At 58.5% G+C, this 101,218-nt stretch overlaps 5 protein-coding genes and 3 long non-coding RNA genes across 8 annotated transcripts; 4 read left to right on the top strand and 4 right to left on the bottom strand.

Moving 5' to 3' along the window:
* Positions 1 to 94: 94 nt before the first annotated feature.
* On the top strand, positions 95 to 1,929 carry LOC122206858. The gene is made up of 3 exons (XR_006196592.1): positions 95 to 582; positions 1,081 to 1,179; positions 1,378 to 1,929. It is a non-coding gene; the product is annotated as an uncharacterized LOC122206858 (long non-coding RNA).
* A 20,769-nt stretch (positions 1,930 to 22,698) lies between these two features.
* Positions 22,699 to 25,912, bottom strand: CD7 (CD7 molecule). The gene is made up of 4 exons (XM_042916803.1): positions 25,413 to 25,912; positions 24,189 to 24,503; positions 23,811 to 23,944; positions 22,699 to 23,150 (listed from the first exon to the last, which is right to left on the bottom strand). Exons 1-4 carry the CDS (start codon positions 25,684 to 25,686, stop codon positions 23,043 to 23,045), a joined length of 831 nt encoding a protein of 276 aa, XP_042772737.1. The 5' UTR covers positions 25,687 to 25,912; the 3' UTR covers positions 22,699 to 23,042.
* A 34-nt stretch (positions 25,913 to 25,946) lies between these two features.
* SECTM1 (secreted and transmembrane 1) lies at positions 25,947 to 47,674 on the bottom strand. The gene is made up of 7 exons (XM_042916804.1): positions 47,654 to 47,674; positions 47,399 to 47,546; positions 30,383 to 30,517; positions 28,899 to 29,030; positions 28,285 to 28,596; positions 27,442 to 27,504; positions 25,947 to 27,278 (listed from the first exon to the last, which is right to left on the bottom strand). Exons 3-7 carry the CDS (start codon positions 30,465 to 30,467, stop codon positions 27,124 to 27,126), a joined length of 747 nt encoding a protein of 248 aa, XP_042772738.1. The 5' UTR covers positions 30,468 to 30,517; positions 47,399 to 47,546; positions 47,654 to 47,674; the 3' UTR covers positions 25,947 to 27,123.
* A 19,863-nt stretch (positions 47,675 to 67,537) lies between these two features.
* LOC122205903 (testis-expressed protein 19-like) lies at positions 67,538 to 68,498 on the bottom strand (the record flags this gene model as incomplete). Its single annotated transcript, XM_042914514.1, is given in 2 exon segments — positions 67,538 to 68,276; positions 68,278 to 68,498. Coding segments are annotated over 2 exon segments (621 nt in total), but the record flags the coding sequence as incomplete, so codon positions are not given.
* Positions 68,499 to 68,598: 100 nt separating this feature from the next.
* Positions 68,599 to 69,491, bottom strand: LOC122206847. The gene is made up of 3 exons (XR_006196591.1): positions 69,306 to 69,491; positions 69,145 to 69,194; positions 68,599 to 68,760 (listed from the first exon to the last, which is right to left on the bottom strand). It is a non-coding gene; the product is annotated as an uncharacterized LOC122206847 (long non-coding RNA).
* Positions 69,492 to 79,594: 10,103 nt separating this feature from the next.
* Positions 79,595 to 80,487, top strand: LOC122206843. Its single transcript, XR_006196588.1, has 3 exons — positions 79,595 to 79,780; positions 79,892 to 79,941; positions 80,326 to 80,487. It is a non-coding gene; the product is annotated as an uncharacterized LOC122206843 (long non-coding RNA).
* A 97-nt stretch (positions 80,488 to 80,584) lies between these two features.
* Positions 80,585 to 81,545, top strand: LOC122205904 (testis-expressed protein 19-like; the record flags this gene model as incomplete). The annotated part of the gene is given in 2 exon segments (XM_042914515.1): positions 80,585 to 80,805; positions 80,807 to 81,545. Coding segments are annotated over 2 exon segments (621 nt in total), but the record flags the coding sequence as incomplete, so codon positions are not given.
* An 8,902-nt stretch (positions 81,546 to 90,447) lies between these two features.
* Positions 90,448 to 93,833, top strand: UTS2R (urotensin 2 receptor). The gene is made up of 2 exons (XM_042914750.1): positions 90,448 to 90,524; positions 92,691 to 93,833. Exon 2 carries the CDS (start codon positions 92,766 to 92,768, stop codon positions 93,831 to 93,833), a length of 1,068 nt encoding a protein of 355 aa, XP_042770684.1. The 5' UTR covers positions 90,448 to 90,524; positions 92,691 to 92,765.
* The last annotated feature ends 7,385 nt before the right edge of the window (positions 93,834 to 101,218 follow it).

The raw sequence follows: 101,218 nt of genomic DNA on the forward strand, positions 1-101,218 counted from the left end.
GGCCCCAGAGTGGCCCCACACCTTGTTCCTGGCTGGGAAGAAGGCCCCTGTAGCTCTTCTGGAGTCCAAGGGTGGCTCCCCTTTGCCCTCTAACCCTGTTCCGCACCCAGATTGGTGACCCTGCCCAGCCCCTCCTTAAGCGTCACCTCGCCCCATCACCTCTCCCCTTTGTCCTTCAGGGATGATTCTGGCCCAAACCCCAAGCCCTGCCAGCCTCTGTCCATTGTCATCTCCGCCAGGTGGGGTGGGGGTCTAGACCTGCTCCTGCCCCTCCCCGCCCACACCGCTCCCCAGAGAGCCCTTTCCCATGGCCCTGAAGACAGGCAGGGTTGTAGAGGGCTTCCCAGTGCTGGGGGAGCAGCCCGCAGGCAGGAGGTGAGGCCCACACAACTGGAAGACCTGTGGTTCTGGCCTGGCCTGAAGGAAGTTATGATGACCCCAGCTTTCCCTGCCTGATGGACCAGGCCGCTAGCCTGCCAGGGCAAGGCCGGGAGGGTCATGCCTGTCCCCATCCCCAGAGCAGTCTGGCCTCTCTCGCGGCCCACCGTGTGTCCTGCAGCCGGGCTGGCTGGGAGAATTCAGGTCTGGCCCCCAGCATCCTGCTCACACCCTTGATCGCCCGCACACCTCTGCATCCCCAGCTGTGTTACGTCACTGGGCCTGGCTTCTCTGGCTCCAAGACCTTTGGGGTCCCCCACCTGCCCCAGGGGAGCAAGGCCTCTGTACGTGCCACCCAACGAAGCACCCCTTCCCCTGAGGCCTCCCAGGGCTGTCCACCCAGGCAGGCTTAGGGCTCCTGCCCCCCACCCTGAAAGCCCCGTGGGGCAGTCCCGGAAGGGTGGGAGTCGAGGCCTCTGAAGAAAGAGGGACACCCTCCCCCGCCCCCGCGCCCCACAGCAGTCTCCTCCAGCCAGGACACCTCACGAACTCAGTCGGCAGAAGGTGGTCGGGACGGGTGACCCTGGCCAGCTGTCAGCCTGCTTCCTCTGGGTGGTGCCCTGGGTGCTGGGCAGGAGCTGAGGGTACTGGGGTCAAGTCAAGGTGAGACTGGTAGCTGACAAAACCTTCCTGGGGGCACAGGATGCAGGTTGAGGAGGCAGCTGTGCAGGAAGCTCGAGGCCCCGGGAAAGGTCATCTGTTGTGACCCTGAGAGATGACCGCGGCGACATCAAGAAACGGGTGAGGTGGTAACGGCAGCTGGGCTCTGCTCCAACTAAGAACGGATTCCATAAACGCAGTTTAATTCAGAGCAACTTTCCACCCCCACCCCCAGAAAAAAATAAAAGAAGAAATTTAAAAGGGCAGAAATCAGTGGAGGAGGGAGGGGGAGAGAGGGAGGAGCAAAGGTGGACAAAACTCTCTCTCGTTCATTGACAGGAACCATCACATGAAGGCGTCCTGGCCAGAAGGAAGGGAAAACATAAGACAGTGCAAATAAAGTGTGCAGGAGGGGAAAGAAGAGACACAAGGCAGACTTAAAAGTAACACAATTGGGAACACCTAAACACTAGTAACATTGAGAAGCCTAAATGAGGTACACAGATTCCTGGAAAAATCGAAAATGACGAAAAGAAGGGCAAAAAGAACAGGAAGAGACCGAAACGTGGCTATCAGAGCCCTTCCCTCCCCCAGCCCAGAGTCCAGGCTGCTGTATGAGAGAGTCCTACCCTGATTGCAGGAACCCGTACTTCCTGTCCTGGACAGAATGTTCCAGAAAGTGGAAAAGAGGCAAGGGGGACCGTGGCTCTTACCCAGACAAGGACAAACAAAAAGAAAACACAAGAGGTCTGTTTCCTTGAGGAATTTAGGTGCAAAAAATCTGAAATAAAATACTAAGTAACTAGACTCAAGTACAAGTGAGGAGTAGACCTCGTGGTCTGGGTGTCTCTCGTTTCGCGTCAAACAGCATCAGTGCAATGCATCCGTTAAAGAAGAGCCTGTGGTTAACTCAGTAGCTACAGGAAAGCCTTTGACACCTGTATCGAACACGGTATTTTGTTACTGATTAAAAAGCTCTTAGCGCAATAAGAATAGAACAGCATTTCCTTTCCGTGCTGGGGGTCAGACGCCCAAATCTATAGCACCCGTGTATGCGGTGGGGAAACCGGGGGCCGAGATCGTGCCCGGGGCGAGCCACCTTGTGACACTGATGTTCACACAGTCCCAGACGCCATGTGACCCGGCAATCATGCTCTGCAGCTGACTAAATCTCAGTGCCTCCCCTGTTCCCACGTTGAAACCCCAACCCCCGATATGATAGTGTTAGCAGGTGGGCCTATGGGAGGTGCTGAGGTCTTGAGAGCCGAGCCCCTGATGGGATCCGTGCCCTCGTACGAAGATGCGTCACAGCCTGCCCTCTCTGCCCCCCGCCACGCCACTTGAGGACACAGCAAGAAGACGGCAGTCTGCGAGTCAGGCACCGGGCTCTCGTCAGACACGGGCCGCAAGCACCTTGACCTTGGACTTCCAGCCTCCGCAACTGTGAGAGATAAATATTTGTTGAATTAAGACGTGCGCCCAGGTATTTACCCAAAGGAGTTAAAAATTTATGTCCACACACAAACCTTCACGTGAATGTTTACGGTAGGTTTTTTCATAATGGCTCCGCACTGGAAGTCACCAAGATGTTCTCCAGTAGGTGAACGGGTGGACAAGGTGGGACACTCACGCGTGGAATGTTCTCAGCAGTGAGGAGTAACTGCCAAGAGACACGAAGGCATGGATGGATTACAAACGCCTATTGCTAAGTGAAAGAAGTTTGCAGTGGCTGCAGACCGTGTGGTTCCCTTTATTGGACATTCCGGAAGAAGCGAAGCTGCCGAGACAGTGAGAAGATCCGCGGTTGTCGAGGGTGGAAGGGGAGAGGGAATGAATAGGTGCGCACAGGGGATTCTTAGGACAGGGAAACTGTTCTGTGTGATACCGTAACGCCGGACAGGCGAAACGACTCATTGGTTAAAACCCACAGAGCGTACCCCCTACTGTGTGAGAGAATCATACAGGGGTGGGGGTCTCAGCGTGGAATGACAAAGGAACCCGGCCGCATGACCAAAGCCTGAAGCCGCCTGCCTGAGGCGGTGGGGAAACGATGCTGACCCAGGTCACTTGGGAAACGAGCGGGGTCTGTAAGGGCAGAAGGACTGTCACAAGACCTGCACTGTGGTCGGTAAAGCTGTTTCGGCTGGGTGCCCGTCAGCAGTTCTGAAACCACGGCGTGCGCGCTGGGACGGAGTGATTGAGTGGAGGGGCGGTGGGGCTGGGAGCCAGGTCTCCCGCCACTGGGGTGGGCGTGGGCAGATGAGCAAGGGGCAGGGTGGGCTGATCCACGTGGTGGGGTCCGACGTGAAACGCATGCTTAACATAGATACTTAGGGGGACATGCAGAGGTGTTTATAGACGTGCGTATGGACGCGGGTCCGGCACACACATACCCATCTTGCTCTGTCAGCAGAGAAGCAATGATACCAAGCGCCAACAGGCACGTCCAGACCCACGTCTTGGCTCCTCACGCCATTCGCCAATAAAAGGAACGAGGGCTGCTACTTGGGGAGATGGCTGATTTAAGGACGGGGACACTGCACGTACAGGATGATCCTGGTGGGGCGGGGGTGGGGGGAGCCTGGGGGGCTCAGTCAGTTAAGCGTCTGACTTCAGCTCAGGTCACGATCTCACGGTTTGTGAGTTCGAGCCCCGCGTCGGGCTCGCTGCCGTCAGCACAGAGCCCGCTTTAGATCCTTGGTGCGCTGCCCCATCTCAAAAATAAATAAGCATTAAAAAAAAAAGATGCTTGTGGGGTATCTTGTAGTGCTAGTGTTATGGACTGAATTGTGTTCTCCCCGCCAAGAAAAAATTTCATAGGTGAAACCCTAATCGTCAATGTGACTGTACTTAGTGGTGGGGCCTTTCAGGAGGTAATTAAGGTTAAATGAGGTCATAAGGGTGCACCCTGATCCAATGGGACTGGTGTCCTTGCAGGAAGAGGAAGGGACACTGGGGAGGATACGGGAGATGGCAGCTGTCTACAAGCCATGGAGAGAGGCCTCAGGAGGGATGAGTTCTGTTGGGACCTTGATCTTGGACTTCCAGCCTCCAGAGCCGTGAGGAGTAAATGCCTGTTGTTTAAGGCCCCAGGCTGCGGCACTTGGTTAATGGTACCCCTCCCTGATACAGCTCGAAAGTGAAAAAGTGCTCAAAACCAAAACAAAACGGGGGCGCCTGGGTGGCTGAGTCAGTGAAGCATCTGACTCTTGGTTTGGGTTCAGGTTGTGCCCTCATCGTTTGTGAGTTCGAGGCCCACATCGGGCTCTGTGCTGACAGCAAGGAGCCTACTGGGGATTCTCCCTCCCTCTCCCTCTCCCTCTCCCTCTGCCCCTTCCCTCCCCCCCAAAAAATAAAATAAACTTAAAAAAAAAATCCTACACGAGGGGGATTATGTTAGAGCGACACAAACTGAAGGGACCCCCAACGGCTAAAGCTAGAATAATTTGAGCAACAACATAAAAAACAGCATTGGAACGATAGACACCCGTGAGTCTATACGGACATAAAATGAGTGAGTCAATGGGGACAGGAGACAAATCTGGGCACAAGAATCAGAGTAGCGTGTGGAGAGGCTCCACCCCCCACCCCCCCCACCCCCGTAAGTGTGGGCCCCACGTGGTCCTCCCCGGAAAGCACAGGTCGCAAAGGAGGAGAAAAACACCTCAGCCAGGTTGCCAAGGTCGCATCCGTGGTGAGGTGCCACCCGGAGAGCACGGAGCCCTGATGTGAGGTGGCAAGAAGGGCACTTTGTCCCTGTGGTCTTCTCCCCAGGCCCACAGACTAATCGTGAGGAAACATCAGACACATTCCAACAGACGGACAGTCCACAAAGTCTCTGCCCAGCACTTTCCAGAACTGCTGGCTCACCTGGAGCCAGGAAAGGCAGAGACGTGTCACAGCCAAGAGGTGCCCAAGGAGACGTGACCCCTAGATGTAATGTGGGGTCCCGTACAGTAAAAAGACATTGGTAAAAACTAAGGAAATTTGAATAAAGTGTGGACTTTAGTTAACGTCCTTATGTTGGCTTATGAATTGTGAGGATGGGGGGGTGTATGGGAACTCTGTACTATCTTCATACTTTTCTGTAAATCTAAATCTGTACTAAAATAAAAAGCTGATTTAAAAAAGAAAAGAATGGGGCGTCTGGGTAGCTCAGTCGGTTAAGCGTCTGACTTTGGCTCAGGTCACGATCTTGTGGTTCTCGAGTTCGAGCCCCATGTCGGGCTCTGTGCTGACAGCTCAGAGCCTGGAGCCCGTTTCGGATCCTGTGTCTCCCTCTCCCTCTGTCCTTCCCCCACTCGTGCGTGCGTGCTCTCAAAAAAATAAACAAATATTTAAAAATTTTTAAACCTATAATCCTTTGACGTGAAAAAAACACATCACACAAAACACATCTGAAGGGATTGCGTATGGGGCCAGGGGCCGGGGAATGAAGAAGAATACAATATAAACAGCTGAAACAAGAGAGGGCCCTACACTTAGGAGTCATGATTTTATTCCATGACCCCAGGTGTATGATGAACTTGACCCTCAGGGTAAGAAGGAAACTGGCAGAGCCTCCCTTACTTTCTGGTGAGCGTGGGGAAGCCTCCCAGCCTCAGTTTACTCTTCTGTTACAGGGGCAGGGAGGGGAGGCACCAAGCACAGTGCCCCAGGGGGCCTGTCAGGTGAAAGGAAGAGCAGAGCTGCCCACAGAGAAGACCGCTGTCGCATCATTGTGGGGAATGGTTAAATGTTTTAAAACTGAAACGTTTTAAGAAACAAGCAAATAGAACTGTTTTAAAATATATTGGGACAGGTAGAAAGTATGCAAAGAGGGAGCTTTCAGAAAACGCACACTCGTGAAAGATCTTTGGGACCTGTTAGACTTACCATCGCTCTGCCTGTCTCTGTGCCAGCATTGCACCCTGAGCCCCTGCATCCTGTGCAGAGGGCCAGACCAGGGGCAGCCCCAAGGAGCCTCCCCAGACCAGCCTGCTGCTTTGGAGTTCGCTGTCTTGGAGATCTGGAGGTAGTGTCGGGGTGGGGGATGTCCTATGGGCAGACCATGCTGGGATTGGGTCACTGTCAGGGTTGCCCTCCCTGGGTGAGGGTGATTGGAAACCCCCCTTAGAGAGGCCAAATTTAGCAAATAAAAATACAAGACACCCACTTAAACTTGAAATGCACAAGGAATAATGTCTTAGTGTAAGTATGTCCCATGTGACATAAGTAAATGTACAGGGACCACACTGGGTGCCGACGGCTGGGGACCGGGTTTCTCTGCGGGGTGATGGAAACCCTGTTCCGGTGGCTGCAGCCCTGCGAGCGCCCGGACAGCCTCTGCCCCTGCACTTCAACAGGTGAATTCTACGGCAGGTGCATCCTCCCAATTGTGACCCTGTCCTTCATCCGGCAGCCCCTGCGCTCCCTCCGGGGCCGCGTCCTTGTCCTGTCGCGCGGGACGCGCGGGACGACCGCGCGGCGGGGCCACACGACGGCGCTTTTCGTGACTGGCGAGTCAGGCCCCCAGACCCACACCTGGCCTCATCGCCCGGACACCGGCAACGACCCCGCTCCAGGCTCGGACTCACGTTCCCAAGCCTCCCTCCCGAGACGCGGGACCTTCTCGGGCCCGCACGTGCCCATTCGGGACACTCGTCGGAGGCCGCCCTTCTGGGAGAGGAAGAAAGGAGACCCCGTGCAGCTACCGCCAGACCAAGCCCGTAGAGCCGTGTGCCCTCCCCAGAACCGCTCCGCCCTAAATAGACGCCCCTGGGCTATGATTGGCTAGTTAGCATCATGTGCCCACCCTGGCCCAATCGTCGAGGCCGCAGCTTGTATTGTGAGTGGCCGGGTCCAGTCTGGCGGCCCGGAGGGCTCAGGCCCGGTGGGCGTGCCCGGGCAGTGGGAAGCCTCTGCTGCTGGGACTCCTCGCCCGGAGGAGACCGGTCATGCGGTGTGGACGGCCCAGAAAGGCTAAAGATCCTGCCGTCTGCCCTTCAGGGTTTTGCTCCGTGAAAAATTTCAAACACGCGCAAGCGCCGCCCAGATTCCGCCTTAGCGCGCGCGCCCCTCAGTCTGTCTGGTCGTCGGGCCCCTGCACACGTGTTGACAGGTGCGGGTGCAGACGGGCCTGCGTGGGTTCACCCGTGAGCCAGAAAACGCCGGCCCCCGGGGGCCAGGCTTCGTCTGCACCGGCCCTCAGCCACTTTGTACCGGCCCTTGGCCACCCTCAGTCCCCATCCGCACCTGCCCTCGGCCAGCCTTGGCCACCCTGGGTCACCCTCCACTACCGTCTGCACGGGACCAATGTGGGCCTTGTGGCACCAGCTCTCGTGAGGGTTGGCATTTCATGACTTCTGTTCTGACAGGCCTCCCAAAGTACAGAGAGAACCCCCTTTTTAAGACTTCTGTGTTTACAAAGAATAAAGTGCATCCTGGTTTGCAGACCCCCGCACCAGGCCCCCTGGTCCCATGAGGCCATGTCAGTGGTCGTCCTTTCCTATATGTTGAGACATTTTGCTACTTCATCGTCCCAGGAATTACTCTGTCATTACTCATCAGCTCTTTCTGGCTCTGCCCACGATGACAAAACCAGTAGAAAACAATGAGGGCATCACCTGGAGGGGGGAGGGCGATGTCCAGCCTGTGCTACAGCTGACCTGTACAGGCTGACCTGTCAGGAGGCGTCTGTATACGCCTCCGCCGCTGTGCGCTCTTACCTGACAGAAGACAATTCGGAAGACGAAAGGGACAGGAGAGCTCTCGGCCCTGTTGATGGTGGGAAAGCAGTTGTCCTCAGATGGTCGGGTTCCGGACAAAACGTCCCAGACGTAAGGATCAGTGAGTGAATGGTGATTTCTCACCCAGTTAGTCCTTCAGCGGGATGATGTGATCCCAGGGCTTTGTGACCAGCACCTGGACCGTCTCAAGGGCCTAAAAGGACCCAGGACAGTATTCTTTCATTTTTTATGATGTCTGTGCTTCAGATCATAGTTGATACAAACACAATGAGGCTTTCTCTGTTTAAATTCTTATTAAAGTTTCTAAAAAAGACTTTTATTATCCTTTTATTTTCACTTTTGTAAAGTATTTGTAATCTGAATTAAAGCGTACACAATAAGAAGAGGCCTACTCTGTTTCCTCATGGGCGGGGGTGAGGACGGCCCTCAGGAGTGTGTGCTGTGCTGAGCATGGGAAACACCTGACCTTCCAGGTCCCTTCCCTTTGGGACCACAGTGGGGGTGACGGTGAGTGTTGGCCTGGGACAGCTGAACGGGTGAGGTATGAGGGGAGAGCCCCGCAGGACTGGGGGGGCACCAAGGGAGGGGAGCAGGCGTGTGTGCAACAGCCTTGTGTAGGGGAGAGGCACACTGTGTGTGTGTGTGTGGGGGGGGCCCAGGCTGGGGGCCCCTAGATTGTGGGGGAGCGGGCCGTGCGTGTGGCAGGGAGCCGGCTTACCTGGGCCTGAGACCTTGCAGGGGCTTTTGCATGTGCTGGGACAGGGGTCTCCCACCGCTAATGGTCCCTGTACTGTGTTCCCAGTGTGTGCTGATTCATCACCTGGGGGTGCTCATTTCGACAAGGAGGTTCCCTGGCCTGGCGGATGTGGGTCCACAAACACGGGCCAGCGCCTGCCTGGAAGTCGTGGGCTGGCCGTGATGACGCAGCTCAGGGAAGGGGAGCACTGGGAACGCTCAGCCCTCTGCACGAGAGGGTGACACGACTCCAAGCCCGGCAGCATTGAATCTGCCGTAACCCCGACTCGCAGCCAATGGCAGCGGGCCACCGTGTCTGAGAACTGTGCTCAGCCCGCTGTGCCCCCAGCCTCTGCTCCCGTGCGGGGCCACCGCTGGGGCTGGCAGGGAGTTTCAGCCGGGCGGCGTCCGCAGGATCCCCTTCCCGGCCCAGGTAGGGGTGGCTTCTTTGGGCGACTCTGCCCAGTGTGACCCCCAACTGTCTAGGGTGGCGTCCCCCCACCCCCAGAGGGGAGCAGTAGGCAGGCCGGTCTGCGAGCAGGAGTGAGAGCTACGTTTGAGGCCCTATGAGTGTGTGAGAGGCACCCAGGGCCTCTAAAGATCAACACAGCCTGACAGGAGTCACAGCACTGAAAACCAGTTTTATCCAGTGACTCTAGGGGGTGAGGGCAGTGCTGAGTTCTGATCCAGATTTGTGCAGAGTGAGTGCATCAGGAGGGGAGAAGGAGGGTGGGGAGGGGGATGGTGCAGTAGAGTCAGGGAGGCTGGGAGACAGGGCCCCATCTTTGGGTGTGGCCAGAACCCCTATCAGAGGCGATTAGAGACAAGGGGCAGGGGTCCCTGGAGCCCCGGAAGGGGTGTCTAGGAAGGGTGGGCAAACCTCCATTCTGGAGAATGCCGGCTGTGGTCTGGGAGACAGTTGCGGTGGGGAAAGGCCTTTATTGCCAAAGGGTGACGGGCCTGGGAGGCAAGCTGGAGGTCTAGGATGTAGAGGCCGCTTTAGGCAGCAGGCCTGAACGATGGAAAGCTGTCAGGCAGAAGGGCCCGCAGTGACCACCCGGCTGGGTGCAAACAGGGCCCACTAAGCCACCCACCTCGAAATGGCCATGCACACCAGCTGACCCATGGGCTTTGCAACCAGGCACAGGTACCAGAAAAGGAAAATCCCAAACGTTCCTATACCTCCTCACCGCCCGGCTGAACCGCAGCCACCACCCCCCCCCACCCCCCACGCCTCTAGCAGACAGTCTCTCCCTTGCGCTGTTTTCAATAACCTTCTACCTTCTTCTGTCATCGCCTCTGTTCTGCCTCAGGGGGATTCTTTCCCAGCCGAGGCCTCCTGGCTATCAGATCCCCACCTCCGAGATGGGACTGAATATGGGTGGAAAGAGGGAGGCCTCCCACACGGACATCTGTGACTGGGTTGAAAGCCCAGGACTTGACAATTGCAGGAGTTTTCAAGGCCAAACCTGAGGCCCCAGGGACGGGATGCCTGGAGTGGCCTCAGACCCTGCAGGGGGTGGACTGCCACCAGGTCAAACGGCCCAGGGAAGCCAAGCTGTGGACCACCGTGGACAGCTGTTGGGGGGGGGGGGTGCTCATTTGTCTGTGAGACCCCCTCATAGGTCCACAACCCACGCCCGGCAAACTGGGGGATCCGCCCTGAGGCCCTGCCACCTGCAGGCCTCAGTTTCTCCATCCGCCAGCGGGGTCCAAGAGCTCCCCTCCAGCCTAGGACGCTAGCTGGGGTGACTCCCCGCCGCTGCCTGAGTTTGCCGCCAGGGGGCGTGCGGCCCTCCTCCAGGACCGCGGCCGCCAGAGCTCAGTGCGCAGCAAGGCTGTGCGGGCCCGGAGGGGTTAGGGCTCCACGGCGCGCGCGGGGGAGGCTGGGGACCCCCGTTGGCCATCGTCTGCGAGGCCAGGGGCTGATTGTCCCTCCAGGCAGTCAAGTCCTCAGAAGCAGGCGGACAAGAGCGAGTCGCAGGTGGGGCAGGGCACAGCAGAGATGTGGAGGGTGTGCAGGGAGGCTGTGGACGCCTCAAGGCCCCTCCCTTGCTCAGAACCTTCCTCTGGCTCCAAGTAGAGTCCCCACAAAACCAGCTCTTCCTGGGGGCGCCTGGGTGGCTCAGTTGGTTAAGCGGCCGACTTCGGCTCAGGTCATGATCTCGCCGTCCGTGGGTTCAAGCCCCAGGTCGGGCTCTGTGCTGACAGCTCAGAGCCTGGAGCCTGTTTCAGATTCTGTGTCTCCCTCTCTCTCTGACCCTCCCCCGTTCATGCTGTGTCTCTCTATGTCTCAAAAATAAATAAAACGTTAAAAAAAATTAAAAAAAAAAAAAACCCAGCTCTTCCTGGCAGAGGGTCTAGAGGCCAGGGAGGGTGGCTGGCTGAGACGGCTGAAACCCAGGGTGCTGGGCAGAGATGGCAGGAAGGAAGGGGCCAGGACGTGTGGGCAGGACTGGACCATGTGCAAGCAGGTGTTCCGCCGGGACCACCCAGGCGCGGGTGCACAAAATGAGTGGTGGGCACCTGCGTGGCTCAGTGGTTTGAGCATCCTACTTGGGTCAGGTCATGATCTCAGGGTTTGTGAGTTTGACCCCACCCCACCCCACCCCAGGCTCTCTGCTGTCAGGGAAGAGCCTACTTCAGATCCTCTGTCTCCCTCTCTCTCTGCCCCTTCCCTGCTGGTTCTCTCTCTCTCTCAAAATAAATAAGTAGACTTAAAGAAAAATGGATGGGATGGAACCATCAGGTCTCAGCCCAGACACCGGGGAGCAGGGACAATGCAGCATCTTGAGGGGAGATCTGAGCTCAGGGTGGGTGCCTTGGGTGAGGAGGGAGGAGATGACCAGGCTTCTCAGTCTGGTGCTGGAGGCAGCAGGGAACTCTGAAGAGAGACGGACGAGTTGTGTGTGTGTGTGTTGGGGGGGGGGGGGGACAGCATGTGACAATGGCACTGGAGCCAACAGAGGGATCTGGGCAGGGGTCCTGTATCTTGAGAACCGACCTGGGGGACATACGATGTCCTAGGGAGGGAATGCAAAGGGTGACCCTGCCTCTAAGTGGCCCAGCTGCAGACGACACGATGTGACCAGCCTTGTCATCAGAGCTTCCTGCCCAAGCTCAGTGGCCAGGACCGGATGTCTTTTCTGACGATGCTGATGAGGACCAAGTGAGGGGCGTCAGTATGTCCCGGGATCCCAGGGCCAGGGGATCACAGGACCACAGCCAACTTTGGGGTCTGGCACTGCACTCGGGCCCCGAAGCCTGGCAGGTGACAGCCCCTTGGCACGGGGAGGTTAAGGCGATGGAGGTGTTGAAATAGGCAGGGGTCTTTCCAACCTCAGCCTGGTCCCTTGGGAGGCTGCAGCCCAGGGGCCCAGTTGGGAAGGGAGCCACTGGGGAAGAGATGTGGGGAGTGAGAAGGGCAGGTAGAGGACTTGCGGTCAAGGTGGTCTGTCTTTGAACATGCTGAGTACGGCCGGACCTTCCTGCCATGTATCATGTCCGGGAGAGAACGTGGGGTTGCCCTCGAGGCCCTCCACCTCTCCCCCAGGAATCCCCTTGCCAGAGGTCATGTGACTCGCCCTGTGCCTACAGCAGAGCTGAGGGTCACTCCTGTGGTCCCCATGCCTCCTTGTCTCTCAGACTGTGGCAGTGTGCCTGCTTTTCAACCGCTCTACCTCGCCTGGTGAAGTCACTTCTGTGGGGCTTGGGGTTGCGAGGGCCTTCCTAGGTCTTCTGCCAGGTGGGGATCAAGTGACCTTGAGCACATGGGGTGCCCTCTGGGCCTTGCTCTCCTGGCCTGGACTGCAGGGAGCAGCTGTCGGGTGGTTGGTCCTTTAGAAGGCCCAGAAAGTTCCATTCCACCATGATGGGGTGGGGTCTTACCGGATGGGGAGTCCTAGAGGGGGTAGAGGGTGTCTTAAGCACCAGGGGCACTTGGTGTAGGCCCCAGGCAAGTGATAGATAGTTTGGGGGATTCAGAGAACACTGTCCCAGAGCCGAGTGTTTTCACAGAAGAAAGAACACCCCAGGAGAGGCAGGATGTGGTCTCCCTGCCCACCTTCTAGAAACAGGAGAGAGACAGGAAGCCCAGCCTCCTGCAGTGTCAACCTGCCGGCCTTGCAGGGTGGACCTGGCCTTGAGGAGCTGTGGGTGCGGCTGTCTCCCTGTGGCAGTGCCCCAGCGCCATAGGGTGCCCTGCAGGGTCACAGACTAGGCAGGCCTTGTCCCTCAGCCTCTGGGAACTGTTCCCAGACCCTGAGGCTGGCCTCCCCACGCCTGTGGGTAACGGCCAGCACGGCGGCTCTTGGGCAGGGCTCAGCAGGCCTGGGGCTTAGGGCAGCCGGTACCTCCTGGGCTTGGCTGGCCTGGGGCCTGGAAGGCTCCTCAAACACCCCCTGGCACCTGGGTAGCCACATCTTACCCGGAGCATCTGGGGATCTCTTGTCAACAGCAAACATTCCCTTGGCCCCACAGCACCAGCTTCGGGCACAAGATGACTCCTAGGAGCCCACAGTGGGGTCTCTTCCCCACTCCGCCACCAGTTTTCTGGCATCTTCCTCTGTGGTCTCCAGGGAGGCCCAAAGACCGTGCTGGATGCACAGAGGGGGGAGCAGACGGCAGTTCGTTTGCAGGCCTTGGGGCCTGAGGCCCAGGGTGTGGACTGCCTCCGCCATTTGCTGTGTCGTTGGCTTTCTGGGTTCCCGTCTCCCTTCTGTCAAACGAGGAGAGGCCACCCTCTTGTAGGTCTCTCAGCGAAGCGGAGGGCCCCTCCACCCCCAGCCCAGACAGCTCCCGGAGCTGCTCTCGTCTGAACGGTGGGGGCCGTGGTTTTGGCGTTGCTCTCATATGCTCGTTCAGCTGGGGCCAGAGGACCTGCCGGCAACTCCCCACTTCTACAGGGTTTGGGGGGGTCTCCCCTGAAGGGGACCCTCCTTGCCGGGCCATCCATCCAGTCAGCTGGCTGGTTCTGTTGGAGGGGAGGCAGAACCCGCGGTCTTGCGAGGACTAAGGGCGTTAAGTGACTGACAGAGGGGGGCAGATGTGGAGCGCAGGCCGGGGCGTGGGTCTGAGGAACTGGGGGAGCCCCGGCCTGAGCAGGCAGACCACCTTCCCGTGGCCAGCCCATCCCCTGGGAGGCTTGGGGAAGCCCTGGACAAGGTCCACCCGACAGCAGGGTGATCAGAGGATCTGGAAAGTGACGGCGCCCCTCAGCCAGGGGACGGAGGACAGGAAAGGAAAAGGGGGAAGAAGGGGCAGCAGCCGGTCAGGACACAAGTGGCAGAGGGGGAGGGCTGGCGAAGGGCCCCGGGGGCTTGGGGGCGTGGGAGCAGCAGCCAGTGTGGGGACCCCAGCCGCACCGGTGGCGGGGCGGGGCCACGACCACATGCGCGGGAACCCCTGGCCTGCGCTGGGGCTGAGCTCTCACAGGCAGGGGACTGGAGGTTGGGCCTGGCTTTCAGGGGTCTGTGGGCGTCTGTTTGCCAAGGTGGCGGTGGTGGCGGTGGGGAGATGATACTTTATTTACCCACCGGTCACCTGATCTGACTATGAGAGACGCAGACACCCGGATGCGGGCGCCCCTTAAGCTGTTGCTCTGTGGGTGTCGGGGTGCTGCAGGGTTTGTGCTGCAGGTGCTGTGAGGCCTGAGCAGGGCTGGGGGCCGTGGCGAGGCCGGGGGGGGGGGCACTGCAGGCCCACGGCTCCTTCCTGCTCCCCGACGCCAGCCCCCACAGCCTCGGAGGGGGGCCGTCAGGTGTCTCTGCAGCATCTCAGCTCTGTGCCCGCGAGGACAGTGGGGTCGGGGCGGGTGGACTTGGCCACGGCCCTGAGCCCTTGGCCAGCGCGGAGCGTCACGGTGTCACCGTCCCCAGCTTGCATCTGCTCCACACGCTGCTGTTTGGGCAGGTTCACAGCCCGCTGCCCCGTCCCCAGCCAGGGGGACGCTGTCGTCCTCTCCGTCAGGTCGTGAGCTCCCGGCGCTCACGCCAGGACCTCCCGCCCAGCCCGTCTGCCCATCTGCCCTCCTGCCCCCGGACATTGTCCCCAGTGTGCCCACACTAGCCCCGTCAGCCTTGCAGCCCTGCCCTGCCGCCAGCCGCCCGAGTCTCTTCCTGCACCCTTGCCCGCGACACGTCAGCTCCTCTCGTTTGGATCTCCCTCCTGCCCCCCCCCCGGGGGCCAGCTTGTTGACTTTCCACCGAACCCCCAGCACTGGATCTAAGCCCTGGGAAGGGTGGCCACTCGGTCAGCATCTGCGGGATGCGTGTGAAAGTCACTCAAGGAGAGGAACCCTCCCTCTTGGAGCCCCAAACTGGTCTCAGCCACGGGGTCATCCACCGGGCATGGCCCAGCCTGTTCCCCCAGATGAGCACCCACCGCCCCCCTGGGTGTCCCTGTCCCACTCAATTCCGACAGCGGTGGGGGCAGTTCGTGAGGCCCACGGTAGACCCTCAGGGAAACTTCCGGACGTTGGGGTCAGTGCTGCTCCTCAACCCTCTGGGGCCCCACCTCCCGTAAAGGAAGGCTGTGGTGGGGCGGCATCTGCCCCCAGGCGTGTTTGCGCCCTCGGTGCCCCCAGGTCAGGCGTGCTGTACGCTTTGCTAAAGGTGCTCTAACCACGGTGGTGTAGACCCTCGTCTCCTGCCACCACACCTGTGTGTCGGGCAGGTGGCTTTGGGGTGGCCAGGGACGAGTTACTCTGGGCACACACTACTTGCCTTTAGTCGGGTCTGTTTATGGGTGTGCGGTCTCCCCAAGAGCGACGAGTTTTTGCTCTCTGTCTGGGAGAGGGATGGTGCGCAGGGGTGAACAGGGCCCTCCCCAACCAAAGTTCATGCCCGCACAGAACCTGTGACCGGGCCTTATGTGGAGATTAGAGTCTTTGCAGGCATGGCCAAGTTAGGATGAGGCCATCCAAGATGGCCCTAAATCCAATAAGACGGTGTCCTTGCAAGAAGAGAGAAATTTGGACACAGACAGGTGGCACCAGGGAGAAGTCCACGTGATGACCTAGGCTGCAGACCGAGGAACGCAGACTGTAGGCGGCATGTGGCATGTGGGAGAGGCCTGGAGCAGATTCTTCCTCAGATCCTCCAGGGAGATCCGACCCTGCCTCGACTTTGAACTTCCGGCCTCCAGAATTGTGAGAAAACAAACAAACAGACAAAAGGGAAAAGGAGGGAAGAGTGAGGGAGAGAGAGAACCTTTACGCAGCCTCCGTGACCAGCGTGCAGCCTGACGTGCGGCTTGATCTCATGACTGTGCGAGATCGTGACCAGAGCCAAAGTCAAGTCAGGCTCTCAACCGACTAAGCCACCCACACACCTCAACTTCTATTATTTTAAGCTCCCAGATTTGTAGTAATGTGTTACGGCAGCTGCAGGAAACAAATTACAGTTTCTTCTGGGCTCGCCCACTGCTCCTGGGCCGGCTCTCTCACCTCATCACAGGAAGGTGTGGGCAGAACAGCAACCAAGAGGTGCCCGTGTCCTCCAGAGCGTGGCCCCCGTGGCCGAGGAGCAAGGTGTGAGGTGTATACGGAGCGGACATTGTTGGCGAGGTCCATGCCTGTTGGGACATTTTCGCCTCCAGGACCATCCTCCATGAGGAGCCCGGCACAGTTATAACTATGCTGTCCCTCTTTTATTCTTTTTTTTTTTAAGTTTTTTTTAAAGAGTTTCTTTTTAAGAGTTTAGCTCTTTTTAAGAGTTTCTTTTTTGAGAGAGAGAGAGAGACAGAGCATGAGCAGGGGGAGGGGCAGAGAGAGAGGGAGACACAGAATCCGAAGCAGGCTCCAGGCTCCGAGCTGTCAGCACAGAGCCCGACGGGGGGCTCGAACCCACAAACTGCGAGAGCATGACCTAAGCCGAAGTCGGATGCCTAACCGACTGAGCCCCCAAGGGCCCCTCTTTTATTCTTTTTTGATCGGAGTCTCAGAAAATAGAATTCCCTGGAATCCCTGTGATGGTAGGAGCCACGGCTCACGTTCTGTGCATGTCTAGCCAGCCACGCACATCCTGGCCCACACTGTGCTTAGATGAAATGACATTCAAACTCTGTGTTCTCTCTAGAAAACGGCACCACAAAATCCTGGTCATCTGAAGAGGAGGCCAAAAAGCAGGCAGCGACATCATGTAACAAAAAATAGAATGGTTGGGGTGGCCTGTTAATTTAAAAATACTATTTTCCAGATATTTTGGATGCTTTTTGAAATTCGTGATTCCTTTTCCCATCCTGAATATCCACTTTTGTACCTGATTTCTACCTTTGAAATTGGGTTTATTTCCAGAGGGAGCCTCTCTCAGTCTTCAGAGGCTCAGTTTCCACTGGGCCAGACCTGCTGCTTTTCCCTCCAAATGCCTCCACTGCCCTTGTGTTTTCTGAATTTACCCCCGACCGTCTGTAAGGCTGTCTCCCAGACCACACCTGGGGTATGGGGGCAGGGCGAGGACTTGGGTCCTGTGAGGGGTTGCAGAGATGTGGCCACACAGCCATAGCCCTTAGACTGTCCAGAGGAACTCATGACCCTCTCTGCCTCTCCTCATTGCACAGCGCTGGCTCATGAGGGCCATGCTGTCCTGTGTTGTACCTGTTCCCTGCCCCCCCCCCCCCCCCCGCCCCGCCGCTCTCCCATCGGTGGCCTCTCTAATTTCAGGTGTGCCAGCCCATGTGTCTAGTTAAAGTAAAATGTGCACTAGTACTCTGTGGAGGCATGTTTGTAATTCATGGAGATGGCATTGGGCCTGTAGACCTCATTCTGCTTCTGTTTTTCGCTCAGAACCGGATAACAGTAAGTGATCGTTAAAAAAAACTTTCACCTATGGTTTCTGTTTGGTGCATGTAGAAGTCCGTGTTAATTAATGGCATGATTCAGATCTGAAGGGACGCACTAAAACCTTGGGTTGAAGTGGTTGTTTTATTGATTTTCCAAGTGCCTCTGTCATTCCTGGCTTTATGTATTTTACCTGTTTATTTTTAGGTTCATATGTATTTACATTGGTTCTATATTTTTGTTCTATCGTTGCTTTTACCAACACTACTATTCTGTCAGAAAATAGGATCAGTAACTCCAGCTTTCTTTTGGTTTGTGCTTGCTTTTTATGTTTTCCACCCTCTTATTTCCAGCCTATTGATGTTTCTTTGTTTAAAACGTTTTGTCTTACAGACCACCTATTGTTGAATTTTTTCTTTTAAACCCAGTTTGACACTGTCTTTTAATTGGTGAGTTTGACCCATTTACACTTATTGTGAAAGTATTTATTGTATGATTACTGCAGTTGTAATTCCTGTTATTAGGACTAATTGTACTTAACTGTTAAATCAGTACATTTTGTCACCTCATTTCATATTTTCCATTCACTGTGTAGTCTTTTGCATTTATTATTATTTTTTCTTTTCCTGTTTCCACTGGGCAGCTCTTTCTGCTGGTTTTTGTAGTATGTTCTGTTTGGGTTCTTACTGTGGCTGCCCTTGGACCCCTTCCTACTTATTTTTCGGATTGATTTCTTAACCTTATCTTGGTCTGTGTCTTCCTTCTGACCAGATAGATGTCTCAGCATTTTCTTCCCCTCCCCCTCTCCGTTGTGCTGGTGTTATCTAGAATTTTAGTTCTAGATTGTTATGTAGATTGTAGGTTGTATGTTTCTTTTCTTTAGTCATTGTTTTCTGGCAAAAGTAAACTCTGTCGTTATTGGTGTCTTTTTTCACCTGTAATGTCTCCTATGTTTGGGTATGCTTTATTTGAACACTGACTCCAAGAGTGATTTCAAACTCTTATGTACCCCAGAATATCTTTATTACACCCTTACACTGAGATGATAACTTAATGTTTCAAGTACAAAGTCATTCTTTCAGTAATTAATACTTAAGTATTATTCCACTGTCTTCTGTTTTTTTTTTTTTTTAATGCTTACTCATTTTTTGTGTGTGAGAGAGAGACAGAGACAGAATGTGAGTGGAGAGGGGCAGAGAGGGAGACACAGAATTGGAAGCAGGCTCCAGGCTCCAAGCTGTCAGCACAGAGCCTGATGTGGGGCTCGAACTCGCGAACCATGAGATCATGACCTGAGCCAAACTCGGACGCTTAACCGACCAAGCCACCCAGGCGGCCCTCCCTTGCTTTCTTGAATGCGGAGTTGTCTCTGGGAAATCTGATGCCACCTGAAATTTGGGATTTCTTTCTCGCCCCCAGAATGCATGGGTGCGGGCTCGCCTTCTCTGCCCTCCCTCTGCTGGTGGGCCGTCTGCTGCCCCTTTACTGAGAGTCTCACATGATGGGGTTTGGGGTGATGGTGGGCTTCAGAGCCTATGGCCAATAAAGAATTCTTGAAGACGTCTTTGGTGCAAAAAGGTGATTTTATTAAAGCACAGGGACAGGGCCCGTGGCAGAAATTGCTGCACAGGGGTTGTGAAGACTGAGTGATTATATACTACGGAGTTCAGGAGGTAGAGTCAAAAGGGGGGCCTCCAGAAGGACTGCGATGTGCTAAAGAAGATGCCTAAGACACCTGAGGCCTTGCTATTGTCAAGCTGAGGTTGTTTTCCCTCCAGGAAGGTATTAGCATTAGACAGTAGGAGGTTCTTGGAGAAACGGGTGTTTGCCTCAAGTATCCGTCAACGGGCTGCAAAGAAATGTAATTTTACCTGCCATTTCCTTCTTGCCTTTGTTCCCCACATTTATGGAGGGGAAGGTGATGTTGGCGCTCCAGGAAACTGAGTCTACAGGTTTCTGGAGATTGGGTTATTGATAAGATTGCCTTTTTCTTGTAATATATGAAGATATTTGTAAACTGATGGAGACTCATGGCCTGTGACTGTGATCTCTATCAGTTAACCATTGGTTTTCTGTCCTTTCCTTTGTCCTTGGGCAGCTGGGAGTGCCTGAGGAATGTCACACACATCCCCTGAGGGCAAGGGGGGGGTTGCTAGCTTCTACTTTGTCCTCAGCCTGCCCCACACTCCCTCGTCATCACACAGTCTGCCTCTGGGGCTCTCACTGTCCTGTCTCCCTTTCTCAGGCCTTCCTCGAAGAAGTTTCTCCTCTACCACCCTTATCTCTGAGGGTTCCCTTACTTCTCTTCTCCTTTTGGGAGATTTCCTCTGTCAGATCTCCCCTCCCTCTCCTGCTGCTTGTTCCCTCTGGTATCATTGGGTCAATGATTATGGTATTATTCCTGACCTTCCTGAGTGGATGACTTGATGACTGTCCTCCAAGGGTGTCTGTTACTCTAGCCTTGACTCTGGTGTGTTTGGCCCTGTCCCAAGAGGTGTGGACAAGGCCCAGTTGGCCAGCTGTCCCCTGAGGATGTGAGGTATCGGGCCATGAGTCTTGAGGGGGCCAAGTCTGGTCCAGGGTTGTGGGGCCTGTTGCATCCACACGACTCCTGAAACAGAATGTTACAGGTACCAGTGACACTCACAACAAAGCTTATTACAATGAGAGGCAAGGCCAACAGATCGGGACCGACACTCTTGACCGGAGTGCGGTCTGGAACAGCCGGGGTACAGAGTTTTTATAGCCGACCACATCGTCTTATCATCACCTGGGAACAGAACAAAGAAATAGTTCCCAGATGGGGGTGGAAACAGTTCAGACATGCCCTTGCCCCAATCCAATCAAACACTAAACCAGTTGATTTTCCTTAAACTTTTGTTCCCTTGATTGATATGACAAGGCTGTTATCTTAATCTACAGTGTTAAAACAAAGCTGTTATTTCTTAAGGCTACAGGTTAGCCCTACACTACAATTTAACCCTTACAGGGCCAGCCAACCTGGAGTGTGGAGGGGTGAGGCCCTGGACAGGCTGAGACCCCACCCCTCAAGACCCTCTTCCTGCCATGCCAATCACCGCCCTCTGGCCGCCCTCCCTGGCTAGCCCCTGCGTTGGGAACTAGGCTCTCTGGGGAGCGCGAGTGGCCATCCTCTGGCTTTGAAGGCCAGTGTGGGAAGGAGTCGACACCCTGTGGTGCCTGTTCTCACTGCTCCCCACTGCCCCCAGCAGTGGCCTGGGGGTGGGAGCTGTAGCGCTGCCTCTTGCTGTCCAGGCCTCCTCCTCTGTGGCCTGAGCTTCTGTGGTCTGAGCCCACACCTGCGTGGTGGACAGAGCATTTGCTCTGCAGAGGCCCGTTCTGAGGGTTTACTGTGGTGTTTGGTTCTCGTGGCACCTCACCACATGGGGCAGTCCTTGTCCCCATTTTACGGGTGAGGAATTTGAAGCCTGAGAGGTTCAGGCACAGAGGTAGACAGTGGGGAACCAGGACTTGGATAGTGCTCTGGTTATTTGTCATGAGAGGAATAAACCAGGCACATCATGTTTAAGTATCTATCATCTATCTATCTATCTATCTATCTATCGGCTATCTACTTATCTATCATCTAACTATCACTTATCTATTATCTATCTATCTATCTATCTATCATCTATCTACTTATCTATCATCTATCATTTATCTATTATCTATCTATCATCTACTTATCTATCATCTATCTATCTATCTATCTATCATCTTTCTATCTATCATCTGTATTTCACAACATGCCCGGCACACAGGAATGCTCGGGAAGGACTGGGGGAGTGGGTGACATGGAAGAGGAACTCAGCCCTGCCCTGCAATCGCCATGGTCTGGAGGGTGGACAGAGGAGCAGCCGGTCTTGGGACAATCATGAGGAGGGTGGAGGATGTGGGAACATGGCCCTGAGCACAGAGGGGAGTCACCAGGAGGGGTTCTTGCCAGGAGGAGGAGGTGGGGCTGTGACTCAGGCACAGCCTCTGATTGCTGGGGTGAGGTCAGGCTGAGATCTCCTCAGGTGACAAGGGCCTCCGGAGGCTGGCTGGAGGTGATGATTTCCACCTCCAGGAAGTTGCTTCTGAAGGGCGGGGAGCAGGGAAAGGGTGCAGGCGCCTGGGAGCTGCAGGGGTGGGGGGCAGTGGGAAGCATGTCCAGCCTGGCCTGGACCCCACAGAGTCCAGCTCTGGAAGAGAGCATGGACCCCGCTCCCCTCATTTACAGAGGGGACACTGAGGCCCAGAGGGGTAGGACTTGCCGAGTGGTCAGGAGTGGGGACAACCAATAGACACCTGTTGTATGCCCGGGTCTGTAGGGCAGTCTGCACTTCCTCCGGGGTCCCTGGGGGGCTGGGACACCAGGACCTGGTGTCTCTTTGCCGGTCTTCCTGGCTGCCATCTGCATCCCAGGGGCAGGTCCCTGGTGGCCTCCAGAAAAATTGCTGAGTTTGTGTCCCAGGCTGCCCGCCCTGGCCCGAGGTGTCCTGGTAACTTCCCGCCTGGGGAGCACACGTCCCACCAGCCAGAGACACAATTCCAGAAGCGGGGTTTCCAAGAAAAGGAACATCATACCTTAATGACGTTTTAATCTTTGCCAACATAGGGGGTGGCGGGTTATTTAATTTCTGCTGATATTTCATGGACAACTAGCAATTTGAATGGTTTCCTATGTTCATCACTCATTTTTGCTCTTTGCTCATTTTTATCTGAATGTTTGTTTTCTTTCCATCAATTGATAAGGGTCTTCATAAATTAAGCATATTAACCTTCGTTTGGTAATCTTTCTCCCCCCCCAAGTTTGTAGATGCTCGTCATGTATTTATGTGTGTAGGGTTTTTACAGAGCGAGGTTTTCGACCAGTATAGTCAGCCATATCAGGGTTGCCTTTCCGACTCTGATAGGGGTTTGAGGGCACAGGACGGGGGCGGGGGGGGGGGGGGGGCAGCACGGTCTGCTGTTTCTCAGCTCAGAGTCTAAGAGGACACGTCACGGTCTGCACCCACACTGGGGGTGCCTTGTTTCCCACCCGAGGGCAAACATAGACACCCAAGTTCCCATCGCCCCCCAACACGAGGGCACATAGGGAAGGGCTCTTAGTTAAGACCCCGAGTCACTGCTGCCGGGCCCCTCCTCCACCCCCACCTCATTGTGTGATGGAGGCAGGTGAGGCCAGGTGGAGGGGGCTGAGGGGGTGGGTGAGGGCCCTGGTTGATCTGCCCCTTCTACAGCCCATCCAGGGTGACGGGGCCCCCTTGGGCCTGGAGTGGGGAAGGGCCCCCTTGCTCATGTCCTTCCTCAAGGTGTCACACAGGATCACACAGGCTGCGGAAGTCCCAGAAGGTGTTTGGGGAGGGTGTCAGCCCCTCCTGGGCTGTCAGCTGGTTGAGAATAGATGCTGGAGTCGGGGACGGGGGAGAAGAAGTGCTTTATTTCGGGGGCTGGGCGCCCCCTCCCTCTTGCCCCTCTCCCAGGCCCAGGGCCCAGGTCCATCCTGCAGAGGAGCTCCCCCTCCCTCCCGCCGTTCGAGGGCAAGGGCAGCAAGCAGCAGGTCAGAGAGGCTTCCTCCCTGGTGGCCCCGAGGTGCCAGAACCAGCAGAGCAGGGCAGCCCGCAAGGCAGGAAGTAAGCAAGGAAGGCCTCCTGGAGGAGGTGCCGGGAGCCCGACGGCCGCAGGGATCTGCCTGAGCGACCTCGCCGGGTCAGGCGGCCCTCCGCGAGCTGCACCTAGGCAGCCTGGGGGGTCCGCGGGGCTCACTGGTACACGTTGGGGATGGACACCATGTTCCGGTTGCCATAGGACATGTCCTCGTACACCACGCACGCAGAGTTCTTATCCTTCAGGCAGCAGAGTTTCTTGATCTGAAAGACAAGCCCCTCCTCTCTGTCCGGGGTCCTGCTCGTTCTGGGGCGTCCCCTGTCTCCAGTGCGCACCCCCTTCGGGGGCTGTTTGATTGACCCTGGAGGTGCTGCTGGGCTTCCAGGCATGAGGCCAGCTCCCAAGGCGCCCCCGCCAGCCCCCCAGGTCCCTGGAGCTGCCCCCGGCCGGGGGGTGGGGGGGCAGTGGACCTTGCTTCAGAGGCCTGGGGAGGGGGTGTGCTGTCCCCAGGTGTGGACGGGGCAAAGGCGCGCCGGCCGTGAAGAGCTGAGTGACCAGGGCAGAGCTGACCCCTTCCTGGCACCTGGCACCCCTGAGGTGCACTTTCACACCCGCCCACGCTGATCTCAACCCGCAGGCTCACACACACACTGCACGCACTCACACGCGTGCCCGCCCCTCTCTCTGAGCCTCTCCCCCCCCCCTCCTCTTGCAGCTGTGTTTTCCTCCTGGGCCCACGCCCATCCCTGCTCGTGGTCCCGTTCTTGGCCCACCCCCCCCCCCCACCTTGGACCCTGCCGTCTAGGCCCTCGGGCCTCCCAGGGACCCTGGTGGACGGGCTGCAGGGTCCTGGGGTTTCCCTGGGGCTTCTCAGAGGAGCCAGCTGACAGCGACACAGGTGAAAGCCGGGGGTTCATACTGACCTGTGTCCTCCTCAGCACACACGTCGCCCCCAGCGCCAGCCCGATGAAGAAGCAGCCCATGGCCAGGGCCACAGGGAAGGAAAAGCGTATCAGCTGGGCCTCCCGGCTCGTGTCCGCTGCCTCGGGCGGCTTGTCTGAGGAAGGAGCGGAGAGCGGCACTGGGCGGGCGGCGGGTTTCGAGATCGAGAGAGCCTTCGGGGCTCACTGAGGGGCTCTGGGGTGGGGGGATGGGCAACCCGGGGCCTTCCTGGAGGCAGCGGGCTCACGCCGGAAGGAATAACTCACGCCAGCGGGGAAAGGGCCCCAGACGAAGGCAGGGAGGGCCAGGTCTAACCGGCAGGCAGGGGAAGTGGGTCCTGGGGTAGGCACGTCCCCTACCTGTCACCACGACCAAGGTGCCGGGGCCCCAGACCTCGTCCTTCATGACCGCCTGGCAGGCATAAGCCCCGGTGTCGGCCGGCTGCAGGCGGTGCACGGTGACCGTCAGGTTGTGCTGCCGCCCCGAGAAGACAACGCGTCCCCGAAACTGCTCATCCACCGTGGGCTGCTTCTCGTCTTCGTAGTAAATCACACTGCTAGGCCTCGGCCACCTCTGCTTCAGGTAGACCCCGAACAGGGACCCGCTGGTGAGGCAGGTGATGTCGACGGAGCCCCCCTCGGGGGCAATCGCGTAGGGGGGGTACTGCCGCACCTCTGCAGGAAGGACCCCCTGCTGTCACCGCTGGCCTGGCCAGAAGGGCAGGGACCCTCCTCACCGCAGGGGATGCTGGAGGGACAGAGGTGCCCCCGGGGCAGCCCATGGCTGTCATGTCACCACAGCCAGGCATCTTGCCCCGGAGCAGCTCCGGGGTAACTGCACCCCCGTGGCTGTCCTCGAGGGCTGAAGGGGCCCCGGGGGGCTGGGCTGCCTGTGACCTCTCCCCACCCAGGGGCCTAGGGGACCTTTGGGCCGTGGGCAGCTCTGACCGCATCTCCTGTCCCTACGCCTTCTCCCTCTCTTGACTGACAGTGGAGACAGCAGAGAGACTGTCCCGTCTCCTCCTCTTTCCTTTCTGGCTGCCTCAGTTTCCCCATCACTTCCAGGCACCTAGGCCTGGTGGCATCTTTGCTTGTCTGTGGGACACCCAGAAATGTCCCCATCTGTGCAGCTGGGGCCCAGCAGGACCAGCTTCCTGGTGCAAACACGAGCCGTTTTGATGTAATCCAAACATCAGTTTCTCAGTAAACTAAATTCTGGAGATTCTTTTTTTTTTCTAATGAATCTCCCCACCCTGCCGTGTGTGCCGGATCTTTCCATCCTGTTGCAGAACTTTGCACATGTATCTGTTTTAAAAAGCAAACTAATAGACAAAATCCTCCCATAACAAAGGCAGCCTTGCTAATTATGAAAAAGAGAATCCCCAAGACATTTAGGTAAAGAAAAAGACCAAAGCCTCGGTGATTCTGCACCGAGACGGCACCAACAGTGGGGTGGGGGGCTCGGTGGGGAGGTCATGCTCAGCGTCCCCAGACCACCCCCTTCCCAGGAAGGAGCATCCCCAGGTGGGGGGTACTGAGCCCTCCGGGGGGGGGAGCGCAGTGGGAGATAGAGGGAGGGCTTACCTTGGGTGGCCAGGGCCCTGAGCAGGGTGCAGGCCAGCGTAAGGAGCTCAAAGACCAGTGGGAGCTCTGGGGCCATGCTTGCCGCCGGCGTGCCCACCACAGACCCAGCGACAAGGGAAAGGCAGGGCCCCCTCTCTCGGCTCTCTTCCTGTCTGCAGCACCCAACTGCCTGCCACCACCTCTGAGGCACCGCCTCAAAAGCCCCAATGCCAGACCAGGAGGCTGTGACTGGTGGTCCAGGCATTCTGGGAGGGCTTTCTGGAGGCGGTGCCATGGGCAAGGGGAGGTGCTGAGAGCCAGGCTGGGAGGGGCGGTCCTTACTCCCTTCCCCCTTCGGCACCGTCCTGCTGAGTGCTCACAGACAACTGGTCACCCACTCCTGTCTCCACAGGCTCGGGGTTCAGGGCAGGAGAAGGGGAAAGCCAAGGGGGTGCCCTGCGTGGGTTGGGGTTCAGGCTCCAATTGCCCTGGTCACTTTTTTCTTTTTTTTTTTAAAGTTTATTTATTTATTTGAGAGAGAGAGAGAGAGAGAGAGAGAGAACCTATGTGCAACAGCAGAGGAGGGGAAGACAGAGGGAGAGAGAATCCCACAGAGAAACCCTTGAAAATACAAGCAGCGAGGAGGAGATGAACACAAAGACCCGGACCCAGAGTTTCCTTGTAGGTCTGGGCCCAGTCAAGGCGCCACGCAGGGCCCTCCTCCGTGCGGGGCTCTCCGCAGTGAGGGAGGAACCCGAATATCTGCTTCTTTTGAATGTTCTAGGACTTTTTAGTGCCTGAAGACAGGAAGCAGCTTCTTTTAGACTTGTTTTTCCCCACTTAAAAAATGTGTATTTCCCAGGTCATTTCATGGTTTCTCGATTGGTTTGTTTTATTCATCTTAAGGATTGGCGTTATGGGTGTTTTCCAAAGCACTGAACGTGTACTTTAGAAAAAGCCTGTATGTCCCTCTTAAGAACACACTGAATGGAGTCATACAGTTGTGATGAGAAAGACATCTGACATAAAGGGGTTTGGGGTGGGGAAGGGTCAGCGGGGGGCGGTGGGGGAGGGGCCCTGTGGCTGCGGGGGAGAGAAGGGGGGAGCCATGTGCCACGGCCAGCCGCCACCTGTCGCCCGCCCCCACTGGCAAGCCCCCTAGTGGTGGAGGCGGGGCTGGTTCCCCACCTCAGGCCTCTATGCCCTCAGCTTGACCCCAGGACTGCCGGCAGGACGGTCCCCCAAAGCTGTTCTTGCTCCTGGTCAAAGACAGGGGTGTGCCCAAGATCAACCTAAGACCCAAAGCGGGGTGTCTCCGAGGCTACAGCAGCCCCTTGTGCACCCGAGGCCGGAAGTACACCCCCAACCCCACCCCACCGGCCCCGATGGGGCAGAGGAGGGAGAGGTCCTCTGAGGTCGAATGTTTTGGAACTTGAGATTTTTCCCATCTTTGACCACAGAGTCGGGGAGCCAAGAGAGCTGCGGGGGCCCAGGTGGAGAAGAGCCTGCGGCTGGGGTGGGGAGCCAGAGAATCGACCTGGGGCCACCCTCTGCCCGGGCAGGGAGCTGGCCCCTGGGCCGTAGGGCCGAGCAGGTGTCCTGGGCCAGCAGACAGGGACGGGGGCCTGCGCCTGTCTGCCACCTCTGCGAGGTTCACGGGCTTCTGTCAACCAGATGGGTGTGGGATACGCGGGGCTCCGTTGCTGGGGGGTGAGTTTCGGTGCCGGTGGCCTCAGACCCCTGGGGGCTTCAAGTACAGGGGACTGTGCCGTCGGCGCCAGGCTAACACGATGGCCACCAGGATGACGAGGGCGACACTGACACCGGTGACCACGAGCACCACCTGGAACTGGCGTTCGGCCCCCCCCGGGCAAGGCATCTGCGGGCCTGTGGGAGCAGTCGGGGTCGTCACTTATTCTCCCGCCAGGAGTGCACCCTCAAGGGGGACACCACCCCTGTAGGCAGGAGGTGGCATGGGTGCCAGGCTCAGAGGGCGGGGACAGCCCGGGGGACCCGAGGGGGCTCCCCGGGCGCAGGTAAGAACACTTACCGCAGGAAGAGGTGAGGGGTAGGACTCCTGTCTGGTTCAGGTCCCGGGCCTCTGCGCCTGATGCTGCCCCCCCAGCCCCAAGTATCAGATGAGTCCAGGAGTGGCCGGCCGGGCTGGGGGCACCGTTCCCAGCCCCCTCACCGCCCCTGTCCCCAGAGCTCAGGTGGCTGTGATTGGATCCGAGCCGGCTAGTGGTGCGGTGCCCTGCGAACTTTGAGCAACGTGAGGAAAAGGAGTGGAACAGGGTTGGGGGGGCAGGGGCGGTGTTGGGAAGGGGGTGGTGGGAGAGGAGGGTCTGGTCTGGCTGGAGAAGCGGAGGGATCGGGGGCCCCACCTGCTCCCTGGACAGGGCAGCCCCCCACACCGAGCCCCCTTCAGGATCAGGTGCCCAGTGCCTTTGGGGGCAGGGGCTTGTGTTGTTTCACTTTGTTTTTTTTTTTGTTTTTTTTTTTAATTTTTTTTTTTTTTTCAACGTTTATTTTATTTTTGGGACAGAGAGAGACAGAGCATGAACGGGGGAGGGACAGAGAGAGAGGGAGACACAGAATCGGAAACAGGCTCCAGGCTCCGAGCCATCAGCCCAGAGCCCGACGCGGGGCTCGAACTCACGGACCGTGAGATCGTGACCTGGCTGAAGTCGGACGCTTAACCGCCTGCGCCACCCAGGTGCCCCGTTTCACTTTGTTTTGTTGGAACCTTGGCCTGCCCTTCCTGGGCCGCCCCCTCCCCCCCCCCCCCCCCCCCCCCGGGAGAGAGCCACTCCTCCCCTGAACTGCCCTCCCAAACAGGAGCACAGCCCTCCTGAAGGGGAGCACAGCCCTCCCAAACAGGAGCACAGCTCACCTAAAACGTTCAGCGTGGTGACTTTAATATTCCTCTGCAGACCTTTGAGATGCCACTTGTAACACCCAGCCTGGGCATCGCTCGCCTTCGGAATCACCAGCTGTGCCACACCTCCGCATACCTGCAGCTGCCACTCACCCCGGCAGAAGCAGCCTGGGGGCGTCACCCTGAAGAGGGGCTGGGAATCCTCCCCAAGGGCAATCAGGTAGACGGTGACACCCAAGAAGGGGTTGGAGATGTTGCAGGACATCACGACCCGCTCACCCCTCGACACGGAAACCACGCCTTCGGTGCAGGAGGGGTTGTCCCAGTCTGTGAGCAGGGGACAGGTCACACGTGGGTCACGGCTGGGCCTCAGGACGTTCCTGACCACCCTCCCTGGGGCTGGTGGGGGGCAGTCAGTGACAGGACAGGGCCCCTGGGGACACGGGAGCCCTGCTGGGGGCGGAGGACACATCGAAGAGGAGAGAATCAATACGCGGGTCTCAAGTGGGAAAACAAGACAGAGACGAAAACGAGGGGAGGGCCATGTGGGTGCTGAGTCACCTGGCCTGAGGCCTGGCGGGCAGATTCGGGGGGAGGGGGAGGCAGGTGTCACTGCTCTGCCGACTCACCTGAGTGTTGGGAAGTGGTGGCCCTGTGCAAGTCTGCCGCCGTGTCCCCTGGGGCCCGCCTCGGAGTCCCCAGCTCCTGGGCCAGGAGCGCGCAGTCGGCACACTCCTCTCCACAAGGAAGGTCCCCAGCTCCTGCGGGACACCCGCCCAGCCATGTTGGACCCCCAGCTGCCCCACCCCTGCCGGCGGTGCAACCAGCCCACAATCTGGGGAAGGCTGAGTCCCGGAATGAACTCACTCGTCGCCGGCCTCACCCTGCAATCTGGGTGAACTCTGACCCCGGGGGGCCCTAAGTGCCAGCACAGGGCGATGAGCCAGGCCCCCCTTCCCGCCACGCCAGTTCCCTCTAGGGACCGGACACAGATGGACAGACAGCAGACGGTGACGCGCCGTTAACCGAGTACAACACGGCGTGGCGGGTGCCCCGTGTGGGCGTGTGCCCGGGGCCTCGGGTGCCCACAAGAGAGAGGGTGTGTGAGGTGGAAGTTCGTGCGAGGCAGGCACATTTGGGGCCAGTGGGGTCCTCACAGGCCACAGTCACAGAGGTGTACCTCGTGAGGGCAGCTAGGCCAAGGGAGAGGATGAGGGAGCCAGCAGGAAACCCCCCGTGTCCCAGCGGGGGCTAGTGGGGCCTCCACAAGTGTGTCCATGGCGGGAACCCGACTGGAAAACCCCTGCTGTCCCTTCAGTCGTCAGAGTGCTTGCCCCAGAAGGGTTTGAAAATGATTTCTCTCCATCTTTACAAAACCACCAAAGGGCTGCATAGACACACGCCTGTGATAAACATTCGAACAACTGGAAAGGGCCCCCCCCCCCCCCCCCCGACAGAGAGGCTGCTGGGTTGGGGGGGAGCCCAGGCCGGGAGCCCAGGTTGCAGGAATAATCACCATGCCCACATGGGGGCTGACTCGAGGACCGTCAGGGGAACAGGGGGCGGCCGGGGACTCTGTTTCACGGGTGTGGGATGTGCCTGGGGCCCGGCATCTTTGACGAGCCCCTTCCGGTGATTTCGCCGCACAGCCCTGACCTGGGGCCGTGGGGTGGGACTCGCTGGGAGGTCCCGCAGGACCCACGGCTCGGAGTCTGCAGGGCCGCCCGTGTCCCGAGAGTCTGCATTTCTAACGAGCTCCCAGGTGGTAACGGAGCTGCTGGCCCAAGGGGGGATCGGGGACCAGAGCTGGGACAGAAAATCCTCACCCCGCTGTCCCTCCTCCGGCCATAGCACTTGTCGCTGACTGAGCAGGGCGCTCTTTCCCTGGAAACTGGACGGGCTCTCGGACATCTGCCCAGTGCTCTGACGGTCGTCACTGGGCGCTGGGGCGGGCAACCACTGTGTGCTGTCCGTGGAGGCGGGGGAGGGCTTGGCTCGTCCCATTACGGCCCAGGGGCGCTCGCCTCGGGGGTAGGTCACCACCTGGGCCTGACGGAGATCTGCTGCCCCTGCCCCTGCCAGGCCCCCCAGAAGACGGGATCCTGAGACTTACTTCCATCCTGAGCACTCAGGGCGGTGGCCGGGAGGATGGGCCAGAGCATCCTGGTAACCAGGAGGAGGAAGGTCAAGGACAGCATGGCAGGCAGCACAGGGAGGCAGGGAACCTCATTGGTTCTTGGGACACTCCCTAGAGGAAGGAAAGACACGGGGTCACAGGTCTCTCGGGCTGCAGCCTGGCCAGGGACAGACAGGGGTCCCGAGCTCCTTCGGGACCCACTGTGCCCCGATGCCAGAGCCCCTGCCTGAATCTTCTCCACGCAGCCTGCCTTTCTCTGTACCCTTATCACACACGCAGTGCTGGCCACGGTCACACATGCGAGCAACACGGACAAGCCAGGAGGGAAGTCACCGGGAGACAGCCCTGCTGTCACCGTCATAATTATAACAAAATGTGCAAACCTGCCCAATCGTGTCCCTGCGGAAACGGGTGATGTCTCGGAAAGTCTGCTACCGCGCTGGGATCGGACGCCGTCCCGAGACCGCTTCCGACGCCCCTGCCCCCCTCCCACCCTTGTGCTTTCTGTGGCTGGGTGCGGCCGCTTCCTTTTGGGAGCCCCTCAGGGGGAGTGCTCTTGTCAACAAGGGCCCAAGGAACCCTCCTGTGGGACCGGCACATCCCCATTGGTACGCGGGGCTCACATGTCCCATCATGCCGGTGCCCACGGTGGACACTCCTGGCCTCCATCAAATGTGACCTTTTTCCTGATCAGTTTAAACTGTTTAAAAGTACTTATTTAAAGGTTTTATTTTTGAGTAATCTCTACACCCGACGTGGGGCTCGAACTCACAACCCCAAGATCAAGTGTCACACGGTCCACTGGCCGAGCCAGCCGTGTGCCCCCAGTTAAAAGTATGTTAAGGGGCACGTGGGTGGCTCAGTCGGTTGAGCGTCCGACTTTGGCTCAGGTCGTGACCTCACGGCTCCCCGCGTGGGGCTCACTGCTGTCAGTGCAGAGCCCGCTTCAGACCCCCGGTCTCTCTCTCTGCCCCTCTGCCGCTTGTGTTCTCTCTCTCAAAAATGAAAAAACGTTAAAAAAAAAAAAAAAGTATTTTAACATCGCTTGCCAGAGTATTTGTTGACCTTTTGATCAAAAAAAATAGACTTTCTGATTTGTCTTTGAGCGGTTTTAGGGTTACAGAGAAATGGGCAGAACACGCAGAGTTCACGTGTTAGTGTCACGTGTACTTTTTACAACCAGTGAGCCAAATACTGTCTCGCACTTTGCGAACTTCAGGGCTCACTCATGTGCTGAGTATAAGGTGGGTCACCCATCGTCATGACCTGTACAGAGCTGTCTCTTGGGGGGGGGGACCCTGTCACTGGTGTGCCCGTGGGCCCAGGGCTGGCCCGAGCTGGCTTTTCCTCCACAGAGGCAGACAAGGAGAAACAGACAGAGGGCCAGGTTGATGGACGGATGCTCCTTCTCTCTCCATCCACACAGGGTTCTGGGGTCCCGGCCGTGGAGGCTGCTTTCAGGAAACAGGCTTGAGGGACGGGATACAGAAAAGACCACAGCAACCACACCGTTGAATTCAGACCTGCCCGCCAGGCGACCCGCCCCGAAATATCCCCAGGCCCCAACTGACCAATGGACTAGGCACAGTTACCAAAAGAGAGAGAATTCCATATGTCACCATACCTCCTCACCTTCCGCCTTTATTTATTTATTTATTTATTGAGAGAGGAAGGGAGGGAGAGAGAGAGAGAGAAAGAGAGAGACAGAGAGAGAGAGAGGGAGAGAGAGAGAGGGAGAGAGAGAGAGAGAGAGAGAGAATTCCAAGCAGGCTCCTCGCTGAGTGCAGGGCACAGAGCCGGACTCAGGGCTCAATCTCACAACCACAAGATCATGACCAGACTGGAAATCAAGAGTTGGACGCTTAACCGACTAAGCCACCAGGTGCCCCTCACCTTCCCCCTTTACAAGCAGTCCCTTCCCACTGCCTGGCGGCAGACGGCCTCTCCTCTGCGGTCCTGCTCTGACCGCTGCTCCCCTGCGGTGTGTGCAGGAAACTTCCATCTCCTTTGTTCTGCCTCGGGTGAATTCTTCCCCCCCCTTCCCGAACAGCCACCCGCTTCCAGCTGATGTCGCCCCACATTTGGGGGCCCATACGGGGAGACTTTGTGCCCCCCACATTTGGGGGAACCTTGCATGAGGAGACTTTGCCGGTCCAGGACTCTCCCTGGATTTTCTCTCGGGACTTTCCCTGGTGGATGGACTCTAGGTCCTTGGGGAACTGACCACCTGTGGCCGAGGCTACCCCTTGATGAGGATCCGAACCCCCAGAGGAACCAACCGGACCCTCCCCCACCTTGCCTGAAAGGGAGAAGTGTTTCCTTTTGCCCTTTGGAGGGACCTCTGCCTTCCTCTCCTCGTTCTTTTAGGCCTTTGGCAGCCTGATCCTAAGACGGCCCAGACAACCGAAGGCCTCGGGGCAGGGGGGGAGGGGGCCCCAAGTGGTCTGAAGGTCTGAGGGCGAACAAGCCGACCTGCCCGGGCCCACGAGGGCAAAGGGCCGCTTCCTCTGCTTTCTCACTCTGTCCACGGGTCTGTTCCCAAAGTCCAGCACAATTGGCAGCTTGCCCAGGGAGAACCCACGCGCGTCACGGACTCCGTGGGAACTCTTTGCTGACGCTCTCAGCCGCCACCTGGACCTGTGCGCACGCCTGTTCCCAGGTCTCTGAGTGGTGCGTCCTCCCCTCGTTTTCCCAACCGGTTCCGGCCGAACGGTGCCCGGGCCTCCCCGTTGCCGGGAGACGCCCCGACAGGCAGTGGTGTACCCTCTGCTGTGCCCCCTTCCGAGGTGGGGTGCCTCCAGCAGACTCGCTCACCTCGTATAGGTCCCGTGCTTTCCCAGGTCAGCAGATGCCTTGACCGAAATCACAAGTTGGGGCTCCATTCCCTTTGGCGGGACCCCCCTTTGGAACAGGCAGCCAGTCTTTCCCGCCGCGGGACCCCCTCTCTTTCTTCGGACTCACCCTCGGGCCGTGTTCTTAAAAACGGGAACACATTTGACCCCAACGTCTGGGGAAAAAACATCTCCTCGTTTTGCTTCCTGGCCTGAGTACAAACTCCCAGATGAAGAGGTGTGGCCCCTCCACGGAGCTCTTTCTTATAATGCTATTTTCCAGCTTGTCCTCCTTTGCCAGAACTCCTCCAAATGGGTGGAAGTCCCATACATGCCTTCACGGCACTGTCCCCAAACTCCGACCTCCACAAAAACTGTGGAATGGGTCTTGCTCGCCTTCTTGGCCCCAAATCAGCTCCTCCTCCCACCCTCCCTGTCAAGGGGTGAAGACCACCCCCTTCAGACTTCCCCACCGGTGCCCCAGGCAAAAACTGACAAGGGGGAGCAAACAGATTGACTTTTAAGTGGACCCAGGTGGAACTCAGTTCAGTATTGAAACTAATGTTGTTGGTTTAATTAAGATAGAGCATGTCTTTAGAGCTATCAGCATTAAATATGAAACTTTTATTCTACCAAGGTTTACTTGGGTCAAGTACGTCTATGCTATCTCCATCACAATTTGTCAGCAAAAAGATGACTGAAAATGATGGTTAATTTTATCTGTCTCAAAGTTTTCGTGGGTAATTGTGTTTTTTTGTTTGTTTTTGTTTTTTTGTTTTTAATTTTTTTTTTTCAACATTTTTTATTTATTTTTGGGACAGAGAGAGACAGAGCATGAACGGGGGAGGGGCAGAGAGAGAGGGAGACACAGAATCGGAAACAGGCTCCAGGCTCCGAGCCATCAGCCCAGAGCCTGACGCGGGGCTCGAACTCACGGACCGCGAGATCGTGACCTGGCTGAAGTCGGACGCTTAACCGACTGCGCCACCCAGGCGCCCCTTGTTTTTAATTTTTTTTAATGCTTATTTATTTTTGAGAGAGAGAGAGAGAGCATGAGCATGAGCAGGGGAGGGGCAAAGAGAGAGGGAGACACAGAATCTGAAGCAGGCTCCAGGCTCTGAGCTGTCAGCACAGAGCCCGACATGGGGCTCGAACCCACGAACTGCGAGATCATGACCTGAGCCAAAGTCAGACACTCAACAGACTGAGTGACCCAGGTGCCCCCATGGGTAACTGTTAAGATAACTTTCAAAGTCTTTGGCAATCTGAACATTTTCAAGTTTTGTTTGGATGCTAAATTGGATTGAATTCATTGGACATCTAGGTCTTTTCCAAATAGGATAAAGTGCAAAAGCATTGATTACTGAACATAAGATTTATCTGCTTTTGACTTCTTATTGCAAAGAAACTAAGGATATTTGGGTCTGTTGGAAAACATGCTTTGTGCTTAAATGTATCCATAAATTTGTCATCTGAAGAATTCTGGTATAACAGTTCACAACTGGTTGCTATTTAGTTTTCACTGGAGACTAAGGTTTCTAAGAGTGCAGAATTCTGCTAAATGTAATTAAGACTCACGGAAACAAGGGAAACAACTCTGTATGTAGGAAAGTAGGAGCCATGTAAGAAAGATCTAAGGAATGGAAATACATTTTTGTTGAAGGAAAAAGGTAGTTTTGTCCTAAATGAGACTGGTTGTTTGGAGGGAAACGTCTTGGGACAAAATCTGAATATGGAAGAAAGTTGTAGAAGGTTCATGAAGGGAAATCCTTGGAAAGGAATTTTATGTGTGGTCAGGATGGACTAAGGTTGAAATGAATGGATTTTAAAACTCTGTTGCTATTCTGCTTTCTGGTGAAAAGACCAAGTTTCCTTGGATTGTTGGTCTGTTCTTGATAACAAAATGCAAACAACATTGTTTTCTCTTTATCTGCCCGGAAAACCAAAGTTTCTAGTTTTGTCTTTATCAGGTCTTTGCTGGTCTGTAATCCTATTTAGCCTTGTTTGGCATTTTACGTTCTGGTAGAAGGTCATCACTTGATATTCTGATTATTGAAATGTTACGTGTCACAGAAATAACTGACTTTTCTCATGAGTTACATCATAATGAACCTCATATCAGATGGTTAACAATGTCCATTTCTGAGTGTTGTCTTTTACGGCTGTTGTTCTGATGCTCTTACAAAACACATTTCGTCTTCTAGGAGATTCATAAAAAGGGCTTTTGACAAACACAGGTAGTCAATATCTTTCACGAAACTTGAACGGGGTTAAGAGTTTCCAGAACTAAAAAGCTGCATTCAAATGGAATAAGAATTAGAAATATGGGACTAAATGAGCTGAAGAAGATGATTATGGTTTTCTGACCCTTACGGGAAACATTGCTGGTTCTCTAATGTTTGTTCTTCTAGATTAAAGAAACTTTCTCCTAAGATACTTATGACTTACAGAAATGTGATAAAGTATTCATTTGTGAACAGACTGAGGCATTTAACTTTTCTGTCTACCTGAACCCTCTGAAACTCAGAAACTCTCAGTGGGCATTCTTTCTTCCTTGGCACTTATAATCTCTGCAGAGGTTTGATAAGATTCTGGTCTCCTTGTAACAGGACACCACTGGGAACACTGGTTATTTTACCAAGGCTTTGACTGGAACGTCATATTTGAGAGTGACATTCATAGACTCACATATGACCAAAGAGCTCTAAGGAACTAAGGTGGACTTTATGAAACATGGAGCCATCAAGCCCCTTGGAAATGTTGGCCAGATACCTGCTGACAGAGTTCCCAGCAGCCTTGCCAGGTGAGCAAAGAAGGTCACTCCTGGAAGGTGCAGGAACCTCAGGACACTTTGGGGACCTCGTGGAGAGGAATCTGCCCAAATCTTCAGGGATTGCAGGCAGGTCTGATGGCAAGTATTTGGCTTGGCTTCTGGCCTGGAGAGGCTACTAAGAGTTCAATCCAGACTCCTTATGAAAGGTTCCAGCAAAGCAGATTTTAAGAGATCTATACGATCAATCCCTATTCTTGCTGAGCTTATGTAAATGATTAGACCAAGTTTGTTAAAACTGGACTTGTTTTTCTGACGAATTCGTCTCCCGCAGGACAGAAAGCCACTCAGGCCGTCCGGACCGGGCCCCATCAGGCTCTCCTGACCACTCCGTCAGCGGTAACATTCCACGGCTTCTCCCCACGGGCCCATCTTCCCAGAATCGAGACGGCCTTGGCCCCAGACGAGGAGGAGCTCCTGCCAGGTCCAGCCCGGAGCTGGGTGGAGATCTCTGCCTCTTCACACCTGAGCCTCGAGGCCCATGAATCTGGCCCACTGCCAATCCTCATTCCCTGGCAATCAGTCATCCTGTGATATTATCTTAGAAAACTCCCTGAATGCTTTCCTCTCGAAACTCTCACGACTTCTCCCTCCCAATTCCAAGGCTTCATTCTCGACCTTTTCTTCAGGGTGACCTCTCTGAATTTTACTTGGTCAGAAATCAGAACTTACCTGGAGCCACTCTCCCCTTGATGTCCTGCTCTCACAAGACAATCCTCACCCCTTCTGGGACCGGGTAACACCAGGATGGTTTTCCTGGAAACAAATCTGTTCGTGGCTTCTTTCCTTCTCAGGACTCCTAATTACCGGTCCCCCTCTCGTCAGTCTCTTTGTTAAACTGGTCTCTTCTAGAATCCAGCAATTCCATATACGAACGAAAGTTCAACGGGCCACACCATCGGAGGGTCCCCTCCCCCACATCCCACGGGCCTGGCCGCCTAACCGCCTATCAGCACATCATATAATACCACGATCTGGTCTATAACTGCGCCGACCCCTGGCGCGGAGACAAGCGTAGGTGGGGACATCTCTCTGCCCCTTGCTCAGCAGGAAGGAGCTGCTGAGGATGCGACGGCCACCCGTGTGCAAAGATCTGTCACTGCCGATGTGTCTGGAGGGAATGTGGAGGTCGCTTTCAGGAAAGAGCCTTGAGGGGTGGGATGCAGAAAGGGCCGTGGCGACTGCCTGGCTGAATTCGGACCTGCCTGCCAGGCGACCCCCCCGAAACATCCACAGGCCCTAACTGACCGACGGGCTACTTACAGCCAGACACAGTTACTGAAAGAGGGAGAATCCCGTGTGTCACCACGCCTCTTCACCCTCCCCTTTTAAAAGCGGCCCCCTCCCACCGCCTGGCGCCTGGCGGCAGACAGCCTCACCTCTGCAGTCCTGCCCTGCCTGCCGCTCCCCTGCGGCGTATTCACTAAACCTCCATCTCCTTTGTTCCGCCTCCGGTGAGTTCTTTCCACCCGCTTCCGCCGACCCACCTTTGGGGACCCCCATCCGACACCCCGTTCAGACACCGCACTGGGGTGGGTCGCGTCGAGTGTGATGTGTCGGCAACAACAAAGCCCCCTGCCCTTAAGTCCCGGCGCTCTGGTCTTCGGTGAGCAGGAGCCCGTGCCAAGCCCAGAGCGGCCTCTGTGAGGACACGGACCCCGAGTCTCCTGGACGGAGGGTTTTGGCTAATGTGCTGTAGGGGCCTGGCGTCTTATGAATGTTCTAGTAGCCATGTTCCTAAGTTTCACGAATTAGAGGCAACCGCTCGACACCCAACGGGCAGTGTCCCGTCCGTGGGCGGGCATCGGTTTAACGTAACAGCATTCAGGGCCCAGAACTGCCTGTGGTCCTCGCACACTGTTCTCACCACCGGTGCAGGCCGTGCCAGAAGGCTCACACCCGGCTCTGACCTGGACCTTGACCCTGATCTGCACCTTCAGCCCCACGTTCCGCGTCCCCTTCCCCAGCCCCCGGGCATCGCTCCCTGGCTCTTTGATGCACTGTTTTGCCCCTCTGCGCATCCCTCACATGTAGAGAAGCTTTATTTCAGTGCTTTCTGACGGTTCAACAGGCTACAGTTTCTGGTGGCTGGGCCCCAGCCCCGGGACAGTAGGGGTGTGGCTCCCCGGGAGCCGGGTCCTGCAGGCCTCACCAGGAGAGGTCCCTTTCCAGGCGGCCTGGGTGCGGGCTGGTGCTGCCTCTCTGGCTACCTGCGTGTGATTTTTCCAAACTTATTTCCAGTTTAACTTTCGTGGCAAGAAGGGCTTCTCTTCAAGTCATTACACACACACCACGTTCGCAACACAAGAGCAAGCGGCAGAGAGAAGGTGAGGAAGAAAGAACCCCTGAAAGACTCGCCCCGGGAGGAGCCGTGGTGTCTCCGAGCCCATCATCCGCGTGTGCTCTCGTGCGTGTACGAGCACACACGCACGACTTCGCGTAGGCGGAATCCTGTTAGAGGAGATCCTTCCTCATAGACGGCTCCTGCCCCGGCCCTCCCTCCCCGACCCCCCTCTCACTGTGGGGACCGGGTGAATGGCGGCCCCCAAAAGTCACGTCTGCCCACAACCTGTGAACGTGACCTTGTTTGGATATAGGGTCTCTGCAGACCTAATTACGTAGGATGAGAGCGCACTGGAGTCGGGTGAGCTCTGAATCCAGTATGATTCGTGTCCTCAGAAGATGAGGAAAATCTGGACAGAGACAGAGACGCGCAGGGAGAACACAGCAGGACGACGGGGGCAGAGACGAGTGCAGCCGCTGGCCCGGGAACTCCCGGGCCACCAGAAGCTGGAAGAGACCAGGAAGGATCCTCGACTGGAGCCCAGGAGGGAGTGTGGGTTTTGGGTTTCCGATCTCCAGCACTGTGAGAAAATAAACTTGTGTTGTCTTGAACCCCCAGTTTGTAGTCCTTTGTTACTGATGAGGGAAACGAAGGCAAGAGGAAGGGAGCCAGAATTAAATCTCCTTACGGCCACCGATCCCGGAGACACAGAAGCTCGAGGCTGGCCTGTGCCTTAACGTTCATGTTTCATTAAACACTAACAGTAACCTTAACAGTAGCCCCGCAAGGTCCCGAAAGCCTTGCTCCAAATTCTTGGAGGACAGACGCTGTCCCTACCCACCCCCCCACCCCCCCGCCCCGATTAAAAAGTGTAGAATCAGTCACTCCTCACAACCCAATGCAGCTCTTTCTGTCCACGGGTCCTGTCCCCGTGCTTCAGTAAAACCACCTTTTTGCACCAAAAATGTCTCAAGAATTCTTTCTTAGCCGTTCGCTCTCGAACCCCAAACTTCCACGCTTCATAATTTCACCATCACGGTCACCCCAGGCACTCCCACCGTCCCCTGCCCCGAGCCCGCAGCCGCACGCGCCCTGCTTTCTCCCGACCCCGACAATCCTGCACAAACCAGGGTGCGGGGGGAGCGTGTGGGGTCATGTCCATTACTCTGCATCTGGGTCTCACCCAGCAGGGCCCTTTGGGGAGGCCTCGGCTCACGCTCCCCCAGGCCCCCGCCCTGGATTTCAGGGCTCTGTGAGGCACACCCCCCGCCCCACCCCCGCTGGGGCCCCTGCTGCCGGGACCTCCCCAGCCCGGCTCCCCTCTGGGTTTCCGTGGTGCCACCACCTTAGCAAACTCTGCCCATCTTCCTCGGGGTCTTCTCTTTATGCGTTTGCAAGACTTGTGTTTTAAGGAAACAAACTATCATCTGTGAGGCAAAGGTGTTCCTGCTCGATTACTTCTCCCTTGGTTATTTCTGGAATAACAGGATGCCACGCGTTTATGTCATTCTGTCCTTTCCTTGAAAGCTTCAAGGTTTCATTTAAAAAGTGTTGTCTGGGGGCGCCTGGGTGGCTCAGTCAGTTAAGCGTCTGATTTCGGCTCAGGTCATGATCTCACGGTTCGTGGGTTCGAGCCCCGCATCGGGCTCTGTGCTGGCAGCTCGGAGCCTGGAGCCTGCTTCGGATTCTGTGTCTCCCTCTCTCTCTGCCTCTTCCCTATTCAAGCTCTCGCTCTCAAAAATAAATAAACGTTAAAAAAAATTTTTTTTAAGTGTTATGTGTTTGAAGTGTCCTCTTACAGAGGCCTCCCAGGTGGGGGGATCCATGGATGGCCAAACTGGACCGACTTCCACGTTTGAATCATGAATCATCTCAAAGCCGTTTTGCAAGTGACACGTGACTGGGTCCAACTCTGCTTTCTTGCAGGACAGTGGGCTGTGCCCGAGGCGTCCATTGAGGGGCACACCCGTCTCCTCCATCCAGCATCTGCCCTCGGGCCACGACACTACCAACCCACAAGTTTCCGGGTGCTTTGTCAGCTGATGTCACGCTGGAAGGCGGTTTCTGTCCTGCTCTCTCTGTATTTTTCCTTACGGGTCTGTCCCCCACAAGTCCATTAGCATAACGTGATCAGCTGTCTTCTTGGAACTGGAATTTGTTGTGGGTGCATAAGGGTGGCCGTCCCAAACCTGCCCGAATCTGCTCTGCGTAACGTGACAGACGTGGAGATTTCACCGCTGGAAACTATCCAGGGGCGGCCCTTTTTTGGTTTTGCTGTCCGTCAGCAATCGTGGTGATCAGGCTTGAACAGCTCATTACCATCACATGTTGCTTGTGTGAATGGAAGGTTTTAGAAAGAGGCGTCGAAACTTCGCATGCTGGGGCTTTTTCCAGGCACCTCAGATAAGATCTGCGAAAGTTTTCCCCGAGTATTTTTTTTTTTTTAACGTTTATTTACTTTTGGGAGAGAGAAAGAGACAGAGTGTGAGCGGGGGAGGGGCAGAGAGGGAGACACAGAATGGGAAGCGGGAAGCAGGCTCCAGGCTCTGAGCTGTCAGCACAGAGCCCACTCGGGGCTCCATGATCCGTGAGATCAGGACCTGAGCTGACAACTTTACCGCCTGAGCCCCCCAGGCGGCCCTCTAGTAATTTTACAAAATAACTTTTCTTGAATTGCAGAACACAAATTTTCCTTCTTTTTCCTTCCCCTCCACCCGACATGGATTTTCTTAAATTAGGAGACACAAAATGGTGCCCAATGGCCCACAGGTGTGCTTGCTGGTCCCAGTGGTCTGTCCGGGTCCCCTAGCCAGAGCCCTCTGTGTCTCCCGAGGGAGACCTCTGCCTGGGCCCTGTCTGATCCCTGACACCAGGCTGCGCCACAGGGAGCCAGCAGGAGAGTCACCCCTGTTGTGTGTCCTGTGGCCCAAGCTTGCAGGAAGCCTCAGGCCCCCAGGGTTTCCATCTTTAACTACAGTCCGTGGGGACTGAGCTTCCCTCCCAGTGGCCTCCAGACGATCCCCTGGCCTCAGGGGACACCACGTTTGCCTCTCGGCCATCGGTGGACCCACACGGCTCTCTGCTGCCACTGGCTGACCTCAGCATGGACTTTAGTGCCCACCCTTCCCTGGTGCTCCTTGTGGGTCGGGGTCCCTGTCTTGGGGGTGGGAGGCGGCAGGCCGTGCTCTCCTCTGGCTGCAGGTGAGAGGACGCACTCCAGGGGAGGACAGCTCCTTGATCCCGGCTCCGACCCCGCAGGGATAAGTGAAGGCGCACCCGAGCTAGCGGGCAGGTGTCCTGAACGCAGTGTGGACGATTCACACGGAACCAGTCCCAGAACACGGAAGCCAGCGCCACGTTTTGGTGGCTGAGCAAGCAGCAGGGTCTCCCGTTGGTGGCCTGGTGGTCACCCGATGTCCGGAGCACAGACATGGCGCTGAGCCCTCTGTCCAGACGTGCATTTGCGTCCACCACGCTCCTCAAGCGTGACTGCAGCACTTAGCAGGGAAGGCGGGAGGTGCCCAAGGGTCTGCAGTAGCCGGGAGGAGACCCTTCCCCTCGAAACCTTCCTCACCACACGTCTTCCTGACTCTTGTCGGGGTTTATCCTTCCCAATACGTTTACAGTCACGTTTCGAGTTGTAAGAAAACTCCCTGGGATGCTGACTGAGAATAAGTAAATAACTTCTTTCACAATCCTGCACCTTCCAGGGCCTCCCTCTACGCAGAACCAGGGTCACCCAGCCCGGCTAAGCCGCCGCCTCCGCGGGGTCTGCTGTGATGTCACCCCGGCACCCCGTGACACCCCCACACCCACGCACATGCACACGCAGGCCCACACGGGCACACACACCCCCTCTGCGGTTCCCTCAGGTCCTCGGACGTGCTCGGCACACAGGAGGTGCTCAGTCCCCGTGGGCCTGAGCGGCCTGCCCCCGGCCTCCCTTCTGGTCCTCGCTTGGACCAGGTGGCGTGGAGAGGGGGTCACCTCAACAAAGGTGTGTTCGTGTAAAACGTGCTGCCTGCCACACTGGACTTTGGAAGGGAGTGGGCATGTTGACAAGCAAAAGGAAAGTGAAAGGCAGGCGGCCGTCCCGGTCACATGAGCCAGCTGGGGTGGGGGGTGGTGACCTTCTGCCCCCAGGGCACGGCCTCCTGGGGACATGGGGTGCAGTCCCCGCCTGGCCACCCTGGGAAGCACTGAGGGAAGCCCACCAGCCAGGGCCGACCCCGCCAGCCTCTGCCGTTTTTAATGCACCTCGTACTCTCAAATCCTAACAATCACTTTACATTGACTAATTTTAAAATCTTATCTATTTTAGCCTCACCTTGAGAAACACACATCATCATTAGGTGTGCTATTTACACATGTGTTTTCTAATCACAATTAACCGGTTACAAGACAAGCCAGGAAGCATCACGGATTCCCTACCAGCACCTGGCGTCCTCTGTTGTGTCCTCCGGGGAGGCTGGAGCTTGTGCCCCCAGAGGGCAAGGCTCCCAGGTGGGCACTGGCTGGGGCTCCAGGCTTCTCTTCCTGGGGCCCAGCCCCCGCTCCTGTGACCTGTGACCCCTCCCCCAGGCTCCGAGGGCCCTCCCTCACCCGCAGTCACCTCTTAGCCACTCTTCACACTCTCCTTTTGCTGGGAGAGGTCCTGACTCCCCATGAAATCCCCTGGTTCCAGGCAGGGGAGAAGGGGACACTTGAGCCGCACCCCTTTTCACCTCCAAACTGTGCCCACCTTGACTGGTGTCATGTCCTCTGTCACAACCCCTGTGGCGCTGGGTGGCAGTGTCTGAGCCAGCCCAGATGTCGCTGTGACAGTCTGTGGGTCAACACATGAGACAGACCAGGCCCCTCCTGGTGAAGAAGAAGGCACAGTGCCTGCTTCGCTCCCAAGGCCTTTGTCCCTGAGCTGGTGCTGGACTTGAGCTGGGGCAGTCTCATCTGCTACTGAGGCAGGCAGGGGATCATCTAGGCGGTGACTGTCCTGAGCAGTCCCCTCAATGACCCCCCGATCCCCACCCCCAGTGACACTCAGAGCCAGGTTTCTACCTGGGAGTACGTTGGAGCCACCAGAGGGTCAAAAATAATCATCAGTACCCAGGCCTGCCCTACGGGTCCTGGGTTATTGGTCTAAGAGGGCTTGGGCCTGGGAGCAGAGCCGAGGGGCTGGGGGAGACCAGTTGGGCATGGCTGGGCTGTGGGTGGTCTGCGTGCTCTGGGCTGAGAACAGCTGCTTAGGGCACCTCCAATCCCTGGCGGGAAAGAGCGTGGACCGGAAGAGGTGGCGGCTTCCCGCTAGGCCGGGGCTACGTGTCAGCGAGTGTCGTTCAGAACGAGAGGGCCTGTCCTCCCCGCTCCCACCCCCATCCAGGCCAGGTGCCTGGAGGGTCAGGGTCCTTCAGTGGTGCAGAGCGATCCCTCGAGTGGCTGCAGAGCTCTGCTGGGCCCTGACACCAGGGGACAGAGCCGGGGGATCAGGAGCCCTCCAGCTTTGGGGCAGACCTCCAGGACCATGGACAAGTCTTAATATACTCGAACTAAATCTGAAAAACACAGACACAAACTTCCACCTTATAGGAGCACAGGAAAACCTGCCAGAAAAGAGCCGGACTAGGGACGCCTGGCTGGCTCAGTTGGTAGAGCTGCAACTATTATACTCAGGGGCGTGAGTTCAAGCCCCATGTTGGGTGTGGAGCCGATTTAAAAAAAAGAAAAGAGGGGCGCCTGGGTGGCTCAGTCGGTTACGTGTCCGACTTCGGCTCAGGTCATGATCTCGCGATCTGTGAGTTCGAGCCCCGCGTCGGGCTCTGTGCTGACAGCTCAGAGCCTGGAGCCTGTTTCAGATTCTGTGTCTCCCTCTCTCTCTGACCCTCCCCCGTTCATGCTGTGTCTCTCTATGTCTCAAAAATAAATAAACGTTAAAAAACATTTTTTTAAAAGAAAAGAAAAGAAAAAAAGAGCTGGACCGGAGGAGGGGGAAGCTTCCATTGTTCTCTTGCACATCCTGCCACCCTGAACCTTCTGGGGTCCCACAGCTGTCCTGGGCCCCACCTGACTTTTTCTACTGATCATTGCCCCTTCCTTTTGGACCTGGGCATAGATCTGAGCCAGGCTCAAGGCACGGATGCCAACGCTGAACCTCAGGCTTATCTGTGAGGACAGTGCCCGTCTCGGCTGCCTACCCTCAGAACAGTCCAGCGGTCAGAGGGCAGGGCAGGGAGCCGGGTCTGGCAGGCAGGGGTCCCCCTCGCCGTTCATTGCACCGCTGAACCCCTCCTGGCACTCCTGCTCCGGGGAATCCCGTCGTTACTGGGAGGTCAGGGGTCATCTGAGTGCAGTTTGGATGTGCTTCTGGGGACTTTGCACTTCAGGCCACGATCACAGCGGGCTGCCCTCTGGGCACAGAGCCAAAGGCAGCAGAGGCCCCACAGAATGCTGTTGCTTTTTGTTTTTTTATGTTTATTTATTTTTTGTTTATTTTTGGGACAGACAGAGAGAGACAGAGCATGAACGGGGGAGGGGCAGAGAGAGAGGGAGACACAGAATCGGAAACAGGCTCCAGGCTCCGAGCCATCAGCCCAGAGCCTGACGCGGGGCTCGAACTCACGGACCGCGAGATCGTGACCTGGCTGAAGTCGGACGCTTAACCGACTGCGCCACCCAGGCGCCCCTATTTTTTGAAAGAGAGAGAAAGAGAGCACCAGCTGGGAGGGGCAGAGAGAGAGAGGAAGACAGAGGATGCAAAGCGGGCTCTGTGCTGACAGCAGAGAGCCAGAAGGGGGGCTTGAACTCATGAACTGCAAGATCGTGACCTGAGCTGAAGTCGGACGCTTAACCTACTGAACAATGCCATTTCTAACTCCTGCCCCCTGGTATGCTGGCTCTGCCCGTTTGTCCACTCGTGTGAGGAGCGGAGCCCAGGCCTGGCCATCTCTGGACAGCAGCCCTTACCCAGAGCGAGAGCGGCACCCCGGCCAGCAAAACTCGCCACTGGGGAGGTCATCTGGGCCTCCAGGCCTCAGTGACCGGGTCCTGGAGGCCCCCGAGGGCAGCCGCAGTCCCTGGGCCGAGCTCCTCCTACCCAGTGGTGGCTGTGCCCTCTTCCTCCGGCCCCGGACGGACCCAACCCCCGGTGGCCGTTGTGCATTTGGTGCAAGAGCAGCCAGGCCCGGGTTTCGTGGCATCGGTGGTGCCGCCCCGTGCGCAGCAACGTTCGGTCGTTCCGGGGAATTTACCCAGAGAAACTTCTCCCTGGTGAGACAGGCAGCTCTCTGGGCTTGCCAGGCACAATACGGACCCCCCGTCACACTTGAATCTCGGATACGCAACCCCCCATTTTGGAGTATGTGTTCCATGCAATATTTGGGACGTGCTTACACGTAAAAAAGGACTCATTTTCTGAAATCAAATGTGGCAGCCCCACTCGCTCTGCCTGAGCCCTCTCACCTGCCACCACCGTGGCGAAAGACAGAAAACCGGAGAGAGAGGGTGACAGGGAAGGAGACTGGGAAGGAGACAGGGAAGGAGGCGGACGCTTGGCGTGGTGCAGGGAGACTGGGTGTGGGGCCCGGGACCGACAGACGTAGCCTCACGGCGGCACCTACGTACTGACACAGGAGTCACAGCACCGGTGTCCACGGGGCCCCTTCCAGGAATGATTCACAGGCTCGAGAGCTATCCGCACCTAGGAGTCACTGACGCGATTCGGGAAATGCCTGCTTCTGTCAGCGCTGTCAGCAACTTGTCCCCCTTTGGGAAGAGGGGAACTGGGAGCCGGGTCTGTTGGCGGGCCGGGTGCACGGGGGTCCCCCGCTCCCGCAGCGCCTAATAGCGGCTGCTGCCGCTTTCTCCCCTGCTGCGGGGGTGCAGTGACCCCCGCACGGACTTAGGTGTCTGTGCACAATGCTGACCTGGCCAGCCTTTCACCAACACTGCAAGGGAGGTGACTAAGCACCTGGGGAGACGGGGGGGGGGGGGGGGGGGGGGGGGGGAGCCTCCCCCCCCCCGCAGCCAGAGCTTGGGGGGGAGGGAGCGCCCGGGGCCAGGTGCTTCTGCCGGCATCATGGTCCTTGCAGCCGTGGCCGGGAGGGGTCCCCAGCCGGGCAGTAAAGTCCTGCAAGCCCGGGGGCTAGGCTGGCAAACACTTCCCACCTCCCCTCTGCTTGTCTGTCTCCCGCCGGGCTCACAAGACACCTGTGCCAAGAAGCCTCGTCCCCACCACCACCCCAGTGAGACACCGCCCTGACTGCAGGGGCCAGAAGCACGTGTGCCCCCAACCCACTCTATCACTGTCCCCAGGGTCCCCAGGGTCCCCAGGGACAGGAGGGCCTCTCAGGGGCTCTGGGTCCTCTAGCCACAGGTCTGGAAAGTGGTTTTCAGCTGCAGGTTATTAACCAGCAGGGGGTGAGGCACCGCACAGAGCTTGCCGCTGTGGCCAAACCACACGTGCGTGCGGGGGGTGGGCTTGCAGAGGGACCGCTAGAAAACTCACCCCGGGGAACAGGCTCATCTCTGGGCTTCTGGAGCACATCGCCTCTTGGGCAAGGAAGTCTTAGGCGGTGGCTCTTTTCTGCTTTACTGCTGTGTGCGCGAACGTGTGTGGGTGTCATGGGCGCGTGAGCCCATGAGCGTGAGTGCACACACGTGTAAGTGTGAGTCTGGGGGAGCACGAGTGCCGCCCTGCCGGGCCTGGGCGTGAATGGGGCAGGGGGAGGAGGATGTTCTGTCCCGAGTCAGTGGACACCCGCGACCGGACTCCCTGCCCCCTCAAAAGCTGAGCCCGGGGGTGCCCCGCAGGGAGGCGGTCCCACGGTGACCTGTAGCCCCCCTCCTCTCTCCCCCTGTGCCGCACCCTTTGCCCCCGGCCGCCTGGCCCACAGACTCTGGCGGGACGCTCGGGGCCACCTGTCTGTGGGTGAGGGTCCCGGCACCCCGCGCTCCCGGATCCCCAACCCCCAGTGTGTCCATCCCAACGCGTATCCCGTACCCTCCACCGCGGAAGTGCACCCTGCGTCCTCGGCCCCGGCTCTCCGAGCCCTTACCTGCACCCCGGCTCCCTGCACAGGCTGCCGCTCCTGTGCGCACCGAGCCAGAGGAGAGTCGGCCGCCCGGCCGCTGAGGGCGAGGGCGGAGCCGGCGGGGGTGGGGAGGAGGCTGCCCGAATGGGGCTCCAGGATCCACACCCAGGGCCTAGAAAGGGAAAGAAACGCCTAATTAGGGGAAGTCACTGTGGAGCCGGGAACTGCCCCAAATTCACAGAAAGTGTTTACGACCTGCTTGGTGGTCATTTATTCTACCTTTATTAGAAAGCACTTCACTAGCCGGTCATTCTAAAGAAAACAGGAAACCGGCAGGAAGCCTCTTCCAGGAAAGCGAATCCTGAAGTTCCAGGAAAGCGAATCCTGAAGTTCTCTGCGCTCAAGCTCAAGTCTGGTCACCGCTCCTTGGAGCTGGTGGGTCCATCCCCTGCACAGATCAGGGACCCCACAAGTCCTCAGCGGGGCGCACATGCACACACGCACACGCACGCACACGCACAGGCACCTGTGTTCGCTGAGAATCCACAGGAGCTCATTAAGCCTGCAAGTCGGCTCAGATGCAAGTTGGTCCGTCGGGGCTGGGGTTGCAGGCAGGGGCAGGGGTAGGAGCGAGCAGGGGCAGGGGCACCGGGCAGCTCAGTGGTTGAGCGTCCCACTGCAGCTCGGGTCATGATCTCACAGTTTGTGGGTTCGAGCCCTGCGTCGCGCTCTGTGCTGACAGCTTGGAGCCTGGAGCCTGCTTCCCATTCTGTGTCCCCCTCTCTTTCTGCCCCTCCCCTGCTCGCTCTCTATCTCTCTCTCACAAATAAACATAAAAAAAATTAAATTAAAAAAAACCTGCACACAAATGTTCATAGCAGCATTATTCATACCAGCCAAGAGGTAAAAAATCCAAATCCAAATGTGCATCAGCTGATGACTGGATAAACAGCGTGGTGTATCCACAATGGAATATTATTCAGCCATAAAAAAAGAACAAAGATGGGGCGCCTGGGTGGCTCAGTCGGTTAAGCTTCCGACTTCAGCTCAGGTCATGATCTCGCGGTTCGTGAGTTCGAGCCCCGCGTCGGGCTCTGTGCTGACAGCTCAGAGCCTGGAGCCTGCTTCGGATTCTGCGTCTCCCTCTCTCTCTGCCCCTTCCCTGCTCATGCTCTGTCTCCCTCTGTCTCTCAAAAATGAATAAACATTAAAAAAAAATTATAAAAAAAGAAAATAAGTAAACACTTTTAAAAAAAGAGCAGTGAGCGGGAGCAGCGGCCACCCTCTATTAGCCCTTGAGCAGAAGGAGGCCCTCCTCCCGGGTCTGCCCACTGAGGGTCTGGCAGTGCTGGGGACACACAGCCGGGGCCTGCGTGAGCCATGCCCACAGAGAGGCGGAGCCCCACAGACAAGCTTCGGAAGCAGGGGCTACTCGCTTCTCACGTACAAATGGCTTCGGTGGTTATAGAAATCACTGTGGTAAAAGTCTCCCCTTAACTCTTGGAAAATGGGAACAAGGAGGCACGTGTGAGGGTTGCCGTGATGTCAAGCGGCACAGGTGTTAGCTTGCCCTTCTGCTCTAGGGGACTCTGTTCTGTCTTGGACTTTGGCCCGCGGCCGCCGCACCAGCTTTCCAAGGCTGGCCGGCCGGCGCCCGGCTCCAGTCAATACAGACCCAGCGGCGGTCGCTGGCCCCTCGCCCGCGCCCGCCCGGCGGCTCCCTGCCCCTGTGCGGATCCGGCTGCGGCCGGTCCCCGTCCTGTGAGCTCACACCTGGGGCGGGCACGCGCTCCAAAGGAGGGACTCTGCCTGGTGGGCGGGAGGGCTCAGAGCTGGGCATCCGCGCAGGAAGACCGCACGAAGGTCAGGGTAACATGCACCCCTCCGTGGAGGGGTTCAGAGGCCACGGGCTCCGGCACCCACCCAAAGGCCGGTGAAGCACCTGGGACCTAAACTCCTCCTGCCCCCTCCTCTGTGCCCGGCCCACCGCCTCCCATGCACTGCCCCCGGGCCTGGAGGCGGGGCTTGTCCCGAGGCCACCGGGTCCCAAGCCACCCTTCCCTCCCCTCACATCCAGCCCGCCCCCCGGGTCCCTGGGCTCAGCAGGGGCTCCTGGGCGGGGGCTTGTGGCCAACGAGTCCCTGGGGCATGGGACTGTGCGGAGGGGAGGGGAGGAGGGTTCCACTCCATGAGGGGCCCGAGCGTCAGCTGGGGGCTGACAGTCTCTTGTCCCCATGCGATGGGGAGTCTGATGTAAACGTGCACCCTGGTGACACACGTATGTATCTTGAAAATCAGTGAGTTTGTTCCGGAAGTCGTACAGAAGCCTCACAAAACCGCTCAGACGTGCGGTGGAGGGAGCCGGTGTATCTCTTGGCGACTCCTGCTTTGTCCCCGGAGGTGATGCCCACGGACACGTCCTCCTCGCTGTCTGGAGGCCTTCCGTGTGTACAGACACTCACACGTATCCGATGGGCGTCTGCTTCCCAGTTCTGTACAATCCTGGGATCCCGCCTGCGAAGGGCGCTCGGCCCCTTCCTTCTCCCCTTTCTCCTCCCCTGCCCCAACCCCCCCGTGTCTCCGAATCACGCTTCTGCTGCGCTACGGGGTGTGTGCGGCTTCATTTCCTTTGGGTTCCTGGAATTTCTGGTTTCAGTTCTGATTTCCTACCGAGCCGAGCACGCTGCCACGGCTTGCTCCGAGACCCTCGCTGGGCTGGCTCTGTCTGCTCCCAGCTGGCGACCTCACTCCAGCTTCCGTCTCCACTCTCGGGGCTCACCCCTCCCTGAACCTTGTTGCGGTTTGGTGCAGGCTCCACTGATCGATGGCCGTGAACGCCTCGCGTGTCCTCGAGAGGCACGTGGATTCCCTGACAGTGCCCCTCACGCCAAGGCGGTCAGCGGGGAAGCGTCACCTCTTAGGTGCTTGCCGATTTGGACCGGCTTGAGCCGCCCGTCGTTGAGAGCGGTGGGCCGGAATCCCGCCCTGTGACGGGGCCTGTCCATTTCCCTGCAGGTCTAGCAATCTTGAGTCGTACGTCGGGAAGCCATGTTATTAGATGCCTTCAGATCTTAACCTGATATTCTTCCTGGCAAGTTGAGCCTTTCACTGGCGACCCTTTTCACCCTGATCATCGATTTACTTCAGAGTCTGTTTTGTCTGATATCAGTGCAGCAACACCAACTCTCTTTGGTTAGACTATCCCTGGTCTTCTCCGGACTTTTCCTTTCAGCCACTGTGTGTCCACAGGCTTTAGACGCGTCTCTTGTACGCAGACGGAGTCCCCGCTTGTATCCGCGCTGCCTCTCCGCCAGCGTGCCCGGCTGCTCTCTCTCCCAGCGCCGCGGCTCTTTGCATCAGCCCTTTCTTTTTTCCTTACCCGAGGTTGTTGCTTGCTTCTTTGTTGTTTTCTTGTTCTCCTTGGTAGAATTTAATCCAATTCTAATGTATCTTTTTTAGAAAATGTTAAAGTTTTAAGATGTAAGACTATGGGGCGCCTGGGTGGCTCAGTCGGTTAAGCATCCGACACTTGGTTTCGGCTCAGGTCATGAGCTCACGGATCGTGGGTTTGAGCCCCGCACGGGGCCCTGGGCGCTGACAGCTTGGAGCCTGCTTGGGATTCTCTTTCTCCCTCTGTCTCTGCCCCGCCCCTGCTCATGCTCTGTCTGTCTCTCAAAAAATAAATAAACTTTAAAAAATTTTTAAAAATAAAATGTAAGACTAAGTGTAAATTTTTTTTAAATTTTTTTAATGTTTATTTATTTTTGAGGCAGAAAGAGACAGAGAACTCACGAACTCACGAACTGTGAGATCATGACCCGAGCCGAAGTCGGACGCTTAACCGACTGAGCCACCCAGGCGCCCCAAGACTAATTGTAAATTTTTTTTTAATGTTTATTTTTGAGAGACAGAGAGAAAGGGAGAGCGTGCGTGCGTGCACACGCATGTGAGCGGGAGGGGCAGAGACAGGATCCGAAGTGGGCTCAGCACTGACAGCAGAGAGCCCCATGCGGGGCTCCAACTTACCAACCGTGAGATCATGACCTGAGCCAAAGCTGGATGCATAACGGACTGAGCTCCCCAGGTGTGCCTAATTGTAAATTCTTGACTCACCTATTTCTGCTTCTAGTGGAATCCACGACTCAGCATGTTGTCCTTCCGGAATCTGTTCCTGAAACTTCTGGTTATTTTTGTCCCGAGCATGGGATTTTATTGTTCTTGCAGCTTCATTTTAGATTTACATTTTTAAAAAAGTTTGCTTATCGGGGCGCCTGGGTGATGACAGGCCACCCCACTTGTGCTCGAGTGCTCTCTCTGCCCCTCCCCCAGTCTCTCTCAAAATAAGTAAACTTAAAAAAATGACCTCATGGGTTCTGATTGAGGTTATAAAAAAAAAGTTTATTTGGGGGCGAGAGGGGCAGAGAGAGAGGGAAAGAGAATCCCAAGCAGCCTCCATGCTGTTGGCACAGAGCCCGACGTGGGGTTGGATCTCCCGAACCTGAGCTGAAATCAAGAGTCGATGTTCAAGCAGTGAGCCACCCAGGCGACCCCAGAAAGAATCACATTTTAAGTACTGATCCTTCCAGGTGAAGACCAAGATACACTTTTCTCTTTATCTCAGTGCTCATTTATTTTCTCCACAGCATTACATAATTTGTAGAAGTGGTTCACATTTCTTACTAAATTTAGAAGTATTAGTGTTGCTGATTTGGAAATGCGTGCGCTCACCGCAGGACGCGGCCGCCTCACACGTCTGTTTGGCGACAGTGCCCAGAGACTCCTCCTCCCGCGGTCCTCCCGCGAGCCCCTCAGATGCTGCCACGGCCCACGGCGGCACATGGAACGAGGGCTGCGGGTGTTCGGGGGCCCCAGCAGCGGCCACGGGTCTGTACGGGAGACCCTGCAGGGCCTCGCCGTCCAGTTCTGGCCACGGCCGGCCTATTGCAGGCACCCCCTCCAGCGGCCGCTGGGCCACAGTCTGCGGACCAGGGACGAGATCCTTAATGCCCATGCCCTTTCCCCCCCGGGAAGGACCCGGCCGGAACAGAGTCAGGGTGGAGGCTGTGCCTGTTCCCGGAGGAGAAGGGCAGGCTCGCCAGTGTGGGCCTGCCACCCTCAGTGATTTTAGGAATTAAAACTCTCTTTCCCCCTAGTAACGACGAGGTGTTTGTTGTAGAACGTTTACCAAGCGTAAAAAAGCCCCAGATCACCTGTGTTGCTGCCCCTAGAGGGAACCTTCTAGTGCTTACGGGTGTAGTGACTTCTCGCCAAGGGTGGAGGCAACAGGGTTGGTGGGCTCTGTCTTCCCTGTGCCCTGAGTGAGTTCCCGGGCCGTTTTGTGAGATGCCCACCAGCGGCTCTGACCATCAGATGCCCTGCAAGGACCCCCCACCCCCGGTTCCACACCACCCCCCCCCCCCCACTCTGTGGCCTCCCCCCGCTGTGGGAAGATCCGGTCAACCCTGCTGTTCTCAGGGCACAAAGGACCGTGGTTCCATAGCCTGTCCAGCTACTGCCCCTGCTCGGCCTCCAGCTGGTCCCCAAATAGCGAGATGCCTCTTGTTCCAGTCCCTCTGAGCTAAGCGTGGGCATCTGGGCCCAGCTGGGCATGCAGGAGTGAGCACTCGCCCGTCACTCCCGGTGTGACAAGTGGGTTGGGGGACTGCAGGGGGCAGGTGCAGTCCCCTGGGGAAGGCAGGAGTGCGAGTCTGGCCCAGGGTGGCCCGTCCCTGAGCCAGCCTGGCCTCCCCCCTCGCCCTGGCAGGAGGATGGGGGCACTGGGCTGAACCCTGCTGCCAGACCCCGGGAGAGCCCTCAGCCGGCCCGGCCAGGGTGCAGGCGCTGTGGAGAGGGGCGATCAGACCTGCCCCTCAGAACTCTCACCCTGCAAGACTGCGGCCTCTTTGGCAGCGTAACGTCCCTTCTGATGTCCTCAGTATTTGTTGTTTCCTCTCACTGCCCTGTTCCAACAGCCCGGATCCTCCCCGGCTCAGTTGTTTACTTGGCTTGTGGAAGGTGGGGTGGGGCAGGCTTGTGGAGGGTGGAGCAGGGGCACCCCCGGGAGACTAGCCTTAACCCCAACCCCAACCCGGGTTGTCGGGCTGGACCAGCCTGTGGGATTAGATCGTGCGGGGATTTCCAAGCCTGCCGCCGGCCCCTGAGTCGGGCCGAGTGCCCCAGACCTATACCCCGTCTTCTCCCTTTGGCTCCCTGCCCCCAATTCCTAGAATTGACTCCAAGGCACTCCTGGACTCTGCCCGGCCATGGGGGCCTCCTCTGAGTGGTTCAGCCGAGGGGCTTGGCACCCTCCCCTCAGAGGCTCACTCAGCCCTTAAGTGGGGGTGGACGCCACAGAGGGGCCAGGGGGGCGGTTTGGGAGAAGGACTCAGCCACCTTGGCCCAATGTGATGGAACCTCAGCTCCAGGACGTTTCCAGAACAAAGGGACACCTCTTGGCCCTTCCCCACAGTCCCTTCAATCCGCCCACCGACTCAGAACTGGCTTCTCAGGCAGTCCATTCCGCATTTGACTTTCTGCCTCCCCTGCTGGCCCAGGGTTGGACCAAACAGGCCTGAGGCCACTGGGCTGGAGACTGATGAGATCTTTGTCCAGAGTAGGGAATGCCCCCCAAGGCCAGAGGGCCAGAAGGGACCCTGGGGGAAGGGCTGTGAGCAGAGGGCCTGGGGCAGTAGGTCAGAGAGCCCTGAATGGGGGCAGGTTCAGCCCCGGCCCCCGGGGTGGTCCCCACATCCTGGAGCCTGAGACCTGGGATGTGCTGCCCGGAGGCAGGGAGGCCCACAACTGGAGGGCAGAGCTGAGAGAGCAGCTGGGCTGTAGAAACCTGAGGGAGAACATCACTCCAGGCTTGTCATCGCCAGGGGCATGGGTGTGGCACGCAGGGTGGGGGGTGAGGGGCAGGGCGGTGTGGGGCACAGGGCAGGGGGATTGGGGTGCGGGACAGGGGTCTGTGGGGTGCATGCTGCAGGGTGTGGGGCAGAGGGTGTGGGGCACAGAGCAAGGGGGTTGGGGCACGGGATAGGGAAGTTGGGGTGCGGGGCAGGGAGGCAGCTGCCAGCCTGCATGTTGCCTTCAGCAAGGGGCCAACGACCAAGGGTGTTCTGTTCTGACCATGTTCCTGCTCTTCCACAGTGCTGTGTACTGTTCTGCACACAGTAGGTGCTCAGTGAATGCTGCTAACCATTCTGCACACAGTAGGTGCTCGGTCAGTACCGCTAATAGGAGATCAGATTTTCAGCCCTTTTCCCATATGGGGGAGGCACACGTGCACCACCGCCCCCCCCCCCCCCCCCCCCCCCCCCCGCTGCAGCCCCCTCTCCCCGTCTGGAGGCGGCTGCTGATCCAGGGGGAGGTGAGGGACTGTGTAAAATTTCTGGACGTGAGAGACTCCATCTTCTCTTTCGACTAATGAGCTCCCGACCTGGGCCGGACATGGCAATTGTTTCACAATAGCTGCTCATGAAATGTCAGCACAGCCATTGGCATTGGGATCAGTAGGTTAGTACAGTAAATTACAGTAAGTTAGGACAGTGAATCAGTATATGCCAGCGAGAGTTTTTTTCATGTTTATTTACTTGGAGAGCGAGAGAGCACGTCAACAGGGGAGGGAGACAGAGAGGGCGAGAGAGAGAGTCCCAAGCAGGCTCTGTGCCGTCAGTGCAGAGCCTGACACAATGCTTGTTCCCATGAACCGTGAGATCGTGACCTGAGCCGAAATCGTGAGTCGGACGCTCAACCCACAGAGCCACCCAGGCGCCCTGCCAGGTATGGTGTTCTTTGTAAGCGCCAATAAAACAATCAACACCATAGTAATCAGAAGTGGCTCCCCCAGTCAGCAACACGTTAGCAGTTTTTTTCTCTTTTCTTCATCTAAATCATGTGATTACTGCTTCCCTCTTTTCTTGTAGAAACGCCTTGCTTTCCCCACCGAGCGGCACATTTTTCTGATTACTCTGGAACATGTGCTTCCCGAAACCCCCCGCCCCCATGTTCTTACTTAGTTTTGCTTTCGTTTCTCCATGGACAGTGGCGTGCATGTTTTCTGGAGAATTCGGAATCAGGTCCTCTTTATAAAACAAACCGGCCCCAGAATTTGGCGCGTGGCCGTTTGTTGCAGAGTCTCGGGCCTTGACGGGTGGGGGTGTGAGCAGTGGCCCCCACCATATGGGTCCTTGGGGGCAAAGCTCAGGGACCCTCCCTGCGGCCCCAGCAGATCTCGGAGCGGTGACGGGCCTGCCGCCGGCTTTCAGCGGTTTGGATGCGGTCAACACGGCTGCTTTCTGAATCAGTCTGATCTTTTCAGACTATGTGTGTCTCAGTTTAAATGAGCTTCTTGTAGATGGTGTAGAGCAGATTTTTATTTGTCTGATCTGTTTTTTACCCAGATAAGACATCCTCTGTATATTCATAAGGAAATTCATTTCATTACGTGGTTACCTGGATTTTACACTATACTTCTAACAGACTACTCTCGACAATGCTTAGAAACTGAATATATCCACTTGACTATGTTCAAAACGGGCCCCCTTCGAGCCTGCCATCTGGGCGTCTGGTCTGAGGCAACGAGAGGCCAAACCTCGTAGAACGTTTGGGGTCCCTGCAACACTGAGCCCCAGTGTCAAAACGTGTGCCTTCCAGGTGGTGTGCAGGTTGATCAGAACTCGTGTCTCCACTTACGCTGAGATACAGACTTAATGCGCGTTTCTCTCCCCTGGGGAGCGCCAGCCGCTTAGTTCCCGTTTTGCTGCCGGACGCCACACCTCGCTGGCCTGGGTGACAGGCTTGGTGAGATTCAGAGGCTAGAGGGGCGGGTGGGTCGGTGGGTCTTTTGGTCCTGAGGGAGGGGCCTGGCCAGGGGCCTAGGAGTCACCTCAAATGAGGGGATCTCCACTCTTGCTCACCCCTGGCTGGCATGCGGGGCGAGGGACGTGGGTCCTGGGGAGGCACCTGTCGGGGGGAGGTCGGTCCTTCGCAGAAGCCAGGCTGGCAGTGGGCAGTGGGAGGGCGTTGGACAGAGTGGCCGGCCAGCGGGGAGCCCACGAGCCCCGAGGCACCTGTGGGAGGCAGGCGGGACCGTGGGAGGGTGACGGGGTGGAGCACGGCCCGTCCTCACCCAGGACCCGCCACTAGCAGTCAGGCCTTCTCTCGCAGCTTCTGAGGAAGCCGAGCCCCAGTGGTTCTGCCCAGAGCACAGACACAGTCAGCCCGGCCATCTGCTTCCCGCTGTCCCCTCTGTCCTGTGGGCCCATCACACGGCTGCCAACGGCACCCGGCTTTCTGCGAGCTCAGGGCTGGTCTGAGGGATGTCTGTCCGTCGAGATGTCTGTGACCCTCACTCCTCAAATCACAAGGGGTTGGAAACATCTGCGCTTGCTCTGCACAGGGTGCAAGCGTTGGGCGTGAGGCCGAGGGCCGAGACGGGGGCCAGGTCGTCGGGGGAGGCCCCTGCCGGCCCAGGCAGGCCTCCAGGTGGCTGCCATCTGGGGAGGCGATCCCACTTTGCACGTGGCCCCTCGTTGGCAGGTCTGAGTCTGCACGCTCGGGACGGGCCCGGGGGCCAGCTGGCACTGGCCAGACCCACGTCACGGGGGGACAAAGGCCGTGGTGGCCTCCACTGGCTGCCAGTGTGCTCTGCCTTGGGAAAAGTGTACTCAAAGGACAGACGTAACCGGCAAGTGGCAGAATCCTGGCGGCGGCTGGCCTCCGTGTGATGGCTGGGGTGGGGTTCTGTGTTCGTACCCCAGACAAACCGGCTGGAGACAGGGCCTTCTGCTCAGAGGAGGGAAACACAGTCACAGCCTCTGTGGGGGGTCCTCACTCCTCACTCGGGGCCGGGCTGACCGAGGCCCCTCCGTCTGGTGATGGCACGCTCTCTATCACGGCTCCCACGGCTGCCGTGGACAGCCCACACGTGGACTCATCTGCCTCGGCCGCAAGGCCCCGTCGCTGATGCCAGGTCGCGGTCACCTGTCTTGTAGGGCAGGCCCGTGGACCGTGGAGTGCGGGGAGCACGCTGCCTCCTTCCAGCCCAGATCCCGACGGACCCTTCATGCTCCTAACAGGCTCTCTCTTCTGCTGCTTAATCTTTGCCGGGACAGCTTTGGGGACCTGCGGGCGGCTCCCAACCGTCAGTCCCCACGTGGGCTGGCCGGCTGGAGCCCCCGGACGCTGCCGGTCCTCACCTCGGACTTCCAGCAGCTCACCTGTCCGGGGATTGTGCCACCGCCCGGCTCGGCCGGCCCCGCGGCCAGGGGAGGCCCTGCAGGCCGGGCAGTTCCCTGGTCGCCGAGGAGCGGGAGGAAGGACATCCCGCACAGGAATGCTATCTCTGTTTTTGAGGGAAAGGAGGAGCGTCCCTCCCCGCCAGCGGCACACTGACCCCCACCCGCGGCCAGCCCGGTTCTTCTCCACGAACAACCCTTCCCCGTTTCCTCCCGAGACCCGACAGAGCGACCCTTCCCTCTCTCTCCAGACTCGCCAGCAGTCCCGGATGGCAATTCTCTGCTGTTTTCGAATAAACTCATTTTGCTGGTAAAATGAGTGGCTATTGTACTTTTCAGGTTGACAACCCCCCTCAGGAAAGGACGGCTTTCCCTTCCCAAGACCACCGACTTCTCCCGCCTCCCTGTGTCACGCCCGTCCCTCCTGACTGTCCCGGCGTGATGGGGGACCCGGCCCATCTTCCCGTGGCCTCTGGAGGCCTCACGGGCCCTGGGCCATCTGCGTAGGTTACTTAGGGGCCAAAGGAGAGACTTTTATTCTTTTCAGAATGGGGCTTGGACCAGAGATGCAGCCATCCGGGTAGGCAGATAGTGAAAAGAATATGGTCAAGTTCTCTTATCACGTTCTTCCGGATCCTCTCAGACTTTCTGAATTTACACAAATAAAGCCAAAGAGAAATGTGCTCTGTCCACTCCCACCCTTGGTGTTTACAAAGGCAGGGGTGAGCTCTGTCCCTGGTTCCCCCGAAGGGACCTTTGCAGGTAGGGCCATGAGTGCCCACCTTTGTCACCCCCAGCCGCCTGCGGTGGAACCGCCTGGTTCCTGGGTTTCCAGGCCGTGAGTGCAACCCACTGCCTCCCCCAAGGGGCGTGCTGGGTGGTGACAGGCTTGTCCTCTCCCCCACCACCTTGCACCTTGAGACTGGCTTCACCAGTTCCTCTCCTGAGGCCATCCGTGCCCCCGTCTCTCCCTCTCGGCTCCGGTTCTGTGCCTTACCCACCTCGTTCCCTTGAGCTGCCGCCTGTCCCCTCCCCGGGCTCTCGCCACATGGGGCTGTCACGGGCTCTATCACACGGCGTCACGTGTCCAAATGACAGCACCGGGCGAAGTTCCGAACGGTTAGCTTTCCCACGTCAGCCTGTAGCTGTTTGTCCCCGTGAAGTCTCATTGGCATGAGGTCAAACAGCCACGTGGGCCATTCCTTTGAGCCACGGCCCACATCAGTCTTCCGGGTGCAGCTTTGCCGGGCAGAGCCGCCCAGCTGGGCCCCAGCATCCGCGTTCCCCGAGTGGATGCTTCTGGGCCACCGCATTCCTAGACCCCTTGCATGAAGGTGGGCCCCAAAGATACCCAGTGTCCTGAAATAGTGAAATTCAAGTCCATTCCTAAGAGAGTTTTTCGTAAGATTAGAAAAACCGCTTCTAAAATTCATATGAAAGAGCAAAGCGTCAGGAGCGGCCAAGAGGTCTGAAGAGCAAAAAGGTGGGCTTGACCCTCCGGGGCCCGCAGAGCTTCCCCGCTGCCCGGCCCCCAGGCCTGATTGTGACGTGGCGCAGGCCCCTCTCAGGCAAAGTTGGCAGCTTGGAGGAGACCTCGGACCGCAGCCGGGCACGGCGACGTCTAGTTCTGGGCGAAGCTCTCTGACCTCTGCACACCTGGGCTGCGTGGGTGTGCCCGAGTGTGCGCTCTGAGTGTGGGGAGGGAGTGTGGGGGTGGATGTGAGGCCCCTGGGGAGGCACACCCGTCCTCTGATGGGACGTGGGGGGGGGGGGAGCATCACCAGGGGACAAGCCTGCTGACCGAGGATGACGCCAACTCAGAGAAGACGGCGGTGAGGGCCGGGGGTGGGCCGCTCCTCAGACCCTCGTCCAGACCTGCTGCTGGCGAGCGAGGGGCGGCCCGAGCCCATGGCCGGCTGGTCCCAAGGAGGCAGGCGGCTGCCCGCCCAGCCAGGCCACGCGCCCTGGAGAGCACGGCACACGCGGGCCCTCGGAGGGCCCGAGGTACCGCCCGCTCAGCCCCACCGTGCACTCCCACGCACACGCGTGTGCACTCCCACGTGCACATTCACAAACGTGGGCTCACAGTGGACACCCCCACGTGCACACACGGGAGCTCCCGGGCGATCACTGCTTTCCCGGCGCTGAACTGGAAATAAGACCCCGTGACAGGTTTAGGTGTACAAATTGTCAGGATAACTTTTATTTTTTAAATTAGCCACCGGGGCGCCTGGGTGGCTCAGTCGGTTGAGCGTCTGACTCTTGATTTCGGCTCTGGTCAGTATCCCGGGGTCGTGAGATCCGGCCCCGTGTGGGGCTCCGCCCTGGGTGTGGAGTGCTTGGGATTTTCTCTCCCTCTCTCTCTGCCTCCCCTGCTCCCGCTCTCTCTCAGAACAAAGAAACACGTAACACTGTGTTCCTTTCATTAGAACAGCACCCTCCGACTTTCTGATTTCGTGTTTCCTCACGCCGTCCTATTCCCACCATGGAAACCGGGGTCCGGGCTTCTAGTTTATGTCTGGGGCTCAGTGGTTGGAGGGATGGATGCTAGGTCCTGAGGCCCGAGGCCTCCCGCCAGGGACGAGCCGGAGACGCGGGCAGTCAGGGTGAGGGCCCCTCCGCAAGCGACTGGAGATCCCGGGGGCCGGCCCGCGCCGCCCTGGCCACCACCTTGTCACCTCACCTGCTCGCCTCCCCACGCTCGCCCGAACCCACGTCTGGTGCACATTGTCCGGCAGCAAACCCACGGTTCTAGTCTTCAAAAAATATATACCTTATGAGCCAGCTTACGTACAAGTGAAAGAAATGTAAATATTCTTCCTTATATTCAGAAACACGGCCTTGAGTTGGAACTGAGTAGTTAATGGTAAACCAGGCGCGGCACCAAGCAAACCTTCCACCTAAACCACGATGGATTCTCGGGACTCTGGGCCGATCCCTCCACGCGTCGTCGGCAGCGCGCCTGGGAGACTCGGAGCGTCCACGCTGCACCTGAGACACAAAGGTTCCGGGAGACACCTGCCTTCGGTGCCACTGGACGTGATGGAGCGCGTCGCACTCACCGCCTTCCTGTTCTCGGAAGAAAGTGGCTGTAAGATAGCGTCCACCATTCTGAAGTGTGCGTGTTTAGGCCAGCGTGGACGGGGCTCCTGTCACCTCCGCCGGGGCCTGTTCTGTGGCCCTGCTCCCCGGCGCCCTTCCATCTCCCTAAACCGCACGGCAGACTGCTTGGCCTTGGCTCGTCCATTTCGCTGGTGCCCGTGGGTCCCCGATCCCCGATTTCTCCTCGGCCCCCTCCCCCCCCACACGTTCTCCTCCAGGCTCTGCTGGAGGCAGAAGAAACGTGCGGTGAGGAAAGGCCAGGGGGCGGAGGCCTCGAACGTGCAGGCTGCCGGGAATGTGAGATGGTGCGGCCGCTGAGGCAGGCGGCGCGGCGGCTCCTCTGAAGGCGACGCGTGGGGTCACCACGTGTGTGACCCACGACCCACCCTGGGGACACACCTGAGCAAACCGGAAACAGACGCGCAAACAAAACCTGCAGGAAGGCTCGTGGTGGCTTCCTTCATTATTCCACCAAAAGGTGGAAAACCGAAATGTGTACCAGCTGACGCGTGGATGAACAACGTGGTCACCCGCACGATGGACTGTCGTCCGCCCCAAACGGGAGTGACGCTGACACAGGCTTCGGCGTGGACGAAGCTCGTGGCCTTGTGCCGAGTGAACGGAGCCCACAAAGGCCACACAGGTGGGTTCCATGAAATGCCCAGAACAGGCAAATCCACAGAGAAAGAAGGAAGAGTCGTGGTCGAGGGGGAGCAGGTGGGGGAGATGCCGACGCCACAGGGTCCCCTTCGGGCGATGAAGGGCCCGCAACCAGACAGGAGTGGTGGCGTTAACCACCCCAGCCCAACCACGGATGCGCTAACCGCCCCAGGACTGTGCAGGTAAAGACGGCCTGTCGGGCTGAGTGTGCAGCTGCCCTTGGCTTTGACCTTCAGCAGGGTCCACGCTCCCATCCCCTGTGCGGGCGCCAGGTGGCGCAAAGGGCGATCCCTCTGTCCCCGGCTGGCGTCACAGCCACGCACCTTCCCGTGTCCGCGGGATCCGACCTACGTCCTCCAGGCCCGCCGGGGAGATTCCAGGTGACACGGGGCGGTTCCCTGTGATGGTGGGGCCGAGACCACACCGTCCTCGCCCTGGGGCAGCTGGGGGGCAAGGCAGAGGTCTTAGAGAGGCTGGTGTCCCCGACAGAGCTCCTGCTATGGAAAAGCTCAAACTCAAACACAAAAGCCGAGTGGAACAGCCACGCTGAATCCGCCCCTCGCCCTCCCCACCCCTGGCCTCTTCCCCGTCCACCCTGCCGCCATTGGGAAGCACGGTCTGGGGCCCAGGCTGCGGGCCGGCTGGTTTCAGTCGGTGAGTGACTTCGTCACCGCTCCCCCTCCACACGCCTGGCCCTCCCCTGTTGCTTCATCGATTCGCACACAGCTTGGATTTGGCGTTAACGGCATCTCTCTGGCGAGTTTTCCTGATTACAAAACCGTTAGAACCGGCTGACATCTAGACCCAACTGGCGGTCCCCCACACCACGACACAAGGATCGGCAGTTGCTACGGACGGGACACGGGTCTCCCAAAGGTGCTGAGGGTCAGACTTCTGGAGTCCTGCTCTTCAAATGGGAACACAGGCTACAGCTTTACGCAAGGGCCCCCATGGGGCGTCTACCACGTGGCACATCACCTCCTCCCCGGGAGGCCCTGCCCTGGCCGCAGGGTCAGCACGTCACTTTCCCACATTACCTGGCATTTCCGAAGGGCCTGGATGTTAAGGAGTCGGTGTTTTAAGCTGTGCCTGATGACCCTGGGGTCAAACCCTCTCACGGTGACGTGAGCACCGCCCACTTCTCGGGGCCTCTCTCCAGTTCGCCAGGACAGACCACGGCTTTCCGAATGAGAAGCCCAGAGCTTGTCAACTTCAGGCCCAAACAGCTGCGTGTGAGGTTCCGCAGACAAGGGCGACCTTCGGCTGGGGACGCAGGGCCCTGGGCTCTGACACGGTACCTTGCATCTGTCCAGTTCCCTGGGGCTGGGCCAGCTGGGGGGACCACAGCAGGTAGGCTGGCTGAGGCCTGCGACCCTTGAGTGGGGGGCACTGGCCTGTCTTGGGGTTGAACGCGTGTCTGAATGTACCTGGGTGTCATCCAGGGTGAGCCCTGGACCATCCCTGAGGCTTTGTGACAAAGACCAGCTCGGGTGGCTGGGCAGGCAGCGTCACCTGCGCACGGGGCCACAGGGGGTGTTGCGGGAGCCCACGCTGACAGCCACCTGCTATTTATCGGCCAGAGTCCCAGTCGCCACGGGAAGAGTGAAACAAGAGTAGCCTTGGCCAACGTCCATGACGGCTCAGGGGTCGGGGCCGTGTCACCCTGGGCCACCACCTTGGCCATCTTCTGTGCTTCTCCGGGGCTTGGCCCAGCCTGGACTGTGCACAGGATGAGAAGGCTCTGGCTGTTCCGTTGCCTGGTCCCATGGTAGTTTCAAGTTCATTTCAGAAGCCATGGAAAACACGGAGGAGCTGAAAGTGTCAATGTCCCGTGTCACCCACGCCCAAAGGTGGTCTTTGCCAGCATATGGGTCTCAGCCCTCTAACTCTGTGTCCCAGTCTCTAAGGCCAGGCCCTCTCCACCCACGATCCTGTGAACATTAGTTGGCTCTTCTGTTTACCTCAATTCACCAGACTTGGCCAGGGGGGAGGGGACTCAGAAACCAAGGCACAAGCTCCAACCCTCAGACACTGCACACCCACTCTCTTACACGCAAACACGTGCACACTCACAAACGTATGGTCTCAGTGCACACTCACGCCCACGCCACACGCTCTTGCCCATAACTGTGTGCGCTCACGTGCTCACAAGTGCACACTCATGGCGGGACTGGGGCAGGAGGCAGAGCCGGACCGGATGTGCCTCCTGTCCCACCTCAGCCCTGCAGCCAGGGCCTCTGCCAGAGAGGACCCTGGGCCCCGAGAGCCGTCGGGACCCCACAGAAACTGTCCTGACTGCACGGATCAGAGGACAGAGGCCAGGACAGACTGCAGAGACGAGTGCTCCAGCAAGTTTCAGAGGACAGGCAGTTGGCGCAGATTCTTCCTGGAGCCGCGGGGTACTGGGCCCGACCTGGGCCCGAGCGTGTGGCTGGCGCTCCTTCGCAGGAGGCGGTTGGTTCGGGGAGGCCACCCGGCCTGAAATGACCACCAGGGGGAGCCATTGGCACGGTAAATCAGCCACATCCAGGGCCAGGAAATCTGCGCTGCCTGGGATCCCCAGGCCACATCATTGGGGCAGGTCAGGTGCACCTGCCTCTGTGGGCCCCGGCGGTATCCCCTGAGGGCGCCCCTGGCAGGTCCAGCTGCGGGGTCCACGGTGGCCGCAAGGGATTGACCTGAGGGCCTCCCACGTGGGTTTGGTGGCCTTCACTCCGGGAGCAGGGAGGTTGGCCATCTGTGCACAGGGTCCTCCCCAGGAGGAGCTGAGAGGGTCGGAACCTTCTAGCAACGCTCTCTGCAGGCTGGTCCTGCTCTTGCTTCAACACGAATGGATTGAACTGAAGTAAATCTTTAAAACTGTCTGTAATCAAAAAGATTGTTACTGGTTCAGCACAGAAGACAGACGGTGACGGGCTGGCTTCCTGGAGGCCAGTCGGCCAGAGGCTGGGGGAGGCCAGTCCAACACCGCTCGGATTCACCCAGAATCCTAATCCTCAATGCGTGTACTACCCACCCCTCCCAGAGCAGAGTGACTGTGAGCCGGCCATGTGGTGCTGCCTCTGCCTGCTGGAATCTTCCAGCTGGGGAGCCTATAGCCCCAACTCCAAAGGTACCCAGAAGTCTCTGGAAAGAGCTGGCACAGAAACCAGGTGGAGTGCTGTGGGACCAGTGGAGGTGGGGGGACCCTCCCAACACCCCTGGGACTCACTGGGCTTGGAGGTGACGACCTTGAGGTTTGTGCCACCAACAGGTGCAGAAAGCTGAGGGTGTCAAAAATGTCCAAGCCTCTTCTGTCCCCACACTTGCCCCGCAGTGCACATGTCTTTCTCTTCCTTTCACAAAACTACTCAGCCCACGGCCCCCTGCCCACCTCCGCGGCATCGAGTATTCCAGGCGTCCCCGAGAGAAGGGGTGCACCCGCGGTCGCCCCCACCCCAGGTGCCAAGGCGGGTGTTCCTCAGGACGAACTCGGCGGGGAGGTGGTCTGAGACCAGCATCTCTGTGGGCAGGAGGTGGCCTTTGGCCGGTGAGGTGACAATGGGCATTTTTAGATGTACGGACCACAGCTGCTTACCGCCTGAAAGAAAAAAGCCAGTGTTGCTGCACTCCAGGAAACAAACCCAGTCTGCTGTACAGAAGATTCTAGAAACACGATGCTCGGCGAACCCAGGTTGTCCATGTGCCTGTGGGGCCCGGAACTGGCCTCCCTCTGGCTGAGGCGCACGAGGGGCGTCCTGATCCCCACAGACCCCGTCCTGGTCACCGGCTTGGGGACAGCGTTTCCCAGGTCTGACCCTCCTGACCGGCCTGCTGCTCAGGCCCATCCTCAGCAGACAACACCCCAGCCCCGCCCTGCCCACGGGCTGCTGGGAGCTGTGTCAAGACCCTTCCCCAAGCGGGGTTGCTGCTGCCTCCACAGGGTGGCCTCTGCCCCTGCCGGGGTCCCCACCTGCCTGGAAACTCGCAGACGTGTTCAGCGCCACCACAAGGACTTGTGTATGGCACCGAGACCCCTGGGTCTTCAGCGGAGGGGCCCTGCGACCCCAGCGCGCATTCGGCCCTTTCTTGCTCCAGGACTGTTTCCCGCACTCACCGACGAGTCCTCTGGGAGAACTCATGGGCTCTGGATGCAGGGGGGACACCTGGCCATGAGGGAAAAGAGGGGACGCTGGGCCTGCGCCAGGCTCTGGACCTGCCCAGGGGAGAGGGTAGGGCCCCCCTCACCTAGACCCCACCCCAGAAGGACTAAGGACGGTGCTGGCCACAGGGGTGTCAGTGCCCGGGCCCTCCCCTTCCCGCCTGCCCCGCAGCTGTTCCCCGTACTCAACACTAACTCACGGACACCACACTGTAGAAGAAACTTTTAAACAAAAAATTCTGAATATCCACAGAAAACAGAATAGAACAATACCCGCCAGATAGTGAGCGCCCTCTGTGGGTTGGGCTACCGATCATGTTCATTCTCCTTGAATTTGCCTACGTGTGTTCTAAATTGTGGACAATGAATATGCATTATTTTGAAATAAGCAAACAATATTGGAAGTCCTTTCTGGAAGGGCAGGCACTAAGTGCATTATGACCCCGGCTGTGATCACAGTGTCTGCGGGGGCTCTGGTCTCAACAGCACTGCTGACACCCGACACGTCCACCCTGCAGCTGCCTGGCCCTTTGGAAGGACAGGGGCCACCAACGGGTCCGGATCTCAGCAGGTGGGCAGAGCAAATAAGACAAGGAGGGGGGGCCGGACGTGACTCCGGTAGGAGACTGGTCCCACGGACACGGTCTACTTTCAGGAGGCCCCACCTCCTTTGGCAGGTCGGACAGGCCTCCCTCACAGCCTTCTCCACCGCCACATCTTTCTTCATCTGTCTCCGTCCCTGGAGTGAAGCCCCACCCCTCGGAGCTCTGTTTTGTGTGCTGACATATCCCGATGCCCGGAGCACTGTAGGTGCTCATTAAATGTTTAGTGATTGATGGTTTCCAGCACCAGTCACAGAAGGGTCATCACACGATGTGAAGCGTCACAATTTACTGACATTCTATACACCCAAAGGGCAGTGTGGCGTGAGCCCATGTCACATCGGACATTGGTGTGAGACAGTGTGAATGTGAGGGGGATGTACGTTAGGTCCCAAGTGCCATAAACCATGCCTGGGATTTCGGCTGGATGTTTATTGGGTTATTAGGGCGTCCGGCAGTGGTGGGGGTGGGGGCCACACACTGCCGGCATGGCTTCCCACTCTTGCTCAGACACATTCTCTGGCCCAGTCCTGCATCCTTCTCAGGAGTTAAAATAGGAAGTCCCAGAGGGGTCACCCTCCGGCTTCCCATCGTCACTAAGGAGGAAGATGGAGACTTCACCTGTGACTAGAGAAGTGGTGTGGCCAGGATTGATCTGTCCCAGAGAAGACGACGACAAGGCAAAAAACAGGGGCTTTCTGAGGAAGAGCTCAGGACAAGAGCTTGATGCAAAACTCTTCTGACTTTATTTAGTTAACAAACGACACACAAAGAAACGGGTAGTAAACGGTCAAACCGCATAAAATAGCCAACATCCGAAACCAGGCCTCTCCCAGCGCACACCAGAGTCCCCACTGCCGCCGACAGGGTCTCCTGGGGCCCCAGAGACCGTCCAGGCGGAGGCAAGCACGCATCCCCGTCGCCCCCACCTCCGCATGCTCCGGGGCGCGCGTGTCCCACTCGACACACCCCTGCGTGTGGCCAAGGGCGGGGCCGGGGTCCAGACGCGCACCCTGCACCCCACTTCACAAGCTGCGCGGCAGCAACCGTTCGCGAAGCGCGTCGCCCAGGGCGTCGCGTTCCCGGCTCCGTGGCGTTTGGCGGAGGAGAACCTCTCTCCCGCTTACGGGCTTTTGGGTCCCTTCCACGGAGGCAGAGACGGTCCCGATCCTCAGTCCCGACGCAGCTCCCCATTCTTCGTCCCCAGGCACCGGCCCCCCTATTCTTGGCCGGTGGCTCCCCTGGCTGTCGCGGGGAGGGGGCGGCCAGAACGACGGTGGCCACTTGGGCCTCGGGCCCTCAGTTCTGGGGCCCTCGGCCGAAGGGCGGGAAGCGGGCCAGCTCCCCCGGGGCCGAGGCTCCCACGGCAGCCAGGCTCCCCCCACTGGGCCCGCTGCCGGGATCCCACCCGTGGCAGGAGGAGGCCGGGGGCCCGGGCGATGCGGGGGCCCCCTCCCTCGCCCCCGCCTTGGCCCAGGGGCAAGAAGAGAGGATGGCGAGTCCCCTCTTCAGCAGGGCTGTGTCCGCAGGGACCGGCTCCTCGTCCTGCCCCGGAGGAGAGGACTCCAGAACGCTCCGCTTCCACCGGCGCAGGTCCTGCTTCTGGGGTGCGTCTTGGAGGCCCACCGCCCACACCTCATCGGGCTCCAGCAGCACTTTCCAGCACTTTCCAGGACTTTCCGCAGGACCCACCCCGGCGTCGTCTTCCGGAGGTAGACGGCATCGCAGCAGCCCGCCACGGAGAGGCGCTGCGCGTCCCTTACCCAGGCCTCGGCCTCGGCCTCGGCCCGGGCCTCGGCGGGGTCCACGGCCCGCGTGGTGCCCAGCTCCAACACCGTGGGCTCCCCCGGGGGCAGGTCCACTCTGAGAAACCCCTGCCACGGAGGAGGGGGCCTCGGCCAGTGTGCGCGGGCGGGGGCCCCCCGAGCCTCCAGGGGAGGCCCTGGGTCCAGTCAGCGTCCTCGGGGCCCGGGCCCAGGGGTGGGGCGTCCCGAGGCTCCAGCTCGGTGGGCGCGAAGTGGTGGTCCGGGCCCTCCTCCTCCGACCCCGGGGGGGCCGACCGCCACTCCACAGACGCCTCCTGGGCGGGGTGACCCTGGCCCTGCCCCCAGCTCAGCCCCATGCCCGGGCCCCAGCCCTGCTCAGGCCCCGCCTCGGTGGGGCCCATCGGCTTCCTCCGGCGAGTCTCTGGGCTCCAGGAAGGCAGCCTTGAAGCAAGCGAAGCAAATCCCCAGCTGGTCGCCACGTCGAAGCTGATACGCCCAGGACGCGCGGAGGTAGGACACGCCCTCGTCCCCGTACCGCACGCTGACCGGGGGCACGTGGCCACGCTGCCCGCCTCCTACCGGGGTGGGCAGCGAGGGTGGGACGCGCCGGGCACTTCAGGTGGCCCGGCCCACGGGTGGGGGGAGGGGCGGGAGGAGGGGGAGGAGGAGGAGGAGGAGGAGGAGGAGGAGGAGGAGGAGGAGGAGGAAGGCGAGGATCAGGAGGGGGAGAGAAAGAAAGGGGCTTCTTGTGCAGGTATTTGGGGAGGGGTGGGGGTGGGCGAGCTGGGTCCCAGTTCGACAGAGACCTGCAGAGGTTGGGCAGGTTGGACTTCCGGAAGATTCTTCAGCTCCGGCCATGGCTCTATTCTCTGGGAAGCTGCAAAGGGAGAGAGAGCAAGCGAGGTCGAGGTCGGGTGCCCCCTAGCAGGCAGCTGGGAGGGTCACCGGGGGGGAGCCGGGGCGCGGGGCCGACGGCTTGAGACCTGGCCCTTTCAGCTCCGCCCTGCTCAGTGCAGCTGCTCCCAAGGCCTGTGGGGCACACGGCCCCTCCCCCACGGCCCCCCACCCCCAGTCGGCCTTGCCCGGCGGCACCTGAGAGGACCTCAGGGAAACTGAGGGGGTCTGATGGGATCCGAGGGAAACTGCCAGAAGCTGATGAAACTCAGAGCACCTGGTGGGAGCTGAGGGAAGCTGAGGGAACATGGGGGAACCTGAGGGAAACTGATGGACACTGAGGGAAACTAACAGAATCTGAACGAACCTGAGGGAACCTGATAGAAGCTGAAAGAATCCGATGGGACCTGACAGAAGCTGAAAGAATCCGATGGGACCTGATGGAAACTCAGGGAACCAGCCCCAGCCACCTCAGCCTCTCACCCCACCCCGCCCCCTGGACCCTCTCCTCGGCCGAGGGGCTCTCACCCTGCCTGGCACCTCCCTCCTACAGGCACCCCGCCCCCCCAGAAAGGAGGGGAGGCAGTGCACCTGGGAATGTAAAGGGCCCTTTCCCATGATGCCCTGGGCTCATCTGCATGTCTCCCAGGAGCCTCGGCCCACCAGCAACTGAAACTGCTGAGTCACCCACCTCCCTCCCAGGAGCCCCGTGCAGCCCCCCCGGGCGGGGCAGGCTGTCCCCCTCTGGCCTCCCCAGCACCGCCGGGCCTCCGTGTGTGTGTGTGTGTGTGTGTGTGTGTGTGTGTGTGTGTGTGTGTGTGTACGTGTGTGTGCTCTGGCCCATAGAACTCTTCTCGTTGTCCTTTCCGTCTGAGGGTTTCTGGAACTGGGCAGATGGACGCTTCTCCGATGGCCCTCGTCCCTTCGTGGGTGACCTGCCGGCCCCGGGTCCTGTCCCGTGGTTTAAAGTGGGTCTTTTCTAGTTGTCTCTTGATTAAAGGTTTTTTATGAATTCCAGAAAATGTTCAATTCTCAATTATTTACATTTGAAACACATTTCCCACTTTTGTGGTTTATCTCCCTTTGTTTAGACTCTGTGGATGAGGTCGAATGTGTCAATCTCTTCCTTGAGAAAAGATCTTTTTTAAAAAAAATGTATTATTATTATTTAATGTTTATTTATTTTTGAGAGAGAGAGAGGGAGACACAGAATGAGAAGCAGGCTCCAGGCTCTGAGCTGTCAGAACAGAGCCCGATGCGGGGCTCGAACTCATAAACCGTGAGATCATAACCTGAGCTGAAGTGGGACATTTAACCGCCTGAGCCCCCCAGGCACCCTCTATCTTTTTGGTCAGAATCTTTAGTTCACCAGACCATAATGTCAGTTTCTTACATTTTCACCTTATTCTTTCACTTTTTTGCTTGTGTCCTTTGCTTCATAACTTTGTATTTAAATGTCTTTTGTAAAAAATGTAACACAAGAGTATAGATACAGGGCTGTTTAAGTAATTTAGCAAATAATCAGGTCATTCAGCCCTCCCTTCCAAACTTCCAACCAGTGTGTCCAACTGCACCCGGCACGTCCCCCAGGACATCTGACGAGTGTCCCTGATGAACGAATCCGCAGCTGGGCCTGGACAGGGCAGCGCCTGGAGGAGAAGACTTAAGCTGTTTCTGTCATTAGATGACAGCAGAGTTCCTTGGATCAGTGTTTCTCGAATTTTGCTGCAAGTCAAATTGTCTCGGATGTTTGAGAAGTCCCCGTGTCCATGTCACTCCATGTGGTGGACCCCCCAAGGTGACCCCCGGTCAGTCATGCCCTCCCTGTGATTGAAGGTGGAAACCGTGACTTGTTTCTTACCAATAGAAGGGGCAGAGTTGACGGATGTCACCCCCTCGATTGCATTATTTTACATGTACGTACATGATTGTACACGTGTACATATTATGCATGATTAGGTTATGTGATTGCATCCTATGCACACATTGTATACACACGTACACTATCATATATTGATATTTACACTTACACACCTCATGTATGTGTGCGCACACGTGACCGCACACATGCACCTGTGTGTGCCCCAAATCGACTTGCTCCTGCTCTCCCCTCTGATGGAGGGGGCGACAGCCATGCTGTGTACTGTGGGTGGGGGTTGGAGCCTTTGGTCAGTGGGAGGGGCAGGCGGCTGCCTCGGGAGAGTGGGTGGGGGGACCTGCCATGACCTGCAGGGATGCAGCGTCCCCCTTTCCGGCCCCTCCCGGGCTGGCGGCTAATGAACCAGAGCGGCCCTCCTGGCGAATCCTCACCCGTCTGCTAACCTAGCAAGCCGTCAGCGCCCTGGCATCGCTTCTGCTGCTGATACACGTCTTTATCGACGCCTCTGTCACGATGTGTGATCCCTTTGTTCTCTAGCTCCCCTCCCGGCCAATAATCCAGAGCGTATGACGGAGCCTGCCTCAGGTCTCTATTGGACACAGAGAGAAGAAACTCAGGGCACAAAATGAAACAATTTGGGGAGACATTTTTCCGTTTCCCTTCTCAGTACCCAGGGTTATCAAGCTTCTGCTCCGCCAGGGACATCTTTGTGGCGGGGGCCATGCCTCCACCCCTCCCCCGCAGCCCCGCTCCCCTCCAGCAGATGAGCAGCGCTGAGGACTGGGGGGCCGTGCCTGCCAGCGTGGCTCTGTGCCCCCGCTGTGAGGACCGGCAGACCGGGCATCTGAACCCTGGCGGGTTGGAACCACCACCCACGTGTCTAGTCCCTCTTGGCTACCTCACACTGGGTCTCCCTTGGAATGTGGACCCTCCAGGGCAGGGCTGGGTCCCACCCTCCACACTTCAGACCCAGGGGCTGACCCTGGGTAGACGTCCCCACCTCCTTCCCCGGGTCTGCTGCCGCCCAAAGCCCTTTGGGAGCAGACTCGACAGCCCCTGGAATCTCCCTCAAGTTCCTTCATGTCAAGCCTCGGGAGTGCATGGTATTCCCGCATAGCCAAGGCCACCATGTCCACCCAGACCCCACGTAGCTACGCGGGTGTCCATCAGCCATGCCACTTCCCGGCAGTGGAGGCTCCGTGCCCAGCCAGCGCAGCCCCGAGAGGGACCAGATTCAGGGTGAACGTCTCTGCAAGGAGGGAGCGCCGTGTCTTCCCCAAGCCCCCACATGACCGCCTCCTTGTGTGCTGTCCGCCTGCCCAGCCCTGGTCACACTCTGTCTGGGAGGCACCTGTGCCCCTGGATGGAGAGGGGGGTGCACTGGAAACAGGGCATCCCCCAGCTCCCGCAGCCAGAGACACGATCACCCTACGTGAGCCGAACAGGTAACCACAGACAGATTTATTCCCTTACAGTTCTGCACGTCTGAAGTCTGAAGACTGCAGGGCTGGCTCTTTCTGGAATCTTCAGGGACAATCCCCTCTCTTGTCTTTTCCAGCTTCAGGAGGGCATGCACACATCGGCTCACGGCCCCTTCCTCCATCCCCAGGCCAGCAACACAGAGCCCTCTCTCCTGGCTGACCTCTATTTCTGTCCTCACACCTTCTCTCTCTGACTCCAACCCCCTACCTCTCTTGTAGGGACCCTTGAGATGCCATTAAGCCCACTTGAATCCAAGCTAACCCCACCCCCACCCCGCCTCAAGGTCCCTAACTTGATCACACCTGGAAAGTGTCTGTAGCCGGGTAGGTGATATACACCCAGGTTATGATATTAGGACATGCACATCTTTGGGGACATCATCCAGCTGACTTCAGACCCAGCCCATGCTCTCGATGGCCCTTGACCCGCTCTGGAGTTTTCGGAAAAGCCTTTCTTCTCTCACTACACGTGGAAAGTGCCTGGGCTTTTGGACTCCAGCTTCTCGCATGTGTCTGCAGGCCCTCAGTCTGTGAGGCTGGGCTTGCCGCCCCTGACACCAAGGCCTAGAAAGATCCCGCAGGCCTATTTGACCTGGAGGAGGAAAACGGGATGAGGACTTTGGGCTGAGGGAAACAGCTTCTCAAAATCTCAAAACTGGATTCTGCAACAGCTGCCCAGAGGCCAGCAGTCAGAACAGGTAAATGAGGGGAGCTGTGCTGCCTACAGCCGGCCGCTGGGGCCCACGCCAGCGCAAGCCTCTCAAAGCTCAAAACTGGGTCGGCCTGGCCTTCCCAAGTGCTTTGAATTTCTGGATAGACAGAGAAGTAAAATTGGACCACTAAGGTGTTACCAACAGCTTATTTTTACAGCCAAGGCATCTTTCCATAAAAGACATTTTTCACACCGGAGGTAAAAAGTCCATACTTCCTGACAAAAGGATCTTAAACTGAATAAATTTCACTCCATGAAAAACTCCCTCCTACTTTTCTCATTAGGCTTCAGAGCAAGGGGACTTCCTGGCCTGCAGTTGCCCCAGAGGCCTTCTGAGTAACCAAGACTAAAACCGTAGGGCACAGGAAGGAAAGAACTTACGCGTGGATTAGAAAAAACCCGTAAAAACGGAAATGGACGATCTAGATCCGAAGCTCAGAACCTTCTGTCAGGCTGTAACACATGTAATACGGATTGGATACCGCAGAAGACAGCCCCGGTGAAACCGAACAGCGTCAATCTCCAAGTCCAAGCACGAAAAGAAGAGGGAGAAAACAGGACTGAGCATGAGGACATGTGGAGGCACTCCGGCCGGAGCCCTACAATGGAGGGGCTATCCCTGGGCGGAGTGCCTGAGGGCGGGGTCTTGAGGACAGGAGACAGGCTGCCCATTGTCCACCCTGGGCTGCTCTGGATGCAGGAGCAAGTCCAGAATAGTCCATCTCCAAGGTCAGGGGAGGCCAGAGCACGTTTGCGTGAAGGAAAGTGTCACCCAGATGGCGGGACCCTGGCTCTGGGCCAGGTCATTTCCCCTCCCAAGTGAGTGTCCAGGTTACTGTCACCCACCCTGATGACAACCCGCCACCCTGAGGGGCTGTGGCCTCTGGAAGGCGCCCCCTGGAGCTGGCTCCTCTTTACCGAACCTCGTTTGCCACTGAATTTAGCAATGCAGTGGGAATGAGATCCCTTGGGAAAATCGTGGTTCCCCTGCACGACCCCGTATAATCATGCTCATTATTATTATGTGTGGAGCAAGGCTTTACAGTCACTTTTAATGAGAAATGTGATATTTTTCTGGTTAATTCTCAAAGCGAATCACAGGCACGCAGTTACTTTTGCACAGAGCACAATAGACTTGGGGCGTGGGGCCCCACAACTCCTGAGGGCAGCAACAGCCCCAAATTCCCATTTCTTGAAGAAGCCCTGGCCCCGTGCCCGTGCCCCTGCCCCTGGCTCTGGACTGAGCAGTGAGCCTCTCAGGTCCAGGCTGAGTCACCACGCAGAAGAGGAAGGTTCTCAGTGTCCCCCACTGACAAGGGCTGCCCCTGGCCACCAGCACCTTCGGGCCCCTCCCTACCTTCCTCTCCCCACGCCTGGCTCCTGTTGCCCAGCCACTTCCCCACTGTCTGCAGGTCTGTCCAGCAAGCACGCTGGATGTGCACCTGTCCTTTCCTCGTGGTGCAAATGGAGAGAGGGCCGTGGGCTGTGTGGCCTGTGACTCTGCAGGACGTCCTGACCAGGAGATGGGAGCCAAGGTGGGTCCTAGAAGGGCAGGGAGCTGACTGACTTCTTTGAGGTTCTGATCCCCTCATTCCCGGGTGTCCACAGGCGCTTGAAGCCCACCCCTCTCCAGGAAATACCCTCGGAAGCCACAGCATATGGGGACAGCCCAGGTTCTCATCCCCCACTTGAGGCTTTGCGTCCTTCCCAGCCCAGCATCTTGTTCCCCCCTACACACAGTGAGGAAGAGCATCCCATGGGCCCTATCTGCAGGCTGATGCAACATTTCTGTATTGTCACTCAGGGGTGATGAGCTTGGGGGTCTCAGGAGAGGGGCATGGGCCTGGCTCTCCTCCCTGGATGCCAGTCCTGTGTCTCCAGTACATTCCTCCCCTGAACACCAGGCAGTGAGACTCCTGCCTCACAGGGCTGCGGGGATGCCCGTGGTCACACCCCAGGGGGAGGGACTGAGGCTGGGGCGAGGCCTCCATGTGTGCCCCATGGCTCTGTTTGGACATTGCCAACAAGAAGCCACGACGAAGGCGAGCCCTTTTACAAGTGAGTCTCGGGGCCCCTTCTCCTCCCAGCACTGCCTTCAGGGGGACTTGTCATAAAGTCATCTTCTCGAGGGGCTAAGAGAGGTCAACTTTCAGAGCAAATGTTTCCTTTCTCTCTTGTCCTTGCCATCTTCATGCCCCCAGGAATATCTCCTTCAACAGAAGGCTTAGGAAAGCTAGGCCATCCCCCATTGTGGCCTGTGGCTTCTCTCCACAAGCCAGCATGGCTCTGAGGGGTCCCAGGAATGCTCCGGAAGAAAGGAGCGCACTAACCACAGCCCGGCTCCCCAGGGAGACAGACCATCCGTGCACATTTGCTGGGAGAGACAGTGGCTGAGGACAGAAGGAAGAGCTCAGCCGGTCTCCAGCGGGTTCTTGTCTGCCGGAATGAGGCCCCACGTCCAGTCCTCCTGCCTCCCGCCTCCCGCACACAACGCCATCCGCAGGGATCCCGGCACCGACTCCCCACGCGCCACCCCGGGTCCCACAGCCCAAGCTCTCGCTGAGATGTGGCTCATCAGCAGCACCTTTTAACCGTGGGATTTCCTCATTCCAGTGAAACACAGAACCTTCGGCCCCAGAAGGGACACTGGCAGGCAGACCCGGTCTGGAAGGGCCGGCGCTTTCCCCATCGTGGAGGTCCCACGGCAACGCCACGGCAAAACTGGGACACTAGAGCCAAGGGGCCGTTCCCACCGGGACTTACTGTCACTCATCCATCTGTTGTGCCCCGTTGTCCCTCTGGCAAATGTCCACCGAGTGCTCGTCCTAGGTTGGGGAATTTAGCAGTTAAAGAAAAAAGACCGTTCCCTGCTCTGGAGGCTACATTTCCATGGGAGAGATGGACAGTAGTCTCCCGGGTAGACAAGGACCATAATTTCAGACGGGAGCGAGTAGGACGAAGAAAACCAAACAGGGACGGCAGGGAGAGTGGAGCCTCGCTGCGGAACACACTGTGGGTGGGGCGAGGAGCAACTCTTATGACGGGCACCCCCAGGAAGCCTCCCGGGCTTGCGCTGCCCAAACACCAGAAAGGGCAAAAGGCAGGTTTCGGGGAAGAGAGTCCTTTGCGGTCAAACCTGTAAAGAGTGACGGCTGGAGGCAGAAGGTGACTGGGCCCCTGACAGGAGAGCGGGCAGCCGACAAGGAGCCGTCTTCAGAACAGACGGGGAAACAGAGGCAGCCGAACTATTTGGTTCTGTAAACTCCGAATGATAAGACGAAACCGAATGAAGACAATTAGTTGTACGCACCGTGTGCCCATAACATGGACGTCAAATCCAAGACACTGCGCTGACGGCAGACTTATTACAGCACTAAACTTAATGTCCCCGTAGAAGCACGTGCCTCTGACGGAGACTGGAATACGGGCTGGAGACGCCCGCTCACGTGTGGCCCGGGGCGCCCCAGGCGAGTGCAGGGGCAGAGACACCACTGCTCTGAGAGCTATCTTACAGAGAACTCGCGACCCTTACTCATTTTCACGGCTTACTCGGAGTCATTAGCCTTGTCGCTCAGAGAATGATTATTTGTCCTTGTCTTCGTGCCTTTCTGTTCCTTTGGAAACACAACTCTCACTTTATGGAGCAAGTCAGTAAAAAAATCGGAAATCAACGGGCAACTTTGAGAGCGCATCTGTCCTCCACGGCCACGGGGGTCCCATCTCCGTGCCCGCGTCGCGTGCCTGTCCCGTGGAGGCGGAGGCCCTCCTTCCCGTCAGCAGGCAGGGTCTCCCTGAAGACTCTCTACAGTGAAGCTCTTCCTCTCCTGGCTTAGTGCCCGTGGGGAGGAATGAAAGAGAAGCCAGTAGAAACTCCTGCATCTCAGCAGAGCTGAGGGCGGCCTTTGCTTGCCATGGAACAGCAACCGTGCAAACGTTCGCTCAGACCCCAAGTACTCGGTTCCATCAACATGTGCAGCCTTCCCGTCTCAGTGGTGATTACAATAACAGTTTCCAAGAAGGTTTTCTTCGGTGAATCACTTGATTATTTAAACACGCTTTCCTTTCTTATTAGGGCCTGACTCCAACTGGGTCACCTGCCCTCAGATCCAAGCCCGTGTGGGCTTATAGGCTTTTTGGGTCAGGTGGTTTCTCTGGGCACAACCGGCCGTGCTCAGGTCAGATTCCCGGACACGCTGGCGGAGTCTGTGCCCGGGAAAGGCGCCAGGCCAGGTTGGCTCCGAACCCATCCAGGGGATGCTGTGCCTGGGAATGAAGTAGGTCAGCAACGCTTTGATGGTCATCCCGAGGACGGAGGTCACCAAGCCAGCCAAGAAGCGGGAATGTGTCCACCCCACAAACATCTCCGGAATGTTCTCTAAGCCTTGGGAGCTGCACAGTCCTCTCGGATGAGACACAGACAAGCACCGTAGCAGGCTCAAAGGCACACCGGGCTTTGGCCTCTTTCGTCTCAAGGGTCTTCTCAGCCCTTGGGGCAGCGGGGGGCTCTTAAGCCTGACCAGAGAGGTCATCCTGGCCCTCTTCTAGTCTGACAAGCCTTGGCCACACTCACTCTTTTGGGCTTCTCCCCCTTCACCCTTGTCCGTAGAGCTTACGTGTCCTGGGCCTGTGGACGTGGCGCTTTGGAACGCGGGAAGCTCTGGGGGCCAGGGTCCGGTCCCTGCTGGCCTCCAGGTCGTGGCTTTGGTTAGGAACATGAGGCGGGTCCAATCACACACTATGCAGTTTGTGGCAGGTCACGGTAAGCTGCCTTAGTCGCAGGGTGGTGTGACTGGGGGGTTGGGTGGGCCATGGGTGTTCGGGGATCGTGCAGAGCCTGGCTTGGGCATCAGTAAGGCTAAGGCCAGGGGAGGGTGGAGGGTTAATGACCCGATATCTGTGAAAACTTCTAAGTTCACCCAGATGTCTAGGCACTGGTTCTTGAATTGTACAGCATATTGGAAACATTGGAGAACTTAAGAGACACTGACGCCTGGGGCCCATGTGAGAATTCTGATAGGACCAGACGCACAAATGTTAGTTTTCTGTTGCTTCATAACAAATGACCAAGCTTACTGGCTTAACAGAGCACACGTGTACTTTCTTCCGGTTTCCACGGACTGGGAGTTGGGATTTGCCTTGGCTGGGCCCTCGCTCAGGGTCTCACACAGGTGAACCCGAGTGTCGGATGGATTGTGCTCTCAGCTGACAGAAGTCCCATCCTGTGGTCGTAGGACTAAGGGCCTCGGCTTTCCTGGCTGTTAGCTGGGTGCACTTTTAGATCCCAGAGCCTGGCCGCAGCTCCCTGCTTGGCCGTTTCCCTCTCGAAGGCCGGGAGGAGACAGCAAGAGCTGGCTTGGGGTCTTACGTGAATCCATAGCAGTGTCATTGCAGCCGGGACACCCCCTGCCACATAACGTGACTTCATCAGACAGCAGCATCCACCCTCAGTACCGCTTCTTGGCTGGAGGGAAGGCGTAGGCTCCCTCCAATCACGGGGGGGGCATGGCCTCTGGGGGTCACCTCGGGCCTGTCTGCTACATGCTGTGACGTGAGTTCCCAGGAAAATCTTAATGTGCAGCAAGGTTTGAGAACCGCAGACCCCAGGAACTTTGCAGCCGTGTTCCAGAGGCTGGCTGTGTCTTCTCCGGGTTCACCAATTATGACAAATGTACGATTGGTGCCGATGCTGACAGCGGGGAGGCTACGCACGTGAGGGGCAGGGTGCATAGAGGAACTATGTACCTTCTGTCCAATTTTGCTGTGAACCCAAAATGCTCTAAAGATAAAGTCTATGTTCAAAAAAGAAAGTATTCAAAGAATCTTTATTTTATTTTATTTTATTTTTTAAAAATTTTTATTTATTTTTGACAGAGAGAGAGAGACAGAGCATGAGCAGGGGAGGGGCAGAGAGAGAGGGAGACACAGAATCTGAAACAGGCTCCAGGCTCCCAGCTGTCAGCACAGAGCCCGACGTGGGGCTCGAACCCACGAACTGTGAGATCATGACCTGAGCCCAAGTCGGATGCTCAGCTGACTAAGCCACCCAGGCGCCCCAAGAATCTTTATTTTAAAAGTGAAAAGTTGGGGCGCCTGGGTACCTCAGTCAGTTAAGCATCGACTTTGGCTCAGGTCATGATCTCACGGTTCGTGTATCGGGCTCTGTGCTGTCAGCTTGGAGCCTGGAGCCTGCTTCGGATTCTGTGTCTCCTGCTCTCTGCCCCTCCCCCACTCATGCTCGCTCTCTCTCTCTCTCTCTCTCTCTCTCTCAAAAATAAATAAAAAACATAAATTAACAAAAAATCAAAATTAATAAATAAATACAAGTGAAAAGAAGAGCCAGACTAGGGGAAATGTGTTTCAAATGTAAATAATTGAGAATTGAACATTTTCTGGAATTCATAAAAAACCTTTAATCAAGAGACAACTAGAAAAAACCCACTTTAAACCACGGGACAGGACCCGGGGCCGGCAGGTCACCCACGAAGGGACGAGGGCCATCGGAGAAGCGTCCATCTGCCCAGTTCCAGAAACCCTCAGACGGAAAGGACAACGAGAAGAGTTCTATGGGCCAGAGCACACACACGTACACACACGTACACACACGTACACACACACACACACACACACACACACACACACACACACACACACACACACACACACACACACACACACACACACACACACGGAGGCCCGGCGGTGCTGGGGAGGCCAGAGGGGGACAGCCTGCCCCGCCCGGGGGGGCTGCACGGGGCTCCTGGGAGGGAGGTGGGTGACTCAGCAGTTTCAGTTGCTGGTGGGCCGAGGCTCCTGGGAGACATGCAGATGAGCCCAGGGCATCATGGGAAAGGGCCCTTTACATTCCCAGGTGCACTGCCTCCCCTCCTTTCTGGGGGGGCGGGGTGCCTGTAGGAGGGAGGTGCCAGGCAGGGTGAGAGCCCCTCGGCCGAGGAGAGGGTCCAGGGGGCGGGGTGGGGTGAGAGGCTGAGGTGGCTGGGGCTGGTTCCCTGAGTTTCCATCAGGTCCCATCGGATTCTTTCAGCTTCTGTCAGGTCCCATCGGATTCTTTCAGCTTCTATCAGGTTCCCTCAGGTTCGTTCAGATTCTGTTAGTTTCCCTCAGTGTCCATCAGTTTCCCTCAGGTTCCCCCATGTTCCCTCAGCTTCCCTCAGCTCCCACCAGGTGCTCTGAGTTTCATCAGCTTCTGGCAGTTTCCCTCGGATCCCATCAGACCCCCTCAGTTTCCCTGAGGTCCTCTCAGGTGCCGCCGGGCAAGGCCGACTGGGGGTGGGGGGCCGTGGGGGAGGGGCCGTGTGCCCCACAGGCCTTGGGAGCAGCTGCACTGAGCAGGGCGGAGCTGAAAGGGCCAGGTCTCAAGCCGTCGGCCCCGCGCCCCGGCTCCCCCCCGGTGACCCTCCCAGCTGCCTGCTAGGGGGCACCCGACCTCGACCTCGCTTGCTCTCTCTCCCTTTGCAGCTTCCCAGAGAATAGAGCCATGGCCGGAGCTGAAGAATCTTCCGGAAGTCCAACCTGCCCAACCTCTGCAGGTCTCTGTCGAACTGGGACCCAGCTCGCCCACCCCCACCCCTCCCCAAATACCTGCACAAGAAGCCCCTTTCTTTCTCTCCCCCTCCTGATCCTCGCCTTCCTCCTCCTCCTCCTCCTCCTCCTCCTCCTCCTCCTCCTCCTCCCCCTCCTCCCGCCCCTCCCCCCACCCGTGGGCCGGGCCACCTGAAGTGCCCGGCGCGTCCCACCCTCGCTGCCCACCCCGGTAGGAGGCGGGCAGCGTGGCCACGTGCCCCCGGTCAGCGTGCGGTACGGGGACGAGGGCGTGTCCTACCTCCGCGCGTCCTGGGCGTATCAGCTTCGACGTGGCGACCAGCTGGGGATTTGCTTCGCTTGCTTCAAGGCTGCCTTCCTGGAGCCCAGAGACTCGCCGGAGGAAGCCGATGGGCCCCACCGAGGCGGGGCCTGAGCAGGGCTGGGGCCCGGGCATGGGGCTGAGCTGGGGGCAGGGCCAGGGTCACCCCGCCCAGGAGGCGTCTGTGGAGTGGCGGTCGGCCCCCCCGGGGTCGGAGGAGGAGGGCCCGGACCACCACTTCGCGCCCACCGAGCTGGAGCCTCGGGACGCCCCACCCCTGGGCCCGGGCCCCGAGGACGCTGACTGGACCCAGGGCCTCCCCTGGAGGCTCGGGGGGCCCCCGCCCGCGCACACTGGCCGAGGCCCCCTCCTCCGTGGCAGGGGTTTCTCAGAGTGGACCTGCCCCCGGGGGAGCCCACGGTGTTGGAGCTGGGCACCACGCGGGCCGTGGACCCCGCCGAGGCCCGGGCCGAGGCCGAGGCCGAGGCCTGGGTAAGGGACGCGCAGCGCCTCTCCGTGGCGGGCTGCTGCGATGCCGTCTACCTCCGGAAGACGACGCCGGGGTGGGTCCTGCGGAAAGTCCTGGAAAGTGCTGGAAAGTGCTGCTGGAGCCCGATGAGGTGTGGGCGGTGGGCCTCCAAGACGCACCCCAGAAGCAGGACCTGCGCCGGTGGAAGCGGAGCGTTCTGGAGTCCTCTCCTCCGGGGCAGGACGAGGAGCCGGTCCCTGCGGACACAGCCCTGCTGAAGAGGGGACTCGCCATCCTCTCTTCTTGCCCCTGGGCCAAGGCGGGGGCGAGGGAGGGGGCCCCCGCATCGCCCGGGCCCCCGGCCTCCTCCTGCCACGGGTGGGATCCCGGCAGCGGGCCCAGTGGGGGGAGCCTGGCTGCCGTGGGAGCCTCGGCCCCGGGGGAGCTGGCCCGCTTCCCGCCCTTCGGCCGAGGGCCCCAGAACTGAGGGCCCGAGGCCCAAGTGGCCACCGTCGTTCTGGCCGCCCCCTCCCCGCGACAGCCAGGGGAGCCACCGGCCAAGAATAGGGGGGCCGGTGCCTGGGGACGAAGAATGGGGAGCTGCGTCGGGACTGAGGATCGGGACCGTCTCTGCCTCCGTGGAAGGGACCCAAAAGCCCGTAAGCGGGAGAGAGGTTCTCCTCCGCCAAACGCCACGGAGCCGGGAACGCGACGCCCTGGGCGACGCGCTTCGCGAACGGTTGCTGCCGCGCAGCTTGTGAAGTGGGGTGCAGGGTGCGCGTCTGGACCCCGGCCCCGCCCTTGGCCACACGCAGGGGTGTGTCGAGTGGGACACGCGCGCCCCGGAGCATGCGGAGGTGGGGGCGACGGGGATGCGTGCTTGCCTCCGCCTGGACGGTCTCTGGGGCCCCAGGAGACCCTGTCGGCGGCAGTGGGGACTCTGGTGTGCGCTGGGAGAGGCCTGGTTTCGGATGTTGGCTATTTTATGCGGTTTGACCGTTTACTACCCGTTTCTTTGTGTGTCGTTTGTTAACTAAATAAAGTCAGAAGAGTTTTGCATCAAGCCGTGGGCTGAGTCATCTTTCAGTTAGTCCTTGTTGATTGGCTTTGTCATCTCGGTGCCTTGGATGAGTCCTTGGCAGGTTTCGATCTCCCAGAGTAGGAGACAGAAGTGGGACAGCACAGGGCAGGTGAGTCAAGTTCGGCTCCTGGTAAGAGTTTGGTTCCCTGGTGCTTCTCACGTTATTTATAAACAAACACATGCACACTGAAAATAAAGGGCCGTGTTTGAACAATAATGGCTATGGCAGGGGCAGGGGCCAGCCTCCCAGGGTGCTGCTCCTTCCCAGGAGTCGGGTGCTCTAGCAGACACAGGGCGCCATGGGCAGAGAAGATGCTGTGAAGCAGTCGGTTCTCCTTGGAAATGACTGATCTGGAGGTTTCTGAAGCCCTCTGTTGGTGTCTCTGGGTGACACAGCCTTCCCATGATTCAAGGGTGGGCTGTGACTCTTTCAGTGACACACACAGGTCCACTCCGGAGGGTTTTACTGTGAGTTAGGGTTACCCCTAGCAACTTTGAGGGCAGTCTCCCTCCTGTGTGTGCAGAAGCCAGGCTCCTGGTTAAATCATGAAGGCCTCTGATGCTAATTAAGTGGTGACAAAGCAATCATGCAGCACGAGTTTGCAACCCTGCACTTCAACAGCCCTGATAATTTTAGGAGTTTAGTGAGTTGGAGTCCGTTGGGACACGTGCCTGGCTCCTCTCCCAAACAAACCCAGCCTGGTCTTGCCTTCGTCCCCTCTCCATCCCTCCAGGTTAAACAGTCCATTCATTCATTATTCCAGCCGACCCTTGTGTGGGGCAGCCTCTTTTTGTTTTCCCTCAATGACCAGGCTTCTTTGCAGTACTGGGGGTGCCTGGTCAGGACCAGCAGTCCTCCGGCAGCGCCCAGGCGAGAGCTCCCCTCCATACCAGACTGCCGGCAGTGCCTGAGCACGTCTCACCTGAAAACAGAGAAGACACCGACTCACCAGGTGATGGCGAAAGCAAAAAAATATGAAATCCCCCCAAAATGAAATATGTAGCTACCATCTGAATGACGTGCCCAGTAGGTAACCATGTAGGTACGTGTTCGTCACAGCACCGTTCACAGTCCAAATGGCCAGATGAAGGGGTGAACAAATGCGGCACGTTCGTGCAACGGAGCGTTATTCACCATAAGAGGAGTGAGGCACCGGCGCACGCCACAGTGTGGACGAACTCCCAGAGCGTCACGCCCAGTGGGGGGAGGCCATGCCGTAGGACCCACTTACGTGGATGTCTAATAGACAACTGCACAGAGACAGAGCTGATCATGCTTGCCAGGGACCGGGGGAAAGGGGGAAGCGGAGTCATTGCTCAACAGGTGTAGGGTCTCCTTTGGAGACACTGACAATGTTCTAGAACTGGATAGAGGTGACAGTTGCACAATAGTTAATTGCATAATAGGTTATGAGAATTTCACCTCAAACTTAAAAAATCAAATGTCAAAGTCATAGCACATCAGTCCAGAGTAGAGATACCTGTGTGCTCGTCCCAGGGGACCCGTGAAAACAACCCCCACCCCCGAACGCCCCCAGACAGGGCTCCAATGTCAATTACTCTCTCCACTGAAAACAGCTGCATCTGTTCAGGCTGCTAAGGGCACGGCTGGCCCTCACGCTGCCTCAGATCACAGGGCGGATTTTCTCTCTGAATTTGAATCAGCACCACAAACAACTACACTCACTTGCATTCACAGCTCAGGCAGGTCCCTGTGGAGGGTCGTTCCTGTCCGATGTCCAGGCAACAGTAAAAATTATTTGTTGTTGATCAGAAAACCGAATTTAACTGGGAGCCCTGTATCCTATCAGGCGCCGCTGCACCAGCCCGAGGACAGACCCGCATGTGGCATAGGAACCAGGCCCAGAGCGCAGGACACAGAGGGCGGGGGCCCAAGGGAGGGGCGGTGGACACCGAGCGTATGCCTCCTGGAGGGGGCCAGCGAGGCCTGGAATCCCTGCAGGTCCCGGAACATCCCCCCACCCCCGGGGCAGCTGCCCATCAGGCGGGGGCCCCATGACCCCAGAGCTGCTGCGTTTCCAAGAGAAGCAGGAGGTCAGGACTGGCCAGCTCTCCTGACGGTTTATGCCAGCAAGACCTCAATGGACACCACTGGGACGTACGTCTATGTGGCTGACCACAAGCACACTTGCGTCTCTTCCCTCCCCGGAGGGGCCTGCGCCAGTCTGAGCCCTCCCGCCCCAGGGTGTGAGGGGCATCTTTGTGTCGGAGGAGATTTTCTCTGAGGTGGCCTGTGGTCTCCAGCAGCTGGACCCCAGGAGCTTGGAGGAAACACAGCAGAGAAAAACAGAGCGTCTCCAATCCGCCCCTGAGTCTCCTTTGTTGGGGGCAACGTGGGTGGAGGCGGTGCTTCAGGGAAGGAGACCTGCCCCATCTACAGACAGAAACCCTTTATGTTTCTCAGGATTCTCTAGCACTTTCTGTCTTAGGTAGGAGGACAAATGGTGTCTGAGACTCTCCTCCCCCAACCCCAGGGTAGAGCAGGTGCTCAGGGTCACAGGCTGAGGGCCGGGCTGTAGTCACTGCCAGGACACGAGGAGGGGACGCTGAGTCCAGATGCAGCCTGTCCCCCAGAGGGCCCACGCACTGCATGGAAGGGGGCGCTCCCCTCTGGAGTTTGACCTTCTGACGACTCAGGCCTGGGGGCCTCTGGGCCTTGCTGCTGCAGCTGCTGCCGGAGCACAGCCCATCCTGCACAGGGCAGATATCCAGGTCCCCGGAGCAGGGGACACACGGCCACCTCGGCCTCAGCTGGGACACTGAGGTGGCCTGTCCCATCTCAGTCTCTGTCTTCAGCCTGCTGCCTGGCAGGTCACGCTGCACGGGCCCCTGAGATTTAGCAGAACCTCCTCCTGCCACATCCCAGCAGCCCCACAGCCCAGGTAGCCCCTCGGCCGGGACACCCTCCCGGACCCGCTCCCCTTACCACCTGGGAGGTTTCTCCTCCCACTGCCAAGAGCCAAATGGTGCCGCCCAGATGCAGGTCCCCCGGGGCTGGGTGGCCGGCCGTGTGCATGCTGAGCGCCGCTCTCACCACGCAGACAGAAAACTCCCTGACGCCAGGGACCACGGCATCACCTGCATCTTCATCACCATCATCATCTAACAGCCCGTGGGTTCTGAGCGCCACCTGCGCACCTGCGTCGTGCAGCACTCACGCGCATGAAGCTCGTTGAAAACTCACAGCACTCTGACGAGGCCACTTCTTTCAGCAGCACTTGACAGATGAGGATGTTGAAGCACAGAGAGGTACGGTAACTCCCCCGAGGCCACCCGGTCGACAAGGGAAGGCACCCGATTCCCACTGACACAGCCGGAGTCCGGATCTCCTCGACCACCTCTACGTCTGGCCCGGAGCCCTGCCGGAGTCAGTCTGGTCAGCTGCTGGCCCTTGGGATGGGGTGGAGGGGGTCCCTGTAAACTAGCCGGGATGCATGCGGTGGAATACGCCAGAGCCTTTCAGAGGGGTGAAGGAGCTCTTATTTTTCCGATGGAGAGAAAACAGAAGATTGGAAAAGGATGAGTACAGTACGGTCCCATTTATGAACATTTTAAAGCACATTATGAATTGCACACGGGAACTACCTGGCCAAAAAAAAAGCTTGCGAGTTGCTCCAGAGTCGGGGCAGTGGTGCTCTAGGGAGGGGGGGAGAGGGGAGTGAGGGCTATGGATATGTTATTTCCTAAAACAACAATCTGAAACAGATACTGAAAACACAGTCGTTTGATCTAGATGGTGCTCTCAGTTATGTGTTGTCTACTGAGCGAAAGCGAAACTGATGATAGCGGTGGTGATGCTGGTCGTGGCGATGGTGGGACGGTGGCGACGGCGGTGGCAGAGATGGTGGTGCGGATGGCGGAAGCGGTGGTGGCGATAACGGCGATGGCGATGGCGATGGTGGAGGAAGTTCCCGGGAGAGATGTACAGGCACAGGACACCCACCGCTTCGAACTTTGCTGCAGAGGCCCCTCCATTAGTTTTGGGGCTGGGGCACCCCACTGCCGCTTTCACGGACGGGGTCGATGGTCCTCAGGAAGGAAGTGGAGCTCCCGAACTTGTTTCGGAGGGAGATGGGAGGAGTAGGGCCGCCGTGCTGAGGGAAAGGACCCTCTGCACACTGCTACGTGCACATTGTCAGGAGTTACACTCCACGGATGCACATGGCCTTGGTCAAACTGCTTGCAGGAGAAATCCGGAACCCCTGCAGTTTCTACCCTCACTTGGACATCAAGTCCCACCTTTGAAGACCCCAGAATGGCTCTCAGGGGCTTTGCAAACAGCCTTTTTACTCAGAACCGAGATTTTGTAGACCTTAATCGGGCCTTTTCCGCAGGTCACCAAGCCTGAGTAGCCCCACTGGGACCGGGGAGGCTGCAGTGTTCAGACCCACGGTACCTCTCCAAGAGGTGGGGACCCACGTACCTTCCCCAGGGGACGAAGGGTCAGGACTGGGAGAAGACATTGTTTCGTGTACTTGAAATTTCTCCCCACTCACCCTGCACCTCAGCTTTCCCAAGCTTGGACATTTTCTTTTAATGTTTATTTATTTTTGAGAGAGAGAGAGAGAGAGAGAGAGCATGCACATGAGCGGAGGAGAGGCAGAATGAGAGGGAGACAGAGGATCCAAACTGGGCTCTGCTCTGACAGCAGAGAGCCCGACATGGGGCTCAAATTCACAAACCACAAGACCACGACCTGAGCCGAAGTCGGATGCTCAACCGACTGAGCCAGCCAGGCGCCCCCACCAAGGACATTTTAAGTCAGGGGAGCACTCTGCACCTGACTCTGCTCTGTGTGAGCTCAAGTGCTTGCTCAGATACCGGAGGCTCTCCACTGATTAACAGGGGTCACCCCCAACTGGAGACCTGTGTTTGTCTGAGGTGTTTAGAACCAGGACTGGAAAACGTGCACCTTCTGAAATTGAAAGCAAAGGGCAACATTAGCAGCATCACCGAGGGAAGGGTCTTCTGGAAAAGTGCAATTAGCCACTGACTACAGAGGGGTCCTGGGGAGGCCGTGGGGCAGCCAGGCAGGTACATCCCTGCCGGGACCTTCTGGGGCCAGGTGTCCTTAGCTGTGGGCTGTGCAGGGAGCCCATGGCCCTGCCTGAGTTCCAGGTGGGGATACAGCCTGGCCGTTTCTGCCAAGGTGGGCCTCCTCCCACAGACAGCCTTAGCCTGGCCCTGCCAGGGGTGCACTTCCCCACCCCCTAGTCCTGCCTCCTCCCCTTTATCCTTCTCTGGCTTGTTTGTTTTAAGGGGAAGAAAGGAGGCAGTGACAAGAATGTGCCTCTTTGACAAGTCTGTGCTGGGGCTGAACGGGGCACCTGTAAAGAAGCCAGATTTCTGTCTATGGAACCTCATTTTCCAAAGAATTTAGTAATGCAATTGGAAATGAGTTCTTACAGAAAAATTATTATTTCAAAATATAATGAACCCAAAAAGCAAAGTTAAATTCACATTTATGGGAAGTGAGGGTTTTAGGATTATTATTTATGATTTAATGGTCCATATAGTGAATCACAGTCACGCAGGGTTACTTTTGCACAGAGCACAATAGATTTGTGGGGCCCCCACAACTCCTGAGGGCAGCAACAGCCCCAAATTCCCATTTCTCATAGGAGCCCTGGCCCCGTGCCCCTGCCCCTGGCTCTGGACTGAGCAGTGAGCTTCTCGGGTCCAGGCTGAGTCACCACGCAGAAGAGGAAGGTTCTCAGTGTCCCCTACCAACAAGGGGCCATCCCTGGCCACCAGCACCTTCGGGCCCCTCCCTACCTTCCTCTCCCCATGCCTGGCTCCTGTTGACCAGCCCCTTCCCCACTGTCTACAGGGTCTGTCCAGCAAGCACGCTGGATGTGCACCTGTCCTTTCCTCATGGTGCAAATGGAGAGAGGGCCGTGGGCTGTGTGGCCTGTGACTCTGCAGGACCAGGAGAGGAGACACAAAGGTGGATCATGGAAGGGAAGGGAGCTGACCCATGTTTTTGATGATGACTGTCCTTGGTCATCTGTACCTCCCAGTCTGTGGCCCTGAGGGCTCAGGCCTCAGGCTGAGCTGCTCGGCCACCTTGGCAGCTGGCCAAGGGCTGTATCCTGGAGGTTTCTGTGACCGGACACTCTTGGGTTATGGGGGTGTTTGGACCAAAGGCGGCAGATAAGCCCCAACATGCTAAGCCCCATCAGACTGAGTCACCTGCCCATGGAGGGAGAGGGTGAGAGTCAGACCCGTCTATGAGTCAGTCCACTTGTCTAAGAGCAGTGAGACTCTCTTGTACTGAAATCCACAGGCTCAGGTCTCCGTCTGCCAGCGAGGACTGGGGAGCAGTGTTCATAGAGTGCCGGGCTCCCTGAGAATGATGGAGCTGTCTGAAAAGACCTGACAAGGGGCGCCTGGGGGGCTCGGTCAGTGAAGCGGCCGACTTCGGCTCGGGTCATGATCTCACGATCTGTGAGTTCGAGCCCCGCGTCAGGCTCTGTGCTGACCGCTCAGAGCCTGGAGCCTGTTTCAGATTCTGTGTCTCCCTCTCTCTCTGCCCCTCCCCTGTTCATGCTCTGTCTCTCTCTGTCTCAAAAATAAATAAACGTTAAAAAAAAAATTGAAAAGACCTGACAATAAGGATGGTTAAGATTTTTCAGCGATAAAGGAAAGAATAGCATCCACAAAAGGGGCGGGAAATTGTTAAACAAAACAGCTTCCAGAGGGGGCATAGCCAGTGGTCACAGATGAAGGACAGAACGTGGGTCATACACACAATGGAACCTTATTCAGCAGTGAAAAGGAAGTTCAGACACTACACGGATGACCCTTTAGAACATTATAGTAAGGGAAAGAAACCAGACATTAAAGGACAAATTCTGTATGACGGCCCTCACAGGATGTCTCTAGAGGAGTGACACCCATAGAGACATAAGATTCGGGGTGGAGACACTGTTTGATGGGACAGTTCCAGTTTGGGAAAAGGAGAAACTTGGAGATGGTGATGGCTGCACAATGTGAATGTCATTAATGCCACTGGGTCATGGCCTGGTCAGTCTCTCAACACCCCCCCACTGTCCCCCTGCAGCTTGCACGCAGGTCCAGGGCCTGATTGACAACCAAGAGTCCCAGGAGCTCAGGGAAACTGAGGGGAGCAGGCACAGAGGGGCGAGGCGTCTGTTTCACTCAGGGTGAGCCCTGCTCAGACTCCCACTTGGGCTGCCGGCCACTGACGGCGACCTGTGGTCCTTGGCCCTAGTGTTCCAGCTCCTGCCTTTTCCCACCCGGGGAGGCGCCCCCTAACCCCGTCTGCCTCTCCCCTCGACACCCCCTCCCGCCTCCTCACCTCTCTCCCAGCGGGAAGGATCCCACTTGTGCTGGACTCTTCTCTAGCCAACACCGCCACGCCCCCTGCCATGCCCCCTCCCTCCAGCACCACCCCCACACTGCCCCCTTTGGTCCAGCACTGCCCCCGCACCTCCCCCTCCCTCCAGCACCGCCCCCCGCACCGCCCCCTCCCTCCAGCACCGGCCCCCCGCACCGCCCCCTCCCTCCAGCACCGCCCCTCCCGCACCGCCCCCTTTCCTCCAGCACCGCCCCCTCCCTCCAGCACCGCCCCCCGCACCTCTCCCTCCCTCCAGCACCGCCCCCCGCACCGCCTCCATTCCTCCAGCACCGTCCCCAACACCGCCCCCTTTCCTCCAGCACCGCCCCCCGCACCGCCCCCCATTCCTCCAGCACCGCCCCCCTCACCGCCCCCTCCCTCCAGCACCGCCCCCCGCACCGCCTCCATTCCTCCAGCACCGCCCTCCATTCCTCCAGCACCGACCCCCGCACCTCCCCCTCCCTCCAGCACCGCCCCCCCGCACTGCCCCCTTTCCTTCAGCACCGCCCCCTCCCTCCAGCACCGCCCCCCGCACCGCCCCTCCCCCCAGCACCGCCCCCCAGCACCGCCCCTCCCCCAGCACCGCCCCCCATGCCTCCAGCACCGCCCCCAGCACCGCCCCCTCCCTCCAGCACCGCCCCCACGCCCCCAAGCGCCCCCAGCCGCGTCCCCTCCTTCCAGCGCCCCCCTCGGCCCCGGGTTATTAATACCCGCGCGGCGCATTCTCAGCTGGCGGCGGGGCAGGTGGCGGCGACGACCCGGGTCCGGGTCCGGACGCGAGTGCGGCTTTCCCGGTGGGACCTGGGGGCGGGCGCCCCTCCGCCGACCCGGGAACTTGGGGACGTGCTCGGTGACCCACGACTCGGGACGGACCCCACGCTTGGTAAGTGAGGAGCAGGACACCAGCGCGAGTGCGCGACCGGGGCTGGGCGCGTGGGGCTGTCAGGGAGCAGGACGGGCGTCGAGGCAAAGGGGCGTCCGGGTGTCGGGGCGCCCTTCCGCCGGCCCCGCGGTGCCTGGCATGGGCTGCTTGCGGGCTGTGAGCGCAAGGCCCTCTTGGAAGCCGCAGGATCTGGGCGGGCGGAGGGGGGGGTGCTTCACATCCCTCCTGGTGGTCCCTCCCTCAAGGCCTGCAGCCCTCAGCAGGGGGGGGTACAGGGGCACCCTGGCCGGGCACCCGACCGGAGGCTGGGCCGGTCCTCAGAGCACGCGGGGCTCTGGTCACTCAGGGTGGGACAGTCCAGACTCACCGTTGTTATTACCGCCACTGGACGTGCAGAGGGAGAACGCCTGAAGCCATTATTATCCCTGGACACCCGGACGTGGGGTGACACAGACCCCGCCCCCTGCAGTTAAGTATCCCACGTTTTGGGGGGGGGGCGGTTCTTCTTCTTGTGAGGATAATCTTCGGTCCAGGAAGCACAGGTCTTAAGTACATGTGTCTGTGCCCATGCGTGTGACCACCACCCAGATCAGGGCATAGCCTGCTTCAGTCCCCCCCCCAACCCTCCCCCCCCCTCCCCCCCCAGGATTCCCCAGTGCCCCTACCAGTTGACAGAGTAGGTAACCACTACTCTGACCTCCACTGTCACAGAGCATCTTGCCGGTGCGTGAACGTCCCGTAAGGGCCCCACACAGCTGTGTTTTCTGTCTGGTTTCCTTCGCTCAACGTTGCATGGGCGAGTTTCCTCCAAGTTACCGACTCAGGCGGCAACCCCACCCACTTCACTGCTGCAGAGCACTTCTAGGGAGATGTCAGTCTGTTGATCCACGCTTCTACGTATGGAAGTTTGGGCTGTTTCCAGCTCTTGGGTATCAGAAATAAGCTGCTGCCAACGTTCTCACGCTTGTCTCTTTGTGGAGAATTGCACTTACTTCTCTCGGGGGCAGACCCAGGCTCAGGAAGAGGACGTGTCCCGCTTTGCTGACGGTGCCACGTTGCTTTCCAAAGGGGCTGCACCATTTCACGCTCCCACCGGCTCCTCCGTCAGCCCAGACACCTGTATCTGTTTTCGGATCGTAGCCATTAGGTTGGGCGCACCGTGGTTTTGAACTCTGCTTCCCTGACGACTGATGATGTTGAGCATTTCTTCATGTGCTTCTGGGCCATTTGGATACTTCTTTTGGAAAGTTCCTGTTCGATTCTCTTTTTTTCCCCCTCCAATTGAGTCCTTAGTCTGTGTCTATTTAGTTCTTTCATGTATTTTGGTTACTAGTTCTTTGTCTTCTGAAAGTCTTTTCCTACTTCACGATTTAATTTACATTTTTACTCTCAGCGAAGTCGCTGGTTTTAATGAAGTCCACCTGCCTGGTCTCCTGTTTTATTTTAAGTGTTTTCTGTTCTTTCTTGAGAAATCTTTGCCTGCCCGTGGTCACGCAGGTATTCTGCATTTCTTCCAGAAGCTAGCTAGCTTGGTTGATTTAACCTATTATACACAGGTCCACAATCCACCTTGAATTATTTTGTGAATGGCATGAGGTAGGAATCAAGGCTCATTTCCCCCCTGTGGATAAAGAGAGATTACAGGTGCTTCCCCCTGTTCGCCAGGGGGAATATTTTCCTGGTTTAACTTTTAAAATCAGTGAATATTACTTTAGTAATCTAAACACATTTTTTTGAAGTGTGCAGGAGAAAACAGTTGGGAGAAAGGACTCTGTGAATAGCACAGCCCTCGGCCTGGGGAGGACTCCCGGCTCCACCCACTGCTGCCCCCACCCCCTGGGGCTGCCCTGCGGTGTTCTGGTTTGCAGAAAAGACCAGTCAACCCCACAGGCCTTTGGACTTGCTCTGAGGCTGGGCTGGGGGTGCTGCGGAGGCGTGCACTAGGGACAGCTGGTCTGGGTGGTTCTCTGGGCCCCCTGGAAAGCTGGGGAAAATGAGGCAGAGCCGTAGGGCTCTGAACAGAGAGTCCCCAAAGGGGCATCGGGAGACGATGATCCTTGTCCCTCTGCAGGCCCCTGAGCCCGGTGGGGACTGTGCCCTCACACAGCCTCCCGGGAGCGTGGTGGTTGCCTCAGCTGCATCTTTAATGAGCATCTTCTCCCACAGAGCACGGTTGTTGCCCACAGATGCCCCCTCCCCGTCCAAAGGAGCAGCACGCCCCCGCACGGAGCCCCGCGTGAGATGGCGCTGAGCCCCGCGCCCGTGAGCGGTTTCCCCGAGCCGTCTGCAGCCCCCAACGCATCCCTCAACCGCTCGTGGGCCAGCCCCACAGAGCCCAGCTCCCTGGAGGACCTGGTGGCCACGGGTGCCATCGGGGCAGTGCTGTCGGCCATGGGCGTGGTGGGCGTGGCCGGCAACGTGTACACGCTGGTGGTCATGTGCCGCGTCCTGCACACCTCAGCCTCCATGTCTGTCTATGTCGTCAACCTGGCGCTGGCCGACCTCCTCTACCTGCTCAGCATCCCCTTCATCGTGGCCACCTACGTCACCAAGGAGTGGCACTTTGGCGACGTGGGCTGCCGAGTTCTCTTCAGCCTGGACTTCCTGACCATGCACGCCAGCATCTTCACCCTGACCGTCATGAGCAGCGAGCGCTACGCCGCGGTGCTGAGGCCGCTGGACACGGTGCAGCGCTCCAAGGGTTACCGCAAGGTGCTCGCCCTGGGCACGTGGCTGCTGGCGCTGCTGCTGGCGCTGCCCATGATGCTGGCCATCCGGCTGGTCCACAGGGGCCACAAGAGCCTCTGCCTCCCGGTGTGGGGCCCGCGTGCCCACCGCGCCTACCTGACCCTGCTCTTCGGCACGAGCATTGTGGGGCCCGGCACGGTCATCGGGCTGCTGTACGTGCGCCTGGCCCGGGCCTACTGGCTGTCCCAGCGGGCCTCCTTCACGCAGACGCGGCGGCTGCCCAACCCCAAGGTGCTCTACCTCATCCTGGGCATCGTGCTGCTCTTCTGGGCCTGCTTCCTGCCCTTCTGGCTGTGGCAGCTCCTCGCCCAGTACCGCGGGGCCCAGACGCTGACGCCGCGCACTGCGCGCATCGTCAACTACCTGACCACCTGCCTCACCTATGGCAACAGCTGCGTCAACCCCTTCCTCTACACGCTGCTCACCAAGAACTACCGCGAGTACCGCCGGCGCTCGCTCTGCGCCAGGAGTGGCCGCGGGCCCGCGGGCGCCGGCCACTCCCTGCCGTGCCGGGTCCGCTTCCAGCGCGGCTCCGGCCACTCGCTGTCCTCCAGCAGCTAGCAGGCCACCGAGACCATCACCCTGTTTCCGGCGGCCTCTAGAGCGGTCTGCGCCTGAGCGTCCCGGGGCCCCACGTGAGCACCGGGGTCGAGAGGTGGGGGAGGCTTGAGTCCTGCAGGGAAGGGCCCCAGAATGCAGTCTGCCCCCTGGAGCCCCTCCTCGGCCCCCACTGTCCCCCATCACTTAGTCTTCATCCAGAAAGTTCCCTGCTCTCCCTTCTGCATGGCTCAGTTCAGCATCAGCAGCCCAGCCATCTTCCTGGTACCCAGACCATCTAGGAGGGTCTGTGGGAGGGTCAGAGGGGTCCGTCAGGCCCGGAACCAGCTTCTGAAGGCCGTGGCCCACAGAGTTTTCACCACCCACAGCAGTAGACACAGTGAGTGCCCGGCCAGGGCCTGCTGGGACCCGTGGCAGGCACATTCCTCTCCTGGCTGCGGTGCGGTCCCTGTGGCGCCGCTGTTCTGTGACCCATCCCTGTCCCCGACCCTCCCAGCTCCTGCGTGGCTCCATTCCGCACAGTGTCAGCACTGGGACGATAAACCCCGCGCTCTGCACCCCTGTCCCGGCCTGGCAGCGGGGATGGGCTGTGGAGGGGTGGGAAGCCTCTTCAGGATGCCTCCCACAGCACGGGGCGGGGCCTGTCGGTCTGCTTGGGGGGGACGCACATCTTCCTTTGCAGGGGCCTCGTCCAGCTGCCGTGACGTGGTGGGCACGTGCCACCCAGCCTGCCACAGGGTAGGAAAAGACAGCCCCACGTTGCTCGGGGAGGAGGGGGCAGCTGGGGGATGGCATTCCAGGGCAGGAACTGCTGGGGGGTTCAGATCGCACCCCTTTGCAGCATGGGAGTTTACCTCATGCCTCCTGCGTGCCGTGTCTGAGCTAGGCCTTCTGGGGACACTGAGGCCACCAGGCTCTGTCCACAGAGAGCTCACAGGGAAGGGTTCTAGACCTGTCCCCACCCCTCGCAGCCTCTACACGCTACCCTGTGGCCTGGCTCCTACCCCACGGGCAGGTCTCAGCCTCAGCTGCATGTCAGGCTCAGTACCATCCAGGCCCTTCCTGATCCCTTTCAAGGCCCCACTAGGATCCTAATGTGGGAGTGGACAGCTCCTGCCCCTGCACGCAGCCCCTGAAGGTGGGGTCTGCGGCCATTGGCCCCACTTGGGACCCCAAATGCTTGTGGAAGAGAATGGCCCTAGGTTTGCACCTTGACCAAGACCCCAGGTCTCCGCTTCCCAAATCCTGATTTTAGGGTGTGCCAGGAAGCCCCCAGCCTTGGAGACCAGAGATGCCCCCAAAGTGTCCCTGCAGCCCCCATTCATCTGCACATGAGAATGCTTTTTGCATCGTTTCTTGGAGCAGTACTGAGAAAGTTACATTTTCGACCCCAAACTTAAGACCTGGATTGACACATCTTGTGTCAGAAGGGACCTGAGTGTCCTGCGTAATGCTCCCAGGAGTGCTGGACGCGGCTTCCAGGGACACAGAAGGAAGGGCAGGGGCAAAGGGCAGGCAGGGGGCACCATGTCCCCATGATGGGCTTGGGGGACACAGATGAGACCGGGGTCAGCAGTGTCCTGACCCCAGAGGCCTTGAGTGGCAGGGGTGGGGACAGGGTTTTTCCGAGGTAGCAGTGAGGGCATGGAGGAATCTGGTGCGGTGAGGCCACCAGCAGGCTGGGGGGTCAGGCTAGGAAGCCCCTGATTCCGGGGTCAGGAGAAGCAAGGCAATGGCAGTAGCCCCGGGGCAATGGGGTGGGGGACAGCCAGCAGGACAGTCCTGACTGCAGGGGCCAAGGCACATCCTTGAGAGAGAGGGAGTGGCAGCCGCAGGTCCTAGGCGACTTGAGGCTAGAGATTGACACACACGTAAACCCACACAGGCACCTGCGCACGCAAGCACACACACACACAGGCACAGAGGCAGGGCAGAAGTTTCTAGGGGCCTCATCCGGGGAAGAGGGAGAAGAGCCCCAGGAAAAGTGAGTCCCCTGTCAGGGCCGAGTCGGTACAGGGCAGACCCGTGGGCCAGGTTCCTGCAGGCTGAGCTGAGGCCCAGGGGCCCTTTGGGAACACAAGGCAGAGGTCCCTGGTCCTGTGCACAAACTGGACTTGGGACTCCTGCCCGTGTGCTTGTCTCTCCCGGTCACTCAGGGCCAAGCCTCCCTGCCAGCCTCGTGGTACAGACCCTGAGCACAGGCGGGCACGGGTCTGCTGCCCCGGGACAGTCCACTCCATCCCGGCCTCCAACCCCCACGATGCTGGGACCTCAGGTGGCCCCAGCCTCCACTGGGGCAAGACAGGCTCAGCAGGGCGGGCTCCCCTGAGGCAGTGGGATCCAGGAGGGAGGGACTGCCTGGCAAAGGGCTGAAGCTTCAGGCGCAGGACAGGACGGCCAGAGGCTGCTGGCTTCACAGGCCTCGCACCCACCGGCCTGGGTCCGATAAATGAAATCAAACTCCTGCCTCCCAGCAGCCCCCTCACCGCCTCCCCGAGAGACCCCCCCCCCCCACCCGTGGTGTCCATCGATTATCCTCTCTCTGCTACCGCACTCTTCCAGCCCCCAGCGCGGCCTCCCCTAGCCGACCCCCTCCCCTCTCCCCTGTCCCCCCCACTGCTGCCCCCACCTCCGGGCACACCACTGCCTGGCGCTCTGCTGGGGCTGGCGTCCCACCTCCTGCCCGGCAGGCGACCCATCCAGGGTGCTTCAGAGTTTAAAATACGAGGCAGGGGCTCACCTGTGGACATGATCGACACACACGTGTGCACCCTCTCCTAACGTGTGCACTCGCCCCCACACTGCCACGTGGAGACCCAGCAGGTTTGCTGTGGCCTCGCTGGCCTCTCTGGGCCCACTGACACTCCCCGTGCCGCACCCCTGGTACCCAGCACCCACTTAGCCGACGATTTATGGAGGCCTCGTCTGGCTCAAGACCCACGACCCGTCAGGCACGGTGCCCGGCTTTATGGCCTCACCAGGCTCCTCTGCCTGCTCAGAGGCCAGGCTGGATCCTGCAGGGGGGTCCCCTGCCTGTGCCCCCCACCCTCGCCAGGGCCTCAAATCCCAGTCTGGGCCCCCAGGGCTTTGAGGCTGCTGAGGGTCTAGGCCTTCTGAGCCGGGGCAGGAGCTGGAGCTCAGGAGGGCCTGGACCAGGGAGGGCTGCCCTGGGAAGGTGCCGGGGTGTGCGGTCGCCCGGGGCCGAGCACCTGGCAGCTAGCGCTGAGCTCTGACACGTCCGGGCTTCTGTTCAGTTACAGTTTTCTTGAGGCGAAACTACACACCGTGACATCCACCAATTAAAGTGCAACTAGAAATTCTGAGTCAATTTACAGAGCGGTGCAACCACTACCCAGTCCAATGTTAGGACGTCCGTCAGTCAGGGTGGCCCAGGAAACCGGTAGGACGTAAGGTATAACGGATTTCTTTCGGGGCACCGGGGTGGTTCAGTCAGTTTGCGTCCGACTCCGGCTCAGATCACGATCTCACAATTCACGAGTTTAAGCCCCGTGTCGGGCTCTGTGCTGACAGCTCAGAGCCTGGCACCTGCTTCGGATTCTGTGTCTCCCTCTGCCTCTGCCCCTCCCCCACTTGCGCTCGCTCTCTCTCTCTCTCCCTCTCTCAAAAAGAAAATAAACATTAAAAAAACAAAAAAGGATTTCTTTTAAGGAAATGACTCATGCAATGAGGAGGCTGGCAAGTCTGAAATGTGCGGTGTGGACCCAAGTTCAAGTTGCAGCTTCGGGTAGAATTCCTGCTTTTCTGGGCAGCCTCCTCCCTTTGACCGGAAGGCTTTGAACTGAATGGCTGAGGCCCACCCGCCCACGTTAAGGAGAACAGTCTTCTTTGCTCAGAGTTAGCTGATTGCAGGTGTCCGTCCACGTCGCATCGGGGGTCAGCACCCCGTCCTGTCTTAGAGCTGAGTACTCACTGCGGGGTCACCTGAGGGACGTCCTGAGCACCCCCCCCCCCCCAGCGGGGACAGCACTACTCTGAGCAGGCGTGTGCACGTCTGTGTGCAGAGATGTTCTCATCCCGTGGGGAGGCTCCTATGGCATTGCAGGAATTGCCGGACTGTTTTCCGGGCCGCACAGCTTCCGCGCCCGCAGGCCCCGGGGGCCCCCACCGCCGTCCTCCCTCCCGGTGCGCTCTGGTTTATAACAAAAGAGCAGCTGCTCCGGGTAGACCGGCTGAGGCCCGTGTCGGGACAGGGCTGCTCAGGGGCTCCGGGAGGGGTGGGTGGTGGAGGCTGGGCCACTGCCTTCCAACCAAAGGGAGCCCGGGCTTCATACTTGGAGTTCTGTCCCAGGAACCTGGACTTCCCCACCTGGTCACGTGTATGGGGGGAGACGCCACCGGCAGGCCCTTCGGGAGACAGGTGGTTTCATGGCCGTCGTCACTGTGGACCCTCCTGGTTCTGTAGCATCTTGGGTCTATGGATCGTCTGAGCCCCTTTTGGCCAGTTCCCTCTGTTTCTGAGAAGACATTGACCAGGTCCCTCCATGCCCCTGTCCCTGGGAAGACAATGACCAGGGCCTCCGTCCCCTGACACAGGGAAGTCTCTGACCAGGCATGTCCCTGAGCCTGGCTGCCTTCAGATCAGGCTGGGCGGCTGTAGGGCAGTCCCACAGGCTGAGGCTTTTCCAACAGCTCCCAGGAGGGAGGAAGCCCGGCAGCTGAGGGCCTTCTCCGTGAATCCACATCACCTGGAGCAGAAGGGCTTTGGACAGCCCCCTCGGCTCAGGCCAAGGGGGTTCGGTGACCCGGCCCAGGCTGCCTCCACAGGGTCTGGGGCCCATCTGCTTGTCTGGCCAGTTTCTGGGGACGCAGGGGACTGTGTCCTTTCGGGGGGATATTGGTGATTTTCAGTTGAAACATGACATTTTCCCCCTCTCCGGGGGAGTTTAATCTAGAGAGAAGGCTGCAGCCTTGGGAGCCTCCTGTGTGAGCCTCCTGCTTGAGCAGGCATTCTGGGTGAGGCCCCCAGGCTCCTGGCTGCTGCTGCAGGCGAGGCAGAACCAGGGAGGGACACTGCGCATCAGGCCCCACCCCCACCCCGTGGGCCCTCAAGCAAAAGAGACAGAGGCACAGACACAGGGAGGGAGGGGCCCAGGCCATCTGCCAGAGGGAGCAGAATGCAGCCAGCAGGGTCTGGACCCGAAGACCTGAGCCTGGATGGGGGGGCTTGTGGTGCCCGCGGGTGTGGGGTTCTGCCCCAGAGGCCACGGGTGAATGAGCTGGGGTTGCAAACTTGGCCACAGTCAATGCAGCTTCTCTACTGATCCCTGGGTGTGCAGGAGCCTCTGGTCACACTTCAGGCTGCTTGTCTCAGGGTCACAAGTGCCCCCAGAAAGCTCCAGACCTATCCAGGGGCCAAAGCCCCCAGAGAAGGTGAGGCATGGACGTGGGGAGGCCTAAGCACCCAAATGCTGTGACAACCAGGCAGACGTTCCATGGGTGCCAGGCCCAGTGTCCTGTTCAGAGAGTGGGGTCTGGAGGGGCCCAGCGACCTCGGGGAATGGGACAAGAAGCCAACAGGGTCAGCCTGGGGTCAGGAGGCTCCTGGGAGCTGAGTAAAACCACAGGGAACAGCTCTGAAGGGGTCCCTGGGGGCCAGGAGCCCAGGATGCTCCAGGTGCACCTGAGAAGGCATCTAGGAGCCACAGCATCCCTCCCCTGGGCAGCCCCAGGGCAGCGGAGTGTGCCGGTCCAGCCAGAAACCCCGGCCTGGGTGACCAGTTGTCCTGGTCTGCCCAGCACAGAGGAACGTCCCAGGAGTCGGGGGTCCTGGTGATGAGACCCAGCCCCCACACAGGACTGACCCCCACTTGGTGTCAGGGAAGTGGCAGAACGTGGTGGGTGGCAGCCGCCTCGTTGGGTGGCCCTGGAACCAGGGAATGACTCCCAGCTGCCCGCAGAGAGCAGGGAGTCTGCAGAGAGAGCAGGGGGCCCGGAGAGAGACAGCAGGGGGGCCCGGAGAGAGCCTGAGCGGTTGCCCGGCTCCCTGGGCTGAGCAAGGGGAACTGCAAGGACAGAGGCCCTGGCCCTGGGGTCCCCGGGAGAAGCAGAGCCCTGAGGGGCCAGATTTGTATCCTGATGCCTCCTGAGCCCCCCTGCCACCTGCAGTTCTGACCCCTGACCCTTGCCTGCTGTATGTCCCCGGAACCTCACAGACTTGGTCCTACCTCCGGCTGGGGCCCCCACACGTGCCCCCAGCACCTCACAGACAGCGGCCCGCTCACACCAGAGCCGGGGGGCAGTGTGGACGCCTCAGGAGCAGGCCTGGGGAAGAGAGCCAGGAAATCAGGGATGCTCAGCCCTGGGTGCCGGGGCCTTCTGAGCTTGGCCCCCACCTGCCCCATAATGACCAGAGCCTGACCTGCTCTCAGGCCTGGGTGGCCAGACCCACCCGGCCTTCATCCTATCGCTTTCCCTCGATGGCTCGGAATCTGGGTGTCCTTCCCCTGCGGCCAGTGCCCCCAGGGCCCCGACAGCCTGCACTGGAGGCCCTGCCTCTGCTTGTCCTTGGGGACAGAGGAAGCTGGTTCCAGACACAGAGCAGGGGACCACCCAAGCTGTGCATGGAGCCGCTTCACACAAAACCAGGGGGAGGGAGGGGCACAGGCCATCCCTCTATGTCAGTGTCAAGGTCCACTCTGAACCCATCAGACCAAACCAAGATCCTGAAGCCTGGAGGCCTCACTGGGGGGCAACCTCCTTCCTGGGCAGGGGGGCCCATGGGAGACGAGGAAGAGGAAGAGGAGGCAGGGAGGAGAAAGGGGATGGAGGGGGAGTGGCAGGTGCTCTGAGGCCACAGCACTGGCTTCCATGAGCCGGGAGGACCCCAGCCTGGGCCCAGCCTGACCTCCAGACCAGTGGGGTCAACAGTGGAGACAGGAGGAATGTTGAACTGTCTGGTGAGCACATGAAGACTGAGGGACACTCAGGGTGATGATGAGGTCCCTGGGCACTTAAATGCTATCCACTCAGCACCTTGACCTGCAAATGAACAAACCGCCAAGGTCAGCCTGGGCCTGTGGCAACATCGAGCGTACTGTCGTGCCAGATCAAAAAGCACTATTGCCCTGCCTCGGTCACCTCACCACTGCCCAGACCACTCCCACCCTGCTGTCCACCACAGGCTGCTTTGGGCTGCTCCTGGGCCTCTAGAAGCTTCCAGGACACTTTGCCGTGTTGGTTTTCCTTCTGGATGTGCTGACCCATCACCTGCCCTGATTGCCCATCCTGGAGGCAGGGTCTCTGTTCATGCTGAGCCTTGGGTGTTCGTGCTCTGGGGGCACAGGGTTTGGGACAGAACTGGAAAAACATCCCTCTGCAGTTCACCTAGAAACATGGTGACAGCAGTGGAGAACAAAGGTGTCAGTATG

The sequence above is a fragment of the Panthera leo genome, chromosome E1 (genome assembly GCF_018350215.1).
Source record: "Panthera leo isolate Ple1 chromosome E1, P.leo_Ple1_pat1.1, whole genome shotgun sequence".
NCBI classification, from domain to species: domain Eukaryota; kingdom Metazoa; phylum Chordata; class Mammalia; order Carnivora; family Felidae; genus Panthera; species Panthera leo.

What these genes read in the sequence shown, in the direction of transcription:
- CD7 (XM_042916803.1), bottom strand. Translation starts at nt 25,686, where the DNA reads ATGGCACCGCCTCCAGAAAGCCCTCCCAGAATGCCTGGACCACCAGTC. An exon ending in CAGGGCCCTGGCCACCCAAG is followed by an intron (nt 24,504 to 25,412) that starts GTAAGCCCTCCC and finishes TCCTTCCTGCAG; the next exon opens with AGGTGCGGCAGTACCCCCCC. An exon ending in CACCTTGGTCGTGGTGACAG is followed by an intron (nt 23,945 to 24,188) that starts GTAGGGGACGTG and finishes CTCCTTCCTCAG; the next exon opens with ACAAGCCGCCCGAGGCAGCG.
- UTS2R (XM_042914750.1), top strand. Translation starts at nt 92,766, where the DNA reads ATGGCGCTGAGCCCCGCGCCCGTGAGCGGTTTCCCCGAGCCGTCTGCA.
- SECTM1 (XM_042916804.1), bottom strand. Translation starts at nt 30,467, where the DNA reads ATGCTGTCCTTGACCTTCCTCCTCCTGGTTACCAGGATGCTCTGGCCC. An exon ending in CACCACTTCCCAACACTCAG is followed by an intron (nt 28,597 to 28,898) that starts GTGAGTCGGCAG and finishes CCCTGCTCACAG; the next exon opens with ACTGGGACAACCCCTCCTGC. An exon ending in ACCCCTCACCTCTTCCTGCG is followed by an intron (nt 27,279 to 27,441) that starts GTAAGTGTTCTT and finishes CTGCTCCCACAG; the next exon opens with GCCCGCAGATGCCTTGCCCG.